Here is a 144179-nt window from a genome sequence, read left to right as displayed (position 1 = left end):
CAGAATCCTTTTATAATAAAACCCTCAGCAAAATCAGCATACAAGGGACACACCTCAATGTAATAAAAGCCATCTATGACAAACCCATAACCAGCATAATACTGAATGGAAAAAGTCAAAAGCATTCCCTTTGAGAAGTGGAACATAAACAGGTATTTTTTTGTTTTTGTTTTTCTGATTTAAGCGGAAGTTTTTTTTTTCTTTTCTTTTTAAGGTAATATTAAGAATTATAAGACTTCCTTTTGCTTAGGAATCTTTGGTGTTTGGGCTCTTTTGGCTCCATATTGATTTTAGGAATATCTTTTTAGTTCTGTGAAAATGCTGTCCATAATTTGATAAGGATTGTATTGAATCCATAGAATTTTATGTAGCATGATCATGTTGAGAACATTGATTCTTATAATCTATGAGCATGGGATGTTTTTCCATTTGTTTTGTCATTTACGATGCCTTTCATTAGTGTTTTATAGTTCTCCTTTTAGAAATCCTTATTTAAATGTTTTTCCAAGTATTTTAATTTCATTGCAATTCTTATAAATAAAATTGAATTCTTTTTTTTTTTAATTTTTTTTTGAGACGGAGTTTCGCTCTTGTTACCCAGGCTGGAGTGCAATGGCGCAATCTCGGCTCACCGCAACCTCCGCCCCCTGGGTTCAGGCAATTCTCCTGCCTCAGCCTCCCGAGTAGCTGGGACTACAGGCACGCGCCACCGTGCCCAGCTAATTTTTTGTAATTTTTAGTAGAGACGGGGTTTCACCATGTTGACCAGGATGGTCTCGATCTGTTGACCTCATGATCCACCCTCCTCGGCCTCCCAAAGTGCTGTTTCATTGCAATTCTTATAAATAAAATTGAATTCTTTATTTGATTCTGAGATTCATCATTGTTAGTATATAGAAGTGATAATGAATTTGGTACATTGATTTTATATCCTGAAATGTTACTGAAGTAATTTATCAAATATAGAAGTGTTTTAGAGGAGCCTTTAGAATTTTTAGGAATAAGATTATATCATCAATAAACATAGATAATTTGACTTATTTTCCAATTAGTGTGCCCTTTATTTCTTTCCCTTTGATTGCTTTAGCTAGGACTTCCAGTACTATATTTCATAAGAGTGGTTAATATAGGCACTCTTTATTAACCACTTTAATAAAGTTTTAAATTACCTGATTTCAAGTTACATTGAGATAATATGGACAACGACACCCCAGGACATGTGCTTATGTATGTAACAAACCTTTATTTGTGCCCCCATACCTAAAATGAAAGTTTAAAAACTTATACTACAAGGTTACAGTAACAAAAAGAGCATGGTCCTGGGATAAATGAAACAAGAACATAGAAATAAAGCCACATACTACAACTAACTGATCTTCAACAAAGTCAACAAAAATATGCACTGGAAAAAAGATATACTGTTTATTAAATGGTGTTAGGAAAATTGTATAACTATATGCAGAAAAATAAAACTGGACCAATATATCTTACCACAATCAAATATAAACTCAAGATAGATTAAAGACTTAGATATAATACCTGAAATTATGAAATTCCTGGAAGAAAACATAGAATAAACTCTTCTAGACACAGGCCTAGGTAAAGAAAATTTATAACTAAGTCTTCAAAAACAAATACAACAAAACCAAAATAGACAAATGAAATTTAATTAAATTAAAAAGCTTCTGCACAGCAAAATAAATGATTAAGTAAAAAGGCAATCTACAGGATGGGAAAAATATTTGCAAACTATTCATACACATAGGGCTAATATAGATAATCTATAAGAAACTCAAACAACTCAACAAGTAAAAAACAACCCCATTAAAAAGTGTGCAAAACACATATTATTAAAAAGAATACATACAGCCAAAAAATCATGAACTAATGCTCAACATCACTGATTATCAGAGAAATACAAATCAAAACCACAATGATACCATCTCATACTAGTGAGAATGGGTATTACTAAAATGTCAAATAACAACAGATATCAGTGAGGATATAGAGGAAAGAAAATGCTTATATACTGTTTGTGGGAATATAAATTAGTACAATCTTTATGGAAAATAGTATGGAGATTTCTCAAAGAACTTGAAAAAGAACTACCATTTAATCCAGCAATTCCATTACTGGGTATACACTCAAAGAAAAAAAATTATATTAAAAGATATTGCACTGGTATGCTTATTGCAACACGGTTCACAATAGCTGCGTCATGGAATCAGCCTAAGTGTCCATCAACCAATGAGTGGATACAAATTTTTTTAATACATATATATATATATATATATATATATATACACACACATTATATATATATATCTACATGATATACACACATAGATTTAAATATCTCTACATGATGTACACACACACACACGCACATATATACCTACCATGATATACCACTGAAACATTAAAAAGGAATAAAATTATGTCTTCTGCAACAACATGGATGGATCTGGAGGCCATTATCTTAAGTAAAATGACTCATAAACAGAAAGTCAAATACTGCATGTTCTCACTTACAAGTGGGAAATTAAACAGTGGGTGTACATCAACATACAGAGTGGAATAGTGGATGTTGAAGACACCAAAAGGCAAGAAAGTTGAAGGAGTGAGGGTTGAAAAATTACCTACTGGTTACAATATTCACTATTCAAGTGATGAGTACAGTAAAAGCCCATACTTCACCACTACAGAGTATATGGATGTAAAGAGTTGCACTTGTACTCACTAAATCTATGAAATTAAAATAATTAAGAAAAGTAGAAATTAAAAACTATAAGTTGTTAAAAATAAAAATTAGCTATTCCAACCTTTTTCTCACTTTTTTGTTGTTCAAAATGTGACAATGTAAAAGGTTTAAAGATTATTTAGTTATAATTTTTGCATTTCTTTTAATCTTTTAACTTTTAAAATTCAGCATAATTTTATAATTTTATATGAAAAGTGAATTGTAAAACCCTAGACAATTCCATGAACCCCTCATCCAGATTTTTCATCAAGGTAGCATGTTTCTTTAGTTTTCCTTTAATCTTTGACATTCGTGCTGTCTTTAGTTTGCTTGCATTTTGTTTGTTTCTTTATGACATTGCCATCTTTATAAAGTATTGGTCAGTTACTTTTTTGAAAGTTGCTCCATTTGCTTTTGCATTGTTTTTGTTTATGATTAAATTGACCATATATATTAATGGAAAGGAAGCCACAGAGGAAATGTTTCCTTATCAGAAAGTACTTAATATAACATGTATTACTGGTGATATTGTTCTTGATCACTTAGTTAAGGTGATATCTGGTAGTAATCTCTATGGAAAAGTCTTTATTTTTTCATTAGTAATTATAAATATATTACATTTTGTTAAGACTGTTGCCACTTTTCCGTTTGCAATTACAACTATATTGAGGAAGATTCTTTGACTATTCAAATATTATATTTCTGACCCAAGTCTTACTGAAAAGCTTATCATTTGATAGATACAGCCTACAGCTATTATTTCTGATATGACATTTTCAATAGTAATTTTCTATTTCTTTCATTCATTCTACATTTCCTAATTAATATTTTGCCATAATGAAGAATTGTCTCTTATGCCTATTGAGTTTTTATTCCATTAGTAGTTTGTAATATCATGGACTCATGATATTTTTGCTTCTTTGGATTATAATCTGATGTCACGTTATTTATTTAGTTGTTTGAGTTGTTCCTACTTTGCTTTCCCCAGCACTACAACTAACCAGTTCTCCACAAAGCCCTTGTTTGTTTAATTGAAAAATGGTATACAAGGTATAATTATCGTGATTATTGCTATTGCAGTGTCACTGTTTCTGGTCATTCATAGTGGAGAGAGCTTGGGAATATATAGAGAGATACATATTAAACATATAAAAGCTTAAACATGAATATTCTTTAATCTACCTATGTTGTATGTGTCTGTTCCAGTAAAACGTACAAATCAGCAAGTCTTGGGATATGATGTGATGAAAATGTAAGAGCATATATATATATATATATATATATATATATATATATATATATGTCATATTATATATTTAGATCTATGTCTTAACATATACAATACTATATATATAATACTCTATAGTATAATACATATATTTATATATGTATCTCTATATATTATTATATATACTCCCAAATACATATAATATATATATTTGCTATGTACAATACTATATATAATACTATACATTTTGAAGAGATATAGTATTATATATTTACTACTATATATTTAATATTATTTACTACTATATACTATGTATATATCTATACACAGATACAGTTATATATATATTTATGTAGCATACATTTAGGAGATAGAAAGATATAGCTAGATATGTATATTATCTGTTCTGTATATGTGTGTATATGTATTTTATATATACATGTCTATACTTACATTTATAGATGTATCTATTTTACCCATGTGTATATATGTGATACATACATCTACATACATAGAGGATATATGTGTAGTTACAGTTATATTTTGTACTTTCATATGCCACCATACAACTGTAAGACTTCCCCACAGAAAATAAGAAATTACAGTTAATCAATTATTGGAGTGAAATGAATGTCTTATATCCAAAGAATGTTCAGCTACCACACTTTCATTACATCCCAAGATTTGCCAGTGTTACATCAATCTAATTAAATAATAAAGTCATAAAATTATTTGTTAACATCTTTCTTACTCATGCAGAAAATTAAATTCTTGCTCTATACTTGCTCATTTCGGGCCTATACATAGTAAAAATATGTTTGGAATACATAAAAATATATATATCTGCCATTGCCTTTGATTTTAGCAATTGCTACAGATTGTTGTGATTTTGCTGCAATGACTAGCATCAACTGTGAAGAAAGGAATTTTTAAAAGCATATTTAAAACTGTAAAAGCTATATTCTTATAATACCTCACTTGAAAGTTTTTCAAATATCTGCAACCACACAAAAAAGACAAAATTGAAATTGAGAAGAATCTCCATTGACTGAATCTGATAGATAATCGTATGATTTCATATAGTTGACTTTTTATGATTTTTGATAAAAACACACAGCACCGGAAATACAATAGCTCTTTCAGGCTACAACATACAGGAATGACCTCTTTTATATTTTTCCAATGGCATATGTTATTTGATTTTAAAATGTTGTTTTGAATAAACTTAATTTGGATATCAAATAAATGAATATGAATGTATCTAATAAAGCACACTGTCTTGGTTTATAAAATCTGGCTATTTTGAAGCTATCTTTTATAGTTGTCACTAATGTCCATTACATGATCTGCATAAGAACTAATTAAATGCACAAGTTGAAAGTGTAGTTTAACTCCACAGTATTATAGATTACTCTTTAATAATGATTCCTGTGTTTTTCACAAATTCACACACACACATGCATGCGCACACACACACACACACACTCCATTAAAAAGTTACAGTAGAGAAACACTATGTGTTTAGCAGACTCCGGAGTCCAAAGACTACCTACTTCATTTAAGACATCCATGTTGACTTCTTTAATATACTGAATTTCTTCCTCATTCAAATTATTTGTTTCAGGTGGAAGCAAGCATGTCATAGCCTGCCTTCAAAGACTCATTTATCAAACCTGTGCCATCCCTAATAATAAAATGAAAAAGAACATAAAAGAAGTGACAGAAAAATGTATCTGAAAAACATATGTGTAAAAATCTTTAACAGAAGGATACTACTTCATAAAAGATTGGGGTTTATTTGAGAAATGCAGTGTTGTTTTCATTTTTTTAAATGACTGACAAAGAAAAATTTAATTCACTATTTTTTAATAATTAATTAGTTGTTTTTTTTTTTTTTTTTTGAGAGGGAGTCTTGCTCAGTTGCCCAGGCTGGAGTGCAGTTGCACAATGTCGGCTCACTGCAACCTTTGCCTCCCGAGTTCAAGTGATTCCTTTTTTTTTTTTTTTTTTTTAGACAGAGTCTTGCTCCATTGCCAGGCACCAAGCTGGAGTGCAGTGGTGCAATCTCGGCTCACTGCAATCTCTGTCTCCTGGGTTCAAGCAATTTTCCTGCCTCAGCCTCCCAAGTAGCTGGGACTAGAGATGCCTGCCACCATGTCTGGCTAATTTTTGGATTTTTAGTAGAGGTGGGGTTTTACCATATTGGCCAGGCTGGTCTTCAACTCCTGAACATGTGATCTGCCTGTCTCCATCTCCAAAGTGTTGGGATTACAGGCATGAACCTTCGTGCCCAGCCGTAATTCACTATTTTAACTGAAGAAAATAAAGAAAAGTATATAATCATATTACATCATGAAACTTAAAGATTCCTTTCTTAAATATATGATAGTATTCACCAGTGAAAGCAAATGGACTTTTAAAAAGGCTTTACATTAATTAAAAATTTAACGTATTTAATATGTATGATGCATACTTCATTTTATATCTTTTCTTTTATTAGCATGGTTAAGGTATTTTTCAAGAAATTGGTGTATCTCATTTAATTTAGCAAATATATTGATGTAAGATTGTTTTATAATAGTACCTTTAACATCTGCAAAATCTAAAGAATTGTCCCCTCTTTCATTCATATTAATAATTTATATTTTCTACGATTTAGCAATTTATCAATCTTTTCAACAAACCTGCTTTATGTTTTGTTAATTTTATGTATTATATCTTTGTTTTCTGTGGGTTTGCTTCATTCTTATTTTTATCATTTTCTTCATTCTGCCTGGTTGAGGTATAATTTTCTCTCCTTTTTCTAACTTCTTGAGGTGGAAGTGAGATCATTTTTACTCATCTTTTTTCTTATTTTCTTTCTTTTCCTCTTCTTTCTCCTCTTTTATCTCCTTCTCTCCTATTCCTTCTTCTTCTTCATTTTTAACTTGCATTTACCATTATAGATGTTCATCTAAAAATTGCTTTACCTGCAAGTTTCCAATTATGATGTGTTTTAATGCAATTCCATTAAAAACATATTTTAATTTTCTTTGTGATTTTTGTTTTGACCCATTGATTATTTAGTAAGGTATTATATAGCTTAGAAAAATTTCATGAATTTCTGGATTCTTTTTTACTGATTGATAGTTTATCTTTATTTTTACATTTGTCTGCAAATGCAACATTTAGGTCATCTTTGATTCTATTGTTACTTTGTAATAGTTCACAAATTTCTTACCTGTAGATTTTTAGTGGTATACTGATCATGTTAGATGACATTTTGTAGTATTGTAAGAGTCTGAATTATGTTTTCTTCACTTAATGAATGATGAAATTTCTATCATTGTCAAATAACTGGTAGATCTTTTTGGGCTTTTATACAGTTTCTCTCTCTCTCTTCTTTCTTTTCTTTTCTTTTCTTTTCTTTTCTTTTCTTTTCTTTTCTTTTCTTTTCTCTTCTCTTCTCTTCTCTTCTCTTCACTTCTTTTCTTTTCTTTTCTTTTCTTTTCTTTTCTTTTCTTTTCTTTTCTTTTCTTTTCTTTTCTTTTCTTTTCTTTTCTGAGACAGAGTCTCACTCTGTTGCCCAGGATGGAGTGCAGTGGCATGGTCTTGGCTCACTCCAGCCTCCACCTCTCAGGTTCAAGTGATTCTCCTGCCTCAACCTCCCAAGTAGCTGGGGCTACAGGTATGCACCACCATGCCCAGCTAAGTTTTGTATTTTCAGTAGAGGTAGGGTTTCAGCATGTTGGCCAGGATGATCTCCATCTCCTGACCTCGTGATCTGCCTGCCTCAGCCTCCCAAAGTGCTGGGATTACAGGTGGGAGCCACCATGCCAGGCCTCATTTTCTTTATATAAAGATTAATTTAAGGAACAATTTATTTCACTTGTAGTCTTAGCTCGAGGGCATGTCTTTTCATCTACAATATATTACCAACTCCTAAATTAGTAAAATGAACGAACAGAGTTTGATGGGTTATGTTCTTCTCCCTAGGCTAAGATTCCAACACCTTTAGCCCTGAAAACATTCTATCAATATTAGCTTCTCAGTCATGCAGCAATTAGAATCTGCTGCACCTCAGACAGTCTCCCTAGGCATGTGCAGCCTAGCCTCATCTGAAGAAGCATAATGAACCTCCACAAAAATTGTTGGTCAACTGCTCTACTCAGCTTTTTTCTTTAGGACCCTGATCCTGAAATCCAACCTTGGAAACCTGCTTCCTCAGGATACTGTAAGCTGAATATTCTCCTTTTCTTTACCTCACCATACAATGAAAGGAGATTTTTCTCAGGCAGAAGACAGAAAAAATGTATATTTCTTCATGTGTTTCCCTTTTTCAAGGATGAGGGTCTTGCATTGTTTATCATATAGTACATGCAAATAGTTGTTACATATATTCATCAAATTTTGTAAGTACATCAGAAAGGTCATTCTAGTACTAATTAGTCAATCATGTTTGAAAACATCTATTAGTAATTAGTTTTCATTAGCATTTATTACACATGTATCAGTCTTGTGACACTATATTTGTACTTTAGAATAGACTAAATTTTCAAGTGATTCAATTTAAGAAAGTTACCAACTAAAGGAGAACACAAGGTGGTATGTAGTCATGTCAAAAATATATAAATAAGATGGGTGAATGACTAGTGTGTCAGAAATCTTAGCAACTTGATTAAGAACATTGACTCAGAATTTTCAGTCCCACATTTATAAATTTGATCCCATCTCCATAGCACATAAACTGCTTTGTTTGTTTGCTTGTCTCAATTACCCAATAACTCCACATGTCAGTTACCGATGGGCAAACATGACTAATATGATTAACATCTAATACATGTAATTAGAACTAAAAGAGATACAGTGGAAGGACAATGTATGGCACTTTGTCTTCCAGAATTCAACTGCACATTCTGGGTTGAAAGAGGGAGAGAAGGAAACGTGGGTAAGGGAGAAAGAGAGAGAGAGAGAGATTTCACCTTAATTAACGTATTCTACCCAAAAAGCATAGTAGCAGCTAGAGGGAGAATGGGGTGGGTTCTACAATGTGGAAGTGGGCACTACAAACCCAGAACACTGGTTTATTTCTAATTAATTCCAGTTATCTACAGCTGCATAGCTTTAAGAAAGCACTACAAGTCTTAGTGACTAAAAACAATCATAATCATTTTATTTCCTATTGTGGTTCCTATGGGTCAAGAATTTGGAAGGATTTTGGCTCAGGGTCTTTAATGTAAGTGCAATCTAATAGGGGCTCAACTAGACTTGGTTGACATTCTGGTCTCCAATTCAGTGTATCACTAACATATAAACAAGGATAGCATTAATTATATGTAATTACCTGATATCCTGTCTTAGAACTTGTCTACACTAGAAGATATTCTCTAATATATACAAGTGGTTTTAGTTAGTCTATTATACTTACCAATAATTCTGTATGAATTTGTAACCCACATATTTACCATTGGACTTTTTTTTTAATTTATAGATTAAAGTGGCAAAAATTTCAATTGTCTTTAAAGATCTTTCTACAAAAGTAAAAAATCAACAGTTTGGAAGTACAGAAAATTGATACTTTGTGAGACCAGCATATATTTTTAGATGACCTCAGAATTCACTTTATTATTGATAATTCAGCACAGCTATCTCCATGCTCTTTCCAACAAGAGTATGTATGCTTAAGAAGTAAATTTATCCTTAAGTATTAATTTTACAACTTAGGGGTAAATTTTTCAAATGCAGAAAATCTGCAAATAAAGCCTATTCAGAAGTCTTGGCCTAAATAAGGAGTTTCCAAAGCCCAGCTATGCAGTACCTGCTAACATTGTTTTAAAAAGTATTTTGGGTAAGGGCAAAGCTTAATATGTCAAGGTAAAATATTTCTTAAATGAAGTAAGTAGTCGTTATATTCCTGGGTTTGCTAAAAACATTGTGCTTCTCTATAATAAATGTTAAAATGTGTATATGTGAGTGTGCATGTGTAAAAACATATGTGTCATATGTGTGTATATATGCCCATGTACATATTCATGCATGTTAACTGCTTGAAGATATCAATTATGAGCTACATTCCATAGACAATAGTAGACAGTTCCAATAGTTGCAATTAATTCCTCTAGAATCTTTTAAAAGAGCATGACAATAGATGATTATAAGTCTTATCTTTTTCTGCTCTAGTAGCTATTATTGAGAGCTCATGCATATTGGATGTCTATAGAATTTGTACCATATACTTTATTATCAACTTTTTAAAGCAACACTTTGACGAGGATACGTAGGTCTCTGTATTCGTTAGGGTTCTCCAGAGAAACAGAAGTAATTGCAGATATTACTATTGTATATCTATATAATATAGATATGAAAATATCTATATATTTATATCTATATTATATTTATAACTATGTTTTATTTTATTTATAAAAGTATTTATTATTTTATATTTTTATAAAATATTTATTATGAGCAATCAGTTCACAGGAATAGAGAGGCTGAGAAGTCCTACCATCTGCCAGCTGCAAGTTGTGGACCTAAGATAGTCACAGATATCAGTCTGAGTCTGAGGGCCGGTGAATCAGGGAGGCCAATCCCATAGTCTCAATTCAATAGCATGCAAAAACCATCACTCAGCTCATTTAGGCTGAAGCAATGAATGCTCTCTCCTTTCATCTTTTGTTCTATTCAAGCCCTCAACAGATTTGATCATCTGCATTGGGGAGGGTAATCTGCTTTACTGAGTCCACTCATTCAAACATGCATTTCTTTCAGAAATATGCAGATAAACAAATCCAGGTATAATGTTTATTCTGGCACCTCATGTCTCAATCAAGTGGACATATAAAATTAAGAATTATAGTCTTCAAATTAAATATAAAAAGTCTATACTGAATATCAAAATATTGTTTGAAATGCAGAATGAGAGCCTATTTAGCATTATTTGAAATGGAAAGGGATGTAACTGAGGGAATGTGTTCTCTCTCCGGGTCCACAGGGGAGCATAGCTTTAAGGGCAAGAATTTCCCAGTACCATGCCCCTGTCCCATCCCTCTCCATCTGGGTGATATAATGGTTTATGTTTGAATTTCACGGGGGCAGGAAGAAACTAAGAGTCCAATCACTCCAGCGAAGTTCTAAGGAACTCCTTTCATTGGCCAGGGGTCTTAGAGAAGGTGGGGGTTCCTCCCAGGTTAAAAGTCCCCTTCTTTCACACCCCTTTGGACTCCATGTTTGGGTCCTCTTCCACGAACACTCTCTATGGAAGCCCGTCTTCCCCTCCTAAACCCATCTCTCTCTATTCCCTTCCACTCAGTGTGGAAGCTGCTTTCCTCTCCTGGATTCCATCTTTCTGGATTCTCTCACTCAGTGTGAGAGTTAGCTGTTTCTCTCGCCTTCTCCTGTTTCTCTCTCTCGCTAAATAAATCACTTCCTACAAACACTTTTCAGTCCGGCATTTACTGTGCACTGTGCTGTGGTCTCCTCTCATTCTTGAGAGGGAAGGAGACCAAGAACCTGGAGAAACACCCTCTCAGAGGAGCTGAGGGCACCCTGAACCCTTGAACCCCAATATTACATAACTCTTCAAAGCACAAATAACATGGTAAACTATCAACATTTAAGTTACAAACTAGTGTCAAGAGGCAAAAAGTTGAAAACATTATCTTTTGTCACAGATATTTAATATGCTTGTGAATAAGCAGATGCTTTGTAGGCAATAATGTCCTCAGTGATAACAGCAAAGGAATGTATTTGTTGATATTCACACATTTAAAAAATATTTGCTAATGATTCTGCCTAACAATTATTTTTATAATGTAACTTTAATCTTCTTTTCTGTAGTGTAATATTAAAATATTGCCTATATTTTGAGATGTAAGTCATTTCCTTATATAAATTTTTTATGAGATATTGATTAGTGAAGTACATGTATGATAGTGCTTCCATTTTGCAGATAAAGGAGCTGGTTGTTTTGTCAATGTAAGACTGGGTAAGCATCAATCAATATTGCAAAGAATTGGTGTTTAGAGAAGAGGACTACTGATGTCTTTCAAGTTTCTCTGACTTGCTAAGAGAGACAGAGAGAGGGAGAGATTTTGTTGTTTAAGTATTTGTTCTTATTTATGATCTTAGAATAGCCTCTTATAATTTGCATCATTTTATATTTCAGCTTTGATAAGATAAGTTAATGTAAAAGATTAGTTAATATGAAGTTCTTGCTGACAAGGAGATTTTTAAGATTACAAAGCTAAGAAAGAAGGCAAATCTACCAAAGTAAATGCCATGTTTACTGAGGCCTTTGTCTGTAAAATATTACCTGAAATATAGCTCATTTGAAAGAAAACAAAAATAATAGGTACTTGTGAATAAATCTTATTTGGAGATGCAATGTTAGATGAGGTCATACTAAATTAAGGTGAGATCTAAATTCAAATTGACCAAAGTCCTTAAAAGAAGACACAGAGACACAGTCACATTCACAGAGAAGAGTGCTACATGACAAGGAGGCAGAAATAGAAATGAGGCAGCTTCAAGTCAAGGAATACCAAGGACTGCTGGCAACCACCAGAAGTCAGAGGCAAGGGAGGATGCTTCTCTAGAGCTTTCAGAGAGAATGTGGCCCTGCCAAAACCTTGAGTATGGACTTCTGACCTTCAGAAATGAGGGAATAAATTTTCATTGTTTTAAGCCACCCAGTTTGTGGTACTTTGGCATATCAGCCTGAGGAAACTAATACATACTGTAAATATTCATTATATTTATTCAGAAATAATTACTAGTTTTGATTATTATTTATTGACTCAGACTCTCCAGCATAGAACCACTTTGTAACCAACACAGTCACAATCTTTCACATTTGTTATAGAAGGAATCTATTGGTGGTAAAATGTCAGTTTACATTTGTCTAAAATGTCTTTACTGATTTGAATTTCAAGAAGGTACATCAACAAATATTTGTTGAATAGTTGTGTCAATAATAGAGTTAATAACAAAGTTTTAAAAATCATACTGATCCTTTTAAAGGTTTTTCAATTTTGAATTGTACTAAAAAATTAGCTTTTAAATGCTATGACTATAGCAGCCCAATAACCAGCATATTTTTACATTTTTAACCAACTTTTATTTATGTTTTGCCTATTTGTTTTATCATAAGCCACACTGCAAAATTTTATGTACTCTTAAAAAATTCTTCATAACCTAACAGGTAAAGTGAAGACATATGTGAGGTGCAAATAAACTTTTCAAATATTGGTTGGTTCATACTGTCTGTAATTTACAAAGAATTTTTTGGTAATACTCTATTTATTCAGACTTATAGACATACATCTTGCTAAACTAATTGATAAGATTGCTTTTTAATAGGGTTAAGAAAGAATAACTAATTTGGCCAGGTTTCTTCCTTTTTGGCTATAGTTCTTTGATTATTGAATGAGTATTGATCAACAGAGGAACCAGGGCAAAACTTCACCTTTTGAAATTTGGACATTTTTCTCTTTCAAAACTACTATGTAGAAAGTCTTTCCCTCCAAGCAATTATAGCGTCAAGGTGGAACAGTCTGGAAATCTTGAACACTGAGCAGCCACGACAGGTGTTTTGCTTATATAAGCATTATTCTTGTTGGAATGGTTCCTAGAAAGAAACTCACAGACCATTACCACATCTGTCAGTCAGTTCATTCCACAAGCCAACACTGTGAAAATCCGAAGTTAAGACTTGCAATCATCATGAAGTTGTAACTTTTTTTTAATGCCTGAGAAAAGTTTATTCAATTCAGTTATGGTTTAAAAATTATATATTTTATTTTGAATAGTCTTGGAAATAGTAGTTCCAAAACAATTAACTTCAAATTAAATTTAAAAAAAAATTTTTTTAACTTATTACATTAAAAAGTGAAAGAACAACCTTTTTTGCTTATAAAGCTCAAGAAAATTTTCACTGCTGGTGGTCACGTGCAGCGAAAATTCATGAACCAAAAACAACTTTAAATTCAACAAATTTTAATAATTTGAGTTTAAACAATAAAAGTCAAGTTGACATACCAAAGGTACAGGAAATCAGGTGATATTATCAATAAATTCCTAAAAGGGCAAACATTACCTCCTGAATAATTGGCTATATTTTATACAATATTTAATAAGTAATCACCCCTCTTATTATAACTGGCAGTATTAATTTTAGACAAAAGTTTAATTAATATAAGGTACCTCTAAATACATTTTCTTTATTACCAAAATTATGTTCAAGGTTGAATAGATACATTTACACAATTACAACTCCTTAATTATATTAAATAAAAGGTGCCAAGCATGATGGCTCTTTCATGTACTCCCAGCATTTTGGGAGGCTGAAACCGGAGGATTGCTTGAGCCAAGGAGTTCAAAGTTGCAGTCAGCTATGATTATGCCACTGCACTCTAGCCTGGATATCAGACAGAGAGACCCTGTCTCAAAACAAAACAAAATAATAATAATATTAAAGATGCTTAGTTTTATTAAAATCACATAAAACTGTCAGTTGTTAACAGCACTTATAAATATTAGTGTTAAATTTCTTTGTCAGGTATTTTAATAGTCTTTTATGTAACTGAAATTTCTTCTACTTTAATAACTTTCTCAAAAAATTGAGCATAGTTTACTACAAGGATTGTATTTGACCGAATTTTTACATTCTTGTACCCAGTACTTTAATGCACATTCTGTTGTTCAGTAAACATGAATTTTGAGCTGACTACATGGAACTGACAAAAATGATCACAGTGTAGCTCTGTGGGTGTGCTAATATATCATAAGTTGTGATGGGTTATAAATGTATATATATTCAAATGTCTTTAGGATTACAGAGGATAAAACCTTAACATTGTTAAGTGCATGGTGTATGGCACGACGGAGATGAGAAATCACAAATAAAAATTTGGTAGTAAAACTTGAAGAAGTTTGATTGAGTAACTCCAGAGAATGGTTGACATTCATTTTGATTATGAGTCAACAATATCACAAGAACATGAATTTAAGCAATGTTTATGATATAATCTCTCAAAAAATTACACTAATAACGCTGTTCTGAAGACAAAACTACACCTGGAAAATAATATTTTCTTCTTGGCCCTAAATTTGAAGAGAGAATGCAATATCTGAACTTTATTCATAGCAATCACCCATTATTATTACTAATTTATTACCAAGGTAAGTGTAGTAAGTTCTTGTTCTTTTCGATTTTATCCTTATTCTGGATGACAATGAGCTAATAATGCAGACAGAATGAGCTTATTCTGTTCTGTTCATCCTTATAACACACCATACCCCTCTGTCTGTACCTCCCTCTTATAATCATCATAGCAAATATTTAGTTTTCTCCCCTAATATTAGAAGTCCAAAGCAGTCTTCGCATTCTTAATAGTTTCATTCATATATCTTGCCTTACAAAGAAAACCTTCTTGAATCCTAACGTTAAGATTAACACATTATGCTATTAATTCACTTACTTGTTACTTGATATTGGAAGACCTATGTTCTTCTGCAAGGTAAAATTTTACTATTACTTTGTTATTATCATTTTCTGCAGCAGCAGACACAGCAGCATCGTCTTCATCATCATCATCATCCTCACTGTTATCAACATTATTATTAAGAGGTCTGAGATAGTTATACACAAAATCTTGTGTCAAGATTCTCACTATAACTTGATTATAGTGGCTTATCTGTCTTTTCCCTTTTGATGAAAGTTCTCTTAAATTGAAATTTTTTTTGTTATTTTTTTGCCAGATAGATATTATCATGCCATTCATTTTCAAATTTGTATTCCTAATTTTTGATTTACTGAAGTTCAAATGCCTGATGGAATAGCAGTTAAAGCAATTTTTATTAAAAATTAATGTATTAACAGAGTAGCTGATATTATAATGGGCACTAAATTATGCTGTTGCATGTATTACTTCTTTGAATTCTTATCAATCTTAATGATATATTCCTATTATTTAATATGATATACATTCTTATATAAAAAATTTGAGGCAGAAAAAGACTAAGTAATTTTCTCATACTCACTTATCAGGTGGTGACATGTCAAGATTTGAACTGTACTTTGGTCTAATGCTAATACAGAATTCTTATCTACCTAGCTCTACTCTTATTGATTATGCATGATTATTACTGGTTCTTCTTTTGTTTGTCCAATTTGTAATTTTTCATATTTCTGTATGCCTATGATTGTTCTTCCATGACAGCCCATAAAATGTAAATTCTCAGACCAAATTCCAAAGGAGTCAGAAGCCAAACAATTCGATGATGTTACTTTGCTCATATATTAATCAAGTAAGGAAGTTTATTATAGAAAATAGTTACCAAAAATGAAGAAGTGGACAAAAAGAAAAGGAAAACAAGTGGTAAAGAAAAATAGTGAAAAAAGGAAATCTTAGTGCATGTCTCTTAGTTCCACAACTGAATAGCGTCTTCATTAGCAAGACAACAGATTTCAGTCCAAGTAAACCTTCCATTATTAACTCCTCGAATAAGCTTAAAACAGCTGCCATCCCAAATTTAAAGTCCCAAGTATTTGAGAAATATGCTCTGTTAAATCTTTTCTTATATGTAAATGTGTAATGTATTTCTTTAGAAAAAGAAGTGCCATTTAAAAAGAATATTTTCTAGTCTTTAGTCAAAAATTCCCCATATAGACTTATTTCCATTCTTACCTTTAAACATTTACTAGATATTTTAGCTTTATTAAATTCCATGTGAAGCTTTCTTTTCACATTTTTGTTTCACTTGAATTATTTTTATATTGAGTTTCTGTAGTTTGGTTTGTTTGACCCCTTCAAATGTCATGTTATACTTCCATCTCCCGTGTTGAAGATGGGGTTTAATGGGAGATCCTTGCGTTATGGGACTGGATCTGTAATGAACAAATTAATGTTCTCCCTGGGAGGGAGTGATGAATGAGTTCTCACTCATGAGTTTTCCCTGGAGCTGGTTGTTAAAAAGAGCCTGACCCCTTTCTTCTCTCTTGCTTCCTCTCTTGCCGTGTAATCTCTACACACTGGCTCCCCCTCCACTTCTGCCATGAACAGAAGCAGCCTGAAGCCCTCACCAGAAACAAATTCTTATACCTTGCTTCAAACACACACTCCCAAACCATGAGCTAATTAAACTCATTTTCTGTATAAATCACCCAGCCTCGGATATTCCTTTACAGCAACGCAAAACAGACTAAGACGTAATTCTCCACTGCAGTTCTTATATCAGTGTTTAGAATATGCAAAACATATTAGTAGAACATCAAAATTCTACAACTTTAATGCTTATCCAAACTTCAGGGTGCAAAAAAGAATGAGCCAGGCTTGATGGTTCATACCAACAATCCCAGCATTTTGGAAAGTTGAGGAGGAAGAGCTGTTTAAGACCAGGAGTTCGAGACCAGCATAGTAACGTAGCAAGACCCTGTCTCCAGTTGAAATAAAAAAAAGAAGAATGTTAGTGCATATGTGTCTTAGTGTTCAAAAATATACTTTATACAAAATATAAAGTTCAAAAACAATTCAATTTATATATTTTATTATTAATGTTGGATATAATTTATTTATACATATTTTTGTATTTTTTTCCACAGACCAATTATACTAAGATGACCAGATAATTTAGTTAAAGAGTAAACTTGTATTTCAATGAACTGATCAGTTGTGTGATTAATTTGATTTTACTTTATTATATAAGGGATTATTATAGAAATATTTTTACACGTGTAACACAATGTTGTTATAACAGAGAACTCCAATATTAAAGACTTCGTTAAGCTTAACATTATCTTACTATTATTTTTTACATTTATATTTGCTTACAATATTAAAATAGTCCTGATTTGTTATTAGATTTTGAAAGGTAAAAGTATAAAAATTAAAATTTTATATTTTCTTCAATAAGAAAACAATAAAATATATATATTTATACAAATTAATGAGGTTCTTCATATAAAATAATGTCATCACATGAATAATATGGTGAGCTGTGGCTAACTGAATAGCTATAAATTTTTTATAACCAAACTACAGCATAGCAGACATGAAGGTTTGTATTTAGCATAAATGAAATTTGAGTTGTTTTGTTTCAAAAGCTACATTCAATCAAACAAAAATTTCTTTTTAAAATGTTATGTTAAAGTTGTCATACATTTAAAATTTAAAGTAGAAAATATGGAAATTCTACAAGTAAGTATATGTTTTAAATATATATATAGTTGAATGGGCTGGGCTTGGTGACTCATGCCTATAGTCCCCAAATTTGAGAGACTGAGGTGGGCAGATCACAAGGTCAAGAGATCAAGTCCACTCTGGCCAAAATGGTGAAACCCCATCTCTACTAAAAAAAAAAAAAAAAAAAAAAGTACAAAATTTAGCTGGGTGTGGTGGCACATGCCTGTAGTCCCTGCTACTCGGGAGGGTGACGCAGGAGAACCACTTGAACCCGGCAGGCACAGGTTGCAGTGAGCTGAGATCATGACATTGCACTCCAGCCTGGGAGAGAGAGCTCAACTCTGTCTCAAACAACAACAACAGCAGCGATAGATAGATAGATAGATAGATAGATATAGATAGATAGATAGATAGATGATAGATAGTGATCTAAGGGTGTAGAAGCACCCTTATCTCCTGCATCTACAAAAGTAGACCTTCACAAAATTTGGCTCAAGATTTAATGTTAAAGGCAAATAACAACAAAGGTGCAGAATGCACAGTGCTGACTTGTCTCATATGTCCAAATCAGACCTGGGTATGAAAGATGGAGGAATACATCAAATACATATATGGGATGATCATCTTACTTTGGCTTATGATAATTGTGGGGTAGGAGTTCATTCAAATAAAAGAAATCAGAAGACACGGTTTATAATATTGAAGACAGTTAAATTTAATAAATTAGAATACTTTTACTTTAAAAGACCCCAAAACCTGAAGACTTTTGCTTAAGAAAGGACGATGAATTGAGGTTGTGAAAGTTTACATAGTATATTAAAAACCACAGACAATATATAGTTTAATAAAAACTGAAAATATTTTTAAAGTCCAATGATCACTGAACTCTAGGAATTTGAAAGCTACGTCTTTTGTTCAGTTGAGTTCTAACCAGGGAACTTTGCTGTTGACGTTTCCTAACAAATAGCATGTGGAAATCATCTAACAGTGTGTTAGGAAATCTTCCTCTTAAAACTATGCTTTTTAGATTATTGACTCCAAAGCTATTATGCAAGACATTTTCCCAGTAATTAAAATTCCCACAATCAATGCACAATCTGTTTTAGAAATGCTGTTTTTCCTTCCTGTTTTCCTCCAACCCTTCCTTTATCTTATTTTCTTCACATTGTCTGAGAGAAAGCCCCACATTATGTAAATGATAATGCTATTTTGGGCCTGGAGAATTGTAGGGCTCTTATTGTACTTGCTAGTTCAGGATATTTTAAAATTGCTTTAGCTTCATTGGATTTCACCTTAGTTTGAGATATATGAAATAAAATGTCTCTCTCTCTCGCTCTCTCTCTCTCTCTCTCTCTCTGTATATATATATACACACACACATATGTGACAACATTCCTTAATAATATGCTACATTATTTTAATCTTGATGATTTTTAAAATTTTTAATTATACTCAATATTTTAGTGATTATGAAAAATTATTTATCAGACAAATGCTTCTGTTTCAACAGTGTTGTAGTGGAATTCTGAAAATAATTCATTTGTTGCATTGCATAATAAAATTTGAGCTGTTACCATGCAATTTAATTAATATACAATCATTAGATATGTTATGTCATAAGTCTAACTTTACAATGTATTAGGAACTTATGTAAATTTTAATATCTAATAAGAAAGCATAAAACATGGATATTTTTACTTTGCACTTTAGAAATTATAAATACTAAAGATTTAGCATTAATTACTTTTCTTTGATAGTATATATTTTGCCTCAACATCATAAAATTAAGATGCTCTTTAGATTATTTTCTCTGCTGAACTTCACTTTTATCATACTAATAATTTTGTCAAAAAATTTAAAATATTAGTTCAAATTAAAAACCAAAATTTAAGGACAAAGGGCTTTCATTGTTAAGCATATAACAGGACTGCAGTCTCTTTCAATCCAACTCTAATAAAAAGCGAATTACAATAATCGTACGTCTAAATTATATACTTAGAAAAAGTACACCTTAACTAATTCTTATTGCCATGGTAATATAAAATACTGCTGTTCTTTTCCTCTATGTTCCATTTTTTAAATTTTTTTAACTAATGCTATTACTTTTACTGATTCTTTTTCAATTTATTCAGTTTTTTTTTACTTAAAAACATGAAACTGATCTGTAATACAATATTAAATAAAATACTTTGTATTTTTGACACTTCCAATTTACAGTAACTATTGACAACACAAATCTTTATTCAAAAGAGCTTCCAAAACTGCTTACTGAGCAAACAGGCACAGCATTCATCTAGATGCTGTAGTAATTAAGTTAGACACCAGAGGCTGGAACAACTTTTTTTAATTTGATATACCAAGGACCAAATAGATGAGCCAAGATTAAAAAAGAGAGAGGGACAGACATTTCTGGGTTTATAAATTTGAGTTATTATTTTTTGACAGGTAAATAAATTCCTGTGATTAAAATAGTTAATAAATTTTAAACATGTTTCTAATGTTTGGCCGTGTTTTATTCCTGGTGTCTCCCAGAAGCAGACCATTACCTAAGGCCTTGCATAGAAATTGTTTATTTTGGAAAATGATCACAGGGAATAGGACTGGAGGACTAGGAAATAATAGATAAAAGGAAAGAGTCAATTTAAGTATGTTTTAACCTGTTCCACCTGTGTTGGCAACTGGGTCTCAATCCTTTTGGAATCTTTTTAGAGGCCATGAAGAATGAAGTTCAGAATAATCCACCTAAAATCCAGAAGAGGAGGGCACTTTTGAGAGGATCTTTTATCTGTGGATTCCCCCTCCCATTGATCAAGATTTGCCTAATGGGGTAGTAAACTTTACACAATTTTGAATTTGTTTGTGCTCAGTTCCCAGCGTTTCTCATGGGTGTCCAGCCCTAAGATGTCAGGGAAGCTCCTGGACAGATGACAGGACAGGTTCATCTGAGGCAAAGTGATTAGTACTTCAGTGGATAAATGCTGATTGCCCTAGTAGTGTTTGAAGGATGACTAAGAAAATATAAGACATTTCTTTTGTTTTATAAGTTTCAAAGAAGACGGAAGATTCTTTTAGGGAAATCCATCCATTCATAGCTTTGTCACAGGATTCCTCCATCTTTCACACCCGGGTCTGATTTGGACATATGAGACAAGTGAGCACTGTGCATTTTGCCCTTTTGCTGTTATTTGCCCTTAAAATTAAATCTTGAGCCAAGCCGGGCGCGGTGGCTCAAGCCTGTAATGCCAGCACTTTGGGAGGCCAAGGGGGGTGGATCACGAGGTCAAGAGACCTTTTGCTGGTCAAAAAGGTGAAACCCCGTCTCTACTTAAAATACAAAACATTAGCTGGGCATGGTGGCACGTGCCTGTAATCCCAGCTACTCAGGAGGCTGAGGCAGGAGAACTGCCTGAACACAGGAGGCAGAGATTGCAGTGAGCCGAGATCTTGCCATTGCACTCCAGCCTGGGTAACAAGAGTGAAACTCCATCTTAAAAAAAAAAAAAAAAAATTGAGCCAAAATTTCAGAAGGTCCACCTCTGCAAATGCAGGAGATAAGTATCTTTCTACATGCTGACATAGAAGTACCTTGATTTTCACAACATTCTTTTATTTGACACTGTACTAGCTTGATTTTTTTCCATTTTTTATAACTTTCAGACTCTTTAACAAAAGCCAGTCAACTCACAAAGCTTTTAATTATCAGCTGCCCCACATGCGTGTTCAGGTGCCACTGCTCCTGTATAAACCAATGCTTCACTTTCCACTTGAATCCCTTTCCAGGCTGCAGCCAGTGTGCATTAGTAGCTATGATGCTACAGCATATGCTTCATTTTCTTCTTGCAACTTAACCCAATTTACCACTCAGGAATATAGTAGTAGAGCTGATCCTTGAACAACATGGCTTTGAACTGTGCAGGTCTACCTATGTGCAATTTTTTTTAACCAAATGCAATTCAAAAATACAATATTCATGTGATGGGAAACCTCCATATATGGAGGGCTGACTTTTTGTAAATGTAAGTTGCTCAGGACCAACTCGGGGTCTTGAATATGTGCAGATTTGGGTGTCTTTAGGGTTTAATTATGCAATGAGGTGTTAGCAAATGCCCGGGGCTGAATTGAGAAATGTGTGGTTCAACGTGTAGGTAGCACAGTCAACTTACTCCTGAAAAAAGCTGATTGTCATTGCAATAGCGAGAGTGAATGCTGAGCTGAAAAAATATACAACAGAACACAAAAGATGCCAGTATATCATCACTTCTCTACTTTCTTCAAGTAAGATGACATTAAGATAAATATTACACATTTTTAGGCTCGTTTTTGGTAACTTTATTTATTCAAAGGGCAGTTTGTTCAGTTCAGTGAATGGCCAAACTTCCTAGATTTTGATACTTTCCAAATTATGTAACTTTCTAAAGTTATTTTATGGCCCTTAAACTGAGATTAATATAAGAAAATTGAAGGAGATGAAAAATATACATGTAATGTAGGCTATGAAGCACAAACAGGTTGAATCAGATAGTATTTTAACTATTGAAGTATAATGTTAACAGAATATAATTTAATCACAAATAAAACCAAGAATATTTTCTACAAGAAGAGACCAAATGTTATGTGAAGACCTAAGTAGCTTTAACCAGTAGTGAGAGGAAATGTTTCATAGAGGAGAGGGAATTATAAGCTTTTCAGTAGGTAAGATTTGCTAGGTGCTTTACGAAAAGCATCTTCTTTATTACTTATAAAATACCTTTTTCTTGGAAATCATTATCCCCCTTTATACATAGAAAATAGAATCTGGGTGTATTACACAATGACTGGGGCAGGGGAGATTTAGCTTCTCTCTAATATCTAATGGTTCCTCCAAGCAATTCCAAGACTGATTCATTAAGCAGGTCAAAGACCTTATCAGGAATCCAGACAGCCTTATTGTTTTCCTCTTTTTTAAACTCTACAGTCTTTCTTCGAAACTATGATAAGCCTGTTTTAGTTCCAGTTATTTTATTTTTTCCCTTAAAAGATTCAACAGAAAAATAAATCAAATGACTTTTTTCCTCCATAACATTGAAAACAAAACAAAACAAAGACACCTTTTCCAAGTACCTCAATAGTGTATTTCCATTTACATTTCATTGACAAGAACTGGGTTTCATTCTAAAATCTAATCAATGACAGAAAAGCATATGTTTTTACATACCCTCAATAATAATCTAAAGAATGTGGCATTGGTTTTGGAACAGAATATTACATCAAAGTTGTAAGGCCCTTGAGGAGACCATTAATTGAAACAGGTAGGGCTTTCATTGGAGTATATGGAAAAGTTTAAAGGGCTTTGGGGGCATTAAAGAAGAATAAGACAAATGTTATTGAAAACTGGTAGAAAGGAGAGTTGTGCTGTAGAACCAGAATTATCTGTGGTAACATGCAAAATAGAACATATACCTAAGAAGCTGATGATTTTGCTAAGGTGATATCTATGCATAAAGTTGAGCCTACCACCTAAAGGAAGTTTACAACAAAATGAGTAAGGAGAGAGGTGTGATAAAGAATGAATTATTTTTCATTTGAGTGAATTTTGGAGGACGTGTGAAGGGCTCCATTCTGTACCAAAGGAAGAGAACAGAAAATTCAGAAATAAAGCCACACTCTTGAAGTCATAACAAAGCCACACACTTGAAGTCTTAACATTTTACAATCCCACTCTGGCTTTAATCTTCACATTAAGGTTCTTTCTTACTTTGAGAACTCTTTGCTGGCTGAAAGGTTATTCTAACCCAGCCACACTATTAAATGTTGGGGGTGGGGGGAAAGATAGATAATTCATCTTTTTAGTTCCCAGGTCTTCTGAATAAGAAGAATGATAGAAAAAGAATGGTACCAAAGGAGCTATGCCCATCTGGACCTTATTTAGAGGATGACTTCTGGACCTCAAGCTGATTCCATAATATGATGAGATTTTGAAGGATATGGGAGAGAAGATGAATGAACAGTGCATGTGAAGGGAATGTAAATTATTTTGGTCAGAGGGTATGGTGGAACACTATGTTTTCAAAATGTGGGTGTGACAATAGACCCTGGGCCACATAATGTTTTATAATAAATATTTTATGTTTTATAATGAATATTTACCACTGTGCCATTAATAGGGAAGTTTAATTTCCTTGTACTTGAATTTGGTTTGGCCTGTGACCCACCCGTAACCAACAGAATGCGACAGAAATGAGGGTGAGTGTTTTTAAGGCTAGGTCATAAAAGGCAGTGCAACTTCTGCTTGGCTTACTAGGATATTTACTTTGAAATCTTTAGCTGTCATTAAAAATGTATTCCTTCACTGAAGCTACTGTGCTGTGAGAAAATCCAGATTTGCCCACACAGAAAGACCACACGAGGATGCACAAAGAGAGGTGATTAACAAACTCCAATAACTGCATGAGGGTTCTAATCTTTGTAATAAATATTTACTGTATCATCACTCATAGTAATTTTACTTCTTTGATTAAAATCTGACTAGTACAAACCATTATTCATCTTCTCATGAAACCTCAAAAGCTTCAAATATGTAAATTAAGCATCTCTTTATAATTTAAGGCTGTTTTCCATTCATTATTTATTCTTCGAAAATAAACACTCTTGATACTCCTGTGTACCTGATACTTTTATCTGTGCTGGAAATAAAGAACCGGGCTTCATGCAGTTTGCAATCTATATCTGAATGCTGAAAATAATCAAATAAATATATATAAAATTCAAATGTGGTATCATTTGAAGAAAGGAAAATATATAATAACTTAGATACTTGTGGAGAAGATTTCCAAGAGAAAAAAATAAATAAATCCCTGAGTTGTACGGATGCTTGGTGTATGCAGGGATTCACAGGGAAACAAGTGTAACTGAACATTATAAAAAGAGAATAAAAGCCAGAGATGACAGTAATCAATGCCAGATTCCACCAGGTCTGTAGATTATGGCAAAAGTTTTGCATTTCCTTAAAATCTGACATAGGTCATTGAGGTGTTTTTTTTATGATATTGACATGAAATGATACTATTCCAAATAGGAATTGTTGTCAAGGACCAGAGGAAAAGGGCAAAAAGCCAAACAGATTATGCAGAACTATTTCAATAACCCAGGTAACTGTGGAAGGTGTTTTAGGCCAAAGTCATGGTCAAAAAACTGGTGAGAAGTGATCAAAATCTGGACATACTCTTTCCCTATAGCACACATATATGTGAAGGGTAAGCCAGAAAAGGGTTATCAAGTTTAACTCCAAAGTTTTTGGCCTTGTGAGAAACAGAGAATGAGTAATCTTTTTTTACTTTTATTTTAGGTTCAGGAATACATGTGTTGGTTTGTCATATATGTACACCATATGTCATAGGGATTTGAGTACAGATTTTTTTTTTTTGCCACACAGGTAATAAGCATAGCACCGGATAGGTAGTTTTCTGATCCTCACCCTCCTTCCATCTTCCACCTTCAGGAAGGCCCCAGTTTCTGTTGTTCCCTTCCTTGTGTCCATCTGTACTCAATATTTAGTTCCCATTTATAAGTGAGAACATGCAGTATTTGATTTTTTATTCTTGCATTAGTTGCCTTAAGATAATGGAATCGAGCTCCATCCATGTTGCTGCAAAGGACACATTCTTGTTCTTTTTATGGCTCTGTAGTATTCCATGGTGTATATGTACCATATTTTCCTCATCCTGTCTACCATTGATGGGCATTTAGGTTGATTCCAGGTCTGTGCTATTGTAAATAGTGCTGTGGTGGACATACGTGTGCATGTGTCTTTATGGTGGAATGATGTATATTCTTTTGGTTATATGCCCAATAATGGGATTGCCAAGTCAAATGGTAATTCTGTTTAAGATCTTTGAGAATCTTCAAACTGCTTATATAATGATTAGACTAATTTAAAGAGAATGAATAAGTTTAGGAAGAGAGGAATGACTGAATGATGTGCAGTGAGATGATAACATTAATAATGGGAGAGTTTTCAGGAAGATAAATCAAGAGTCCAGTTTTGAATATATTATGTCTGAGGTGTCTACTGTATGGCCATGGGAAAATACCAAGCAAACAATTAAATATTTATGCTTGGATTTCTGGAAAACTTTTGGCATTGTAAAATTTTTTGAACCTGAATTTAAATGTACTATGCTTGTATAGTCCATCTAGGAAATGAGGAATAGACAGAGGGCAAAAAGATTCTCCAGGACTGAGCTCTGCAGTATGCAATAACTCAAAATAGAGGAAAGGAAGCAGATATTCCATAGAACCCTGAAAGCACAGCAAGCTAGATAATAAGTATTAGGAAATTTTTTCAAACTAGATAAATAATGTGTTTCAAGTGTAAAGGGATGATCAATTGCACTAAATATTGCTCAGAAATGCACAAATATAAAGATGGAGACCATTTGGCTTCGCAATAGAAATAACATCAATAAACATACAAAAATATTTTCAGAAGGGATATCAGTACATAAAATTTTTGAAACAGATTATACTGAAAATAATTAAACCAATGAATAAAGATAATGAAACAGAATAAAATACATGATGCTAAAATTTGTTATTGATGCAATTATTGGTTAATAAAAGTTCTAGAATAAAACATGAGTAGTGATTGAGTCAACGTATAAGACAAGATTTTTTTAAGTGAACCACTGAATATCTATCAGAAACCAAAACCATACAAATTAATATATTTTTAATTTGTCAACATTATCAACTTGTATAAACTTAATCAACAGCAGATAGATCAACAATAGAAGATAAACATTAGTGTAACATCTATACTTTGATATATGCTAAAGCCAAATGCTGAGAATAAAAACATATAAAATATCTTTTTATTTAAAAAAAAAAGGAAGTTTTATTTTCTTTGGGAAGAGGTTTAAGAGATATACTGAAGAAATTTTAAGAAAGAGGATGAGGAAATTATGGTTTGTCATTTTAATTCTCTGTTTTTAATGATTTGTTTCAGTGCTCTCTAGTAGATTTTATATGGCTTATATTCACATGTCATCTCTTTGAATAAGTTACACACAATTCAGGACTGTTTTACTCATTGGATAGCATTATTGATAAAAAGTGAGAAAAATGTATTTGAAACAGTAGCCATTGACAAAGAGTTGATCATATAAGGTGTATTGTTAATATACCTTTTTAAACACTTTAATAGAATTTGTTATATGATTAACATACATTTTATCAATTTTATATTGATCAGTTTTTATATACTTCAGTTCTTTAATTCATTAATCTCTGATTTTTAATTTTTTAGTATTATGTTAATAATTTTTAGTGCTGACAGTGAAAGAATATTAATATTTATAAATTTTATTATAGCATACAGTTTTGCATTCATGATAAGGACTTCTATTACAGCTCTCAAAATATTTACTTTTGAATGTCATGTTCAAACGAAGTGATAGTATGCACTGTGTGTGTATATTATACAAGTTAATACATGTTATATTAACTCAAAATCACAGATATATTTTGAGCAGATGTGTCTAAATCAAATGTGTGTTAAGCAAAGAGAAATCATACTATACACATAAAATGGTTTCTATTTTAATATCAATAAGTATCAAAATGACTGTTTTTACTTTGTTTAAAAAATGGAAATAATTTAAATATTGGAATATTTAATACAGAAAGTAGTTATATGACAAATACATGGTAAAATTAGAGAAAAATCATTACTCGGATACTACTATAAAAGATACATTTGCCTCCATTACTTTAATTGTTTTTTCATATGAGGAATATGGCTAACACAGGATGTCTGGACTCTGTAGGTAGCATAGGAGATACGGGTCTTGAAATATGCAGTGCTAGATGCTAGACTGTAGAAAACTCATGCAGTAATCAGATATGTAAAATTGAAAGCAATGTTTTAGCTCTTATCAATGCCTAAGTAAAATGATTATTCTCATATGTCAGAAATATACTTGATAATCCAGTGCAAACAAGTATTTATGTATCATACTTTTTTTCCCATATGAATTGTGAAAAACAAAATTTATCAGAAATCATGTATGAAGGATTATAATACAAGCTGTAAATACATCTCTGTGTGAGGTAAAAAAAAAAAAAAAGTAAATAAATCCCTACATTGTGAGCATATCTGACACATCGGACACATCGGATCCTAAAGATTCTGGTCATTTTACTCATAGAAAAATTATCTGAGGAATACAAGAGACAAAAAGTCAAATAATTATCAATAATTCTTTAGATGTTGTAAAATAATCTAATCTCAACTTACTCAACAGACTATTTATGTTATTTGAGTTTTTACTTTGTTTCTCTTTCAAATTAATATTTCAACCTAGATTAATATTGAGAACAATTGATTCTATTGAAATTCACATGTGATAAAAAGAATCCTAATGGAAGTAAAAAAAAATGTAAAATGAAAGAAATAAGACTGGCAGAAACTTTTTTTTTTTTTTTGAGCTGGCTACCTTTTTTATTTCTAGATGCACCATGATCAATTCGCCTCACTAAGAATCTCTAGATTTCAAACAGTTTGATTATCACTATGTCCCCTCTGTTTTTTAAGGTATTTGTCTTAGTCTATATTTCCTTTTTTTATTGCATTTTAGGTTTTGGGGTACATGTGCAGAACATGGAAGATAGTTGCATAGGTACACACATGGCAGTGTGATTTGCTGTCTTCCTCGCCTTCACCCACATCTGGCATTTCTCCCCATGCTATCCCTCCCCAGCTTACCCCACACTGTTCCTCCCCTGTTCCTCCCAATGGACCCCAGTGTGTAGTTCTCCCCTCCCTATGTCCATGTGTTCTCATTGTTCATCACCCACCTATGAGTGAGAATATGCGGTATTTCATTTTCTGTTCTTGTGTCAGGTTGCTGAGAATGATGTTCTCCAGATTCATCGATGCCCCTACAAAGGACATAAATTCATCGTTTTTGATTGCTGCATAATATTCCATGGTGTATATGTGCCACATTTTCCCAGTCCAGTCTATCATCGATGGGCATTTGGGTTGGTTCCAGGTCTTTGCTATTGTAAACAGTGCTGCAATGAACATTCGTGTGCCTGTGCCCTTATAGTAGAACGATTTATAGTCCTTTGGATATATACCCAGTAATGGGATTGCTGGGTCAAACGGAATTTCTATTTCTAAGGCCTTGAGGAATCTCCACACTGTCTTCCACAATGGTTGAACTAATTTACACTCCCACCAGCAGTGTAAAAGTGTTCCTATTTCTCCACATCCTCTCCAGTATCTGTTGTCTCCAGATTTTTTAATGATCGCCATTCTAACTGGCGTGAGATGGTATCTCAATGTAGTCTTGATTTGCATTTATCTGATGACCAGTGATGATGAGCATTTTTTCATACGTTTGTTGGCCTCATGTATGTCTTCTTTTGTAAAGTGTCTGTTCATATCCTTTGCCCATTTTTGAATGGGCTTGTTTGTTTTATTCTTGTAAATCTGTTTTAGTTCTTTGTAAATTCTGGATATCAGCCCTTTGTCAGATGGGTTAACTGAAAAAATTTTTTCCCATTCTGTTGGTTGCTGATTCACTCTAGTGACTGTTTCTTTTGCTGTGCAGAAGCTGTGGAGTTTGATTAGGTCCCATTTGTCTATTTTGGCTTTTGCTGCCAATGCTTTTGGTGTTTTGGTCAGGAAGTCGTTGCCTACTCCTATGTCCTGAATGGTTTTGTCTAGATTTTCTTCTAGGGTTTTTATGGTGCCAGGTCTTACGTTTAAGTCTTTAATACATCTGGAGTTAATTTTAATGTAAGGTGTCAGGAAGGGGTCCAGTTTCTGTTTTCTGCACATGGCTAGCCAGTTTCCCCAACACCATTTATTAAACAGGGAATCCTTTCCCCATTGCTTATTTTCGTCAGGTTTATCCAAAATTGCATGGTAGTAGATATGTTGTGTTGCCTCTGATGCCTCTTTTCTGTTCCACTGGTCTATATCTCTGTTGTGGTACCAGTACCATGCCTTGTATTATAGTTTACTGTAGCTTTGTAGTATAGTTTGAAGCCCAGTAGTGTGATGCCTCCTGCTGTGTTCTTTTTGATTATAATTGACTTGGCTATGTGGGCTCTCTTTTGGTTCCACACGAAGTTCAAGGTAGTTTTTTCCAGTTCTGTGAAGAAAGTCAATGGTAGCTTGATGGGGATAGCACTGAGTCTGTAAATTACTTTGGGCAGTATAGCCATTTTCATGATATTGATTCTTCCTAACCATGAACATGGAATGTTTCTCCATCTGTTTGTGTCCTCTCTTATTTCATTGAGCAGTGGTTTGTAGTTCTCTTTGAAGAGGTCCCTTACATTCCTTGTTAGTTGTATTCCTAGGTATTTTATTCTCTTTGTAGCAATTGTGAATGGCAGTTTGTTCTTGATTTGGCTCTCTTTCAGTCTGTTATTAATGTATAGGAATGCTCGTGATTTTTGCACATTGATTTTATATCCTGAGACTTTGCTGAAGTTGCTTATCAGTTTCAGGAGTTTTTGGCTGAGACAATGGGGTCTTCTAGATATACTATCATGTAGTCTGCAAATAGAGACAATTTGGCTTCCTCCTTTCTTATTTCAATATAATTTATTTCTTTTTCTTGCCTGATTGCTCTGGCTAGAACTTCCAGTACTATATTGAATAGGAGTGGTGAGAGTGGGCATCCTTGTCTAGTGCCAGATTTCAAAGGGAATGCTTCCAGTTTTTGACCATTCAGTATGATATTGGCTGTTGGTTTGTTGTAAATAGCTTTTATTATTTTGAGATACATTCCATAAATACTGAGTCTATTGAGGTTTTTAGCATAAAGGGCTGTTGAATTTTGTCAAAGGCCTTCTCTGCATCAATTGAGATAATCATGTGGTTTTTGTTTTTGGTTCTGTTTATGAGGTGAATTAAGTTTATAGACTTGCATATGTTGAACCAGCCTTGCATCCCTGGGGTGAATCCTACTTGATCATGGTGGATAAGCTTTGTGATGTGCTGTTGCAATCAGTTTGCCAGTATTTTATTGAAGATTTTTGCATCAATGTTCGTCATAGATATTGGTCTGAAGTTTTCTTTTCTTGTTGAGTCTCTGCCGGGTTTTGGTATCAGGATGATGTTGGTATCATAAAATTATTTGAGAAGGATTCCCTCTTTTTGGATTATTTGAAATAGTTTCAGAAGGAATGGTAACAGTTCCTCTTTGTGTGTCTGGTAGAATTTAGCTGTGAACCCATCTGGACCTGGGCTTTTTCTGTGTGGTAGGATCTTAATTGTTGCCTCCACTTCAGACCTTGTTATTGGTCTATTCACAGTTTCGACTTCCTCCTGGTTTAGGCTTGGGAGGAAACAGGTGTCCAGGAATTTATCCATTTCTTCCAGGTTTACTAGTTTTTGTGCATAGAGTTGTTTGTAATATTCTCTGATGATGGTTTGAATTTCTGTGGAATCTGTGGTGATTTCCCTTTTATCATTTTTTATTGCATCTATTTGGTTGTTCTCTCTTTTCTTTTTTATTAATCTGGCTAGTGGTCTGCCTATTTTGTTGATCTTTTCAAAAAACCGGCTCTTGGATTTATTGATTTCTTGAAGAATTTTTCGTGTCTCTATCTCCTTCAGTTCTGCTCTGATCTTAGTTATTTCTTGTCTTCTGCTAGGTTTTGAGGTTTTTTGATTTTGCTTCTCCAGCTCTTTCAATTTTGACGTTAGGGTGTCAATTTTGGATCTCTCCACTCTTCTCATGTGGGCACTTATTGCTATATATTTTCCTCTAGAGACTGCTTTAAATGTGTCCCAGAGATTCTGGTATGTTGTGTCTTCATTTTCGTTGGTTTTGAAGAACTTCTTTATTTCTGCCTTCATTTCATTGTCTATCCAGTTAACATTCAGAAGCCATTTGTTCAGTTTCCATGAAGCTGTGTGGTTCTGAGTTTGTTTCTGAATTCTGAGTTCTAACTTGATTGCACTATGGTCTGAGAGACTGTTTGTTATGATTTCAGTTGTTTTGCATTTGCTGAGGAGTGATTTACTCCCAATTATGTGGTCAATCTTAGAGTAGGTATGATGTGGTGCTGAGAAGAATGTATATTCTGTGGATTTGGGGTGGAGAGTTCTGTAAATGTCTATCAGATTTGCTTGTTCCAGGTCTGAGTTCAAGTCCTGGATATCCTTGTTAATTTTCCTCCTGGTTGATCTGTCTAATATTGACAGTGGAATGTTAAAGTCTTCCACTATTATTATGTGGGAGTCTAAGTCTCTTTGTAAGTCATTAAGAACTTGCCTTATATATCTGGGTGCTCCTGTATTGGGTCCATATATATTTAGGATCATTAGCTCTTCTTGTTGTATAGATCTTTTTACCATTATATAATGACCTTCTTTGTCTCTTTCGATCTTTGTTGCTTTAAAGTCTATTTTATCAGAGACAAGAATTCAACTCCTGCTTTTTTTTGCTCTCCATTTGCTTGGTAAATCTTCCTCCATCCCTTTCTTTTGAGCCTTTGTGTATCCTTGCATGTGAGATGGGTTTCCTGGATACAGCACACGGATGGATTTTGGCTTTTTATCCAATTTGCCAGTATGTGCCTTTTGATTGGTGCATTTAGCCCATTTACATTTAGGGTTAATATTGTTATGTGTGAATTTGATACTGCCATTTTGATGCTAGCTGGCTGTTTTGCCTGTTAGTTGATGCAGATTCTTCATTTTGTTGATGCTCTTTAGCATTTGGTATGTTTTTGGAATGGATGGTACTGATTGTTCCTTTCTATGTGTAGTGTCTCTTTCAGGAGCTCTTGTAAAGCAGGCCTAGTGGTGACAAAATCTCTGAGTACATGCTCGTTCGCAAAGGATTTTATTTTTCCTTCACTTATGATGCTCCGTTTGGCTGGATATTAAATTCTGGGTTGAAAGTTCTTTTCTTTAAGGATGTTGAATATTGGCCCCCGCTCTCTTCTGGCTTGTAGTGTTTCTGCCGAGAGATCTGCTGTGAGTCTCATGTGCTTCCCTTTGTGAGTGACCTGACCTTTCTTTCTGGCTGCCCTTACCATTTTCTCTATCATTTCAACTCTGGTGAATCTGACAATTCTGTGCCTTGGTAGCTCTTCTTGTGGAGTATCTTTGTGGTGTTCTCTGTATTTCCTGAACTTGAATATTGGCCTGCCTTGCTAGGTTGGGGAAGTTTTCCTGGATAATATCCTGAAGAGTATTTTCCAGCTTGAATTCATTCTCTTCATCACATTCAGGTACACCTATCCAATGTAGATTAGGTCTCTTCACATAGTCCCACATTTCTTCGAGAATTTGTTCATTCCTCTTTGTGCTTTTTTCTCTAATTTTGCTATCTTGTTTTATTTCATTGAGTTGATCTTCAGCTTCTGATATCCTTTCTTCTGCTTGGTCAATTCAGCTGTTGAACCTTGTGCATGCTTCGCAAAGTTCTCGTGTTGTGTTTTTCAGCTGCTTCAATTCACTCATATTCCTCTCTAAGTTGTCCATTCTTGTTATCATTTCCTCAAATCTTTTTTCAAGGTTCTTAGTTTCTTTACATTGAGTTAGAACATGTTCTTTTAGCTCACGGAAGTTTCTCATCTGAAGTCTGATTCTGTCATTTCATCATACTCATTCTCCGTCCAGCTTTGCTCTCTTGCTGGTGAGGAGTTTTGGTCCCTAGCAGGAGGCGAGGTGTTCTGGTTTCGGGTGTTTTCCTCCTTTTTGTGCTGGTTTCTTCACATCTTTGTGGATTTATGAACGTGTCGTCTAAGTAGTTGCTGACTTTCCAATTGGGTCTCTAAGTGGACGGTCAGATTGTTGATCATGAAGTATTTCTGTTTCTTAGTTTTTCTTCTAACAGTCTGGTCCCTCTGCTGTAGGACTGTTGAAGTCCACTCCAGGCCCTGCTTGCCTGGGGTACACCTGTAGCAGCTGCAGAATCGTGAGGTTTGCTAACAGTTTCTTCTTTTGCTATCTTTGTCCCTGAATGATGCCCGCCAAATGTCAGTCTGATCAGTCCTTCGTGAGGTGACTCTTTTGATATATGGGACTCAGGGAGCTGCTTGAGGAGACTATCTGTACTTTATACTTGAGGAGACAATCTATACTTTATAGGAGCTCAAGTGCTGAGCTGTGAGCTCCGTTGTTCATTCAGGGCTGCTAGGCAGGTACATTTAAGTCTGCTGCAGCAGAACTCATAAAGTCCCTTTTTTTCCTCAGGTGCTCTGTCCTGGGGAGTTTGGGCTTTATTTATGAGTATCCATTGCACTTTCCTGCCCAGCAAGGAGGCAGTCTAATCACTGCCTGCCTGTAGTGGCTATGCTTAGCTGCCGTGGGCTCTGCCCTGTTGCCGTGGGCTCCGCCCTGTTGCCATGGGCTTCGCCCTGCTGCCATGGGCTCTTCCCTGCTGCTGTGTGTCATTCCCTGTAGTCCTGTTTTTATGGCTGTTGTTAGAGCTGTCTTGGTGATGGCGGCCTGCCTCTGTAGTGGCAGACTCTGTCTGTTATGGCAGGTTGCCTCAGCAACAGAAGGCTTCATCAGCAATGGCAGAGTACCTCTGTAGGGGTCGAGTGCCTCGGTAATAGCAGACGCCCCTCCCCCATCGAGCTGCACCATCCTGGGTTCAGCTGTGCTTGCCATGAAACTCTCAACCCCACGCGTTTCCAATTGCTCTTTTGTTTGTTTTTGTGGGGGTGGGACCCACTGAGCCTGATCACCTGGCTCCCTGCCTCAGAGCCCTTTTTTTTTAAAAAAGTTAAATGGTTGACTCTCTCCCAGGTGCTCCACTCACCTGCTGAAAGGGTGCCAGGATCTGTGTGATTTCCTGTGCAGCGACCCACTGTGCTGGCTGGAACAACATTGCTGCTCAGGGGTCTCCTGGCCTGGCTTTCTGTTTAAGTCCCATTTAATCAGATGAATGTGCTAGTCTGCCTTCCAAAATCTCCAATTGCCTGTTTAACAGGGCAACCAAACCAGTGTATTTTTTACGGAGTGCCGCTGCGCTGCGGCCCCAGCCCAAACAGTCATGTTGGCCCAAACAGCCGCGCTGGCAGCCCTTGGGGCTCCTATACCTGGGAAGCTCCTGGTCTGTGGGCAATAAAGATCCATCTGGAAATGCAGCATCCACTCACCCTCTGCGCTTTCACTGGGAGCTGCAATCCTGAATTGGTCCTACAGTGCCATCTTCTCCTCTGGCAGAAACTTTAATATCAAAAATCATTACATCTGCACAGAAACCTGTGAATTTTATTGTCAAATTTGAAAAAGAAATGGTCAATAATACTAGTAAAAATGAAGACCAACCAGTTAGAAAAAGACCATCCTCCTTACATTTTCTTCAAAAACAGTACTACAAATTTCTTGACATATAAATATGTGAACAGTGAGCATGCAGCCAAAAAAAAATGTACAGAAAAAACAATGATTTCTGTTGGCAATTACTTAGTAAAAATACCATATCTTTTATTCTGAATTGGTAATGTTCATGCTATGTGCCATCTCACTGAAGCAGTCTGTAATCTGTTTTAGTAGGTTTTGTCAGTTGAAATGAATCAAACAAATAGTTTTAATTCATTGATTTATATTATAAAATCATATGAACGTCAAAGCCCCAAACATGAAAGGGGCTTTGGCATCATGGAAGTAAAGCTTATTGTCAATTCTGGGTCTTCGTTTTACCTGATCTATCAGCAGCATTTGCACTGTTGATGATTCCTTTCTCCTGGATATACTCTCTTCATTTGACTTTAAGGCAGAATATTCTCAAGGTTTTCTTCTGACCATAGTCATAATACTTTTATATCTATATTTAGACCCAATCCTTACAGATTTTGTTCAGTCCTCAAACTTAATCAATATCAAAATGCAGCACATTTGTTATTTTGGAATACCCCAAATTTCATTGCCAGCCACACTTCATGGTCTCCAGGCTTCTATACATCACTTTCTACTCTACATTTCTATGTAAGCACCTACTCAGCATCACAAACATAATATATATCAAACTGAATTTCTGATCTTTCCTCCAAAGCCCACTCCTTTTACAGATATCCAGTCTCAGGTAATGGCACCTCCTCACTTGTTCTTCTTGTCCTTGTCTTTGTATCATCTGTGATTTTTTGCAGTATCTCTAACATGTCAGGTATACTTCCTCCTAATGGAATTGGTGCTGCCTGTGCTTGGAATATTCTTCTTCCAGTAGAGTAATACCTTATATCTTGTACACATGACCCTCTAAATAAATAAGTTTTGAGTTGACATTGAATGCATTTAAAATATTGTTCATTTATTTATTTCCCTAAAGTTTGTTTTTTTATTATACACCCTTATTGTAAAGATATGTCACTTACTGTTCAAAAGGTTTCAAAAAAAGGAGCCATTTAACCCATCTATAATGAATGAATCATTGCATATAATGTATTCCAATGATTCACATGATGTGATGTTGACAAATTCTTTAAAATTTTGCCTACACAATTTCTTATTATTAAAACTAAATAGAAACAGTATTCAATCATATAATAAATATGCACCATACAATTTCTTTTTGTATGCTATATATTAAGACATACAAAGAGAATCAACCACAGCAAGATAATTACAAACTCTGGGGTCTCAAGCTGTACCTAAGAAGAATTTATCTCTCGTTATACCTGTATGAAAGACTATCTGAGAGATTGCATAAGTAGGGTTAATGCAATATCATAGATCCCACCCAGACTTATTTCAATGATTATCATAGAACACAGTTACTGGAAAACCAGAGAAAATTTATAATTAATTTTTCATTTATTATGTTATATCTTTATAAAATAGTTATCGAGTACATTTACCATCATATCCCTGCTTACTTAACATAACAAATAATATATCCATCTCTCTAAGCAAGATAGTCTCAAGGACAAGTGTTTTCAATTGGTTTTAGTTCATAATTTCTCCACTTGAAAAATTTAATGTTTGATTCCAAAATGTTATTTCCTAGTAGACACATTTAATATTATTATTTAATTAACATAAAAATTTTCTTAGTACTTCCAAAAACTATTTTTATAATTTTTTATTCATGTCATTAATGTCTTAGTTGTATCTTCTTTTTTAGCAGAAATGTAACATAAATTTCTGTTTTTAAAACATACTTCATGTAAAAATAACAACAAAGAATGAAATGTCTAAATTGGTATGATCTTGGGAGAGATTAAAACATAACAAACTTTATTGCAGAATTTTTTCAATAATATACATTATCTCTGCTTGTGGTTTGCTTGTCCAGTTTTGTAATGAAGTTTATCATATTCTTATAAAATTAATCAACTTTCATTGTTTTTATTTCCACAACTAGTTTTATAAAATAGGGCATATTCGTACTTCAGAATCTTGTTAAACACATCCATTACATTGCCTGGGCTCAAATACTTTTGAACATTATTACAATTTCTCTAATGCTTGAGACTATTTGAGTTTTTTATATTTTATTTACCAAGTCAAGGTTTTTGGGTTTTTTCCAAAAAATGTACATACCTTCTCTAATTCTCCAAATTTATTGGGGCATTAATATTCATATTTATTATGCTTTAATCTCTTATAACTGTATTTATTTTCCATCTTCATTTAACGTTTTTATTTGAAACATCTCTTTTTCTCTAATAATTCTTGTTAAATCCTCATTTAAATTACTAACATATTTTGACATACTGTCAATTTTATTAATCTTTCTGGCTATTTATTTCCTTTATATCTAATATTTTGATTATTGATTTTTTCCCAAATTTTTCTGTTTACACTTTTGCTTTTGTCATTTTTTTGGTTTGAATATTTTAGTTTACTGACTCAAGTTTTTTCTTTTATATTAAAATAAAGTTATTTTTTCTTTGAGATTCAGCTATGTATAGCTATCTATTAATGATATCGTACCCTTTGGTAGACAAATTAATCCAAACTTTGTGGCGTAAATCACAAACATTATCCTAGAACTTCTATGGATCAGAAATCTTGTGTAGCTTAGCTGGCCGAAAGTCTCTCACAAGATTGAAGTCCCGTTGTTGGCTGGCCCGCTGTCTCCTCTCAAGGCATTAAATGGAAGAATCTGTTGTGAAGTCTACTAACAGTTGTCAGCCGAATTCAGTTTTTTGTGGTATGTTCAACAGTGGTCCTCAGTTCCCTGCTTTGTTTCCCTCTCTCTAGGGCAACATACAGTATGATTATTTGTCTCAGCAGAGCAAGTAGTGAGAGAGAGCAAGAAAAAAGCCAGTGTATTTTTTTAACAATATCAGAAATAATATCACTTTGCCATGTCTTATTACTGAAAAATGTGTCTCTGCCTCTAGCCCACACTCAAAGTTAGGGGATTACCCATGTCATGGACATGAGGAGGTTGGGAACGTTGGGAACCATTTCTGAAACTCTACCACACCATGTTTTTTTTTTTTTTTTTGAGACGGAGTTTCGCTCTTGTTACCCAGGCTGGAGTGCAATGGCGCAATCTCGGCTCACCGCAACCTCCGCCCACTGGGTTCAGGCAATTCTCCTGCCTCAGCCTCCTGAGTAGCTGGGATTACAGGCACGCGCCACCATGCCCAGCTAATTTTTTGTAATTTTTAGTAGAGACGGGGTTTCACCATGTTGACCAGGATGGTCTCGATCTCTTGACCTCGTGATCCACCCGCCTCGGCCTCCCAAAGTGCTGGGATTACAGGCTTGAGCCACCGCGCCCGGCCCCCACACCATGTTTTATTAATTTTCACATATTTTCTTCAATTGACATTCATCCCTAAGTATCTTATACTTGGCCTAAGGATAATTTTTCTTTATCTCGAGAATAATTTGTTTATATTTTTATTTCAATTCTGGATATATAGAATTTTTAAAGCTATTAAAAATCCATCATTCCTAAATTTCTTACTGCATAAACTATGAATTTCTGGCCTCAAAATTTTTTATGGTTGTCACTCTTCATTCCTTTGCTCCTCTTTCATTCAACTTATGTCTCCATATGGCATTTATACTGATTAAATATATTTTATACTGTTTTAGTTGATAGATTTATGTGATATTATATACCTCCTTCTTTTAAAATGATTCTAGTAAATCTAAAGTATTGCAATAAAGCTAAATAACTCTTTATAATCTCTAAACATTGAACACTTTGAAAGAGAAACCCTTACAAAATGCTTCAATAGTTTCAAATTGCCTTGTGTAATATGGGATGATTTAAAAGTTACTGAAGCACTGTATGTCTTTTAAATGTTCCAGTTTAGAATTGAATAAAAGAGTATTTGAGAATGTATTCACTACTGAGCAAATCTTACATAAATAACTTTGAATATGATCCTGGAGACTAAACAAAAATGCAAAGAAAAAATAAGAGAGTTAATATGAGTCAGAAACAAACTTCAAAATACTTTTTGCTAATATATGTAGTTATAGAATAAATGCATTCCTAATTTTGAAAATTTGCCTAACATTTTCTATAATAAAGAGAATTTTCTAGTTATACAGTATTAGAGAAAAGATACATTTTTTATCAGTTTGTTCAATTATTCCTGCAAATGTGTACTGCCATATCATTAAGAATGAAAATGGATTAGATGTGTATAACTCTGTAATTTCTAAGGAGGAATTATGGTATTTACATTCAAATGCATAAAGCAATTCTAAAAAATCAAGCAATAATAAGTGTTATCTTCAGCTGTGAAGTGGCTTGGGACAGATTCCATTTGGATTGAAGGCTAGACTAAACCACACAAAAGAAGTTGAATTTAGACAATTTTCACTTCAACCGGCCAAAGTTGGCAGGCCCTACTGAAAATCTGCATCCCAAAAAAATCACTTCAGGGATTTTTAAAATGCTTCCTACAGATTTAATTATAATAGTTTCCAAATACCAATTTTGCATTTATTCTAAGCATTACTTTGTGTGACATTGCATGCATTTTTCTAAAAGCAAGAAAAAATTTCTGTGGATTTTTTAATGTAAACATGCTAGGTTTTTTGTGAAAGATGGTAAATTGAGTATATCTGTTGCCTTCACTCCTAAAATGCTACTAAAATGATTTGTGTGCAATTGCAATAAGTACTGGGAAATCCTGTGAATCTTTTACCCAGTATTCCCTAGTTCCAACATCTTGCAAAACTCTAGATTACAATACCACAATCAGGATATCGACATTGATAGAGTCACTATTCATAAGGTTTGCTCCCTTTGCAATAATGTTCCTTCCTATTGCCTTTTATAGCCACATGTCTTCTCTCCCATTGCCATACCTAACAAATCTGTCCTCCAATTACAAGATTTTTGTCTTTTCAAGAGTGTTATGTAAATGGAATTATACACTGTCTAACCTTCAGGACTGTCAGCGATTACTCAGCATAATTCTCTAGAGATTTTTCCAGGTTGTTATGAATATTCTATTGATTTTTGTTGTTTTTGTTGTGGAATAGTATTTCATGGTACGGATTGACCACAATCAGTTATTGAAGAACAGCTGGGTGTTTTCTAATATAAATCTATTATGAACAGAGATGCTATAAAAATTATGTACAGGGTTTTGTATGAACATAAATCTTTTTTTCTCAATGAGTTGTCTTTTTGTGTAAATAGAAATCTTTTACATGTTTTTTTGCAGGACAATAGATTTTAATGTTGAAACTCAATTCATCTCTTATTTTGTCCATATTATGGATGCTTTCAGTGTCAATTTTAAGAACTCTTTGTCTATACCTAAATTTTGAAAATTTTTCTCCAAGGTTTTCTTCTGTAATATATAGATTTATATTTTATATTTAAATACATCGTCCATTTGACCTAATTTTTGTACCAGGTAGGAAATTAGCTCAAGTTTTGTTTTTGTTGTTGTTGTTGTCGTTGTTTGTCTTTCTATGGATATCCCATTGCTCTAACCCATTTGTTTAAAATGCTTTCTCCCATTGAACTGCATTTGCATGTATAGCAAAAATGAGCTGGATATATTTGTGTGGATCTATTTATAGTATTTCATATTTCAATGATGTATATGTCTATTCCTTCATTAATATCACACAGTCTTAATTAATGTAGCTTTATAAAAATTTTGAAATTGATGCCAAGCACAGTGGCTCACACCTGTAATCCCTGCACTTTGGGAGGCCAAAGCAGGTGGATCTCTTGAGGCCAGGAGTTCAAGACCAGCCTGGCCAACATGGGAAAACCCTATCTCTACTAAAAACACAAAAATTAGCTTGGTGTTGTGGTGCATGCCTGTAATCCCAGCTACTCTGAGGGTTGAGGCACAAGAATTGCTTGAACCTGGGAAGCAGAAGTATCTTGTCACTGCACTACAGCCTGGGCAACAAAGCAATCTAAACAAAAAATTGAAATTGAAACTGATTCCTTCCACTTTATTCTGCTATTTCAAAGTGGTTTTAGCTATTCAAATTCCTTTTTATTTGCATATAAATTGTAGAATGATTTCCTCTAAGTATACTGTGATTTTCTGAGATTTTGCTAGGAATTACGTTAAACATACATCAATTTGGAGAGTATTTACATCGTTACTATGTTGAGTCCTCCAATCCATGAACACAGTATGCCTTTCTAGTTACTTAGCTATTTTTTCCATTTCTTTTATCTGCATTATACAGTTTTCAGCATACAAGTCCTATATATGTTTGCTAAATTTACCTATAAGCATTTCATTATTTCTAAGTGACTGTGAATTTTAGTATAAATCTAACTTCCTTGACTATATATCTATTGAGAGTATAGAGAAATGCAATTGAAATTTTAAATGTGGGTCTTATATCCTGTGACCTTGACAGTAACTTACAAATTACAGGTTTTTTGCTTTTGTATTTTCACCTTATATTTCTTAAGATTTTCTATATAGACAATCATGTTATCTATGGATAAAACAATTTTATCTGTTTTTTCCATGTAAGGGTGTGTGTGTGTGTGTTCTAGGTTATTTCCATATATATTTTTTTAATTTTGTTTTTTGCATTATTGCACTTATTAGAATTTCCAGCATTATTTTAAATATCAAGATGGAAGTGAAATCTAAGCCTTATTCTCTATCTTTGTGGGAAAGCATCCTGTCTTTGATCATTACTATGATATTAACTACAGAATTTTTCATATTTTTGCTTTGGTTTGGTTTTGGTTTTAGTAGATGCTATTTATCAGGTTGAGGAACTGGTTGTCTATTCCTATTTTTTATGTTTTGTCTTTAATGGGTCTTTAGTTATTATGCTAAATGCTTTTTCTACATAAATTGATATGATTATCTGCATTTCTTCTTCATTATGTTAATATAATGTGTAACATTAATTCATTTTTGAATACTGAGCCATCCTTTTGCCTCCTTAATAAACTTCACTTGGCTCCATTTGATTACAGTACATTCTTAATTTAATATATTGCTGAATTGTATTTGCTAAAATTTTGCTAAAGACTTGTGCATCTCTTTATGCATGAAGGGTACTGATGTGCAGTTTTCTTCCTGCCTACTCTCTTTTAGATATAATCAATTTTTTTCTGTGCCATTCCTATTTCACTAAACATAATCTCCTCTAGCTTCATCCATGTTGTTGCAAATGACTGGATTTCATATTTTTAATAGTTGAATAATATTTCATTGGGCAAATTTACCACATCTTTTTAATCTATTCATCAACTATGAACACATAGGTTGATTACATATCTTGGCTATTGTGAATAGTGCTGCAGTAAACATGGCAGTTCAGATCTCTTCCATACACTCATTTTATTTCTTTTGAATATTTAGAAGCTTGTTCCTAACTCAAAGAAATAACAAATGCTTGAGGTGAGTTGATTATTTGCATTGTATGCTTGTATCAAAATACCACTTGTATTCCATAAATATGTACAACTATTATGTATCCATAATAGTAAAACATTAATTTTAAAAAAAATATGAATAATTTTTCTTACTGCAGAATATTCCTATTATATTATTGTTTTTATAATGTCCTTTTTTGTTCTATAACACAATTTAATTTATTTACCTGATTTTCAACATTTAGGTTATTTTTTATTTTGTGTTTGCATAATTCTATTATGAACATTTTTGCACATAATGTTGGTTATTGCTCTGATTATTTCCTTAATATAAATTTCTATGTCACTGATCAAATTTTGTCTGTCATAAATTATAAATATTTAATGATTTGTTATGAAATTTTCCTTTCTTAACTCTGTATATCTTTGTTTTGCAAATTGTTTAAACATGACAATATTTTGATTTATCATGTTCCATTTAAAACACCTTTTCTATTATCATACATTTCTAGTTATAAATGCAATAAAATGTGTCATTTCAATTTGTTTTAATGTCAAATGGAAACTAAAAATATTGACTTTAATTCCTGAATGAATTTTGTCATGAAATAACAATGCTCTGATAAACCAAGATTAGACTAAAATCTTAAATAGAGTTTTTAATTGCTGGCCAATTAGTGCGGTTTTATTTTTGAAGGGGAAATAAATACCCTAAAACTATCTAATTTTAAAATGTCAAAGCAAAATGAAACCAAATACAGCTTTTGTGTGATGATGAAAGCTTTAAAACTCCTTCCTTAATTGTAATAATTTAGGACAAGTTAGGGAGTCTTGCAGTAAGCAATAGTCTAGTCACAGAGTCTTAAGAACACTAAATCAATGTGCAGAGAAATTTGCTGAGTAGGACTCTCCAATTTAAGAGTGTTTAGTTGACTGGGTGTTGTGGCTCACATCGAGATTTTGCTACTGCACTCCAGCCTGGAGACAGAGTGAGACAATCCATCCAAAAAAAAACAAGTGTTTAGTTAAAAGAAGGTCAGCCTAAAATGACTGGTTTTATCTTCCTAATAACAGTTACTAGAACGACTGTCTAGTGAATATTATAATTGGAATTTTATTTTTAATGCATAAAATGTATAGATTGATATTATGGTATGATTATAAAATAACCATTTCTCTATTTTCTCTATTAATACGGTACTATTTTGCCTTTCTTCAGCTTATTTTCAATATACTTGTGGGATACTTGTATTTGGAGTGCCTTGATTCTCACTATGTTGTGTTTTAAATAACAACAGACATTTGATGGCTATAACTCACTGGAGTTCAATAAAGGGTCAAGGATTCCATTGGGAAGCATAGCAGATGGGATTCCCACTGCAAAAGCAGGTCCAACATGAGGAGATATCTTACAGAAACTGCTGCCTTCACAGACACGAGGAAGTTCTGTTAAAGTGATTATCCCAAAGGAGATTTGCTATAAAGACTTGGATGTCTGTAAATTTACTCTGGTAACATATGTCATTGCTGACTCCTTTATTTGACCTGATGATGTTAAAATAAGCTATTTACTGTATTCCAGACAACAGAATATAATTTGCTAAATACATTTATAAAATTATTATCAATTTCTGTTATTGATAAACCATAAAAATAAATAGCTATGTAAAAACAGAATAAAGCTTTAAATCAATACAAAAGAAACGATATTAGCAATCAAGCAAATTAATGCAAAATAAGGATTTTTAAAATTGTAGCTTCAAGTCTCATATTAGCTGATAACTGAATTTTTCTGAAAAGGCCAGACCCTCATGGCATTCCATGACTCAAAAAGAAAAAAAAAAATGTCCTTATATTCACTGGTTAAAAGAGGGGAACAGAACTTTGCATTAGCAAAGGTCATCTCTATTTTCAACATATTAACAAAGATATTTTCCCCTTTTCCTGTGTGAAAGGAATGCTCTTTTTGTGGTCAGGGCCAGTTTTGAATTTAGTCATTCTGAGCTGTTGGTGAAGTTTTGATCCATCCTGATTTATTGTTATTAGAAACCCAAAAGGGAACATCTTGGGACTCTCAAGCCATTTATTGTTGATGATATTGCTATATACCACAAAAGAATAAATATTCAAACATGTTTTTAAGCATGTAGCTTTTGAATTTGGAAAATCATAATATTCCAGTACTTGCTGTTTAATGCCTTTATAAATTAATTATCTGATCTTAATCATACAAATTTCTAAATACACAGAATAAATATATATTGATATTAAATAAAAGTGATCATTCAATTTTTGACTAATATCATATTTGGATCCTTTGGTTATACTTATGAATTTACTATTTGAAAAAATATGTATACTTTTTAACTAAACCACTGGTAACAGATAATTCAAAATGTCAATACTTAATATATTTTTACCAAAATTTTAATACTGTCTTAGTCTAGATGTCATGTTAATAGAATTATAATCTTGAGCAAATTAATGAATTTCTCTGAACTCAGATTATTTCATCTGTAAAATGTGGACAAGAGTATATGCCTCATAGAGAGTCTGAGAGAGTTCACTGAATTAATATCCATAAATCACTAAGGACTTAGTATTTGGGATGAGCAAATGTAAAATAAGAGTGTGTTATCAAAATACCTTAAAAAACCGCCAGAACTTTATATGTTTTCATTAACTATAAAAACAGAAAAATAGGCCGGTCACGGTGGCTCATGCCTGTAATCCCAGCACTTTGGGAGGCCGAGGCTGATGGATCACGAGGTCAATAGATGGAGACCATCCTGGTCAACATGGTGAAACCCTGTCTCTACTAAAAATACAAAAAATTAGCTGGGCACTGTGGCGCGTGCCTGTAATCCCAACTACTTGGGAGGCTGAGGCAGGAGAATTGCCTGAATCCAGGAGGCGGAGGTTGCGGTGAGCTGAGATCGCGCCACTGCACTCCAGCCTGGGTAACAAGAGTGAAACTCCGTCTCAAAAAAAACAACAACAACAACAACAAAAATAATTGTTCATTTTGATCTATTGAAATCAAAGAAAAGTATTTCTAAAATCTTAAAAACGTATTTGTTATTTCCTGTAATTATTCTTACAGTCACATAAAATTTCATTGAATGAGATTGTAACAAAATATGCTGTAAAGGGTGTTCCTGAAAGTTAAACCCTTGTAAAATAGAATTGTTCTTTGATCTTACTTGATAGACTGAAGTATCAAAATTTCAAAAGTGAAAAGGACCACAGAGGCTTTAATCAAACTCTATTTTTCTTACATCTAAAGAAATTGTACTCACAAAGATATGAAGTGACTTGCTGGAAAGTGTAAAATAATAAATTTTTAATAGAAATATTATTATATACTGTAACCTAGGTATTCTTAATTCATGTTTAATAATCTGCTCATACAAATAAAAATTCTCTGATACTTCTTGTAGATTCTCGTTTAACACTGGTATAATCTGCGGAACTTAAAAAAATGTATTTTTGCCTATGTCTCAGAAAAGACCAATTAAATTCAAATCCTGGATAACGTACCTTGGTATCTGTAAAATGTAAAGATATGGAGAAAGTTGTGTTGAGACCCCTTAGGGAAAAAAATGAAGGAGATATAGAAAACTTCTCATGATTGTTAAGTATTGGTGATGCATATTTTGGTTTATAATATTATGGTCCAGTTTTATGAAAGTTTCAAGTTGTTCATACAAATGTAAAAATTAAAAAGTAACTATTAGAGTCTCTATAAATGTTGATTATCCAAATCTAAACCTTGCCTTTTATAAAACTCTAATTTTTGCTCAGTGGAGACTTCAGCAATCACCATCAACTCTAGAGAAATGCCCAGCTCAACAAGGATTGTCTGCCATATTTTTCTACTGTATTTTATCTCCTTTATTTCTCCAATCACTTCTCTTCTTGAAGCTATAAAAAAAAAGTCACTCTTCTTCCAGACTCTGGTGATTTTCAAGTAATCTCTCCCATTCTTGCTTAAGATGGTACCTGAGTCACACAAATAGCACTCCCTGGGTACAAAAAGATGTCCTGGTTTCAGAGCAGTTAACAAGAGAGCCTCTTCCCCTACGATGCCACACTGTCACTTGGATGCTGAATCAGCACTAGACAAGCCATAAATCTAGAATGTCTCACTTCAGTTTTTTCCCCCTCAAATATGTTTTGGGGAACACTACTCTCCCAATTTAAACCACTATTATCACCAAAGGACAGATATCTCTTGAGATTATAAACACATTAGCGAAGTAAGTTACATTCCTCAACATGAGCATTTAAATTTATGTTAATGGTAAATTCATAGAAAATGAGTATTCACTCATATTGAGTAAACTAAGAAGCTCATTCAGATAATTTTCTAAAAATGGTTAATTGGAATGTGCTACTTACGGCACAGAGAAAAAAACTGTTCAAAGTGTAGTGGCAGCCTTTTCTTGCTAATTTTTAAAGATTATAACAATCTAAAATTTCTAGTCTGTGTTATAGTTTTGCTTCCAATAATATAAAATAAAAGTGTATATATATACAATTATTATTTTTATTAAAATAAACTTCCAATAATATAAAAGTATATATATAATATAATATATATTATATTAGTCTTTGTTATATTTTTACTTCCAATAATATAAAATAAAAGTATATATATACTATATATATATAATATAAAATAGAAGTATATATTATATATGTGTATTATTTTTATTAAAATAGATAAACTTCGGGACATGGAACTTTTTTTCTTTTTTGATTATATTCTCTGCTTGTAGGCAGACCTGATTTTTTAAACACCCATTTTGATGAGAGTGAAAAATATCTTTGGACTATAAGGTATTCCTATTGTTTTTATAGCAGAGGCTTACTAAAATTACATTTGAGCAACAGAGAGACAGAATCATAGAATCACCATCAGATAAATCTTCTTTTTCACCAACTTTGAAGTTCTTTTACCCTATTAAAGTTCATTATTCTTGAATACTAGTAGGAAGCTTTATAGTATAATCTGGCCTCTCTTTTCCTATTTCTATAACAAGAAAAGAAATTAGATAATGATAGCCTTCAGTTGTTTTTTAAAATATACATATAATTATATACATGAAATATGAGTTTTACAAGAGATATTTTTCTTGTGTTTTTATAAATAAAAACATACGAAAACACAATAGAAATCAGAATATTTTTAGTTAAAAAAATTATTTGGTTTTAGTTCAGGAGTATATGTACAGGTTTATTATATTGGTAAAGTTGTTTCAAGTGGGTTTGTTGTATAGATTATTTTGTCACCCAAGTACTAAGCCTAGTATCCAATTGTTATTTTTTCTGCTCCTCTTCCTCCTCCCACCCTCCACCCTCAAGTAGGTACCAGTGTTCGTTGCTCCCCTCTTTGTGTCCATGTGTTCTTATCATTTAGCTCCCACTTATGAGAACATGGGGTATTTAGTTTGCTGCTCTTGAGTTAGTTTGTTAAGGATGATGGCCACCAGCTCCATCCACATTCCTGCAAAGGACATGAGCATGTTCTTTTTTATGGCTATGTAGTATTTCTTGGTGTGCATGTATCTCATTTTTCTTTATCCAGTCTGTTATTGATGGACATTTAGGTTAATTTCATGTTTTTGCTATTGTGAATAGTGCTACAATGAACATAGAGACGCCTGCATGTGTCTTTACTGTAGAACAATGTATATACCTTTGAGTATATAAACAGTAATGGGATTGCTGAATCAAACAGCGGTTCTCTTTTTAGCTCTTTGAAGAATCTCCATATTGTTTTCCACAATGATTAATTTACACTCCCACGTATAGTGTACAAGTGTTTTCTTTTCTTTCTCTTCAAGCTTACCAGCATCTGTTATTTTTTGACTTTTTAATAAGAGACATTTGACTGCTGTAAGGTAGTATTTCATTGTAATTATTTCCATTTATCTAATAATCAGTGATACTGACATTTTTCTCATACATTTGTTAGCCTCATGTATGTCCTCTTTTGAAAAGTGTGTGTTCATGTGCTTTGCCCACTTTTTAATGGGGTTGGTTTTCCTGTTATAGAAATAGGAAAAAAGAGGCCAGATTACACTATAATTCTTCCTACTAATATTCAAGAATAATGAACTTTAATAGGGTAAAAGAACTTCAAAGTTGGTGAAAAAAAGATTTATCTGATGGTGAGTCTATGATTCTGTCTCTCTGTTGCTCAAATGTAATTTTAGTAAGCCTCTGCTATAAAAAGAATAGCGATACCTTGCAGTCCAAGATATTTTTCACTCTCATCAAAATGGGTTTTTAAAAAATCAGGTCTGCCTACAAGCAGAGAATATAATCAAAAAAGAAAAAAGTTCCATGTCCCAAAGTTTATCTATTTTAAAATTTATTGAAAATTTTTTATTTGTAAAAACCTTTTTACAAATATTTTTGTAACTTTAAGTTGTATATAGACCTGGATGTTACACTTCTTTGGATGCATAGTTTCCAAATATTTTCTCCTATTCTGTAGTTTGTCTGTCTACTCTGTTGATAGTTTGTTGTTTGCTTGTTGTGTGGAGGTGCTATAGTTTAATTCAATTTCATTTGTCAGCTTTTACTTTTGTTGCAATTTTCTTTGCCCGTCCCTATGTCCAGAATGGTATTGCCTAGCCTGTCTTACAGGGTTTTTATACTTTTTTTATTTTACATTTGAATCTTTAATCCATTTTGAGTTGATTTTTGTATGTGGTACAAGGAAGGGGTCTATTTTCAGTCTTCTGCATATGGCTAGCTAGTTATCACAGCATCATTTATTAAATAGGGAATCCTTTCCCCATTGCTTGTTTTTATCAGCTTTGTCAAAGATTAGATGGCTTTAAGTATGTGGCCTTTTTTCTGTGTTCTCTATTTTGTTTCGTTGGTCATGTGTCTGTTTTTGCACGAGTATCAAACTGTTTTGGTTACTGTCTCCCTGAGTATAGTTTGAAGTTGGGTAGTGTGATTCCTCCAGATTTGTTCTTCTTGCTTAGGAATCTCTTGACTATTTGAGCTCTTTTTTGGTTCCAAATTGATTTTTAAATAGGTTTGCAAAAAATGTCACTGGTAGTTTTATAGGAATAGTATTAAATCTATAAATTGCTTTGGGCAGTATGGCCATTTTAATTATATTGATCCATGAGTATGGAATGTTTATTCATTTGTTTATGTCATCACTGATTTCTTTGAGCAATGTTTTGTCATTTTCATTATAGAGATCTTTCACCTCCCTAGTTAGCTATATTTCTAGGTATTTTATTCTTTTTGTGACAAGTTGAATAAGATTTGTTCCTGAGTTGGTTCTTGGCTTGACAGTTGTTGGTGTTTATGGATGCTAGTGGTATTTGTAAATTGATTTTGTAAACTGAAATTTTGCTCAAGTTGTTTATTAGCTTAAGGAGATTTGAGGCCAAGATTATGGAGTTTTCTAGATAGTGACATGTCATCTGCAAACAGAAATAATTTGATTTTCTCTCTTTCTATTTGGGTGCCTTTTATCTTTTTCTCTGGCCTGATTCCACTGGCCAAGATTTCCAATACTACTTTTAATAGGAGTGGTGAAAGAGGGCATCCTTGTTTTGTGCCAGTTTTAAGGGGAAGGCTTCCAGGTTTTGTCCATTCAGTAGATGCTGGCTATGGGTTTGTCATAGGTAGCTCTTATTATTTTGAAGTATGTTCCTTCAATATCTAGTTTATTGGAAATTTTTAATATAAAGGGAGGTTTCAAAACCCTTTCTTGCATCTATTGAGATAATTGTGTGGTTTTATTGTTTAGCTGTATTTCTGTGATGAATCACATTTATTAATTTGCATAAGTAGTACCAATCTTGCATCATAGAAATAAAACCTACTTGATTGTGATAGATTAGCTTTTTGAGGTGCTGCTGGATTTGGTTTGCAAGTATTTTGTTGAGAATTTTTGCATCAATGTTCATCAAAGATAGTGGCCTGAAGTTTCTTTGTGTGTGTCTGTCACTACCACATTTTGGTATTCACAGACTGAATTGAGGAGGAGTTCCCTCCTTACGTTTTTTGGAATAATTTCAGTAGAAACGGTACCAGCTGTTCACTCTACATGTGGCAAAATTCACCTGTAAATCTGTCTTGTCACAGGCTTTTTTTGGTTGGTAGGCTATTTATTACTGATTCAACTTTGGAGCTCATAATTGGTCTGTAAATGGATTTGATTTCTTCCTGCCTTAGTCTTGAGAGGATATTTGTGTACAGGAATTTATCTCCTCTATGTTTTCTAGTTTGTATAAATAGAGGTGTTTGTAGTAATCTGAAGAAGTAATCTGTACTTCTGTGGGATCCATGGCAACATATCCTTTGTCATTTCGGGTTGTGTTTATTTGAATCTTCTCTTTTTTCTTTTTATTAGTCTAGTTAGCAGCCCATATATCTTATTTACTTTTGCAAAAAGCCAACTCCTGGATTCACTGATATTTTGAATTATTTTTCTTACTTTTTGCTCATTTTTTGTCTCACTGTCCTTCAGTTCAGTCCTGATTTTGGTTATTTCTTGTATTCTGCTAGTTTTGGAGTTGGTTTGTTCTTGTTTCTCTAATTCTTTTAGTTGTGATGTTAGGTGGCCAATTTGAGAGCTTTCTAACTTTTTGATATGGGTGTTTAGTGTTATAAGATTTCCTCTTAATATGGCCTTAGCTATGTCCCAGAGATTATGATATGTCATGTCTTGGTTCTCCTTCATTTCAAAGAACTTCTTGATTTCTGTCTTAATTTCTCAAAAGTCATTCAGGAGTTGTTTGCTTAATTTCCATGTAATTGCTTGGTTTTAATAATTTTTTTTTAAGTCTTGATTTCTATATTTATTGTGCTCTGGTCCCAGAGTGTGTTTGGTATGATTTCAGTTCTTTTGCATTTGCTGAGCAGTGTTTTATAGCCATTTTGAAATACATGACATGTGGTGATAAGAAGAATGTATATGCTTTTGTCTTTGAGTGGAGAGTTCTGTAGAGGTCTATTAGATCCATTTGTTCTAATGTTGAGTTCAGGTCCTGCATATATGATGATTTTCTCCATTGATGATCTCTCTAATACTGCCAGTAGAGTGTTGATGTTTTCCACTATGATTGTGCTACAGTCTAAGTCCGTTTGAAGTTCTCCAAGAAGTTGCTTTATTAATTTAGCTGCTTCTGTGTTGGGTGAATATATATGTAGGAAAGTTCAGTCTTCTTGTTGAATTCTACTCTTTACCAATTTGTAATGCCCTTCTTTGTATTTTTTCATCTTCGTTGGTGTAAAGTCTGTTTTGTTTTAAATTTGGATTGCAACCTCTGGTTTTTTCTCACTTCCATTTCCTTGGTAGATTTTTCTTTATCCATTTATTTTGAGCCTATGGGTATCACTGCATGTTAATTGCTTTCAGAACTCACAATACCATCAAAATTTGAACATTAACAGTATACTTTAAGTAGATAAAGGCCACATCGTTACTAGTTAGTCCAAATAAAAGGTTCAGAATAGAGCAAACTTTACTAAAGTTACAAATGTCACTTCAGAAAGAAATTAAATTATGAGATCTTTGTGATAAAAATGAGCTTTAATCACTTTATAATCCTTTAAAGTAAAGAACTATACCTCATAGTTACTAGCTACTAGGAGTAAAATCTCATGTTTTCAAATTCTCAGCATCAATTACTTTGGATAAATGTGTAATTCTGGTAGACTGCCAATCACCAGACCCGAAAGAGGCTGAAAGGCTCAGGATAATGACTGGCACAGAGCAAGTGCCGTTTAAGTATTTGTTACACAAATAAAATTAAACCAAAGAACTCTAAATAAAGTCACGCTCAATAACATATCATTGCATTATATCAAATCTCACTTTTTTCTAAATTAATAATACACAATTCACTATTATTCAAAATCCAAAATTCACTGCTATTGAAAATTCAAAATATACAGAATTAAAAAGCAATTTTATTTTTCCTACATTTGTCCCTCAGCCACTTAGTATTCCTCATTATAGGCCAACAATAGAATTATTTTTTATCTTTGGAGAAATTTTATGGACATACAATAAAATATATTTAAATCCAGAATACACATATATAAACTACTGTCTTCTTATTTTGGTATAAAAAGTAGCAAACCACATGCATTATTTTGTCTTCTTTTCTTACCTTATATATGAGTGAAGGACATTGAACATTCAACATGCATGAAGATTTCTTAGGATTTTGTTTTGTAGCCATATATTTCATCATTTTATGGATTTACAATAGCTCATCAAACCAGTCTTCTACTGATAGATATTAAAATAATTACCAATATTTTGCTGTAACAAACAAAATCACAATGTTCAAATTTCAAAAGACTCATTTTGTACACGTGCAGGAAGACGTGTCAGATAAATTCTTACGACTGGTATTGTTTAATCAAAGTGTTTGTGCCATTTTGAGGGGGAAGGTAAACAAAGGTTGCCATAGACAACATCTACAGATTTATAATCTTTGAATTTCCTCTGATAGTCTGTGAAGACACCTGTTTTCCTATCAAACCAACCCTGTAAATTTTATGAACTTAGAAAAGAAGAAAGAGGGAGAAATGAAAATAAACCAAGCTTACAGCACATTAATCACTAGATCAGCTCACTGTCTGACCTGCTTCCTCATGATTGTCTGCTGCCCGTTCCCCTAGAATCCTGCAGTTCCTGTTACAAGATTATAGTTCCACTTAACTGCTCTATAGATAACAACTTAAGCATTGTAAAAGTTACATTTTCCATTTCAGATATTATTGAGGTCCTCTATACCAGTGAAACTACTGATGTCAGCTGGGCTGAAGGACCCCATAAGAAGCTGACTCACCAAGTAATGTGTTTCTACATTCTGATGATTTCATTTTCCTTACCCTAATCAGTCAATTACTCCTATTTTCTGGTCCCTTATCCACCATGATCCCCTTAAAAACTTCAACCCAGGATTTCCCAAGGAGGCATATTTGAGGGTTCTTTCCCATCTCCCTGCTTGGCCACCCTGCCATCATTAAACTATTTGCCACAAAGTTTGCTATCTTGGTATATTGGACTGTACTGTACAATGGGCATATGAACCTGGTGGCCTATAGATAACAACTTATCCTACTAACAAAATATCCTACCATATATTGAGTTTTTTCAATCCGAAAAGTTAAAAATGGTGCAGTAACAGGTCTATTTTGCATTTCCCCCACTGTGAACAAAATTAACCATATTATTGTATATAATTATGAGATATTTATATTTCTTCATTAGGTAATTATTTATTTACCATATTTGCATGCCTTTCTACTTTCATTTCAATTTGAAAAAGCACTTTGTGCCGTAAATGTCAGTTTTTTTCCTTGAGTTACAAATACTTCTTTCCTTGGGTTACACAGTCCTGGTTGCTAGAAGTCCAAGATCAACGTGTAAAGCCCAAAATAGGGCCAGTACCCTCTGTGAAAGCAGAATCAAAATTCTTCTCTTCGTATTGCTGGCTTCTGCTTGTTACCAGGAAGTCTTTGGTGTTTCTTGGCTTATAGATGATTCACCCAAATCCTTCATTTTTACATAAAATTTCCCTGTGTATCTTCATATTATCTTCCTTCTGTACACAGCTCTCCCTGGGTCTATATTTCTATTTTTATAGAAGGATGCAAATAATATTAATATTTTATTAGAGTCCATCCTAATGATAATTTTATCCTCATTACCTCTGTAAAGATACTCTTTCCAAATAAGGTCATATTCTGAAATTAGGAATTCAATGTCTTCTTGAGAGAACACAATTCAACCTATAACATATAACACCTCGTAACTTTAATTACGATGACTTGGCTATGCAGAATGTTCACTATATATCTTTTTTTCATCTATGAAATTCATTAAACTCCTCTTATCATATTAAATTTTATTCAATTAATTAAATTTATTTAAAACTTTAGCTCCACCTCACATATGTTGATGAAACTAACTGGACACCAGCATAATTAATTTTACTATGCAAAGGGATTCATTGATATATTCTCACTTGTTCTGATTTTCTGCTAAAGACATCTTTACAATTACATTGTATTAAAGTCATGGTAATAAAGAAGAATATGTCTGTAAATATATGAAAAATGTACCCCACAAAGATATCCATACTAACTCCTAGAACCTGTGAATGTGTTAACTTGCATAGTAAAAGGGACTCTGCTGAAGTAATTAGGTTAAGGATCTTGAGCTGTGATAATTATACAGGTGGTTCCAATATAATCATCATAAAAGAAGGGGACATCAAATTCAGAAGTGCTGGAGTGATGTACTTTGGAGATGGAAGTGGGAACAAAAACAAGAAATGTAGGTAGCATTTAGAAAATAGAAAAGACATGGATTAGGACTCACCCCTGAAGCCTCTAGAACAAACACAGCACTGTCAAAACCTTGATTAGACTGCTGACCTTGAGAAACATAAGAGAGTAAATGTTTGTTATCTAAGCCAGTAACTTTCATTTGTTACAGAACCATTCAGAAATGAACATATCACGAAGATATAAAATGTGAAACATAAATGTACTTAAAACATTGGCAACCATCTCTAATTGATTTCCCCTTTCTCATACCATATATATAAGCTACTTTTCTCATTTTAGCATAATCATTTCATAAATTTTACAGTTTTTGAATTTACAAATTTTGTTTAAATTTTTATCTATAACATATAAATAAATATAAATTTAAATACATATTAAGTATAAATATGAAATAAATATAAGTACATATTTAAATGTATATGTTATATATTTTTTAATTTTTATAGGTAAAAATATGTATTTATAAAGTTTTATTGGGCCAGGCCCTGTGGCTCATGCCTGTAATCCCAGTACTTTGGGAGGACAAGATGGGTGGATTGCTGAATTTCAAGAGTTCAAGACCAGCCTGGCCAACATGTTGAAACCTCGTCTCTCCTAGAAATACTAAAATTAGCCGGTCATCGTGGCAGCCACCTGTAGTCCCAGCCACTATGGAGGCTGAGACAAGGGGATCTCTTGAACTTGGGAGGCAGATGCTGCAGTAAGCCGAGATTGTGCCACGTCACTCCAGCCTGGGTGACAAGAGCAAGACTCCATCTCAAAAAAAAAAAAATTATTATAAATAAAAAATATTTAAATTTTGTAAATATATTTAAATATGTATATATGATTTACATTTCAAATTTGTAAATATACATTAAATTATTTAGATAAAAAACTTAAACTTTTATTTATTTATTTATTTTTGAGATGGAGTTTTGCTCTTGTTACCCACACTGGAGTGCAATGGCGCGATCTCAGCTCACTGCAACCTCCGCCTCCTGGGTTCAGGCAATTCTCCTGCCTCAGCCTCCTGAGTAGCTGGGATTACAGTCACACGCCACCATGCCCAGCTAAATTTTTTTGTATTTTTAGTAGAGATGGGGTTTCACCATGTTGACCAGGATGGTCTTGATCTCTTGACCTCGTGATCCACCTGTCTCAGCCTCCCGAAGTGCTGGGATTATAGGCGTGAGCCACCGTGCCTGGCCTAAACATTTATAAATTTAAAATTTATGAAAATAATATATACCAGAATCAGAAGAGTGGTTTAATATATATGGACAGAAGGGGAAAAAAAAAACATTTAGAGATGGATACATGTGACATTTTAAGTATATTTATATTTCATATTTTGTATCTTAAGTGATATTGTGGTGGCTAATAGTGATTTCCTTCTGCCACAGTGACAGCAGAGTGATACCTCTTCATACATTTAGCCAGTTAGACTGCATTTCCCTAGCTCCTTTGCTCTTAGGTGTTGCCATGCAACTGAGTCCTCACGAATGCTATATATACAAAAGTGATGGGCTACATTTCTGTGTCTGAGCAGTAAACCTTTGGGCAAATGATTCTTTATACTCTACTTTCTCCACCTGTAGCCAGAATATGGACATGTAGGTAACTGTATGTATTTTGTTAGATTTAATGCAAAATATGTATTTGAAGGATTTGTTAGATTTAATGCAAAATATATATTTACCCTTTCCTGGTTTTGTTGGAATTAGGTTGGGGTGACTGGCAAAATATTAGCAAAATATTAGGAAAGGTTATAGATTAGTCTCAAACCTTTTGGAAGACCTAAAGGCTTTATTGGGTCAGGACTGAAGAGGGCTGGTCCTTTGCATTAGCATAGGAAAGAGATAGAGACTGATAAGAGGCTTCCCCAGTTAAGTCTGTTTACCCCACTTCGCTTTGTCTGTACTCTGTTTACTCATGTCACCTTTGTGCTGGATGGTCCTCCCAGGGGGAGATCAAAGTTAATAGTGTTTACTATGGGCCCAAAACCTAAAGCTTTTATCATTCATAAAACCACTCTTTTAACCATGTTAATTATCCACAAGTATGTTGACTTAGAACCTCTGTTATGAAATCTTCACTGAATTAATGTGTGGATGTACAAGGGCTCTTCGTCGATTGGCTGCAGTTACCCTCTTAAAGCAACGGACAACCAACCCTAGCCCACTTGAATCACTAAAAGGGTGTGGGAGTGCATTCATTCATCCATTGTTAAGTCAGTGTCTGCAGGAGAGACCTCTGCAGATGGTGGTCTACGTCTCATGGGTTTCTATGGTAAGGAAGCACATTAGTAGAGAAAGAGTGTGACACAGAAGTATGCAATGGGAAAATCTGCATCAATACTGAGGTAACAGAGACAGTGTAACCACAAACCTACCTTAAATTCTATTATTAGGGGAGGAAGCTCTTTTAATTTATGTGAGGCAAGCTACTTTTGTGAGCCTTGACTCTTTAAATATTACAACAAGTTTAGTGGTGATGACTATTCTCCTCAGGACACATCCTACCTCTCCATGTTTATTCTGTATCCATGAATTGAGTTAGATACCCAACATATTCCATACAAAAATTACAAGGAATGCACATAGAAATAATAACTAGACACTAAAAAAAAAATGACAGCCCTCACCAGATTGTCTAAGCAGGGAGCATACATGGTGATACAGTTTGAATGTGTGTCCCTTCCAACTCTCATATTGAAATGGCTCCCTAGTCTTGGAGGTGCATCGTAGTGGGAGATGTTTGGGTCATGGGGCAGATCTCTCATGAATAGCTTGGTGCTTAGCTCACATAATGAGTGTGTGTTTTCACTCTATTAGTTTACATGAGAGGTGGTTGTTTGAAATCTCCTGGGACATCCTCCCTCTCTCTTGTTCCCTCTCCCATCATGTGACATGCATGCATCCCCTTATCCTTCCACCTTGCTTGTAAGCTTTCTGGGGCCCTCACCAGGAACCGATGCCAATACTATACTTCTTGTACAGTCTGCAGAACTGTGAGTCAAAATAAAACTATTTTGTTTACAAATTAGCCAGCCTCAGGTATTCCTTTATAGCAATGCATAATGGACTAACACAGATAATTAGTACCAAGGAGTAGGGCATTGTTATAAAGATACCCGGAAATGTAGAAGAGGTTTTGGAACTGGTAACGGGCAGAGGTTGGGAGAGTCAGGAGAATTCAAAAGGCAGAAAGATGAGAGAAAGTTTGGAACTTCTTAAAGACTGATTGATTATGGCCAAAATGCAGATAGAAATATGGACAGTAAAGGCCAGACTGACAAGGTCTCAGATGGAGTAAGGAATATATTGTGAACTGAAGCAAAGATTACCCTTGTTACACCTTAGCAAAGAACTTGTATGCATTCTATCCATCCCCTAGAGATTCATTGAACTTAAGAATGATGACTTATAGGGTATCTAGCAGAAGAAATTTATAAACAGCAAAGTATTCAAGAAGTAATGTAGATGCTTCCAACAATCTATAATGACATGTGGAAGTAAAAGAATGACTTTAAGTTGGAACTTATCATTAAAAGGGAGGCAGAGATTAAGCATTTGGAAAACTCACAGCCCAACCTTGTGGCAGAGAAGGAAAAAGCATTTTTCAGGAGAGAAATCCAAAGGAAATAAATCAAAGCAATTTTTGGAGCAGTCACTTGTTAGAGAGATTAACATGACTGAAAAAAGAACCAGGTGTTAATGTTGAATACAATAGAAAAAAATCCGCCACCCCTCCAATGACAAGCTCAGTTGCTGCCATTGTATCTTGGAAGTAAGTAACTTGTTTTTTAACTTATCATCTCATAAGTGAAAGAAACTGGACTTGAGTCTCAGATAAGATATTAAACTTGGGACTTTTTAGTTAGGGCTAGAACAAGTTAAGAGTTTTGGGAAAATATTGAGAAGGGATCAGTGTATGTTATAATGTCAAAGGACGTGAGATTTGAGGAGCAATGGGTGGAATAATACAGTTTGGATATTTTTTCTCCTCCAAACCCATGTTGAAATGTTATCCCAAATGTTGGCAGGGAGGCCTAGAGGGAAATTTCGGGTCATGGCAGTGGATTTCTTCTGAATGTTTTGGTGCTCCCTCACAAGACGAATGAGTTTTAAATCTATTAGTTCATGCAAGATATATTTTATTTAAAACAACCTGGTACTTCTCTCTTTTCCCCCTCTCTTGCCATGTGACATGCCTTTTTCCTCTTCAACTTCTGCCATAATTATAAGCTTCTTGAGGTCTTCACCAAAAGCAGATATGAGTACTATGCATCTTGAATAGTCTTCATAATCATTAACCAAATTAAGCTTCATCTCTTTACAAATGATTCACCCTTGAGTATTTCTTTAGAGCAATGCAAAAGAGACTAACTTGAGATTAGATACTAGAGGTGTTATACCAACTACGACAAATATCAGACTAAATACGAATGGTTCTATACCAACAATGAGAATTATAAGACTCAAAAGGATTACTATATTAATATAAAAGGACTTTCTAGGAATTGAAATTTTAACATTTCAGCTGAAACTTAGAAAATAGTTTTAATAATCTGCTAGAGAGAAAATGAACCTGGAGTCCATCATGGCCCACAGTTAATGAGCTTAAAGTTTTACTTTCTCCTGTGACACAATACAGGAAGACTTGATGGCTTAAAAAGATGAGAATGTTGGAATGGATCTACCATGTAGAACTTTCCTAGCAACCATCTAAAAGAAATGTCAAAAGAAATTTTCACAGATTTATTAACCAATGCATTGGTGAGAGGAATGCAGAATTATTAGAGAGCTAGTTTTCTATGGCTCAAGAATAATCAAATAAATCTGGATGCTTAAATATATATGGACTGCTCGACATCAATAGAATAGAAGACTGACAGAGTGAGTAGAGACTAAATTGTACTGCACAACTGTCTGAAATAGATGGGTGCAATTAACATAATATGATGTAGGAACAAAATGATAACTGGTGAGTTTTGTTCTGTAAGGATCTCTGGTGATGAATTCTTAGAAAATGAAACACATGATTAGCCTACTAAGGTACTGTTTGAGAGATATTGGCAAACATATATATATGTATAAACACACACATACACATTTATACATACACACACACACACACACAAAGCAGACTGAGGAAGAGACCAGGTTATGTAGAGAAATGCCATTGCAAAATCGCCTCAAAGATATCCCATGAATCTTCTCTGATATCCCTCCTCAGGAAGCTCTGCATTCAATTACTGAAATAAAAATACACTGGGAAGAGGAATATACCCAGATATGCTAGGAGTTATTATATCCTGGTTCTGAACTGATAGTAATCCCTGGGGATATGAAATTCTACCATACTCAACCAGAAAATGTGGATATTTATGTGCATCACTTTGTAAACAGTATATACTTTATTTTTTCTTACATTGGGTGCCTTGAGTCATTGGATGAATCCTTTAAAATTTTATCTTGTTCAAGTATGTATAGTAGAAATAATAAATATAGTAACACACAATTTCCCTAGATGGGTTTCCTAATGTGTACAACAAAGAATGATATGAAAGGAATAATGAAGTACAACTCATGGAACCATCCACCTTGAGATTCATCGAGAGTAAACACAGAACAGCAGCAAATCCATGGAGAAATTGTAGAGATTAGTGCTAACAGGAAAGATTTTTAAAAGCATGTTTGGTGATTTCTCAACATTCTCCCTTAAAATAACCCATCTGACTGAGGAAAAGACAAATGGGTCATTGATAATAACAAATTATCAAAACCTTAATCAGATGATAATTGCAAATTAAGTGCACAGCAATTTTAGTTCCTTTGCTGGAGCAAATCAACACAATTTTGGCAGCTGTTATGCAGCTATTTACCAAGTTAAATGATCAGGGTGAAATTTCATGAGATAAAGGAACTCTGAGCTTAATGGATATCCTGAAGATTGTGTAATATTGAGAAACGTAGAAGCTTCAACCGAGCAGATATAGGCATTGCTGTACTCAACTGAGGTTTCACAACTTGTAGGCAATTCTAGTTCTAGAATGAAGACTATTTAAGACATGGATAAACACTATGGACAAACAGCCCTCAAGTAAAACAAGCTGATCCACCAGTAAATTTACTGTCAGAAAAAAAGCACAGCAAGAATGAAAACAACCGACAAAATTTCATCACATTCTAAAGCAAATCAACAAAATCCAGACGTGCAGCAGTATAACAACAACAAAAAAGTAGAATGTCAACCAGAACAAAGATTAAAACAATAATCAAACTCAGAGATGACAGAGAAGCTAAAATTAGCAGACAAGGGATTAAAAAATTGGGATTGTAAACATTTAAAATGAAAGTTTTATAAAAATCCATTGGCCAGGTGCGGTGACTCACACCTGTAATCTCAGCACTTTGGGAGACCAAGGCAGGTGGATCATGAGGTCAGAAGATGGAGATCATCCTGGTCAACATGGTGCAATCCTGTCTAAAATTATTTTTAAAATTAGCTGGGCATGGTGGCGCACACTTGTAGTTCCAGCTACTCAGAGGCTGAGGCAGGAGAATTGCTTGAACTCAGGAGGTGGAGATTGCAGTGAGCCAAGATCGCCCCACTGCCCTACAGCCTGAGCAACAGTGCGAGACTCCGTCTCAAAAAAAAAGAAAAAGGAAAATACATTTTCATCAACCAAATCTTAGCAAAAAATTTACTAGCCAATTTTTACTCCTTTAAGAAATATTAAAGAACTATCTTCAGATGAAGGAACATGATACAGAAAGAAAGTTGATTGTGTATAAAGAAGGAAAAGCGCTAAAAGTGATAAATATATGAGTAAACACAAAAGGGATTTTACCATAATTCCTTAGTTTTCAGAAATATAATTATCTACTTAAAGCACAAATACTAACAATGAGTTTTGGGGCTCATTTCACCTGAAGAAACAAAATGTAGAACAAAACTTATACAAAGAAGAAGCAGGATTAATAGGAACATGAGGGGTTTATATTATCACATTGTATGTGAAGTGGTAAAATATTTTATTCTTGGTAGAAAGGATGAGGCTAGCATGCATATTTCAATTCCCTGACTAACCAATTAGAAATTAATAAATAAAACAAAATGTATATGTTATATGTGAATAAAAGAGACAAAGTGAATATGAAATAAAATCAGTCTAGCAGAACAGAAGAAAAAAAGAGCAAAAGACAGATAAAACAAAAATAGCAGAATTGAAGAATAAATTCTGATATGTTAAATTTAAATAAATTAAATATTTAATTTAATTGAGATAAGAGATGCTCCACTTGCACATATACAAAGGAAAACAGTGTTTTGTGTATCACCTTCCACTCTGTAGGCAATACTTCCTGTATCTGGGCATCCTATTATGACCCGTCTACTGGATTAATTCAAAGTAGTCACTTTTGAATGTGACCTAAAAACAAACAAACAGGGCCTGCAGAAAATCCACGTTGTTATGTGAGACATTTTGCAATTTTTCGTTACAATGTAAGAAACTCCATTAAATTTGAGTGCTTTCAGCAAACAAAGGTGTTGTATGGAGTTCTGGCAAACCCCAAGAGAATAATTACAGTGAAGGTGTGGAATTTAGGGTAATGCCAGAACATCTAGTACTAATAATTAGTATTCCTTCTAAAATCAGTTCCTAGAAATTTTTTTTAGCCATTATTGTACTTGACTTGCCCTGTTGCTGAAAACATCTATGAAACTGGACAAAAATGTTTTCAAACATGGTGTGCAGGGTGGTGAAAATCTTTGATCCTTAAGAAAAGAAAAATATCTGAAGTAAGTCACAATAACATTCAAGTCTTCTACCCAGGAACATTTTCCAATTATGCCTAAGGGAACTAGAGCATAGTACAATTCCAGAAATTTAGGAAGTCAAGGCAGAAGGACTGCTTCAGCCAGGTGTTCAAGATGAGCCTGGGAAAGATAGAAGGCCCTGTCTCTACTAAAAATAATACTACTAATAATTAGCTAGGCATAGTAGTGCATACCTGTGACCCTCACTTCTCAACTCTGTGAGTTGGAGTGCTTGGACCCAGGAGGTAAAGTCTGCAATGAGCCAGGATTATGCCACTCCACTCCAGCCTGAATGACAGAATGAGACTCTGTATTGGTCCATTTTCATGCTGCTGATAAAGACATACCAGAGACTGGGCAATTTAAAAAAGAAAGAGGTTTATATAGACTTACAGTTCCACATGGCTGGAGAGGCATCACAATCATGGCAGCAGGCAACGAGGATCAAGTCACATTTTACATGGATGGTGGCAGGCAAAAAATAAAGAGCTGGTGCAGGAAAACTCCCATTTTTAAAACCATCAGATTTCATGAGATTCATTCACTATCATGAGAACAGTGCAGAAAAGACCTATCCCTTTAATTTAATCACCACCCACTGGGTTCCTCCCATGACACACAGGAACTGTGGGAGTTACAATTCAAGATGAGATTTGAATGGGTACAAAGCTAAACCATATCATTTGACCCCTGGACCCTCCCAAATCTCATGTCCTCATGGTTCAAAACACAATTATGCCTTCCCAACAGTCCCCCAAAGTCTTAACTCATTTCAGCATTAACTCAAAAGTCCACAGTCCAAAATCTCATTCAAAACAAGCCAAGTCCCTTCTGCCTATAAGCCTGTAAAATCAAAGCAAGTTAGTTACTTCCTTGATACAGTGGGGGAACAAGCACTGGGTAAATACAGCTGTTCAAAATGAGAGAAAATGGCTCAAACAAAGGGACCACAGGCCCCATGCAAGTCTAAAATCCAGCAGGGCAGTCAAATCTTAAAGGTCCAAAATGATCTCCTTTGACTCCATATCTCACATTCAAGTCACACTGATACAAGGGGTAGGTTCCTGTGGTCTTAAACAGTTTCACTCCTGTGGCTTTGCTGGGCACAGCCTCCTTCTGGCTGCTTTGATGGGCTGGCATTGAGTGTTCTCAGCTTTTCCAGGTGCACGGTGCAAGCCATTCTAGGATCTGGAGGGTAGTGTCCCTCTTCTCACAGCTCCACTAAGATGTTCCCCAGTAGGGACTCTGTATGAGGGCTCTGACCCTACATTTCCCTTTCATACTGCACTAGCAGAGGTTTTCCATGAGGTCCATACCCCTACAGCAAACTTCTGCCTGGGCATCCAGGCATTTTCATACATCCTCTGAAATCTAGGCAGAGGTTCCCAAACTTCAATTTGTTGACTTTTGTGCACTCACAAGCCCAACAACACATGGAAGCTGCCAAAGCTTTGGGCTTGCACCCTCTGAATCCATGGCCTGAGCGACTGGCTCCTTTCAGCTACAGCTGGAGCAACTGAGATACAGGGCGTCAAATCCCTAAGCTGCACATAGCACAAGGTCCCTGTGCCCAGCCCACAGAACCGCTTTTTCTTCCTATGTCTCTGGGCCTATGATGGGAGGGGCTGCCATGAAGACCTCTCACATGCCCTGAAGACATTTTCCTCATTGTCTTGGGGATTAATATTTAGCACCACTTTGCTTATGTAAATTTCTGTATCTGGCTTGAATTTCTCCTCTAAAAATGGTATTTTCTTTTACATCCCATTATTGGGTGGCAAATTTTCCAAACTTTTATACCCTGCTTACCTTATAAAACTGAATGGTTTGAACAGCTCCCAAGTCACCTCTTGAATGCTTTTCTGCTTAGAAATTTCTTCCACCAGATACCCTAAATCACCTCTCTTAAGTTCAAAGTTCCACAAATCTCTGGGGCAGGGACAAATGTGTCTTTGCTAAAACATAACAAGAGTCATCTTTGCTCCAGTTCCCTACATCTCCATCTGAGTCCACCTCAGCTTGAACCTTATTGTTCATATCACTATTAGCATTTTTGTCAAAGCCATTCAACAAGTCTCAAGGAAGTTCCAAACTTTCCCACATTTTCCTTTCTTCTTCTGAGCCCTCCAATCTGGTCCAACCTTTACCTGTTACTCAGTTCAAAAATCACTGCCACATTTTCAGGTTTCTTTTCAGCAATGTCCCACTCTGCTAGTACCAATTTACTGTATTAGTTTGTTTTCTGGCTGCTGATGAAGACATGCCGGAGACTGGGCAATTTATAAAAGAAAGAAGTTTAATTGGACTTATCATTTCACATGGCTGGGGAGGCCTCACAATCATGGTGGCAGGCAAGGAGGAGCGAGTCACATCTTACATGGATGGCAGCAGGAAAAAAAAAAGAGACTTTGTACTGAGAAACTCCCATTTTTAAAACCATCAGATTTCATGAGACTCATTCATTATCATGAGAACAGTGCAGGAATGACCAGCCCCATCATTCAATCACTTGTCACCAGTTTCCTCCCACAACAGGTGTGAATTATGGGAGTTACAATTCAAGATGAGATTTGGGTAGGGACACAGCCAAACCATGTCAAACCCTGTCTCAAAAATAAAATAAATTTTAAGTTGAACCATTATAAGTCAGGGACTACGTGTGTGTGTGTGTGTGTGTGTGTGTGTGTGTGCGCGCTTGTATAATTATGTTTCAAGATTTAAAAAGATAGTCATAATGAATGACCAGTTAAAAAATTAAAATGATGGAAAACATTAGAAATTCTAAAGGAGAAAATATAATACATACGATGAAATTCTGCTAGGTAAACTTAACAGTGGCTTTAAAACTGCAGAAAAATAAAAGGTGATTTAACTGGCAGGTAGACCAATATAAAATTACCCTATCCATGAAACTTAGAGAGAAAAATAGAAAAAAAAATGGGAAAAGAGATGTTTTTGCTATAGGAAAAGATGAAGTACTTTAACATTAATGGAATTTGAATTACAGAAAAATATGAAAGTATCATATGGGCAGTAAAAACATCTGAAACAAAAGGCCACACTTATTTCTGAATTTAATGAAAATCACCAGTTCATATGTTGCCGAAGAACAAAAATGCTAACAATACAAAGGAAATTATGTCTAGGCACATCATAAGCTAATTGAAAAAATAATAATAAGTCTAAAATATTTAAGCAGCCAGAAGATAATTGAGAACTGCTAGTTTTAAATAATCATCTTTATTTTTTTCTGAATGTACATTTTTACCTGAATTATCACTAGTGATAATAATTGTTCTGGCCCTCCATCCACTGATTCTTATGCGTAGAGAAAACCAATGTGAACTAGTTATCACACTCCACATAAAAGAGTCTGTAATACAGGTGATCAACGTTAAAAAAAGAATGTTGGTATTTTTCATAGAAGAAAGAGACAGGTACCCCTACCTGTTGAAACAAAAGAAAAAAATATTTGCTCCTTTGAGATCGCAAAAGAGTGATAAAATGGAAAGAATCACATTTTATCACTCTAACACTTGTGCAATGTAAACATACTTTTTGAAAGGCCAAAGAATTTTAGTGTTTCCACCTTTACAATTTAGAAATAGGTCCTGAATTTCATCCTATGTTAAAATGTTAACACACACCTCTGGAGCTTGATCAATCTTACTGGGGTTCTCATTACATATATGGTTGACAGTTACCCTCTAGTGCTTACCTTTATGCAAGAATCCAATGTTTAAGGGAAAAAAAGTCTTTTTAAAATCCCTAAATGTGCAGAAACAGAAAGATATTTTCTTTACATGACAAAGAAATAAAAATACAATTGATATTCATCAAAATGAATGAATGTCAAAAGGTAATACAATGATATTTTATATAATAAACTAAACTCAATGCAACATTTTATGTTAAGTAAAAATTATGAATGTAAAATATATGTAGTTTTAAATCAGCTGATTTCACCTGCATATCTACACAAGAAATTCTGAATTAAGTTCTATAGGATGAAGTGTGTAAAATCAAATTATATTTCTGAACCATGGAAGGAATGATGAAGAATCGCTTTGAAATAACTAACTGATTAATACAAAAACAATAACACTGTGTTGTTGAGTTTAATGTGGATATAGAAGTACATAAAATTACAACCATAATAGGCTGTAGTAATTTAAGTGTGAATGTTATAATTGACAGAACAATTGCTAATTTAATAATACAGAAAATTTTGTCTTATAAAATGAATATCACATTATAAGTGGAATGTTAAGGTATTTAATAAAAATGAAACAACTAAACAGAAAAAATTAATTTAAAAAGAAATGGAACAAAAAGAAAATAAAAGGCATCCATGATGATTACATTAACTGTGATTGTACTAAAAATTCTTAAGTAGTCAAACATTATTACACTAAGTAAAAAAGTACGATCAACTTATATTCTGTCTTATAGAGACTAATACAAAGATGGTCTAGAAGTAAAAGTATAAGGAAAACATATGTCATGAAAAGGGTAGCAGAAGGAAGTTGGTGTGGCTATATTCATAGACACATTGGACATTGAGTGTATTATGATAAAAGGACATTTTATAATGATATGAAGAGTTGATTCACCAGGAAGCTATTACAGTCATAAATATTGTATATAACAGAGCTTTTCAAATATTGAGATAAAAATGGACAAACCTAAATTGATAAACATAAAAATTTATAATTACAGCAAGAAATTTTTACAGTTCTGTCTTAATAATTCATGGAAGAACTAGATCGAGAATAAATGAAGAGTGAAGGAGAAGATTTGAATACTACCGATCAAATTGACCTAATTTTTTTAAAGTACATATAAAACAACCACAAAATATACATTATTTTGAGTGTTCATAGATGATTCTCCAAGAAAGAGCACATAAGACAGCTAATAATAAGTTTTGAAATACTCATGAACTTTCAATCTTACTGACTTATTTTTTCAGAAAAAAATATTAAATTTAGACTCATTTTTCAGGAGTGAAGATTACCTGAGATGAGTACATCAGATCAAAAACCATTTCATCCAGATTGTTTTATAGATGTTAAGGTGAAGAGAAATTGGGTGATATAAGAAAGTAGGCATAATTTAAAATGTAGGCTTCATGACTATTTTTAGAAGAGGGATACTAATGAGTCTGGTAGTATATTTTTGTGTTTTTACTTTGCATTGCTTTTAATTATAATAAAGTACACCAACATTTTAATAATTTTTATTAATTCCCTTTTTTCTCATATTCACTGAGTATTTTACTTTTTACCATGCAGAAAAATTTATATATATTAATTTCTTATCTTTAGAAATTTTCCATATTAAAATATTTTTCAATTTGTATTGTAGCATGACTTTCGATGTATAGAAATATTTCAATTCAATGTAGTTGCATGTATAATAGTTTCCTTTATGCTTGTCTGTTTTCTGTTATGTGAAGAAATTTTAAGCAACTTCAGTATGGTAAGTCTATTTTCCTACATTTTGTACTAAAACTTTAAAAGTTTTACTTTCAAATTGTAAATACGTGGCAGGGATCATTGGGTGTGTGTTTGTTTTATATGTGACTTTGTGTGTATGTGTATGACAAAATGTCGCCCATCTTTTCACCAGCAAATTGCAATGTCAGTGCTGCCAAATACAAAGTAACTGTACGCATTTGGCACAGTACTATTTTTCAACAATTATGGTAATTCTTATTTTAATTATATCATTTTTGTATATACCTAATGATGAGTAATTTCCTAAATTGAGGCTTTTATGACTTTTCTAATGACTCACATTTATAATGTCAGTACCCCCTTCACTTGTGTTTGAATTGGCTGGTTCTAATGCATTTCAACAGCTCTGCTCATGTACTGACTGAAGAAAAATTCTCCAATTACAAGTTCAAATATATAAGAACTTGACAAAAGAATGAAAAAAGAGAAAACTGAAAAAAAAAGTCATTTATCTGTGGACAAAGGTTCATGGTTGATAAAAGCCCATAACTATGTGTAATATTCAAAAGACCATTTAAAGTACATTTAGAGTTAAGCATCTATATGTGAATGAATATGATAATTTCTACAAAAGATCAAATTATATTAATTTTTTTAAAACTAAGAATATAATGAAACTAGATAATCTAGGTCCTTTCAGGAAGATTTAGGTTAGTTAATTTGAATGGTGTATGTATCACTTTTTAGAAAATTTATATAACATTCTAAGTGTAAAATTTTTTCTAAAGGATATAGTATTTTAATAAGGGTTATAACTATAGAGAAAAAATACTAAATTCTATTACTTATTAAAACTTGCTGCAAAGGTATATTTAGAAATAACACATTTCAACCCTTCCGTAGAGTCCTAAAATTAGTCCACTGCATTTTCGAGTAAAGCCCAAGATAAATATAGTGTTGAGATCAAATGAAAACATTAACAGTGCCTATAACAAAATACAAAATTACACTTTGGGAGTAGAGGACTGAAAGGAGAAACAGGACTGAAAAAGCTAAATTTAGATGAGAAAGAAATAGCTAGATCATTGACCCAGAAGAACTGAACACTAAATATATTGTTTCATTCACAATAGAGAAACGTGCTTAAAAGAATTACAGCTCAATTTCCTCCATTTAAAAAAAAAACAACTATTTCCAAAACTAGAAAATGAAACTGCTTGATTATTTCTTTTCTTTTTGTTTTTCTTTTTTATTCTTTTTTCTTTTCTTTTTTTTTTTTTTTTTTTTTTTTTGAGATGGATGGAGTCTGGCTCTGCCACCCAGGCTGTATGTAGTGCGGTGGTGCAATCTCAGCTCAATGCAACCTCTGCCTCCTGGGTTCAAGTGATTTTCCTGCCTCAGTCTCCTGAGTAGCTGGGTTTACAGGCACCTGCCACCATGCCCAGCTAATTTTTGTAATTTTAGTAGAGATGGGGTTTTACCATTTGGCAAGAATAGACTCGAACTCCTGGCCTCAGGTGATTCACCTGTCTCAGCCTCCCAAAGTGAGAAACTGCATCTGGCAACTGCTTGTTTATTTCTAACAAAAGATAGGATGAGGAAATTAGCAAAGCAAAAGGATAAGCCTTTTGCTGAAAGTGACTAATGTCAATGGAAAGCGTATATGAAGGATACATCTTTGACTAACATTTTGATGTCATATTTTGATCTTACTATTAAGGACTATTATTTTTGCTAGCATGTACTGAATGTATCAGTTAATGTGTTAAATATTTACATAGATCATTTTAATTAATTGAAAAAATTTACTGGTCAGGTAGCATTAACATATTACATAGAAATAGTAACTCAGCTTTCAGAAGGGTTGTTTTTTCACTTAGGCAAATATTGCAAAAGTAGTGAATTCTGAATTCAGATCCAGGCACAATGACTTAAGCACCTGACCCTCACTCAAGAATCTGACTCAGACTGACTTTGAAACATTACACTATTTTGAATTTTTTTTTCTCCTAAGGAATCATTATGGCAATATTTAATATTTATAGGCAAACAATGGAGAAAAACATCAAAATTTTTAAAGACTATTAAATACTGACTCTGATCTAACACTAGTTTCTATGAACTCTACCTAAATTACCACTTCAATCTGTCAATCTGAGTAAGAGTTTATGGGTGCCAGGTGATAAAAGCTGTTCTAACAGGATTTAACTCATGTTGGAAGCAGTAGAATTTTTAAAACACTATGATTATTTCTCCAACTCCTGCAATTACATTGGAATTAAAGTGGCCAAATTCCATATTGCCTTCCACCCTATAGTACAAGTGTTGTTTTGATTGAATGTTCTACCTGAAAAGTGTTAGAGCTCCATTTTACTGTGAAAATAATAAATAAAAATTAAATACTGCACCCTGGAGATATTGTAAGTATTTGTACTTCGACGAAAATTCAAAGATGTATGTGAGGTTATTCCTATCACATATTCATTTAGTTATTTCTAAATTTTGTAAGTGGAAAATACTGATGCATAAGTAGAATATGGTAAATTAATAAAAATAATATGCATAAGTAGAATATGGTAAATTAATAAAAATAATATTGACCACTCATATTTCATCTGCTGATCTAAATTTAATCAACTACTGGCACCAGGTTTGAGTATGTTGATATTAATAAATGTTTATCTTTTGGGAAAAGGAGACTACCAAAGTTTTTGCATAGTAAAAACATCAGTACATATATTCTTATTCTTTTATTATTATGATAACTTTTCTATTCTCTAATTCACTATGTTAGTTTGTAAAATTCTTAACGTCTTTTTGTTTGTAAAATTCTTAACATCTTCCTTTTTCCAAATATGTTGCCATGTATTTTTCACAATGTGTATTTAGAAAAATAGTAGGTGGCTTGGATTTCTTGATATGACATTGATAGGGACAGGAGGCAGAAGAATTCTAGGCAGACAGGGGCAATCCCTGACAAAACTCCACCTTCAAGCCAAAAAGCCTGAAACTGTATCCCAAAGTGAGAACTTACAACCCTGTTTTCCTACCCAAATGTTGCCTTTTCCTAAACAACCCATGGCCTCACCTCACCCCATCCTATGCCCGTAAAGTCCCCAAACTCAGTCAGCAGAGAGGATAACATACTGGACATGAGGGACTACGGCTGGATGTCAGAGAGAAGTGGCTTGACTTCACCGGGACAGCTTGATGTCATAACTTCAGAGAAGAATCAGGCCAGAGATGGCAGAAATTCAGGGAAAGATTACATTTCACCCATTCCCTTTTCAGCTCCCCTTTCTGCTGAGACCCACTTTCATCAGCAAAAACATCCCTCACATTTACCATCCTTCAATTTGTTCCTGTGATCTCATTTTTTCTGGATACTGGACAAGAGCTTGGGAGCCACGTGTATGGATACAAAAGATTGTTGCACTGGCCCTTTGCCCTCACTGGCAGAGGTGGCCACCTCACATGAAAAGGCAAAGGGCTCACTGAGCTGTTAACACTGAAGCCATCCACAGATGACAGAGTTAAAAGAGCACAGTAACACACCCTCTGGGGCTTTGGGAGTCGGAGACACCCTTCCTGGATGCTGCTGCAGGGTCTGCATGGAGTTTGCTCTTGCCAGTGCCTAAAAGTGATCACTCTGGCTCATGCACCTGCTCACCTATGCACTCCCTCCTGTGAGGGGTGGAACACAGCAAACCCATGCAAGTGGAGCTTGAGTCCACTGACGCTGAAGCAGGGAGTTGAGGGCAGTAGGCTGAATAACTGCCCTCAACTGGTGCCTCGTGAGGCACCCAGTCACGAGTCCCATGAAGGCATCAGGGGATTATTCAACATGTATGAGAGGAGCAGGAAATATATCTGATAAAAATACAGGGTAAGTTTTTGAGGATCCTGTGGCTTGGCTAAGATACAGATAAAGACTTAAAAATGAAAACAAGTAGTTGCTCTAATCTGTGTTCCCTATCCTTGTAAAGGACACACACTCCTTTTAAGTTCCATTTTGATTATTTGAGGTCCCATTTAATACACTTAGATTCCTCATTAGTCCCTATGTGTCAAGTTAATCAAAAAGTCAACTTTTTGTGGGCCCTTGAATAACTGAAGGTTGGAAATATGTAGTAGCATAAAAAGGCACAATTCTGGGGATAGTATTCACTGAAATATGAGATTCGAGAAATAAATTCAAGATCAAAGATGAATTGATTTTGGAAGTTCACATTTTGAGCAAAACTGAGAAATTCAAGAAGAGATATGTGGATGGAACCCATTGATTTAGCATCATATATGTCTCAAAAGACTTTGAAGCCATGGTACAAAATGAGATCTCTAAAGATAGGTGTGTGAAGAAAGAATTAGTAAGGATGTGGAATAGAAACTTTTGTTGGATAAGTAGAAATGGAGAATCAGTTAGAATGTTGGAAAAAATTTTGACAATATGGAGGCATCACTAGAGCAAGGCAGGGTTCTAGCTTGTGTCAAATATTACACAGATATAGAATAAGATTGTTGCAAATCAAGTGGGTTGTCAAATTTACTTCACTGGTAGAATATCTGCCTTTTAGTACAAATAGGGTGTGACAGACTGACATTCCCATTAAAGACTGTAGGAAAAGCTAGGTAAAATACTAAAATAATTTAATTAAATTCATCAGATAAATATAGATGCAAGGAACTTTATGTTTATGTTGACAACATTTCAGACAAAGAATCCTTAAAAGTGAGCTAATGATTGCAGACCCTATTTCTCCAGGGTATTTCTTATTATGAGTGTAGGTTTGAGGCTAAGAATTGAGGATCAGCTCAGGCAAAGCACGAGCACCCTGCTGACAGAAAAGTTACCGGCAAATATTGTATTTGTTGTACAGAATTAAAGTGACAAAAATGAAGAGCTGGCAATCCTGAAACACATGGTGATTTTCTCTACAAAGTGTTTATTCATGTCTGACTTACATAAAACATTAGAATCTGGGGTGAAACTTTCTTTAAAGTAGCATGTGATCTTCTAGAGTCTCAAGAATTTAGGAAACAAAGAATTTCCAAGGACCAAAACCTGAAGATAAAGCAGATATGATTTGAAAATCATAGAGAATCTAATAAACAGTGAAATTTTACAGCCACTTAACACTCTCCCACTTGGGATTCCTTACAACTAAAGGCTTAGACTTTGGACTTGAGCTTATGAATGACATAAGAACTTAACAAAGATTTTACCAATTGCATAGAACTGGAATTAAGTGGGGCCAACTTCTGTCTCATGGCATTCACAAATTTTGAAGGTGCATGGGGCCAAAAGCTACATGGTTAACATGAAGAGCAAAAATAAATTTTCTTCATCAATCAGGAATGAGTAGATGAAACCTCCAGGCTCTCAATTGAAAGACTTGCAGAAACACACTTCACTAACAAGAATAATTCAAGTGAAACCAACCCACATCTAAAGTGCATCCAGCTCTCAACCAGCATAGTTTCTGATCAAATTAGAGTTGTTATAATACCTTTCTTATTCCCCTGAGAAAGAAGAACAGTATCTCTCTTTTAGAAGACAATATCATTTACAACAGTGCCTTTTCAGTTCTTTAATGTATAGAATGTACCTTTTCTGTATATTCTATATATTCTAGTTTTATACCTTGGGACTTCATAATTGATACAAAGTCGGGTCTTTGTAAGCTGGGCATAATGTGAAAGATTACATTTTTGAACCTGAGGAAGGGGTACTTAATTGAAAGGCTGCAACATCAGTGCCCATCCTCATGAAGAGATATTTTGAAGAAACATTTATAATAGTTCCTCACATAGTTGGTTAATGAAATTTTTATCTGTTTTCTTGTACCAGGGCTTCGAAAATGTATTGCAAATTAGTTCAATGATGCTAGGTATCCATTTTAATTCACGTGATGGACAAAGTAATAAACAAACAAGACCTCTGTGTAGGTAGACAGAGAACCTGTAGAACAGTTAAAGTTTGCCATCCTTGTAAGGATATACATTCACATCAAAAGATGCTTATCATGGGAAGAAATAGTTAAAATAATAACATTTTACTATTGTTTTCTGGAAGAGAAAATCATGTGTAATGACTTTGAAAAGGGTGAAAGGGTGAAAAATGATCTTTTTAACACTCTTCAACACATATTCTTCAAGGCTGTTCTTTGGTTTGAAACAGTTTCATGGAAAGTAGATTATCAGAGGTTGTCACAATTTATAGGAAGAAAACAAAGTTTTCTGTGGACTTTAACGTTTTCAGTGGACTGTAAAGACTTGTCAAGTTTATACAGTATTATTTTACAGTCACAGTCATTTGTGTACAGGCTTCCAGAGTCAGGACTGCGGGACATACAGCTATCCACACATGCAAAACAGTTTTCTGTATTTCTAAAGGCCTTGTTTTTTTCATAGAAAGATTGTGGTTAAACTCTTTCTAGTGATGTTTCTTGATTCCCCAAAATTTGTAAGGTACTTTTGATTGAGCAGGATTCTTACTTTAAATGTGTGGATATTAGGCATGAAATTATGGAGATGTCCAGGTTGGATAGAGCCAGAACATTTAGGACAGATGTTGCAGGTTTGCCAGGCAAGGGCACTGATAGGAAAGATCTTAGGGAATAGGCTTTCACGCCACAAAAATCTAAGACTGTATATTAGACCAAATCCTGATAGAACACAGCCTCTTTGCCTAATGACAAACTGCTGGCTTAATCTCTGGAGTACAGCCAGGATGCTGCAGAAAATAAGCTGCAGAATGCTCTGTTATAAATGATCACACTACTGTTTGGAAGCTGAATTCCACTTATCAACTTGCTAATCCAAGAGATGTACTTCTAAGGACCTGGAGTAACCCAGAAATGTGGCATAAATGAATGCCAGTAAGTGTCAATGAGAGCCCTAGACATGGCAAAACATGGACTCACCAGACTCCTAAGTTACAGTGATTAAGATGGAAAGACTAGCTCTGATGGGAAGGTATTGGCACATATTAAGACATGCTTCTTGATCATTGCTTGGAAAGTCTTCTCTCCATCAATTTTAAAAGGTTGAGAGTCAAGGGACTTGGCTACTCTGTCAGTCAAGGTACCCTGAGGCCTTTCAAGAACTATCTTCAGAAGAATAGGTCATTCCACTCTCCCTCCAAGTCAGAGAAATTTAATAAAGTATTGTTAATTACCACAGACACTGATGACCAAATGATTTTTGCTGCAGGAAGGCCCTAAAAATAGTTATTCGGGTTAGATAAGGACAACTGATATTTTCCCCTACTCTTATAAAAGCAAGAAAAGAAAATGTATTATACATTTGTATAATCCTGCCTCAACTTTGGCTGAGATAAAGTACCATAGACTGAGTATGTTCAACAACATAGATGTATTTCTTACAGTTCCAGAGACTGAAAAATGCAAGATCAAAATACTAGCATATTCAGCTCTTCATAAGTACTCACTTCCTGGCATGCAGATAACCATCTTCTTGAGGAATCTTGACATGATGGAGAGAGAAGCTCCCTATCTCTTCCTCATCCTATAAGGGAACAAATCCCATTATGGAGTGTAGTAGCTCATTCTCACACTACTGTACAGAAATATCTGAGACTGGGTATTTATAAAGAAGAGAGGTTTCATTGGCTCACAGTTCCACAGGTTTAACAGGAAGCACAGCAGTATCTGCTTCTGGGGAGACCTCAGGAAACTTACAATCATGGTGAGAGGAAAAGTGGGAGCAGTCATCTTCACATGGCCAGAGAAGGAAAAAAAGAGAGAAACTGGAGGTACTACATTGTTTTAAACAACTAGATCTTGTAAAATCTTGTTAATGCACTATCAGGAGAACAGCACTGAGAGTATGGTGCTATGCCATTCATGTAGGATCCACCCCATGATCCAGTCACCTCTGACCAGGCCTCACCTCCAATATTGAGAATTACGTTTCAATATAAGGTGCGGGTAGGGACACAGATCCAAACCATATTATAAGAGTACCACCCTTGTGACCTCATCTAGACTTTCTTCCAAGGTCCCCCATGTTTGAATACCATTACGCTGAGGATTAGGGCTTCAGCATATTAATTTTGGGGGACAGAGGCATCCAGTACATAACAGAGCCTAAGGCAGAGAGAGTCCTGTGCTGCTGTTGCTGTGAAGAAAAAAAGACAGCAGAGTGGTTGGGTTTGAAATTCCATCTCCACGTTTCCAGAACCCACATACATCAGTATTTCAATCCAAGTCTCATTTACCTCCTTTCTTCATAGATGTGACATGGATAAACAGAATATCTCTTTAAGCATAAGAAAGGCATATATGTATTGCTTAGCTTGTGATAAAAACATGGGTTTGCAAAGATCAGCACAAAAGTAAAGCCATAAATACTATGTTTTTGTCTAAAGGTAATATCTGATTAAGAAAAATTTCTATAATACCAATTTGTAGTTTTTGTATGTTAGAATGTAAAAACTCCATATCGCTTTTATATAGGGAAAAGAAGAAACTTATCCATGGAACAAAATTGGATAACTAAAATTAGAGTAAGTATTGATTAGTGATGAAATCTATTCAAAACTTTATTACACTTCCTTACTCTGTTTCTTTACATCTTTCTTTCCATTTTATTCTGACTTGCATTTATTATATAATTATGAGTAATCGCAATTTTTTTAATATTTATGAATTAACTAATAATTATCAAATATATAAACATACTACTTTTATAAAGAAGGGGTAATAAGGCTAAATTGTGAACTGTATTTTTTTAGCAAATAGAGTTGCATGGAATTATTTTAGTTTTCTATGCTTGGGCTAAATCCTGAGTAGGTTTCATTATTTGGGTTAAGAAATAAAAGCTTCACATGCACATGTTTTCAAGTACTTACATCAGGAACCTGATTCCTGGGAGGAAATAATCTTGTCAATTCACTATCTTTAAACTTAAGCATTTGATGGCAAATATCACATATAAATTGTATAAGATTTTAAACTATATCTATTCCTTGCAATTTAAAAATTAATGATGTTTTATTTAACTGTATTTCAGAGGCACATTTATATTAATTTTCTTAAAACAATTAATGGGTCTATTTAAAAAAATTCAAATTTATTGTTTTATGTAGACTACGCCCTCTTTGTGGCTAAACATAAAAATAATTAGATAAGGTTTATAGTGCTTATATGATCATCTTGTTTAATATGCATAATAATCTTGAGAAAAAGGTGATGTACCCATTTCACACCTGTCAAAACAAATAGTGAAAGAGGTTAATTAACTTGACCCTGGTTAAACAGATGGTAAACAGCTGGGATTTAAACCTAAGCCCCAGTAGTCCCAATCATGGTAAACATATGATACTGCCTCTCTGGTTTAGCTAGTTATGCAAAGGAGAGAAATATTTGTTTTTATGCCTTTAAACATTTTTTTTTAAACTGTCTGATATACACATTTTGGAATCAAATAAATAAATCACTCAAATTCTTACTTTCAATAAAATGCTCATATAAGCAATCAGGAATTTCAAAAATTCTAATTTAATAAAAGATCTGATATGATTTGGCTCTGTGTCCTCACCAAAATCTCATGCCTAATTGTAATCTCCCTGTGTCAGAGGAGGGACCTGGTGGGAGGTGCTGGATCATGGTGGCAGACTTCCCCAAAGCTGTTCTTGTGATAGTAAGTTCTCATGAGACATGATGGTTTAAAAGTGTGACACTTTCCCCTCACTCTCCTTCTCCTGCAGGCTTTGAGGATGGTGCTTACTTCTTCTTCACTTCCTGCCATGATTAAGTTTCCTGAGGGCTCCCCAGCAATGCAGAACTGTGAGTCAATTAAACCTCTTTTCTTTATAAATCACCCAGTCTCAGGCAGTTCCGTATAGTGGTGTGAACATGTTCTAATAAAGTAGCTAATTTCAAATACATTCCGTTTTGCTGTCCCCAGTATTAATTGTATAACTGACTCATAGAAGGAAGTAGATCCAAATGAAGCAGAAAATTTTTTCTGACCCCTTCACAGGCAGGACTTGGAGTACACAGGCACTAGAACTAGCCAGCCACTTTGTGCTGGCAAAGGTGGACTCCACTCGCTGGATCCTCTTGTGCTCAATCCCTCAGGAGAGGGAGCACACAGGTCAGCAAGTGCAGGAGCCAGAGAGAGTGCCTTTTTGAGTGCTGGCAGGAGCAAAACTCCATGTGGGCCCCATAGCAGCATCTAGTGAGGAGTACTCATGACTGCCAAAGCTCCCAAAGGAGTATTGTGGTCAGTGCTCTTTTAGCTTTGCCATCCACAGAGGGCTCAAGTGTTGAAAACTCAGTGGAGGGTCAGTGTGACAGCCTGTTGCATCCACACTTGTGGTACCCAAGCTCTTGTTCAGCATCCAGGAACAATCAGGTTGCACAAACGAATTGAAGGATGGTGAATGCAGAGGTTTTTATTGCTGATGAAAGTGGCCCTTGGTGGGAAATGGAGTTAGAAAGGTACTGGAACAGGAAGATGATCTTCCCCTGGAGTCTGGCCAGGGATGGCCACATTCCTTTCCAAAGCCATGCCATCAAGGTGTCCCTCTAAAATCAAGCGCTTCTCTTGGACATCCAACCATACTCTCCAATGTCCAGCTGCTTTTCCTCTTTTCTTCCTCTGCTCCCTCTGCTGGCAGAGCATTGGGTTTTTATAGGCACAGGATGAGGGGTGAGATAGGCCATGGATGGTTTTGGAAAAGGCAACAGGCGAGTGGGAAAACAGGGATATAAAGTTCTCACTTTGGGCTGTAATTCCAGGCCTGAGGGTGAAGTCCTTTGTCAGGGACCCACCCTCTTCTGCCCAGAATTTTCCTGCCTCCTGTCTCTATAACATGTTTTGGATTTTTTTTAACACCAGGCGTAGGGCAGTATGCATGCTGATAGTGACAATGGCTTTGATCTCTATGGAGATGTAAGGGAAGAAGTTAAGAAGCTACCATAAGGAGTTCAATGGGAGTGTCAGATAGTGATAGTAAAAGTGAAAAAAGCAGACAACCAGTAGCAATTGTGATAAGAGGTAAGCGGGGGCAAGAGGATATTAAAGGGAGGTGAAGAAAAAAGGAAAAATGCAGGAGGAGAAACATTTCAATCTCTAGTGGCCTAAGGCTGCAAGTGGTTAAATATGAGGCCACATAAAATTTCTTCATTTTCTACAGCGCTTACTGGCGTTTTCGAATCCAAAGTAACTGGTTAAGCAGCTTTACTCTAGGGGAGTAGCTTCCAAACCTGGTTGCCACACAGTATTATCTGGCAATATAATGCTAAAAAATGTTAATGCCTAAGATATACACCTCATGTTTTGATTTAGTCCAATTTGGGATGAAGCAGAGAAAGTCACTTTCTGATTACAATTAGAAATTTAATATTTCTTCTGATGGCATAGGGAGCTTCAACGGTATGTTTAATAATGTGGTGACTGAGAAAGCCATCATTTTATCAACCCAAGATACTGTATTTTATGGCCTGTCATCAAAAACTGCATCCAGGCTGTATTTTGAAAGTAGGGCAAATTTGAGGTATCGTTTGCAGATTAAAGTTATAATTTAATGATTACAAATTTTATATATATACATCTTGGGTTTAATTACATTAATTATATTTCTTAAATGTGGCAAATAATATTAACTAACAACAGGCATTTCTCCCTTTTCTACTTTGCTAACAGAACCTCAGTTTTGTCATGTATGAGGTGATAGTGTTGTCAGAGAAGTTAGGTACTGGGATTGATCAATGAATCAACCAATTATGTAGACCAATCGCAGTATTCTACTCCCTTTATCCAGTGACTGGCTTACCGGTGTGCTTCTGGCCAGTGACATTAAAGAAGAAATATTCCAGGGTTTCCTCTATGATAAAAAGCTGGGGATCTACAAGAATTTCCATTACTGGTTTTGGATGCTGTTTTGTGAGTTTTATCATTCCTAGAGTTTGTGATGTTTGGAATTGCTGCCACCTTCTTGAAATTATGGAATTAAAAACAGCCAATACAATGGAGGCACAAAGAATAAAAATGAAGTGAGCTATGTTCCTCAAAGATATCTTTTGGCTTCTTAACCAGTCCTGCTTCTGCTTATCTCTGAATACTTTATGAGGAGAGATCACACATGTTTTCATTGTTCAAGTCACTGTCAACAAGGTATTATTTTATTGCACCTGATTCATTGATTTATGACTTTCCTTTCTAGCAAGATGTTTTTTACTTAATTCTGTCTCATAGTTTTCAAGCTGGAGGGTACCGCTCTGATTACTCCTGTGCCACATGAGTTCCTTTGTCTTTCTTTTAGCATTTCAGCATTATCATGCTCACCTTACAGTACATTTTCCCCCAGGGTCTCAATACTTCCAACTGATGATTTCAGCAAGGTTATTTAAATTTCCTTCAAGAGAAGTCGATTTTTAAAAATAAGATTCCTGGTGTTTTCCATATGTGCTGATTAAATGAGCAGCAGACCAAGGTGAGTTTATTAAAAACAGCAAGAATTTTAGCATGGAAGAAAAAGGCCAACAGTAGGGTGCACCACAAAATTAAAATTACAACTTAACCAAGCTGTGCTGTCAAAATCCAGTGATTTCTGTCTCTTAACTCCAGTGCGGGAACATGAGGAGGCTGCAGTGGAAAATATTGTTTCTGGGGTCTGGAGACCAAAAGAGGCAAAATAATTCCTGGTTAGAGGAAATTAGTTCAGTTCAGCAGGGTCTGTATGTAAGCTTCTAGGGGCAGCAATAGAGGGAGAGATCACAGAACTGATTAAAAAGATCCATCATTCCTGTATTCATGAAGCTTACTGTTGTAGGGAGAAACATGACTGTAAAATCAGTCAAACTCAAGGCAAAAATGTAGCCAACTCTTCAGCTGTACCAGCTTTGGTACAAACCTGTGTTCTGCCATTAAGAACCTTGAGACCTTATAAAAAATAATTCATTTCAGGACTTCAAAATTAGAGGACCTAATGAAGAGTGGTAATGGAGAGTCTTTAATGTAATAACACATGTAAACCTCTTAGCGTATTTCCTGGCCCATAAGAAATATGCAATATATATCATATATTTGAAGTAAAAAAAATCACAAACTACATGCATATTTATCTAGAACTAGAAATAAGGAGGGAGAATGGCTATTTGAGTTTCATAAATGATTAGATAATTGATTATTGGAGGCTTAAAACATTGATGAAATGGGTATAATTTGGTCATACTGCTTAATTCCATAAAGACAAAAGGCTAAACCAGAAAAAAAGAAAAAGAGTAAGTCAGGTATATATTAATATATTAGCAAAGATTTGTGCAATTAAAGTGCAAGGTGTTGTAAGGCTTATGATTTTTTATCTTCATCATAAAGTTTCTAATTTTTTCCTTTATGGCAGAATATTTTATAGACAATGCTTTTGAATTAGTAACTATTTTTGCTCCCCCAGGGACATTTGGCAATGTCTGGAGACACTAACTGGCTAGAATTTGCCACTGCTGTCTAGAGGGTAGAGGTCAGAAATGCTACTAAACTTTCTACCATAAACTGAAAAGCTTCACTACGACCCCCATCGAAGAATTACCTGGCCCCAAATATCAACAGTGTCACATCTAAGAAACTCTATTTCTCTTTCACTGTAGATTCAAGACGTATGTGTTGCAGGTTTGTTACATGCATATATTGCATAATGCTGGGGTTTGGGCTTCTAGTGAACTCATTACCCAAGTAATGAACATAGTACCCAATAGATAGTTTTTCCAATCCTATCTTCCCTACCTGCACCGCCTTCTCTTTTGCAGCTCCTAGCATCTCTTGCAGAAACTCATTTTAAATTAATCCCATTTGTTTTTAATAATAAGTGTTACTGAGATAGAAATGTCTGTCTGTATCTGTGTATGTGTGTGCATGCACGTGTTTGAATGCAAGAATAGAGGCATTCCACAAATATATAAATATTATATGGGCAAGGAAAGAGAAAGAAAAAAAAATGGAGCTTTGATAATCATCCAGTGTTGTCTAGACTACAAGACCATTATTGGCATAGGATTATGTATTGCATTTAAATGGCAGATTCACAACTAAAATCCAGGATTTGCTGCTGCTAAGTCAAGGCATACTCCCTGAAATTATCTCCTAAATATCCGTATTAAGATTAGCTATTTTTGTTTCATTAAAGTCTTGATAAACACATTCAATGTTTCTAAGATTTCCTGAAATACAGTCATGATATTTCTTATTTTACGTTGTAGCATATCAAAAGCCGTTGTTTCCATTTATGCACGTTTTTATTGACTTTGGGATTCCCAATAAGATATGAATACATTTATAAACATTCTAGAACCTAGCCACTGTTGAATTTATAATACAAATGACACAAGCATATGATTTTAAGCATAACAAAACCTTTTCTTTTTGTTCTTCCTACTTGTGTAATCAAATATTTTGTGCTAACTTTGTACCTTACTTATTGACTGTGTTTGCAAGTATAATCATTCTGAAAGAGAGCAGGTATTTTCTGTAACTGTGCAAGTTCTGACTCAGAAACAAAATTAATCAGTAGTTGTAATATAACCTTGACCTTCTTTTAAAATATGTGTTTGTGTAAGGTATATTGTTTCAAATAATACAAAAGGGCAAGAGAGTACCTATACTCCACAGTGATACACAGCTTTATTAATTCAAGCTCTTTGTACTGCAGAGAATGAACGCCTACTCCTGAACTCTGCATTCTCCTCTTGAACCAAAGCAAAGAATTACAGAGGCAGAGCTAGAGATGCTGCAGCCTCTTAGTGAGACCATGTTTCTCACGGACTTCCAGGGCTGCAGTCAGCTGTGACTGTGAGAAATTGAATACAAGCTTTGAATGGTGATCTCTCTTTCCCTGTCTGTTAGCAAAAATTACAAACTGTGCAGAGCCAACAGGAGCAGAGTCATAAGGGCATTCTTGAACGCCCACAGATCTGGCTATATATTAAACTCTTTGATAAAGTTCTCCATCACTGGAAACATTCAATATGTGAAACATTCAGTATGGAATAATGTGTATTTAAAGGGATCAGTCATTGCATAAGTAGCAGTCATAGAAAATATCTAGCATTTCTTCCATGACTGACATTTTTAATAAGGGTTTTATTCAACCTACCTTTCATTTTATGTATAAGAAAACAAATATCACTAGCAAAAATGCATAGACATAGAGAAAACAAAATGCACATACACCTTATTTTTTTAAAAATGGCTAATGTGAATGCTTACAATTGTTCTATAAGATGAATTACAAAAACTTTTTCCTTTTTATCTTAAATATTAATATGTTGAGTAAATTTCTCTTGTTCGGGCTAGAATTAATAATATGCAAATTGTGTTTTATTTTACATTCCCTCTATTTTTTGATGCTTTGTGACATAGCAGGTGGAATAGTGCCCTTCAAAAGTTGTTTATGTCCTTATCCCTGGAAACTTTGAAAATGTTATATTACATGGCAAGGGGGAATTTAAGGAGCAGATGGAATTAAGGTTAATGATTGGGTGACCTTGAAATAGGGAGATTATCCTGGATTAGCTGAGTGAGCCTAACTTAATCACGTGTCCTTAATTGTGGAAGAGGCAGGCTAAAGTGTCAAAGGGATGCTATGTGAGAAAGACTCAGTCAGCCATTGTTCGCTTTGAAGATGGAACAGGGCAACAAGCCAAGAGATGTGAGCAGCATCTGGTAACTGGAAAAGGCAAGAAAACAAACTCTTTGTAGAACCTTCAGAAAGGAACACAACATTGCCAATACCTTATTTTTAGCAAGGTGAGTCCCATTTCAGACATCTGATCTCCAGAACTATGAGAACATAAATTTGTGTTCTTAAGCAACTAAGTATATTACACTTTATAAGAGCAGCAATGGGAAACTAATATAGTGCTAAATGACAATCTCAACCCTGTTGAATCTGTTTAGTTGTATTTTTGGTTGCAAGTAAAATACAACTCAAACTAACTGAGGCAGAACCTCAGAAAGGACACAGGCTTTTGAGAATTGGGGATGACTGGAATCATGAATTCAACACACATCCATGCGTTTTTTTCTCTCTTTCTATAGTCTCTACTTCTCTATGTGTTGTCTTCATTATTTCAAGCAGACTTTCCGGACACGTGATTATAGGCAGCAGGCAGATCTCAGAGACAAAGCACCTTAGCTTCATCTCTAATTAGGATTTTCAACTGAAAAAGAAAAATCTCAGTTAAGAGCCCAAATGGATCATTATATTCTCTTGTCCAGGTGGCCAGATGGCGTATCACTTCAAGTCTTTCAATAGGAGAACAAGAATGTATGGAGTGAGGGGAGTTTCCTAAAAGAATATTGGTGTTTTACAACAATAAGGAAAGTGGTGCCTGCTGAGAAGAGTAGAATCTTTAACACAGGGTTCCGTGTATCCTCAGTGCACAGAATGGAAACCAGATCAATATTGCCGTCCAAATTGTAACAATGATAGAGAGAAACCACTCATTACATAAACTAGTAGAAATAAGAAAAGAAATATATATGTTAGTTCCAGGCACCCAAATCATCTTTGAAAATTGATTTTAGTGTTGAAGAAAATGAAAGTAATTGGAAAGCCAAGTTTTAACATTTTGAGCTTTAAGCTCAAAATATTTTGTTTTTTGAAATATTGCATATAAAGAGTTTTGTGTTTTGAAATATTGCATATAAAGAGTAGCTAGATTTTGGAAACATTAGGTTACCTAGGTTTAGGTAATGGTTTCCAGAATGACTGCAAAGAAGCAAATGTAGTTTAGACAGTCTAATGTTTTCCATTCCATTTCATTACCAAAATGAATTTCATTAGACTTACATTTGATTACCTTCAGTTTTAGTTTAAATTTGTATTGCATGTACTATTCCTATGGTTGGAGTCTTCTAAAAATATCAGAATTGTACATTTAAAACTATTGTTTTTCAAGACCTGATTTTGAAGCCCTCTCCCGCTCCATGAGCTGTTCTACTTATCTGTCAAACAATCCTTGGGGTATTATAACTCTTTAGTGTTTTGAAGATAGGTAAAGAAAGATCATCTCTTTTAGTAGATTTTAAAAAGGTTCTTAAAATATTCTTTGGCAATCCAATCTTAATTTATGAAACATTAAACCACAAATAGAATTGTCTCATTTAAAAACAATTAGAAAGTCTATAGATTATTTTGTTAAGATTTTTATGAAAATATAATAAACTATAAGTCCTTTTTCAAAATTCTGAAATTCTCTCTGTTTCAGATATAAAGTAGTTCTCCAGAAACGTCAAATGAGTTTTACAAAAAATTATTGTTGAAAGTAAATGTCACGTCTTCACAAATCAGTTTTCATGACCAATAATTATATATTCATCTTTTTCATTTTATGTTTTTTAATTTATAAGCATATATCTAATTTGAAGTTTCATGTTAACCCCCCTAAATCTGTGGAATATTGTAGCTTTATCTAATGTTTGACTTTCTTTTATGTCACAAAATTAATTATGAGCTTCATAATTTTTTACATAATAAAACAATATCAGCTTGGAAAATCAGAATATTTTCTAGTAATGAATCAAAACCTTGCCTAGATATAGTTTGGACTCTTTTTGATAAACTGTGTTTTAACACCAATGTACTGCTAAATTTAAATATCAGAGCTGTAAGAAAGTTCAATGGCTAAGTTGATACCTCTGTAGTAAGAAGAACTAAAGAAAAACATGGTTGGGCCCGGTGTCTCATGCCTGCAATCCCAGCACTTTGGAAGGTTGAGGCCAGTGGATCACAAGGTCAACAGATGGAGACCATCCTGGCCAATATGGTGAAACCCTGCCTCTACTAAAAATATACAAATTAGCTGGGTGTAGTGGCACACGCCTATAGTCCCAGCTACTCAGGAGGCTGAAGCAGGAGAATTGCTTGAACCCAGGAGGTGGAGGTTGCAGTGAACAAAGATCACACCATTGGAAACTATTAGTCACATATTCCTTAGAAATATTTTTTAAATGGGCTGAGTGTGGTGACTCACACCTGTAATACCACCAACTTGAAAGGCTTGGGCTACAGGACCACTGGACGCCAGGAGTTTGAGACTGGCCTAGGCAACATAGTGAGAAAGGGTCTCTTCAAAAATAAAAATTAAGAAATTAGCCAGGTGTGGTGGTGCATTCCTGTAGTCATAACTACTTGGGAGAGTCATTTGAACCCAGAAATTCAATGCTGAAGTGAGCTGTGATTATGCCAATGCATTCTAGTCCTTCAGCCTGAGTGACAGGGCAAAACAGTGTCTGAAATAACTGAATAAATTGATAATAAAATAGCTTATGAAAGTAATATTTTATCTATACAACATAAAAAAATTACTTCCTTCTTAAAAACTTCAAATCAAAAGCCAACAGCTTTCTCCCAGTTGCTACATTTGAAAAAATTCATAGACCCAGAACCCCACTACCTAAAGGCAGATTTGATTTTCTTTAGTTGTTGTGAAAGTGTGGTCCTTTGTTCAACATCAGCATCACTTGGAAATGTAGTAAAAATGCAGGTCGGGCGTGGTGGCCTGTAATCCCAGCACTTTGGGAGCCGAGGTGGATGGATCACGAGGTCAGGAGTTCAAGACAAGCCTGGCCAATATGGTGAAACCCCATCTCTACTAAAAATACAAAAATTAGCTGGGTATGGTGACACTCGCCTGCAAGCCCAGCTGCTTGGGAGGCTGAAGCAGGAGAATTGCTTCAACTTGGCAGGCGGAGGTTGCAGTGAGCAGATACTGTGCCACTGCACTCCAGACTAGGTGACAGAACAAGACTCCATCTCAAAAAAAAAAAAAAAAATGCAAATTCTCATGAAATATTACACCCCAGGTACCTCAGAAACTCAGAGTTTGGGCCCAGTGATCTTTTTAAAAACCCTTTAGGTGATCCTGATGTATGCTACAGTTTGAGAACCACTGTTCTTAAGGATGAACGGTGTGATTTACAAAACCTGCCCTAAAGAGAACTGTGTCCATTTGTTTGAATGACTATGTACTAGGAAATTAATATACACACATCCTGGAAAGATGTTTAGATACTAGTTCTAAATGGGTCTTTTTCCTTGGGCATGTCAGGGAGTTTACAATGCTGAGATCATAAAGTTTGGGCTCAGGTTTATCTTCCAAAAGGCCCAGGAAGTCCACAAATACTATATGAAGTTATTTCTTGAGTTCTTGAAGGAAAAGTTAAAATAGATACATTTGTCAAATGACATCATCTCTAGCTTGGTTCTCTGACTCTTAAAATGAGGGCCATCCTGAATGAGCCAGTGGTATGGATGAGACTGCCCATGCATACCAAAATATTAAACCAAAAACAATGCCACATTCCTGGAAATTTCTAGAGATCTGCGAGGCTGTTAAAAATCTGAAAGATGCAAAAATGATTTTCTTATCACACTCTTCTTTTACATTATCTGTTTGGTGAAAAATCGGATGAATCTTAGGTCATAACTATAACCACCTTTGAGGTCAGAAATATGGCATCCTTGCTAAGTAATTCAACCCCGTTTCTGGCACCTAGTTGCTACTGGGATCTGTCAAATTTATTATTTTCATGCCAGTCAAAAGTTATATCACAAACAGTGGTAGGGATAGAAATCCAGCTTAATCCTCATTTCTCAGGAATAGTTCAACTCTATTGTTGTCTCATTATCTCACTATTGTACCTAATAACATTTTACTATGTTTTTCTTTTACTTTTTTATTTTTTACATTGACAGATAATGATGTATGTATTTATCTTGTACAACATGATGCACGTAACATGGTTGTTACTTTTGTGGTAACAACACTTTATATTTACTGTCTTATTTTTCAATATGAAAAATTATTAAGTATAATTACCAGTTTATAAAATAGATCTCTTGAAATTATTTCTCCTGTTAATTATATTTATTTTCCTTTGGGCAGCATCTTTTTACCCCCAGTGCCAAACACTCAGCCCCTATGATCAACTTATTTGGATTCTTCATATATATATTTGTGTTACTTCTACAACTGGCTTCATAAGTTCCTCTAGCTTCATCCATTTTGACAAACACAACAAGATTTGCTTTTCATGACTTAATAGTAAATAGTATCTCATTGTATATGTAGGTATATGTATGTATGTATGTATATATATACACCACATTTTCCATTCATTTATGGAAACTGATTAATTTCATATATTTGCAATTGTGAATGGTGCCGCAGTAAACATATGTGTAAGTCCTACTACTAGTAGTGGGATTGCCGCATTATATGGTAGTTCTAATATTGATTTTTTGAGAAAACTCCATACTACTTTTCATAATGGCTGTACTAATTTACATTACCACCAACAATGTGCAAAGATATTTTTCCATGTCCTCACCAATACTTGTTTTTGTCTTTTTGATACTAGACAATAAATATAAGAGGACATCTCATTGCAGCTTTGACTTCCATTACCCTGAAGACTAATAATGTTGAGCATTTATTCATATACCTTTTTTGCATTTATATGTATTTTTTGGGGAACTATCTTTTTAGGTCTTTAGCCCATATTATAATCAGGTTGTTTTCTTGCTATTAATTTGTTTGAATAGCTTATATATTTTGGATATTAGCTGCTTATCAGTTGTAGAGTTCACAAATATTTTCTGCCATTTTGTAGATTGTCTCTTTATTCAGTTGTTTTTTGTTTGTTTGGTTTGTTTTGCTATGCAGAAAATATTTAGTTTGATGTAATACCATTTATTTACTTTTGCTTCTGTTGCCTGTGTTTTGGGGGTTGTATTAAAGAAGTCATCATGGAGCTTTTTCTCTATGTTTTCTTCTAGCATTTTATCATTTCAGCCTTTACATTACATTTATAATCAATTTGAGTTTATTTTTGTAAATTATGTGAGATAAGGGTCTAATTTCATTCTTCTGCATGAGTATATACAGTTTTTCTAAAACAATGTATTAAAGAGATTATCCTGTCTACTTTGCCAAAATTCAGTTAGCCGAAGATGTGCGGATTTATTTCTAGGCTTTTTATTCTGTTTTGTTGTTCTCAGTGGCTTTCTCACCTATGACAGTTGTCTTCACACGTTTTGGCCCTGGAGCACATAATGCAAATGTAAGAGCCCCTAGCAAGGGCCAGAGAAAGAGTCCTTTGTCAATTGCAAAAGCCACAGGCAGAGGAGAGGAAGACCCAGCACTGTCTTGACTTCACTGGCAGTCACTCTGTGTCTGTTTTTATATCAGTTTAGCTACTGCATTTTGTAGTATATTTTAAAAACAGGTACTATAATGTCTGCATTTTTGTTCTTTATGCTCAGATTATTTGGGTTATTCAAGGTATTTCGTGGTTATATACAAATTGCAGAATTTTTATTTCCATTTCTGAGAAGAATGTCATTGGTAGTTTGAGAGATTTTATTGAATCTGTAGATTTCTTTGGGTGGTACAGAGATTTTAACAATATTAATTATTCCAATCCATGAACAATGTATATCTTTCCATTTATTTGTGTCTTCCTCAATTACTTTCATCAATGTTTTATAGTTTTTAGTGTATATTTTATTACTCTTTCTACCTTTCTATCTTTCTTTGCAGATAAGTTATTTTCTCTAGTGGTATGTTTTGATTGATCTCTCTCTCTGTGTGTGTGTGTGTGTGTGTGTGTGTGTGTGTGTGTGTGTGTCTGCTACAGGTTTTGTTTTTGTGGTTACCATGAGTCTTAAACATTTTATAGTAATAACAGACTTTTTTCAGCTGATAATAGCTTTGATAAAAAAAACTACACTTTTACTTCATTCCTCATAACATTATGAAGTTTTGATATTAATTTTGCATCTTTTTATATTGCGTATCCCTAAAATATACTGTAACTAATATTTTAACAGTTTTGTCTTGTAGCATTAATATTAAAGACATAAGTAATTTATATAATTCCAGTATTAGATAATTCTGTATTTGTCTGTGTACTTTTACTAGTGAATTTTATGCTTTCAGATGTTTTTGTGTTTCTCATTAGCAACCTTTCCTTTCAGCTTGAATAACTCCCTTTAGCATTTCTTGTAAGAGAATTTTGGTTGTGATAAATTCTCTCAACTTATGTTTCATAGTAAATTATTTCTCTCTCCTTAATTTCTGGAAAGCATAATATTCTTAGTTTCTGCTAAGGTTTCTGCTGAGAAATCATCAGCTACTCATTTTGAAACTCCCTTACATGTTATCTGCTTCTTTTGTCTTACCGATTTCCAGATCCTCTCTTTGTGTTTCATATTTGACAGTTTGATTATAGGATTTCTTAGAGTACTCTTACAGGGATGGAATAGAGTTAGAGACCTTTGAGCTTCCTGTCCCTGGACAGTTACATCTTTCTCCAGGTTTGGAAAATTTTCTGCAACTATTTCCTTAAATAAGCTTTCTACATCTTTGTCTGTTTCTTCTTCAACTTCTCTGACTCAGAAAAAATTACTCTTTTTGCTGCCCCATTAATCCCGTAAGATTTTGTTATTCTTTTTTATTCTTTTTTTTTTTCTCTTGTCTCTCCTATTTTCACACATCCTTTCTTCAGGTTCACAGATATTTTTCTCATGCTTGATAAATTTTGCTACTGATGCTCTCTATTCAACTTTGCATTTAATTTATTGTATTTCTTAGCCCCAACATTTTTGGGTTTTTAGTTCAACCTCTCCATTAATTTTCTCAATCTGGTCACATTGTTTCCTTATTTTGTTAATTTTTTTTTATGTGTTTTCTTGAAGTTTGCTGAGCTTCCTAATAGTATTTATTTCAAATTCTTTTTCAAGCTGTTGCTACATCTCTGAGTCTAACTCAGTAACTTGCACTTTACTTTGCTGGTTTGGTGATATCATATTTCCCTAACTATTCTTGATCCTCATGGCTATCTGTCAATGTTTGCATATTTGAAGAAGAAGATACTTATTCCAGTTTCCACAAAGTTTTTTTGTCTGGGGCAGACCAGAAGCTTAGGATAGATTCAGCCCGCATGGCACTGCCAGAAGCCTGAGATGCACTAAGGCAGTCATGGCGCTGGGACACTAAGTCATGAAGCTTAGTGAGCTGCCTGTTGCTGAGGGCTATCTGGGACCCAGGACCACTGACATTGGCTCAGCAGTGGTGCAGTCCAGGGGCTGAGTTCTCCAAAAAAGTCTGGCACCTGGGGTTGTGTGATCCCACCTGGCACCAGGTCAGTTCTAAACAGTTAGTCCATCTGTACTGAACTGGAACGTAGGGTAGTGAATGTCTGCCCAGTGCTGGGTTTTACTGTGATGGGCCTAGTGTCCAGTCCAAAACAAAGTCCTTTGCTTGCTTCTCTCTCTCTCCCACAAGTGAATGATACCTCTTCCCATGCTGTGCTCCCTGTGTTTGGGGGAGGGGTGACACATATGATGCAATACTGTCCTTCTTACTCTCTTCAATTTCTTATTATTGTGCTATAATCAGGTACTGTGATCTCTCACCTGTGTTCCTTCAGTATTGGGAAAGTATTCTTGCATGTCAATAGTTAAGTTGATTTTTATGATTTTATACCTTCATAGATTATGAAAATAAGACACATGTGGTCCTTGCGCTAGAGATCTTGAGATTCTTTCAATGACTAATGGAGTTTTGTGGTTCTCATTATGGAGAATGGAGAGAAGGAGAAAAAGAAGAAAGAAGAAGGAGGAGGAAGAGGAGAAGGAAAGAAGAGAAGGAGGGGAAAGAAAAGGGCAAGCTGATGTATTTTTTTGTTTGATAAATAGTTGATTCATGTCAAATGAAATAATACTGTTTCTTAATGTGAGTAAAATAATGAGCATAGATATTAAAGAATAAAAGAGAAGGGCATATCTATTGTTAGACTTTTGCTCGTCTCTTCCCTAATCTGCTTGTTATAATGGAGAGGGGCAAGTTTTTAACTACTGAATGTTTTATTTCGCAGACTCCAGTATCAACTTTTTACTGCAGGTTATCAGCAAAATATTAGACGCCAATGTATCCCAATTCCCTCTTTACATCAGCTAACTTGTCTGGCAGTCTTTATTTGTCCTTTATAATTTCAACTCCCACTCTCATCAGCAGGTTAAGCTGCTGTGTTTCTTGCTTCTTTCAGTTGATCAAGACTTCTGGGGTACAGAAACACCATTATTTTCATATGCCTCTCATGAAGAGGCAAAACTAGTGGATCTTGTGTCTTTTTTGTTCTGGATTATTTTATCAGCTCTTATATAGCTTTCAAGTTCTTCATCACCTATTTAAATGCAAACATTCCCTTGGCAACAATTTGTTTAAAATGTTTTACCCCAGACAATGACTGCTATAAAACTTGAGAAATATGGTCACTTTCCTATAATGCAAGAGCTTCGGTAGATTTCAACACAGGGTTTGTTTTATTTCTTATTTCACTTTTATTTTTAGAATGAGGTGGTTGTTACGTGCAGGTTTGCTACACGAGTAAATTGTGTGTCACTAGGGTTTGGCGTCCAAGTGATTTCATCACCAAGGTAGTAAGCATAGTACCCAATATGTATCTTTTCCACCCTCACCCTTCTCCCACCCACCACCCTCAAGTAGACCCCTGTATCCATTGTTCTCTTTTTTGTATCCGTCTGTACTCAATGTTTAGCTTCCACTTATAAGTGAGAACATGTGGCATTTGTATTTCAGATAAGAAAACATTAACCAAAATAGACACAGACATACTTTAAAGGGGATTTGGGTATCATTACATCTTTAGTGGGGGTTCTTTGTGCTACTCATGTAACTTCTGCCTTCATTCTGGTGAAAGGTATTTGAGGGCTACAGGTAAACTTTCTGGGGTCAGCACAAGAATTAGTATGTAATAATGCCTTTCCATTCTAAATGCATATATATGTTTATAGTAAGAAAATGTATGAGCTGTACCCATTGTTACATCTTTATAAGATATAATTCTAAAATGTAGCTAACAGTAGTATTTTCCTTTAGGATAGGAACTCAGTTTGTCCTTATGGTAGTTGACACATATACTTACTTGGATTCTTTTCTTCTCTCTGGTGTGTAATGCCATATTAGTTTGCCAGAGTCATCATAAAGAAGTACCGCACACTGGATGGCTTAAACAACAGAAATTTATTTCCTCTCAGTTCTTGAGGCTGGATGTCTGAGATCAAGGTTTCACCAGGGTTGATTCCTTATGCGAGACTATGGAAGAAGAATGTTTCAGGCCTTTCTTCTTGACTTTATGTAAACGGCCGTCTTCTCCCTGAGTCTTCACATCTTCCCTGTTTGAGTGTCTCTTTTTGTGCCTAAATTAGCTATTCTAATGAAGACATCAGTCGTACTGAATTAGAGCCCACCCTAATGACCTCATTTTACCGTAATTACCTCTTAAAGTTTGTATCTTCAGATACAGTCACATTCTAAGTACTCAAAACTAGTATTTCAATATTTGAATTTTGAGGAAAAATAATTCAGTCCATTAAAAATGGAGGCAGCAATTGTTCCCCAGAGTCATATTCCTTTCTATAGCAAAGACACAGTCAGTGATCATGTTATCTAGCCTACCTTTCCTTACCTGTATGTGTGGCCTTATTACTAGCCCTTAGCAAAGAATGCTATGAGAAACGGCAAGTATTACTCCTGTCCAAGGTTTTAAGGAATTATCTGTGCCTCCTTTGTTTCCTTTATCTCTTTCTGTGGGTTTCATAGTTAGAATGAAGAGGCCACAACCTAGGGGATTTGGAGCCATAAAAAGGAACTGGAGGAAAGTATGCATTGCACGGACAAAAAACGGCCAATCTGCAAGCAGATATATATATCAGCACTGACTGTTCTAAGACTATTATAAAGACTTGTTTGTAGTCTGCTATGCCTCAAAAATGTTGGCATTTAATATCACATAGCTTTCACCTAATTCATAAATATATAGAAGAAATGGTGGAGGGAGCAGTGGTGTCATCAGTTTAGCAGGTATGTTGCAGAGGATTAGGGATTAGCAACTTCAGACTGAAAAGTTGAAGACTTTTATTACTTAGTGGTGAAATATCTGAGAAAACTATAGCTATCTGTAATAATTCTGAAGACAAACCATGTCCTACTGAAGTCTGTAGTTTTAGGAAAGTGTTTGGAAAAAGTGAGAATGTTCGCATTTGTTAACTTTTACTTACTGTAAATGTTTACATTACATTAATTACTGTAGTAATTAATTTAAAAGTAGTGTTCTGGGAAAAAGTATTAATTTATTGTATATTGAACTAAAATGCCCTCTTTTACCAGTATAAAAGTAGCATTCTGGGAAAAAGTATTAATTTATTGAATATTGTTCACTTTTATAATTTTCATCTAAAATATTTGCATCAAAATTCAGTCTTCAATGTAAATTTGTTGTTAGTAATGATAGTTTTAAGTGATAAAAAATGTTAATGGAAAATTCAGGCAAGAGGAACAAGTAAATAAGATAATAAATGTGGACAGCAAATTCAGTTAACATTACATTAATTAAACAAAAGTTTAATTAATTGAACATAAATTACATTAAATAATTTAGAAAGGTGTTATTATTAGCCTATTATTCTATATGCTATGACCATGTGTATGCATTATTTAACTCCCATTTATAAATGAGCACAAGTAATAAAATTAAAAATAAAATTTAAAAGAGGGATAAAAGTTGACTAATTCAGAACAGTGGTAGAAAAAAAGGTGGTGAGAAGATTGAAGCCACACAATTCGGGGAAAGCCTAAAGCTTCCAGTTACTAAGCAGTGAGAAGTATTACTAGAAAAGGGATTTGCATGGCAAAGATCCACTAAGATTTCTTAAAGAGAGCATATCAATCATTCGGTAAATACTAAATTAGGAAACTTTTCTTTCCATCCATGCTAATTATTTCAGTTTGCATGAGGATTAGAAAGAGCCAAGCTTGAAAATTAAACTAGAAGAAAATTTTGGTATGTTTAGTCACATGTAATTGACTAATAACAACTAGATCAGAAGTCTATTAAGCTTTGCAGAGAATAAAATTAACAAGGAAAATAAAAAAAGAAACAAAAACCTCATCTAAATGTACTGCAGTTCTAAAACCTTCCTATGTATCTAAATCTTTGCAACTGAAGGAAACAACCCTCTCCCACACAGGGTATATTCCTCAGTGCCCAATTCAGAAGTAATCATCAAGGATATTGTGACACGAAGATTGGAATCAAGTGCCTACAAAGAATGCCAGAGATCTTGAGCCCAGTATATAAAAAAAAATCCCCCCTTTCCGAGCTCAGGGACTCAAAAGGAGTTTATTGTTGCCAAGGACCAATATGTATGTATGACTACTATATGTCTCTTATTCTTCTATTTTAACATAGGCTATTTTTTTAACCAAAATTATGTTGTCCTTAGTTTACCATTGCACGTTGTGGGAGCTGGGTAAGAGGGTAATTTATTTTTAGTTTATAAGTTTCCAGATGATGTGATACCAATTTTGAACATAAATAGTATGCTCTAACTGAGATATTGGACTTTGAAACATAAGGAGTACCTGGGATAGACATTGGTTTTCTTTTTTAAGGTAACAAGAGAATATAGTGTTTGAGTTTGTGGAAGACTGCAAATGACTTTTTTTATTGACCAGAAGAACAGAGTGTGGAAGAAATGGCAGATTGTTCCTCTTTAAATTCATCTCCTCTTTATCCTGAATACATAGCTACATTTTATCTCTCAGGATTCCTTGGAGTTAGGAGAGACCATGTTACAGTCTTTCTGCCAATGGAATTTTGGCAGAAGTGATAGGTACAGCTTCCAGGTCTTGCTGAAGCATCTATGCAATAGTATCCAGTATCTTTCTCATTCCACCAATTGGATGTGGATTTACAGAGTTTCTGTCAGCTGGGTCCTCGGCTTTTTTTTTTTTTTTTTCAAATTTTTTGTAGCAACATCACTCTCTCTTCCCCTTATTGACCAGAAATAATCATAGTGTACTTTGATATGAGTAAGAAATGACTTCAATTTTGTTAAGATAGTGAAATGCAGACATTAACTAGAAGTAGAGTAGCTAGCATAGCTTCTCTATTAGGCTCCACTCATTTTAGTTCAATGCCCTCTTCAGTGTTCTGGGGAAAAAGTATTGATTTCTTGAATATTGTTCATTTTTATAATTTTCATCTAAAAATGTTTACTTCATCAATCAAAATTCAGTCTTCAATGCGAATTTTTGTGACTAATGATGTTTCAATGATAAGAAAATGTAAATGGAAAACTTAGGAAAGAGGAACAGGTAAATGAGATAAGAAATATGGACAACAAATTCTGATTTTATTTAGGGTCCATGTGGTCACTAGCTATAGGTTATGGTAGCAACCGAGTAAATCTAATCTTGTCAACAACTCATTTAAGAAGTTATCCTTACATTACACTGTATCTGAGGATGAAATGGTTAGATATGAAGGAGTAGCCATCTACGTTGTATTTTCCTGACTGCCTTTTATAGGTGATGTGGTGCACACATTTCCTTAAGTGAACAGATGGAACAGATTAGGGTTAGGAATAGGACTCATTTCTCTCTAGGTGTATCCAGCTTTGTATATTTCTGGCAGGTGAATAGATATAGTAAGTGTTCAGTCGTGACAACATATTAGGCATTCTGCTTTATTTTTCAGTAAGCCTATCCTCCAGTGATTGTATGTTAGATTATCTTCAATACTCCTTTCACCAATATTTTGAAACTGGTTTGCTTTTGCAACTGATGTCTCCATTGTGAAAGTTCCATTTAAGGGATTGAGTAGCTGGGAAAATAAATTTTGAGTCTAAATTTTTTTCTTTACCTATAATGCAAGCTCCTGGCCTTATTGAATTCTCTTTATTTGTGGTATGCTTTATTATGTGTCTGAACTGTGATATAAAAATGAAGTCTTCTTACATTTGAAAACATGACTTTTCTTTTATCCCCATTCTCTCTTTTATTATTTTCTTTTTAGCTGAGCAATATACAGGTTTTGCTGGGTGTCACCAATGCTCTTCCTCTGTAGGATATTTGCTAATGATGCTGCAACAGATGTGTTGTAATTCTCACAGTAACACAAGAGAGCTGTGTGGTCTGGAGAGACGAAATGTACAAAAACAAGTTGGAATCCATAAGAAAGTAAGGAGAAGGTCGTATTAACCAAATGTTACATTTTCCAAAAGGAACCAGTAGTATATCCTTATGTGCTGCCTAACAGAGACTTAGGAGAAACATTAATTCAAATATTAATTCATATTCATCTTTTTTCTCCAATGTGGTGACCCAGAGATAAAGAAACAATACTACATTGATTTTCTTTACCTTGGTAGTAAACTATTAATTCATTCATATGCTTTTAAGGCATTTATGAAATATATCACTTTTTTCATAGATCCATAGTCAATCAATTAAATATTTCATTTTAAAGATTAAAATATTGGCTAATTCATGTTTAATGATGAAGTGCATATGGAATATTTCACTATTTGTCATGGATACATATGTAATAGGTTTTATTTTTAAATCTGGAAGATCAAAATATTAAGACTAGAAAAGTTGTTTGTCCCAAGATAACTGCCTGAATTAGAGGTAGACAGCGAATTGGAACTCAAGTCTTTTGCATTTGTGTTTACTAGTCTGTGAATCCAGAAATCTTATTTAAAATCTATTTAGGATGGGTCGTGGTGGCTCCCAGCACTTTGGGAGGCCAAGGTGGGTGGATTACTTGAGGTTAGGAGTTTGAGACCCGCCTGGCCAACATGGTGAAACCCCATCTCTCCTAAAAATACAAAAATTAGTCAGGCATGGTCGTGTGTGCCTGTGGTCTCAGTGACTTGGGAGGCGAAGGCAGGAGAATAACTTGAATCCAGGAGACGGATCTTGCAGTGAGTCAAGATTACACCACTGCACTTCAGCCTGGGTGACAGAGCGAGACTGTGTCTCAAAAAAAAAAAAAGTCTATTTAGGCAATTACTACAAAAAGCTCATTTCAAATGTGACATCTTTCTGTGGTAATTTTTTTTTCTTTCTAATATTAATGCAATCAAAGGTAGCATAACAATTGTTGTCTTTTCTCTGCAAATAACAATATGCTGTCAGAATGAGTGTAGCATAAATCTCCATTCAAAGAGTATATGCCAACCCAATGCCATTCATACAAGGAAAAAATTCCCTGGAGCATAGGTTCACATAGTAAATAATAGATTGAAATAGAAATTGCCTGAATGAAATAGCTTTAGGTTTTTGCAAGATGAAATATTTTTGGCTATTTTTATATTGTGTTTGTATATAAGTGTTTATTGTATTTTAAACATTTCTCTTTGCAATCAGTAAATGTGGCTGAATTATAATCAAGGCTTTGACATTCATTGACATGATTTGTTTAAAAGTGTAAATTTATACTCTTTTTTAGCCTAAGAAATTTAGGTATCCATTGTTTTATTTTGAACATAATAAATTTAAGTGAAACAGCTCTGAATCGAAAGAACGAAGACACTGCTAACATTTTGCCTTTCCACATAGTTACTTATCATCGATGAAGAAACACATTTAAATTTAGAGAATCTTATACTAACAGCAATAAAATCTTATCTTTTCAGAGGCACAATCAATTCACCTTGTTAACTTTTTCAAATACCAACAGTAAAATTCAATAAGGTTCTATTTTGTTTCCTATAAACAAAAAGCAAATAGGTCTTCAAATTTTATTCATAGATGTTGAGAGAACCATACCAAAAAAAAAAAAATTCTGTAAATTGCATGTGGAATACACAAAGCAGTTACATAAAATTTTAAAGGTAAATAACACTAAATCATAGTTCTTAGTTTATTTAGACTTCATATTTTCAAAGATTTAGTGGGAAGAATAAGGAAAAAGGAAAGTTACCATGAAGATAAAATGTTTAAAGTTAGTGTGTGTGGAGGTAAGCATGAGGCCTGTATTAGTCTCTTCTCCTGCTGCTAATAAGGACACACCTAAGACTGGGTAATTTATAAACGAAAGAGGTTTAATTGACTCAGAGTTCAGCTTGGCTAGGAAAGACTCAAGAAACTTACAATTATGGCAGAAAGGGAAACAAACATGTCCTCCTCCTCCTTCACATGGTGGTAGGAAGGAGAGGTGCCAAGCAAAGTGGAAAAAGCCCCTTATAAAACCATCAGATCTCATGAGTACTCACTCACTATCACAAGAGCAGCATGGTTCATTAACTCCCACAACACACGGTGATTATATAAACTACAATTGAAGATAAGATTTGGGTGGGGACACAGCCAAACCATATCAAGGTTTGTTGACATAGGTTGACATACAGTATTCCTAAGAATTCTTTTTAGAAGTTATTCTGCATATTTATAAATGACATCTACTTTCAGTGAGAAGACCACAATTACTCTGAAGTTTTAAGTTTCAGTGAAAAAAAATGTAAGGAGATATTTTCCATGTGTACAATAGTGATGTTATGTTTTATTTGTTATCATCTATGTAATACAAAAAGAGTAACATGTAAAGTTCATTTTCACCTTCTATTTCAGTCTATTATAGTCCTTTATGTAGATGGTTTCCAGAAGTCATCTAGGTCTTCCTTACAATGTGTACCTTCAAGTCTTGCTCAATATTAATGGTGCAAAGAAACGGTTATGGAAGACAAATAGAAAAATCAACTTGGAAAATGAATTTTAAAATCATGGAGTGAGAAGGAGGGAAATGAAAGAGGCATGCCTCCCTAGGATCATGCTACCATTTTGTTTAACTCTATCCATGTGGAATAAAGCCCACTTTCCAAAATCCTCCATTGCTTTACTTGTAATTTTTTGTCTGCTGCATTTTCTCCAAAGGATCAAAGCCAATGCCTGTCTGCTTTCCTGCAAGATAAATTTGCCCTCACTTGTCTGGAAGGATTTGAATTTTTAAAAAGTTGTGTAATGTAAGAATTATTGCATTTGGTTTGGGAGAATTGAAGATGAACTGGCTGGAAACCAGAAGACCATTCCTTTAAAGTTTTCATCTTGTTGATGAAAACTATAGTCAAAATACAACATGATATGTAAAGCAAAAATGTTCTTTATGAACTTTTTATATTTGGTTAAATATAAGCCAAAATGAAAATTCAAGCAATGCAGCTAGATGAGTATTACATATATGGATTCTGAATCCAGTCCTTCATGTTTTAAATCTCGATGTTGCCACCTCTTAGCTCTTCTTTGCTCTGAAATAATTTCCATGATATTTGTCAACCTCAGTTTCCTCACATGCAAAATGAAAATAATAATATGTCTACAGTAAGCACTGTTTAGATGTAAGCTGTGTGTTTTCAAAATAATGTCCTGCATAGTATGTTAATGGTAAATTATGCAAAACATATTAAAGTATATTTATGAAGCAAAAGAAGCATTTTAATTAGTTATATTTAAGACCTGCTTCAGTGTGGACCTATGTGATATGTAATATACTGCATGTTCTAGGACAAATTGAGATGTAAAAGTTATGAAATGTACGGTCTACTGTCCAACATTTAAAAATCATATTTTTTATATTATATAATAATTTTGTCTTAGTTTTCTCAACTCAAATGATTATCATTTCCATTGAGGTGAAACAGTTTGAGTTTTCAGGACCCACATTCACAGAAATCATAAAACTTTATAGAATGGCAACTTTTTCTTCTTTCTTAATTGGGAATACTCCCCCCTTGTCTATGAATAGCTTCTTATCTTCCTGTGTGTGCCAGCTTAAAAATCTCTTCAAAAAGACCCTTTTGTGACCTTAGCTTAGCAACTACCATCCTCTGGTTTTGGTTAAAAGGCTTGTAACAAACTGATATCATCATATGCATTCCACTGCACATTTGTTTTTTACATTTACCACTGTGAATATATGTCAGTTTCGATCTTTCATCCTTAACCTTCCCAAGGGCTAGCATAATGCCAGGGACAAAGTAAATGCTCAACAAATATTTGTTTGAATACTGTCAGCTAGTTATGACTGCTATTCTTACATTGCAATACTTTGTTTTGATTGTTTGCTTCTCTTAGATTTCATCCAGAAAAAATATTTTGTCTTATATCCAGCATTTTTATCTAAACCTGGACAGCTATTTCTCTTTGGTATTTTTGGGGTTGTTGTTTTGTTTTTCTCCACTGAACTTAGGTTCAGTGCTGCTGATCTAAGTTAACTGACGTTTTTACTTCCAAGTGACCTAGAAATAAAAATAATTTATATGTGGTAGAGAAAAGCCCTTTTTTAATCCAGAAAAATGAAAGTTAGATACAAAAACAGAATGCTCACTTGATGGAAAATTAGAAAATAGTTCTTTTTTAAAGTATGACATTATCTTCACTTTTATGACAGCTTTCATTAATTTTAAAATATTCTGCCAATGGCTGCCACTTTTTATTGAACTGTTGCCTATTATAACTCAATGTTTAATTATATACATTTACCAAATGAAAGTTAAATAGTGAATCTATAACTGTATATGGGTTCTGTGCCAAAACCACAACAACAGTAATGATCTTGTTTCTACAGTTTTCTAAATATTTCATTAGGGAAAAAGTCTTCCAATGTGCTTCTGTGGCTTTCCTTCTATTGCTTATTTTTTTAACTATTTACTTAACTAAATGCAATACGCATACCTAATTATTTACTTAACTTGATGCAATACGCATACCTAATTATTATTGCGAAGTGCAAGGTCAATCCAAGGTTGTGTTCATTCTCTTCTTGTGTATCTATTTATATGCTACCTTTTCAAACATCCATGCTAATACACAGGAGCAGTGATGCAGAGACATTATCTATTAATTTGCTAGGGATGTCATAACAATGTACCACAAACTGGATAAACGATAAAATATCATCTCACAGTTCTGGAGGCTAGATCAAGTTGCCTTAAGGCTTAGTTGCTTCTGAGAAATATGAGGGAGAATCTGCTATCTGCCTGCCTCAGCTTCTGTTAATTGCTTAGAAATCTTTGATATTCTTGGGCTTGTAGACACATCATCCCATCTCTTCTTTCATATTATTATGGTATTCTCTTTGCATACATGTTTGTCTCTTCAAATTTCTTATTTTCATAAGGTCATCAGTCATATTGGATTAAAGGCTTGCTCTACTCCAATAAAACCTCATCTTATTACATCTATAACAACCCTATTTCCAAATAAATTCATATTTTGCAATACTGGAGGTTAGAACTTTCTCATATGAATTTTTTGATAAAACAATTTAACCCACAGAATATTGTCCAATCTTCTAACTGATATATAAACACAAGATGCTCAGATTGACTTTATCTGATAAAAGGATGCTCCTCAAAGAATGCAAAAATGCACAACAGTCATCAGTCATTTGACCAGATTGATCAAAAATCAGTCAGTTTTTGGCTAAAATAGTTTACTCTCTTCAAAAAAATGAAAACCTTAAAATTGCTTACTTACTTTTTGGACACAGTCTTTCTAGGTTATAAATTTGGTTAGGGATTGACATATGTCTATGACACATGGACTTATATTTCCCACTCATTTTTCCTACTCTGTAGCTGTAAGGAAGGAAAATGCCAGAAGCTTTATCCTCTTACATTATCTCTTTTGTTTCAGTTTCTAACTTCTGCTCCTCCAGTTTTAACTTTATTTTCCCTCTGTTTCCTTTTCTTTCCAATGGCAAGTACTGCTGTGTAAATGCAATTATAGCAAATAGTAAATCTACACAACTCAAGAGGTAAGAAACTCTTAAAACCTAACTCTGGTATACCTGTTATATAGGTATACACACACACAAAATAAAATTTTTAATTAAAAAAAAACCTAACCATGATATATTACTCTTAAGTAACTATTAAAAGTAGCTGGCCTTAAAAAAAACTCATAAACAAGACTTTGATATTCATATTCAAAAGAGGCAAGAAGATGGCTGGCTTTGACATGTGAAAATCATTGATTTCAGTAATCTAGAAAAAGTCTCATTTTAAAATTATGAATTCTTTATTCAAATAAAGAACTAGAGTTATCTGATTTCAATACTAAGGAAAATATCCGTGTAATTTACTGAAAATGAAAAAAAAATAGTGATGAAATCATTCATGCACTTAGAAACCATATAATGACTAAAAAGTTAGAGATATATGAAATATGCTATATTTCTAGAAATAGGTCCTAATCTCTTGCTTGAAAACACTATACACGCAGTTATGCTATGTTTTTTAATCAACTGGCAATGCTTTGTGGTATGGTTTGGCTCCATGTCCTCACCCAAATCTCCTCTCAAACTGTAGTCCTCATATTCCCTGTGTCTATAGAGGAACCCAGTGGGAGGTGGTTAGATCATGGGGCCTTTTACAACCCATGCTATTCTCGTGACAGTGATGAGCTCTTATTAAATCTAGTGGTTTTCCAAGGTGCTCTTCCTCCTTCACTCCTCACTCTTCTTTCTCCTGCAGCCATGTGAAGAAGGTCCTTTCTTCCCCTTCCCCATCCGTCATAACTGGGAAGTTTCCTAAAGCCTTCCCAGCCATGTGGAACTGTGAGTCAATTAAACCACTTTCCTTTATAAATTGCCCAGTCTCAGGTAATATCTTAACAGCAGGGTGAAAACAGGCTAATACACTTTGGTAAAGATCAGTAAAATGAGAATCTGCACTTCTATTAATATATCTGTTAACCAATTTTTTTTTTCTTTTGGAACACCATATAGTTAATACATAACAATTAATATTCTTTAGGCTAACAGTGGTAGGTCACATGGTAGTTTAAAGTCTCCAATCCTTTTTTATTTTAAGCACTATTTTATAAGAGCACCTAATGAAGTCAACAATCATCAGATAGAGAACTGAAATGTCAGCATGGACTAATTCTGCAAAATTGCTCATTATTCACTGTCAAAACTAGCTTATGAACTTTTAATAGAAAAGCCCCCAAAATCTGAGAATAGAATAATTAGAACAGATGAGATTGGTCTAAGTGATGGGGTGATATATTTCAATTCCATGCCTTTATGATTTTATAAAATAATGCATATGAATTTCAAAATAACTTATTTATAATAAGGTCTATGGCCTTTAGAATTTCTGTATTTTATTATTTATGCTTATCTATGTCACAAATTTATAGATCAAGATGAGTCAGTCTTTTTGCTCTCAGAACCAAAGGTAAAATGAACTGTAAATATTGAAACCTTTATAGAAGACAGGTGTTATTTATTAAATATGCTTATTTTTCAAATTTTCTGCTCCTTTTCAACTCTGTATAACCTTTCACTTACCCCTGCTGATTCTCTGATGTTCCAGGGGTCACACCTGTTCTTAAGGAAGTGTGGGAGGGAGTGGGTTGGGAATTTGAGAGAAACACCTGGGTGAACTTTGCTGTAAGGGATCTTTATATATTGCTCAGTCTTTTCACCTTCTGCCCCATTGCCTTCTCTGTTGGCAACAGCAGTATGCCTTGCTGCCCCATGGGTGAGAATTCTTCCTTACAGGCAAAATAACAGCAAACAGCTCTACTCTAAGAATATTGAGCAGTTTTTGCTTTCAATAAAAAGCTCAACACTAAGAATATAAACATAAGGAAGGGATTTTGTTATAAAATGATACATAAACATTGAAACATAAAATATGCATTTTTAGGAAAAGGAATATCTAGGATTTATTCTTAGCATTTAAAGTAGTATAATCTTCAGCAAGTTATTTAAGATATTGGAACTCATTATCTTTATACATAAAATACTGTTCAACTAGATGATGTATAATATATCCAGTTCCTCTAGTCTGTTTCTAACTGTTTGGCATTTAGATGTAGGGGCAGTTATTCGCTTCCAATTGTTCATTCTTTATTCCACTTTCCCCAAAACACAACTCTAAGGCTTTACCATTAAAACTCTACTGCCTTTGATATTGAAGCCACTGGAGAATGTGGTATAACAATGCTACAGAATTAAAGGCAAGAAGTTGGTTTCAAAAAAATAAGTAGGGGTGAATTGATTAAGCTTAAGTAAACAGATGCTAAGGAGCCACAATACTGCTTGCATGATGGTACCTGCTTTAACACTTTCACTCGTCTCTGGTAATCTGCCTGACAGTATGTCAATTACACATGCATTAGAGTTACCAAAACTTTTCATTTAAACACATCCTTTAAAAATGATTTTAATACTAAAGTGGAGAGAATGTTTAATGTCACTGTTTTCTTGACCTTATGAAATGGATGGAATAAAGGATTAGAACAGTGGTTTTACCACCAACTAACCATCTGTCCAGTGTGTATAATGTGTCAGTTTTTACTAAGCTGTGTGTATCATCTCACTAAAAACTCATAAAGATCATATGTAGTAGAAATAATTATCCCTGTTTTACAGATGGTCAGATGGTTAAGCCAAAGATCATTATGCTTATACAGTTAATCTGTGGCCCTAAGAGCTAACAAATAAAAGAAATGAGATTCAAGTAAAAGTTTAACTTTAAATCTTATGTTTTGGCTGTTACTAAATGTTAGTATATTCAGATAGCAAGGATTTGCAATACTGAAGGAAGTTTGAACAATGTCACATTAATTTAATATTACATATATTTTTATCTTGATTTGAATTCTTGAATTTTAGTTTAAGATTACATAAACATAGTTTCTCCATCATTAAAAATCTTTCTAAATATAATTTAATTGATGCCTGTATTCGTTTTCTGTTGCTGCTGTAACAAAAGGTCACAAATTTAGTGGCTTAAAACAACACGACTTTATTATCTTACAGTTTTGAGAGTCAGAAGTTCATGTTGCTGAGATAAAATGAAGAAGTTGGCAGGGCTGAATTTATTTCTGGAGGCTCTGGGGAGAATGTTTCCTTGCCTATTCCATCTTCTAGAAACTACCTCCATTCCTTGCCTCATTATCATTTCCCCCATCTTGAAATCTAGCAGCAGTGGGTTAAGTCCTTCTCATATTGCATGACCCTGACCTACACTGCTGTCTCCATCTTCCACTATTTTTTTTTTTTTTTTTTTGGAGATGGAGTTTCAATCTTGTTGCCCAGGCTGGACTGGAGTGCAATGGCTCAATCTTAGCTCACTGCAACCTCAGCCTCCTGGGTTAAAGCGATTCTCCTCCCTCAGCCTCCAGATAGCTGGAATTACAGGCATGCAGCACCACCCCCGGCTAATTTGTATTTTTGGTAGAGACGAGGTTTCTCCATTTTGGTCAGGCCAGTCTTGAACTCCCAACCTCAGGTGATCTGCCTGCCTCAGCCTCCCAAAGTGCTGGGATTACAGGCATGAACCACAGTGACCAGGCTTCATCTTTCACTGTTAAAATACATGGAGGTCACCTGGAGAAAATAATTCAATTTTAGCATCAGATGATTAATGGCCTTAATTTGGTCAACTTTAATCCTGCTTTGCCATGAAAGCTAATATAGTCATAGGCTCTGGTGATTAGGACACGCGCATGTTTGGAGAGTGGCACATTATGCTTCCTTCCACAATGGCTGAAATGATATTTTCAAACTCTATCCTAATGTTTTATACTGCCATTATCCCATCTCTGAATAAATTTTATTAATGTTAAGATTGTTTCCTTATGATATATGATACCTGAAGGTAGATAAAATTTCAAACACATGTGCGTACATTATGTATTACTTGCCTAATACAAATTTCCAGTTTCTTGAAATCATAATTGTGTATAAGTTAGTCTTCAGAATATGCCGTAATTTTTTATTTTAATGTGGTATTCTTTAAGATCTCTGTACATTTGTGAATATATTTATCTTGATTTACTACCTGAGAGGTTAAAATACTAAGTGCATAATTTATAGTTATAATTATTCCCCACTGAAGATTTGTAAGAATACCATATTTTCCCTGTCATCCAGCATTTCATAGGTGAAATCTTGGGCTAGAAGAGTAGGTGAATATTTATTCTCTGTTGTAGGATTAGGTAATTTACAAAAAAAAAAAAAAAAAAACTAGTATGATAGGGAGAATTGCCTCTAACCAAATCAATACTGTAATTCCCGTAATGTGGATATATGTTACGTTACGTGGAAAAAGGAAGTTGACAGATGCGATAAAGGTTAAGGACCTGAAGAGTTAGAAAGTGTTCTGGACTATTAAATTGGGCCTAGTCTAATCACATAAACTGTTAGAAGCAAATAGATTTCTCCAAGTAAAAGTCAGAAAGATGTGGCAGAAGAAGAAACACAATCCAACACTAGCTGAGAGCTAGCAAGGAAATGGGCACTGCAGTCCTATAGCCACAAAGAACTGAATTTAGCCAACAACCTGGATAAGCTTGAAGGTAGAATTCTTCTCCAGAGCCTCCAGTAAGGTACACATCCCTGCCAAACTTGGATATCATCTTTGTGAAAACCTAAGCAGAGGGCTCAGATAAACCTACTGAGACTTCTGACAGACAAAACTATTAGATAATAAATGCGCGTTGTTTAAACCAAGTATGTAGTAATTTGTTTAGGCAGCAATGGAAACCTAATATAAAGTTTCTTAAATTGCAGTCAATTAGCAATAAATGAGTAAGTGTCTTTTGAAATAGTTCACATTTCATTCCATCAGTCAAATTGTCAAAGATAAAAAAAAAATTAATGTCATGTAGGTTTAACCAGAGTGCCTGTATAAACCATTCATGAAAATATCAATTTGTTGTGACTCTTGGAAGAACAATTTGACATTATGTGCGAAAATTAAAATTCTCATTCCACTTGGTTTAATACAAATATAACCACACCCAAGCAGACATGAAAAAGGATGTATGTTAACTTTAGAAGTGTTCATATGAGAATAGCTGACATTGCATCAAAACTGTTTAACTCGATATGGAACAGTAATGCAATAGAATGCCAGGAAGCAATTTTCACAATCAGATGGATCTATATCTGTTGTCATAAAACAATTCCCCATTTTTTAAGTAAAATAAAGTGCTGAAGAGTGCTTTGTTATTGTCACATTTGTATATGGATCTGTAAAATATATCATAATGTACAGAATCTTTCTAGATGAATATCTTAAAACTGGTCAAACTAAACATTTACAGATGACATGATACCTGGAAGTCCAGGCTGAGAACATTATACTGTAATTATTTGTTTATATTGTTTGAATTTTACCATGTGCCTATATCTCCTTTTATAAAGTAAGAATAATTAATAGAAATCCTTTGAGAATTTTCTAGGTATGGAAAATTTCTTGTTGTTATTATCTGGATTATGGTAGTGAAAAAAATTATAGACTCAGTTTATTTTGTTTTAGTCTCCCAAAGTATTATATTTTTGTGCACGTCTCTTTGCTTGTTGCTTTTGTTCTTTTATTTTTTGTGTCTTACTCAGGAATATCTATAACTTTAAACCTGGATCCCCATCACTGACATTGACACAAATTCATATAATGCTTTCCACATGGTATACATAGTTTTAACACATACATGACCAATATGAGGCAGTGGACAGGACATACTGATATGTAAAGTGGAAGATGAAATATTCATGATAATGAAACATTATGTCTATCTGTAATATGGTTTTAATTCTAGTGGAATTAATTCAGTTGAAACATGACATTTACTATTAGACTAAATGGGATAGGCATTACAGTGTAAAATGTTAACTGTTTCTCGGTAGCAAAATATGGGGAAAGTTGAGTTTATCTCTGTTTCCTATATTTTCCACAATTAACTTGTAAGACCTTGTCATTAGAGAAAAAATTATTTTAAGTAGCTTATATACAATCAGGAAATGACAGTTCAATAATCTCTCTCCACCACTGTTAACTTAGGTACAGATAATAGAGTCTACAACAGGGCTTTATCTATTTAGAGATGAATGACATGGATGGGCCACTGACGGTGTTTTCCATGATGGTTTCGTAGTCCTACTTTTTAATGTTGTATGCATTTCACTTTCGAATTGTCTTCACGGGCATGTTATTTAAAAGCTGATAGATGTTTATTAGTTGTTACTAACCACCCTCTACTCTGAAATGTGTCCTGATTCAAAACAGAAAATTCATGTGTTTTTGAATTGTGTACAACATATAGCTTGTTCAAATTAAGTATATCTTGTTATAAATGAGAATTAAACATGGGATAATGCTCATCTTACCTGAACTGCCTACTTTTGGTTCCAGAATCAAGGCAGCTGTCGTAGTAGTCAGGTGAAGTCCATGCAGACATATTTCTATTCTGCAATAACAACTCAGAGATTTATTAACTTTATATTTTGTGAACAAAATAAAAATATTAGTTTTAAACCGTGAACTCCCAACAAGGAATGAAATATATGTATTTATTTATCTGATATGTTACTGAGCATGAAAACTAAATTTTAGATGAGAATTGCCATTAACATTCAGTTATAAATTACCAAAGCATATGAAAGGCATTTGGCCTTTTTTGTTACTGTTCTGGTTAATTCAGGTTTCTCTTCTTGCTTTGTTTCTATTTTGTTGATCTTGTGTTCTTCTGCAACACTAATGAGATTTGGGATATCACTTTCCTATATGAATATTCTTATTATTCTTTTATTAAAATGTAGATTTTTATATCTACATTGCTTAAAATTCACTTTGGGTTTGCATCTTCAGAAATTGTTCTCTTAGGAGAATAAACTTCTCTCTAATGTGTGTTGCAAAGTCATTGCCTCTAGTTACTCATTAGTGGAAAAAAAAAAAATCCTTATTCACATTGTCTTGAAGTTGCCTGCCTATCTCTGAACCTTCTCTACCAACTGGATCCATGAACTACATGTATTTTGGTGCTAGAAACTGCCTTGCAAACTCATCTCCTTTTAAATAAATAGCAACTTTGTTGAAAGTTTCTTCTATCTTTTTGTTTAAATGCTTTCATTCTGACTATTCTTTGGAAACTACCAGTCTTACTGACTAAATGCTGCAGCTAAAAATGAAAAGTTTGTGTCCATCATCAGGGCTGCAATATGGTGCTGTTCCAACTTCTCTGTAACACAAAGGGGAACTATTCACGAAATACATATCATTGTTTACATATTTATTAGAACAATTTTTGGGATAGCATGCATATTATTTTTTTTACCAAAATTAATATTTTCTGACAATGTTTTGATATATGGAAGTGTCTCAGGGAAGAGATGCTTTTTGAAATTACTGAACAATGAATCATATGAGTTAACATTGGCTACTATTGTAGCAAGGGATTGCTCACTATTGATTGCTCACATTGTTCATTATTGTAGCAAGGGATCTGGGAACTGATTTTATTCAAATACATTTAGGCAGGAAGTACAACAAAATGGTTAAGAGCATGGTCTTCTTGGAATCAGAAAGACTTGGTTCAAATAATGTTTCCTTTTGTTTGTTTGGTTTTCCCTGCTAGTTGTGTAACCTTGGAATATGTATTCAACCATTGAGAAATTTGGTTTTCTTATCTGGAAAATGGGAACACATAACAAAATTGTTATGTCAAAACAAAATCAATGGCTCATGAAATATGAGAATACATTGGTAAAATGGGAAATAAGTATATGCTGCTGAGCCAGCAACCTGGGAGACTGAGGGAAAGAGTTGTGTTTTGAATGTGTATCATGTGCATGTACATCATATTTAAATAAATAAAATAACAGCATTTTAAAATGATGCTGCAGATAAAATGCTTACCAAAGTGATTAGCATGCAGTAAACATGCAATGGAAACTCTTAGACATGCATCCGTGGCAATTAGAAACACTGTCCCAAATGGCCAGAACTGCTGGATGATCTGAATAGATTTGATAACTGAAAACTATAGGGAAAAGTCTAAGAAGGAGAGGCTTTGAGTGCATTCTATAGAATGAGCTATTCTAAATACGAGTAAAGTCCATTGCTTCCTCTCATCTTTTTTCTCTGACCTAAAGATCTTTGATCTTTTGGTGCCCAGAAAAATAAAGATCTTTGATTTTTTGGTGCCCAGAAAAAAAAATACATCTACTGAACACCATTTTAATCTCAAACTACCCACAGAAGTTCTAGAGACAGAATACCTGATTGAGAGCAGATGTGGAAGTCTGGAAAAATAAACGGAATGAGGCATCGCTTGAATGTAACCATTGCGTGCAAAACTACATCTTTCAAGCATTTTGTTGCTCTAAGTTTTTAGTGTTTGCAATATCATGCACTTTTTAATCCTCTTTTCTCAAAGCTGTTTCCATGGATCATCAGAGATGGGATGGAGCCCAGGAAAAATGTTTAGTCACAACCCAATGTGGGTCTAGGGGAACCTTTAGAATGAGATATATAGGAATATTTGTGTGGCATGTTGGATTTTCCATAAGCAGCTGGATTTGGGATGGATTTGGGGTGTAAAATATTTATTAAAGATTGGCACCTGTGAAATAAAGAGGGAGAAAAGGATTGAGCAGAGGGAGAAATAGACTTGTAGCTCTGACAAAGCTTTAGCCAGCCAAGTAGGTAGCTTTGAATTGAGTGCTGCCCAACAGAGTTGCCCAACATGGGGTTACAATGGCTGAGCTATTATAACCCACCTTGCTCCTTCAGTGGATACAAGTAGCTCCCCCTCCTTTTCAGCCCCACACACCAAGGCCTCAGGCAAAGGCAGTTAAGTTAGATTTGAAGAAGCTGATAACTGGAGACTGGTGACTGCACTTCCACAGCCAGGCATGAAGTGTCGATGGACGCTCTGGGAACACATCTCTGTGACTTTCACTCTCATATTAGAATTCTATAATGACTGATAAAAAGAAAAAGCTCATCCAAATGCTGTACTTCTACACGTCTTGAGTACTTATATTTTAATTGTTTATATCCTCAAGGAAACTATTCATTTTCATTTGTAAAACCCAAGAGAGATAACATAATAATAAATGTATGAAGTATATATGTTTTTAAATACCTGCCAGGTATGTATGGCCCACGTTTTCAACACAATATTTAGACCGACACTCCAGAATGTCTCTTTATTTCTCTCTATATAACTGTATGTATCGCTTTTTGCAGTTTCTCTTTTATTTCCTTTTATTATGTAGATAGATAAGCTTGATCTCATACTTTTTCAATTAAAACTAGGAAAGATAATGCATTCTTTCATTTAAATATATTTGAAAGAATAACAGAATTTACTATATAGAAAAAATATATAGTAATATTATCAATTATTCTGGTGTAGAGAAATTTTTTGTTGATAAATTTGATATCTAAGGCTAAAATAAGCTCTTTAAAATTATATGCATTAGGTTTTATATTTGAATAAATTATTTTTTTAAATAAAATGTGAAGGGCATATTTTTCAAAATAAGGGCCTATTTCCACAGAAGAGAGAAATTCTCTTTTTTCATATTTTAATAAATGAACGCTTACACATAACCTTGGCAGTTAATATCCAGTGATATGGTTTGGTTTTGTTCTCACCCTAATCTCATCTTGAATTATAATCCACATAATCAGCGCATGTTGAAAGAGGGACCCCATGGGAGTTAATTGAACCATGGAGGAGATTTATGCCATGCTGTTCTCATTATAGTGAGTGAGTTATCCTGAGATCTGATGTTTTTTCTAAGCATCTGGCATTTCCCCTGCTGGCAATCATTCTCTTTCTTGCCACACTGTGAAGAGGTGCCTTCCGCCATAATTGTAAGTTTCCTGAGGCCACCCCAGTCATGCAGAACAGTGGGTCAATCAGACTTCTTTTCTTTATAAATTAACCAATTTCAGCTGTTTCTTCATAGCAGCATGAGAATGGACTAATACAGTCAATTAGTACCAGGATAGTGAAGAGGGGGTGATATGGTTAGGCCCTGAGTCCACACCTAAATTTCATCTTGAACTATAATCCCCATAAACCCCACAATCCTTGTGTGTCAAGGGAGAGACCAGGTATAGGTAATTGAATCATGGGAATGGTTTCCCCTATGGTGCTCTCATGATAATGAGTGTGTTCTCACAAAATCTGAGGCTTTATAAGGGTTTTTTTCCCTTTGCTCAGCACTTCTCCTTCCTGCCACCTTGTGAAGAAGGTGCCTTGCTTCTACTTTGCCTTCTATAAATTTCCTGAGGCCTCCCCACCCATAGTGAACTATAAGTCAGTTAAATCTCCTTCCTTCAGAAATTACCCAGTCTTGGGCAGTTCTTTTTAGCAGTATGAAAATGGAATAATACAGTAAATTGGTACCAAGAGTAGGGCACCACTGTAAAGATACCCAAAGTTGTGGAAGTGATTTTGGAACTAGGTAATAGGCACAGGTTGGAACAGTTTGAAAAGCCCAGAAGAAGACAGGAAGATCTGGGAACATTTGGAACTTCCTAGAAACCTGTTGAATGGCTTTGACCAAAATGCTGATAGTGATATGGACAATGAGGTACACTCAGAGGTGGTCTCAGATGGAAATGAGGAATTTATTGGTAACTGGAGCAAAGGTCACTCTTGCTATGCTTTAGCAAAGAGACTGGCGGCATTTTAGCAAAGAGATCTGTGGAACCTTGAGCTTGAGAGACATAATCTGAAATTGGAATTTATGTTTAAGAGGGAAGCAGAACATAAATGTTTAAACATTTTTCAGCCCGACAGTGCAATAAAAAATAAATGTTTATTTTCTGGGGAGTAATTCAAGCCCACTGCAGAAATTTACAAAGTAGTGAGGAGCCAAATGTTAATCATCAAGACAATGGGGAAAATGTCTCTAGGCCATGTCAGAGGTCTTCAAGGCAGCCCCTCCCATCATAGGCCCAGAGGCCTAAGAGGGAAAAATGGTTTCCTTCACTGGGCCAAGGGTCTTTCTACTGTGTGCAATCTCAGGACTTGGTGCACTGCATCCCACCCTCTCCAATCATGATAAAAAGGGCCAACATAGAGTTCAGGCTGTTGCTTCAGAGGGTGCACGTCCCAAGCCTTGGCAGCTTCAACGTGGTGTTGGTCCTATAGGTGCAAAGAAGACAAGAATTTGGTTTGAAAACTCTGTCTAGATTTCAGCAGATGTATGGAAATGGCTGGATGTCCAGGCAGAATCTTGCTGCAAGGGTGAGGCCCTCATGGAGAACCTCTCCTAGCACAGTGCAAAAGGGAAATGTAGGGTTAGATCTGTCACTCAGAGTCCCTACTGGAGCACTGCCTAGTAGAGCTGTGAGAAGAGGGCAACCATCCTCCAAATCCTAGAATAGTATATCCACTGAGAGCTTGCACCCTGTAGCTGGAAAAGCTACAGACAATCAATATCAGACTTTAAAGTTGCTGGGAGAGGGATAGTACCCTGCAAAGCCACAGAGGCAGAACTGCCCAAGGCCATGGGAGCCTACTTCTTACATGACCTGGATGTGGGACATGAAGTTAAAGGACATCATTTGGGAACTTTAAGGCTTAATGACTGCCCTATAGGATTTTGAACTTGCATGAGCCCTGTAGCCCCTGTTTTGGACAGTTTCAATCATTTGGAACAGGGGTATTTCACCAATGCCTGTACACCCTTTGTATATAGGAAATAACTAACTTGTTTTAGATTTTAAATGCTTTGCTCAGATGAGACTTTGGACTTGAACTTTTGAATTAATGCTGTAAGGAGGCAAGATGTGAGGGACTGTTGAGAAGGCATGATTATTTTTAAATGTAAGGACCTGAGACTTGGGAGGGGCCAGAAGTTGAATGATATGGTTTAGCTGTGTCCCTAACGAAATCTCATCTTGAATTATAATCCCTATTATCCCCACATGTTGTGGGAGGGACACAGTGGGAGGTAATTTAATCATGGGGGCATTTTCCCCCATGCTTTTTTCGTGATAGTGAGTTCTCACAGGATCTGGATCTGATGGTTTTATAAGAATCTTGCATTTCCCCTGCTGGCACTCATTCTCTCTCTGCCGCCCTGTGATAGGTTTCTTTTATGTGATTCATGATTGTATGTTTCCTGAGGCCTCCCCAGCCATGCAGAACTGTGAATCAATTAAAACTCTTTTCTTTATATAATTATACAGTCTTGGTTATTCCTTCATATCAGCATGAGAACTGACTAATACACCTAGTTGAACATATATAGTTTATTTTGGGGATAAAAATGATAAAACAAAGATAATTGACTGCTAAATTGGTGACAGCTTTTTCTTTGACTTTCTTCAGTAACATTTCTGACATTTCTGTGACCATTCCAAAACTTCATGAGATCCTTCAGTCAGGAGTTTCACAGGAGTAGGCAAGCATGAAATTAATTTCCCAAAGTAAAGTAGCTTACAGATGCCAGAAGATCCCATAACTCAGTAATACTGATATCCCTAAATTAGTTCTTTTGCTTCTTGGATTTTTGTTGCTGTCATGGTTATTGCTCTTATTATTTAACTGGGTAAATTTCTTCAATTTTTTGTTTCTTATATCAAGACAGTGAATTACATATTTTTAGAACAATGAAACAACTGTTTATTTAGGGGTGTGTGTGTGTGTGTGTGTGTGTGTGTGTTTCAATTTTCTGCCAACAATCTTTCTTAGTAAGACTTACTTATCCAGGTATGTACCTAGTTTTTAATATTGCTAAGGGATATTACCCTTTCATAATGCATTTTAAATTGTTCTAATTCTTTCATTATAATCCTGCAGGAACAGTAGTATACACAGTTGATGCCCTATAGCTGTAATTCCTACTCTAAGGAATATAAATACTGATCTCTGTATAAAATCTTGGAGGATTTCCAAAAGAAGGATTGGAGTATGCAATACTGGTTTCTCATTTGCAGACAAAAGTATCAGGTTAACTATATTTAAAAATATGTAATTTTTAGTAGTGTGATCATTTAAAACCTAAATTTTAGTATATGTTTATTGACCTAAATATAATATTTTATTTTAGCTCTTGTTAAGTAATCGTAATTGATTATTTTAAATGAATCATAATCAAGTATTTAGAATAGTGAGTGTGTGTGTGTGCATGTGCATGTGTGTGTGTTTGTGTCTGTATGTGTGTGTGTGTGTGTGTGTGTGTGTGTGTGTGTATACAGAAGATCCTCTAGTGATTTGGGGCCATATTGGCTAATTTGGAGGTCATTTGTTAAGATTTTTATTGTGAGTTTCATCTCTCATCTGCATGTACATATTACCAGCTATAAAACACTGACAGATATTTTGCATAATATAGTGAATTATTATGGCCACAAATCAGATATTAAAGCAAATTGTGGATATCAGACTCTCTGAACTAATCATATATAATGAATTATCCTTCTATTCTGATTAACCACTAAGTTTCTTTTGGCAGCCTAGAAGGATATGAAACCTCAGAGATAAATGATAACTCAGTCTAGTCCATCTCTCAAAGAGACCAATGGGCCATCAACCCATCCTCTGTTCATTTATCTAAAACCTTAATATATAATTTGGATGGATGTTAAGTTGGAACAATCTTCATATTTATACCAAGGCCAGTGGAATAAAAAGAAAATGGAAGATCCAAGTAGAAGCCCTAATACTACATTTCTTTCACCTAGATCCAAGTAATAAATCAGAAGCAATATTATATTTAGACTGATAACAAGTGTTGGTGCCATCCTCATAGATTTATAAAGTGCAGTTTTAATGGTCTGTCATATCACAGTTTCCTATATAAAGAATAAGTTATTGTAGCTTGCATCTGCTACTACAAAGAAATAGGTATAGTACTTGGCATATTTCTTTGAATTCTGAAGACTGCACATGCTACATGCAGGAATATGACTCTGATCTAATTATTAGTGCCTGGAAAAGTTGTCAGTTCTGCATAGTGTGAAGAGGAAGAAAGGATTCTGCAAGAGATTTCAGATATTTGCAGCCCTGCCAATTAAACCATATCTCCCAGGAGATATCAAGTTGCTGGCAGTGTCCATATTAAGTAGGAATGCTTTTTTGTGTGCCTTGCAAGCTTAGTCTCCTATGAAGAACAGGACCATAGTTTCCATAAGTTTTCACTATATTTCCTAAGGAAGTCTGAACCATCATCAGCAGAAAACTGTTCTTATATGACAAGCACCTCCTAATATGTGACTGGACTCTAGTGGAAACTGAATGCCTATACATGAGACAAGTAACTACAGTTAGAGTTGATCATGTGCTGAGTAATGAGTATAGAAGATAGTCAAGTCAAAGTCTTTGGCAAAAAGCATTAACTCACTGTAAAAAGGAAACAGTGCATACATTATTTGGTCCTGTGATGGTTAAGCGTACATAAGTTAACAAACTAGTGGCGTGTGCACCCATGTCACCAGCCTCTGTGACACATCCCACCTGAAATCAGATTATATTATGGTCTGCGATGTCTTATATATGACCAGATATTTGAAAAAGGAGAAGATAGAAAGGTCTGGTCTGGTTTAGAGACAGCTTGGCTCAATACTAGGCTACAAGAGAAAAAGTATCTGTTGCTACCCAAAGTATTACCGAGAGGTAACCATGCAAGACCATGTTGAAGAGAAAATTCCCAGTGTATAGAGTTCTGAGCAATACACCTGAGCATAAACTTGATATTAATGGAGAATTGCTTGAGGCAACTCCTAAGCTGTAACTATCTTGGCTGGTTAGTCAGGAGCTAGGAAGGAAGACTAATGGAAAATCAAAGGCAATGGATCCTGTCAAGGAAACATGTGGTTGGTCTACAGGAGTGAGCACAGACTGTGAAAATGTTTTATTTCTCATCAGCACCCATCAGGGAGCATCTTTTCCATAGAATACCCTACAAACCATCTGGTAGAGTTCAGCCAGCCACTGTCTTCAGCCATCCCAGGCCTGAAAAATAAATTGGTAATGTTACAGCTATTACATGAGGGATGAAAATTTTGCATGCTCTGATGGGAAGCATTTTTCTTACCAAGGCTTTTTCTGTAGTGTTTTCCTCTGCTTGTTGTTTCAAATACTCGGTTGTGTTAAATCCCTTCCTTACTAGGGTCAGGAATTCATTTTGACTTAGATGAAGACTTTTTCTAGGTTTGTCTTTGCCTTTTTGCCTTCAGGCTTTAGTATTACATGACTATCCAAGGATTTATAAAATGCCTAATTTATCATTATATGATCCCATATAACATCATCTTTCATGTGAAAATGTTCTTTCAAAGGAAAACTTTCCACTTGCAAAGAGATGCAACTGTTGACCAATTGATATGGTTATAGCTTAGAAGTGCTCAGCTCCAGAGAATGTACCAGCTTTGGGAAGGCACCCTGCAGTTTAGACTGATGTACTTCAAGTTCACCATATAGGTGGTACATGGCCAGGACACAATAAAAGAATGTAGCAATGGCCCCCTATTGCCATAAGTCCTACTGGAGAATTCTTTAATTCCCATTCACAATATTAGTATTTTCTGGACTAGAACCTATTTCCTAGGGAGGATATTTCTAGCAGGAAACAAAATAAGATTTTACTTAGAAGTAAAATTATGCCTGTCACCTGAATCTCTAATACCTGCAGAAAAGCAGGCGAAGAAGGATGCCACTACACTGGCAATAATGGCCCTGCTTATCATTAATGAGGGCAAGATTAGCCCTGAAGTTCAGAGAAATCACTGGGGTAAATCTTGATATTTCCACGGTTGTTGATAATTGTAAATGCACAATTGCAGTGACTAAAGTCAGACAAGAGAGAGTGTTGGGGCAAGCAGCCAGGAGCAGCTAGGCAAGAATGTGGGGAATGGAGAATGGGTAGTAGAGGAAGGAGACTGGAAATCACCAGTTGCAACTTCAAAAACATTGTATCAATGCCAACTCTTAGTTTTTCTACTTACTGCACTATAGCTGGTTGAAGATTGTTGCAAAAGGTTGATTGCAAGTCAGTTTTTTTTAATTCCATCCCTCCCTTCCTCAATTCCTTTCTTCTTTCCTTATTTATTTGCCTTCCCTCCCTATCTCTCTCTTTTGTTCTTTCTTCCCTTATTGTTAATTGTGAGTAGTTGCTACCTTGGAAGAATCAATAGTAGGATGAACTGAATTTAATACGAGGTATGTACATGCTCTGTGACGTGTAGCAAGTGACGTCAATGTCCTTTTGGTAACTCTCATCTTTATCATTCCAACTGCCATCACTGGCATGCTCCTGCTCAGGGGTTTCCTTCCTGCCAGCGACTGCTTTTACATTTTGCCACTATGACACACTGGGAGTGCTGGGATCTTGTAGACATGTAGAAATAGCTCAGAAGCAATGACAGATGGGAGTTGGTATATAAATAGCCTTTCTTGCTGCTCAGGCGGGATAATTTGGAATCAGGTGTCTTAGGCCAGCTGCTAGTTTCCCCAGTGGAATTGAGTTCAAATTGCTAACTTTATAATACTTAGTTTACAGGGCACCTTCTTTTTGCTTTCTGGTTTCATTTCGCCACTCCTCCACAAGTGTTCTTTTTAATTCCAAAGTAAACTGCTAACATTCACATGGTTATCTGTAGTTCTAGGTCTTGAAAAATTGCAACGAAGACATTATCATTCCTGGCATTCAACTTGGATGAAGCTTTCTATTTATCCCAGGCTTTGTCATTGTTTATGGTAGTCTCTGCTGAGGCATCTGCATTTATTTCTAGTTCCTGGTTGCACAATCCAACATACTCCTGAAACCTTCCTACTTTCCATAGAAGGCTATGTGGTCATAGTAACTCTTGTGTCCACCCACACCACTTTCAATCATATGGGAATATCTTTCAGTGACCTTGGGCACACAGGCTGCCTACAGGTGGCCCAGTCCTGGTAATTCATGTACCTATGACTCTAATTTTGTGAAATTGCTGCCTATCAAACAACATTCTGCCTGGAAATGTACCACTGGTTCCTCCTTGTTTCATAACCCCAACCTGAGTTTCTACCCTTACCCTCCTCTTCATGCCAGGATTAAACCCTAAATGTTTCCAATAATATTCCTACCACTTTGGTCTAGAAAGTACATTTGTTTTCTCATCTTCTTAGTAGAAAACAGTACTTCAGCAAGTACACTTGCAAATTTAAGGCATCTTAGTCTCTTTTAATGCTTAAAGCTAACAATTAATTTCTCTAATTTCTCATGATCCTTCTGCTGTGGCTTCATTATCTAGCAAGAATGTTATGGTCTAGCCTGAGAGAAGAGAAGAAAATAAAGTACACACATGTATACATGAACATAGTAGTTAATATTTTTCAGTATTTTCCCTCCCACATATGCAATGAAAGTAGTCTCAACAAAGCAATTATCATAAAGATATGTGTTCAGAGTAACAGATCACAAGATATCAAATGCTAGATAACTTTTAGGTTAGCAAGGGTAGAATGTTTTTAAATACAAGTAAGATAAAGAGAAAATACTCACCAGACTCTTATGGCATGAGAGGGGCATGTGTATGTATATGTGTGTGGGAGTGGGGCTCTACTCTATGGGGCAGGACCTATAGAGTAACACATAAAACTTCCACATAGTCATAGAAACTGATCAGATACTAATAATTACCTGTGTTTCCACATGACTTTATGCACAAATTTCTGGAAAATATACTTTTTATGTGATGGCTTTTGAAAATATGTATCCCTAGTAATCTAGACCTATTACCTCTTAACATGTTAGTTCCATTATTTCCTTCAGGATATTTACTTCTTCACATATTTATATATGAATGTAATGCTTTATTATTCTTATATATAACAACATAATAATAGAAAAATAATATATAATTATATAATATATAACTAAGTTTATATCATATTTAACCTAACTATAGAGGTTAAATTAATTATGTATGCCTATTCTTTTTCAAGTTTATGAAAATAATTAATTTCAATAAATTTATAGTTAATTAATTTAACTACAGAGGTTAAATTAATTAGTGTGCCTAATATATAATATTTAATCATAGCACATTGTATTTAATATATAATCATCATGTATATTATACATTTTTAATTTGCTCATCAAATAATGTAGTATGTTATATATTTTTTGTTGCTAATTTAACTACTAAAATACGTTATATATTTTATGTTGCTAATTTAACTACTAAAATACGTTATATATTTTATGTTGCTAATTTAACTACTGAACTATTGAAATATATTTTACATATTCCTAAATATATCAAATTTCTATTCCTATGGTATATATTTGTGTGTGTGTGTATGTGTGTATAATTGGAAAAACATATATATATATATATAGCTCCCTAATATAATTATTTAATAAGAAATAAAAAATTTTTTGTTGCACATGTTTTATTTGAGCAACACTCCAACTGGCTTATGGTGCATGATAGACACTTAATATTCCTTAGTTAATAACTGAAGTCTAATCTCTAAATCTGCTAGTGCCTTTATTTCTGCCAATCTTCAGAATTCACAGCAACATCTGTCCAAAAGGACAGGTAGATGATTGTTGCTGAAATAAACCAGAGCCTGTCACAACTGAATGCTTCATCTAGTTTAAGGAGAGGAGAAATATAGGCTGTCACATTAAGATACAGGGGGAAAAAAAGCTGAGAACCTACTGTAGTGCACGCATCTTGCTTTTCAACATGTGTGAGAAGAAAACACAGGCACATTTAAAGGCAGACCAGGGATGGCAAAGGTGATTGCTACATACATCTGTTTCTCAGTTTTGCAGGCAAAAAATGCATCTCAATATGTCGTTACTTTGTTTAAACACTGAATTAATTGGCTGCTAATTACTAGTTTAACAATAAGACTCTTGCATACCAGTTTTTCTCTTTCATAAATCTAAAGTTGAAAATTAACTAACTTTTATCAGTATTTTCTTGGTAAAACAAAATTTGAAAAAGAATAGCTACCTCTTTTACTAAAACATATTTTTAAAAGGCAATTGCTAAAAAGAAATGAAAGGTGCAATAGGAAAAAAATAACTGTACATGTAAAGTTTTATACGTATATATATTTGCATTTCAGTCATATATATATATATATGTATATATGCAAAGATACTAGATGAAATGGTCTAGACCTTTCCAAGGAAAATGTAAGATGATGTATTTTATATATATATAAAACCTTACATTTGCTTACATCATATATATATATAATATTTGCATTTCAGTCAATATATATATGTAAAGCTAGTAGGTGAAATGTCCTAGACCCTTCCAAGCAATGTGTAAGCAGATGTAAGGCAATAACTATTGCTACCTAACATCTATTGAGAGGTTTTTCATATACCAGGCATGTAGTTGATCACAATGATTAGATTTGTTTTCGTTTTCTTATAAATGAACAAAACAACAGCAAAAAAATAAAGTATAAATGAAGTTCATACTGCTCCCATTTTACAGATTGAATCATGCAAATCATATAGCAAGTTAATGGTCTATTCTTATTTAAACTCGGGTATTTCTAATCCGTAAACTTAAACTTAAGTTACTATACTTTTTGTGCCACTGTGAAGAAATGTGTAAATACACAGATAATTTTTTGTGTTATTAGATTTCCTTAAGCAGTAAGGAGGAGAATCTGCCTTTCTGACATGGAAGAAAATATATACCTTTAGCCGTAGGTACAGCCACAGTTAGTCTATAGAGCCTGCCATCAGACTTACTCAGTTTTTCTGCTGGACTATGCTTTATAACAAGCTGGCAGACAGAAGGGTGCTCCACAAATCTCTATTTCTCCTAGACACAATCTTAAGTGGAAGATGGGGTGTTTTCACCATAGGAGACATGTAACACTCTATAATGACTAGCTGTACAAACCCCTTCTGGTGAATGCACCTCTCTTTGAAGTCCACTGCTATTAAATTCAAAGTGCATAGTGTGTTCTTGGAACTACGAAGCTAATTAATGTCAACTGATGCCATGTATGCAGGCTGCCCTGAGGATTCACCCTCACTTTACAGAAAAGAACTCTCAGATGGTTCTTTTGAACATTCATCCATTTATTATTTAACAAACATAAATTAGGAACGTCTACATATATTTTGCCAGCAGTGTTTCAGGAACTGGGGTGGGAGCAATAAACAATACAATATCCTTTCCCTTGTGGAGTTTATATTTGAGAGAAAAGAGAGAAGGCTGGTAGGAAATGAGATTAAAGGAATAGCTAAGGACCCTGGTGCAAATTTGAATTTTATTGGAACTCTGATGGAAAGCCATTGGAGGCTTTTGAGCAGGGAAATGATCAAACCTAACACAGGTTTTAAAGGAATTATTCTACCTGCTGTGTGGTGAAAAGACACATACTTCTGTTCATGTGTCCAAATTAATTAATTTGTCCATAGATAAATAGCTTCTGGATTTCTCCCAAGAACCTTTCTGTGATGCATTGTAATACCACATGCAATGTGAACAAAGTTTTAGGATTATGACCCTTGCATTTTTGTCATAAGACTCCCAGCATACAATGGTGTTGGGCAGGCACCGATATTTGAAGCCTGTTCTCAAGAAAGACACATATTTTAGTCCAGTCTATTTGCAATTCTAACAAGATAGATTATCTATTTTGTACTTCTGCAGATTGCAAGCAGCACTTTTGGAGAGATTGTACTCTCCAAAATTGAAACAGACATGATAAATTTGAATCCAAAGGTAATAAATTGCTTGTTTTGGTTTTGGAATGGGTGTGTGTAATTTAGATGTCTTCTGCACTTTTTTTTTTTTTTTTTTTGAGATGGAGTCTCACTTTATCACTCCAGGCTGGAGTGTAGTGGCGGAATCTTGGCTCACTGCAACCTCCACCTCCCAGGTTCAAGTGATTCTCGTGTCTTAGGCTCCCAGGTAGCTGGGACTTCAGGAGTGCACCACGCCCAGCAAATTTTTTTATTTTTAGTAGAGACAGGGTTTCACCATGCTGGCCAGGATGGTCTTGATCTCTTGACCTGCCTTGGCCTCCCAAAAAGCTGGGATTACAGGCATGAGCCACTGCACCCAGCTGCTTCTGCAGCTTTTGTATTCTACGCCATCATATAATACTGTTCTTGTTCTAGGAACAACATTCCTGTTCCTGACAGAAAGTAGGTATTTATGAAATATATTTTAATAAAAGAATAAATGTTGACCATCTATCAATCCGGAATTGTATACTGAATGCTTTCTGTACATCAGGCAAAAGCTAAATCTCAGGTTACATATTGAGAGAACAGATGATCCCTGCCTTTAAGGAGTCTGCCACTTAATTTAGCTTTAGATTAATGTCATGACTATTTATATAGCATAAATAATAATTGGCATTCACCAAATGTTTTTTCAGTGCCAGGCACTGTTTTCTGTGACATCCATGTATTTTCTCTATTGTCCTTGGAACACAGATAAGAGGACAATAATGTTATTACCTTCATTGTTCAAATAAAGATATTGAATCTTGGAAAGCTTAAATAATTTGACGAACATCTTTGAACTGAGAAATGAACCCAGACAGTCTGACTTGGCTTCTTAACAATTAAGTAATAATTGTCTCTAAGTAGGTGGAGGTGTCAGACTGTAACTGGTATTAACCTTCAGAAAAGGAGAAGACATTTTGTTGTTGAATTCTCAGGGAAAAGTTCATGAGGAATATAGGCCAATGAAGCAATAGTAGAGAGACAGGAAGCCATCAATCCCAGAGGAACATCATCAGTGACAATGTTGAAACAGAAAAAAAAAAAAAAAACAACTATGATGTGTGGAAAAAAATAGAGGTTACAGCTTTAAAATTTCAATTAAGTTTGGGTATGTATGAAGTGTACATATTTTTATTCTTTACTTTTGATTTTTAAAATCAGAGATATGCTTTACTTGAATTTTATAATTTACTTGCATTATGTTATTTAGCTGATATAATTTTATGCATTGATCTATTTTATAAGATGTTGATTTTTGCCATTTTTACAGAAATAGCCAAGAACAGGAAACTGGAAAGAACTTGCAAATTTACACTAGCCCGCCAGAAGACGTGTGTGGAAAGGGATGGTGAGGAAGGGAATAAGGGGAGCAGAGAAAAGGAGAGGGGAGAGAAGGAGTCATGGAGAGATGAAGCAGCAGAAGCTGGACAATGGGAAAGTGGAGTGAACTAAATCGTCACAGTTTAATGTAGAAAAAACAACTACCAAAGGAAAGGATACGCTCTACTAACATAAAGTCAGGTAATGTATAATATCTGTTTAAAGTACAGCTGGCTGTATCTCAAACTATTTTTATAGCATAGTACATTGACATAAAAAGGTGGGAATATGTGTGTATGTGTGTGTGTATATATATATATTTCTACAGCGGTGCCCGAAAACTCTTCTCCTTGTGTGCCACCATGGAGGGCTTGTCTCCCTGCAGCCTATTGCTCTTCTTTCCCCTCTATCCTTCTCTAGTCTTTTCCCTCTGCCTTCCAATCTCCCATAGAGTAAGAAGACTAAGCCCAATATATTGCAAGCTGTGAAGATTTTAAATGACAAGATAAATACCAAGGAAGTCTATGAGTACTGGCAGGGTATTTCCAGAGCTCAGGGTTTAAATGCTTTAACCTTTAGACGCAAGTAGCTCTTTATCTCTGATTGACATGTGTTCTTTCGCCTTGCTGGTTTCTTCCAGTTCTTAAGTGAGTACTTTATATTTGTTCCTAAAAACATATATGATATCATTTTAGTGCATATCATCTTTTTAATGCAAATTCCTCTTTCAATTTGGAGCAAGACTTACAGAGAGGAAAGCATTGGGAAGTGCAGAGACAGCAACAGCTATTCGTAATTTTAATATTTCTTATTTCATTATGGCTTTCAAAATCTTTTTCTATTTGCACTAACTGTAATTTGTTATTTGCTAAGAATTATTATATCTGTTACAAATTATATTTTCTTATACTGATAGTCACTAAACTACAAAGGATTAAACATGACATACTTTCTTCTCTCACATAAGAGAATGCCAGAGGTGAGCTGTTGATGGTTGGCTTGGTAGCTCTGTGCAATCAACTATGACAGCTGGATTGGTAGATTAGCAATCAACTAGAACCAAAGCTTCTTTTTTTGTGCTCTGTCATCAAAAATATGTCATTGCTACCCACAAGCTTGCAAAATGGTTGCTGCAGCACCGTCTATGGTACAGAATTTCCAGATAGGACGGAGAGGAGAGCAAAAGAAGTCCTGTGAAAGAAAACCTGTCCCAGTTTCAGTGGTGAAGTTTCCCAGCAGAACTACACACACTTTTAGTTATATCTGTATAATTAAATATTTGGCCATACCAACCTTCAAGAGAAACCTAAACACTACAATTTCTTTAATGGACATATTGCCATCATGAATAAAATGGTAAATATTTCACTACGAAAGAAAAGGAGAATAAAAATAGTATAGGCATCTGCCACTCCCTGCCATAAGCATGTAACTTTTTATTCTTAACCTGGTGTCTTGATGATCTAGGCTGAAAGTGACATTGGAGATGACTTTGACCAACTTTCTAGTATTAGAAATCAGGCCATTTATTGTTAATGTTTAATAGAGACTCACTGTGATAAACAACTTGCAACTGTTGTTTATTATATTGTGATAAACAACTTGCAATTGTTGTACATTATATGCAATGTACTATTTCATCTTCGTACTGTGCTGATGAAGGTGACATAACTACTATCTAGCTGTGGTTTTGGTTAAGGCTTAAATTTAACACTAAACCTTAGCCTCCACACAGGGTCCTGGAGATAGTCAGTATGTGATATCTGTCAGAATCTAAGGTCAACACAAGTAAGGATTGTGTACTCAATATGTACCATACAAAGAACAGTGAGTGTTAGATGCTCAGTTAATATTTTGATTAATAAATAGAAGATCACAGTGCTGGCAAGAATTAAAGCAATTATATACAGTTATATATGACTCCAGAGTTTGGGCTTTAGAATACCCTGCATTGCCTTATTTATGTTTTTGTCAAAATATCTTTTCAATTTATTCATCACTTTACGTTTTTCATAGTACTATTTTCTCCCAAATCATTTGAAAACTTCATGAAATTAGAATTTTTTCATTGCAAATGCATGAAATTCAATTTAAATCAGCTTAAATGAAAGGGGAACCTATGGCAGGAAAACTGGGATTTATCAAGGAATCCAAGTCTATGCATACTCTTGGACCTTAGGAACAACTAGAAACACCCATGCCAGCAGCAAGCACTTGCTGATTCATATATTTGTTCATTTCTGCTCACCTAGGCATTCCTCCTTCACTACGTATTTTGTCATTTTATGCTCTTCTGGCTTACAAAGCAAGGAACAATACACTGTCACCCAAACTGGGTATGTTGTGTCTTCAGCAATTAGAAAGAAACAGAGTCTTGTGGATCTCAGAACTCTGAGTGGCTAGATTTGTGTAAAGTGTCTGCCTCTGTACGAATACATTGAGAGGAAGGGGACTGTAATCATCACTTCGTATCAAAATAAGCATAAATGGGCACTATGGTTTCCAGTTATTCAATCAAACATAAATTTATGTGGTGCTATGAAGATGTTTCATAGACAAGATTAAAGTCCATAACCAGTTAACTTTAAGGGATATTATCATAGATTATCTGGATAAGGTAATTGACAAACCAGTGCTGATTCTCCTCAGGATATATCCCTATCACCCCAATTTGCTTCTAGACTAAAACTAGAATCAAGTCCCATTGATCCAGGAGGTTGTGCACTACAGCCTCTTTTTCAGGAAGAATACTGCTATATTGCCAAATTATAATGTTACTATTTCTCCAAGTCATTCTTAAAGGATTTATAACCATTTACTAGGGGTATTATACTGGAGAAAGGGGAATAAGACTATTTCTGGATTGCTTTTGAACTGAAAAACATTCCTAAAAACACAAAATATTATTGCGGTCTACCAGTCAGAGAAGGTGTTTGAAGACGTCAAATAATCCATAGAGTTTTAGCCCAGATCCATCTTACAGTTGGTGCAGTTGGTTACCAAACACATTCTGTGGTTATTTCCCCAGTTCTGGAATGCATAATTAAAATGGGCATACTCAGTCCTGGCAGAATCCACACATTTGTTCTCCAGCTATTAACTGATGGCTATTTTGGTGGGAAGACCAAGTGGAAGATAGTAGAACTGCCTCTACCAAGGAAAATAGTAACCCAAAAGCGATACTGTATTCTGTGTGGGACTGCAGAGATTGGTGCCACCATCAAGGATTTAAAGAATGCAGAAGTGGGGATGCCTACCACATTCCCATTCAGCTGACCAATTTGCCCTGTGCAGAAAAACAGATGAATCTTAGAGAATGGCCGCTGACTATCACAGATTTAATCAGGTGGTGACTCCAATTGCATCTATTCTTCCACATGTGGTTTCACTGCTTTACCAAATCAGCACATTCGTTAAAATTGATATTCAGCTATTCATCTGGCAAATGCTCCTTTCTAACCACCCATTAGTAAGGGCTGCTGAAAGTATGGCTTTACACTGGCAGGTCTTAGCAATACTACTGCACTATCCTACCATGGCTCTATATCAACTTTCCAGCTCTGAATCATAATTTGGTTTACAGGTAGTTTGATCACCTGTTCCTCTCCAGAAGATATCATGCCGATTAATTATATTGATATTATGCTGATAGGATTGGGGAGTAGGACTTAGATATTATACTTGTTATATTAAATATCAAATATAGAAACTATACTTAATTTCTATTTGTCAGAGTACAGAAAATAAATCCAACAAAATTCAGAAACCTCCCACCTTATTTATAGTTTCAGGGATCCAGCAATAGTCATGTAGAAATATCCCTTCTAAGATGCATGGTAAGTAGCTACCACTAGTCTTTGCAACAACAAAGAAGTGCAACACCTAATGAACCCCTTGGAAAAAGAAGGCAACATTTTCCTCATTCGGGTGTGCTAATGTAACTGATTTACCAAGGGACAGATAAAGCTGCTAGTTATGAGCGAGGCCTCAAGGAAAAGATGGTGCTGCAACAGGTCTGGAATGCTATGCAAGCTGCTTATTCACTTGGGCCATTTCGTACAAAAAAGGCTGGAAGTTTGGTGCCTTTCACAGGCCTCTATAAGCTAATTGTAGTATCACCCTAAGATTCTGGAGCAAAGCCCTCCATCCTCTACAGAAAACTGTACAGTTTTTGGTTTTCTATTTGGACTTAGAAGACATATTAAATGCCTACTGATAGACCACCAAAGTGCTAGATGACCTGAGACTCCTCCTGTGAATACTCGCAAAATGGTGACCTCAGCAGAAGATTTTACTAACAAAGTGGATAGTATTACTAATTTTGACGACATCATTCAATCTCTTTCCCCAACCATTCTTGCCCATGTTCGATAATCCCATAAACATAATTAACATCGTGGCAGGGATGAAGGTTTCTCTTGGACTCAACAATTATAAACTGAGTGTTTTCTGACCCTTTAAACTATAAATGTGGACATGCAAAACAGTACTGCATCATCGGTGGAAGAGATACGTGTGATATCAGGCTTCAGCAGGCCCTGAAGTTTCAAGTAACTTGCGTGAGGAAGTGGACCAAAAGGCCCTAGGCCCTTCTTTGGCTATGTTACTTCTATTCTTTGAAGCCCACACTAATAGCTCCTGGAGAATTCTATATGAACTAAGAAAGAGAGAACTTGGGTCTGTTTAGAAAGAGTTCCACATGATATCCAGGATATGTGACAGCGGACGGCTATAGTACTATAGCCTCATTCTGAGACATTCTTGAAAGACAATAGTGAAATAAATTCTCATCGGTTGGCAAAACTTTGAGAAGTCCACCTGTTTGTTCATTTTGCCTGGAAAGAGAAATGACCAGAGACATAAGTCTGTAGCAATCCATGAGCATGGCTAACGGTTTGGCCATATGGTCACAACTTGGAAGGAAAATAATTGAAAAATTAGTGATAAGGAAATCTTGGGAAGAGGGAGGTGGCTATTTCTCTCTGAATGGACAAAGAATGAGAAGATATTTGTGTCCTATATGAATGCTTATGAAATCATGACCTCAACAGAGGTATATTTTAATATGCAAGTAGATACAATTACCCATTCTATGAATATAAGAAGCTTCTTTCCCTAGCCATTCTTGTCATTGACCAATGAGCTAATGAACAAATTGACCATGATATCAAAGCTGGAGTGTATACCTGTGCTTACCAATGTGGGCTTCCATTATGTAGACTAACCTGACTATACAGCCATTACTCATTATCCACTCTTTGAGAAGAGATTAAATCTAAGTCTTCTAGAATAAAACCAGATCCCTAAAATGGTCAGCCAACTACCTGGTGGCAGTTTTATTACATTGGACAGCTTTCATTAAAGAACAGGTAGTTTTTACCCTGGATCTGGATGTGCATTTCCTGACTCAGTATTTCTGCCAAACTCCACCCATGAACTTATGGAATTTCCTCCATAGGCTCCTGGAAACTTCAAATTTAAGTGAAATAACTTACAACAGATCTTCAAATAACACTGTTGACTTCAACTTCATTTTGCTATAATTTGCATTTTGAAAGAAACTAATTTTGTTATACAATGTTTCACTTAAAATCACAGTTTCAAAGAACCTATCAACAATATTCAGTGAGGACTTACTGTATTCCACGCAACATTGCTTCTGATCAAAGAATCCACTTAATAGCAATGGGCCCATGCTCATAGAATTACTGGTATTAGCATATTTGCCATTATCCTGAAATGAATGATAGCATGGATTTGGGTAGATACACAAATCCAAACCATATCAGCCTGCAAACAGTATTCATGAAGCTTTGTATTGTGTAGAAAATTCCACATAGGCAGAATGATCTTTTTCTCTATCTTTGCCTGTTTGTATTTATTTATTTATTACCTGCAATATTCCCAAATCATCCACATTATTGTTTTATTTAGCAGAATAAGAATAATGCTAAAAGGTTAAAAAATGTTTTTTTTTTCTGATTCTCATAATCTCGGAATTTTTAGTTTTTTCAGCTGATCAGTTAAAATGCAACCGCAGTCTCTGTAAATACCTAGGAACATACTCTCGGGAATATTTAAAAATACATATTTAAGTTGAGACTGCATGTCTTTCTAAGTCTACATTGTCTCTGTTTTAGATTCTGAACATTTCAATGCACATTGTAACCACTTGCCTGTTATTTTCTAAGCTTTAGATTCTTCATGTATTCCTTTTATCTTTACTTTTGCTGAAACAAAATTGCTGCTGAATTGTCCATTAACTCTTCTTAGCAACTGCACTTTCTTAAGAAAAAAAAAATCTCATGCTAGCTCAAGGCAAAATGAACAGATATTGCCAGTATTTTCAGAAGCTCCATTACATAACAAATAGGGAAAGAATATTAGGCTTAAAGAAAATTAAAGCAGTAACAATACAAGGTCTTTCTTAAGAATATTTCTGCTAAAAATTAATGTGTCTAAAATACAGAATGAGTTTGCAATACTGATGCAACTCTTCCTTATAATTAAGCATCAACAAGACAATATTATCCTTATTTTAAGTCTCTTTTTAGAAGGATAACTAAGGGGGAAATCAAATGAGACTAGCAGGAAAGATGGGGTGAAATAAGAAAGAAGAGAAAGTACTAGAGAAAAAATAGTTGTCAAAATAGTAATATTCAACCTGTGTTAACTCAATGCATAATTCAGTCTGTGTCACAGTAGACTATCTGATTCACGAAAGTAATTTTGAATGTTATCTTCTCAAACAGCAATTTTGCCTTTTGGAAAACTAATTTCAAATAGTCTAGGATTCCTCTGCAAACTGTCAACAATAATAGCAGGTAACAGAAGAAAAAGAAAGAAAGAAATTGTTGCGGGGAGAGAGGGAAAATGAATGAAAAGAAGGAAGGAAGGAAAAAAAGGAAAGATATGTTGTATGAAGTTTGATATACTCTTGTGCCAGTTATCTTGCATGTGTATTACCAATTTTTAAAATGGTTTTAAAAAGATTAACATAAAGCACTTTAGAGGTTTATATTTAGATCCATGATAATGTTTATACCTTTACATTCAATAATATATTTCTTTTTCTTAATATATATTTTTTATTGCACTTTAGGTTCTGGAGTACATGTGCAGATCATGCAGGATTGTTGCATAGGTACATACATGGCAATGTGGTTTGCTGCCTCCATCACCCCCATCACCTGTATCTGGCATTTATCCCCATGTTTTCCCTCCCCAACCTCCCTACGACCTGCTGTCCCTCCCCAACCTCTCTAACACCCACTGTCCCTCCGCTGTTTTCCCCCAACAGACCCCAGTGTGTGATGCTCCCCTCCCTGTGTCCATGTGTTCTCACTGTTTAACACTTACCTATGAGTGAGAACATGCAGTGTTTGATTTTCCGTTCTTGTGTCAGTTTGCTGAGAATGATGGTTTCCAGATTCATCCATGTCCCTACAAAGGACATGAACTCATTGTTTTTATGGCTGCAGAGTATTCCATGGTGTATATGTGCCACATTTTCCTTGTCTATCATCAATGGCCATTTGGGTTGGTTCCAGGTCTTTGCTATTGTAAACAGTGCCGCAATCAACATATATGTGCATGTGTCTTTATAATAGAACGATTTATCATCCTTTGGATATATACCCAGTAATGGGATTGCTGAGTCAAAAGGAATTTCTATTTCTAGGTCCTTGAGGAAGTTCCATACTGTCTTCCATAATGGTTGAACTAATTTACACTCCCACCAGCAGTGTAAAAGTGTTCCTATTTCTCCACATCCTCTCCAGCATCTGTTGTCTCCTGATTTTTTAATGATCACGATTCTAACTGGTATGAGATAGTATCTCAATGTGGTTTTGATTTGCATTTCTCTAGTGACCAGTGAAGATGAGCATTTTTTCATATGTTTGTTGGCCTCAGATATGTCTTCTTTTGAAAAGTGTCTGTTCATATCCTTTGCCCACTTTTGAATGGGTTTGTTTTTGAAGATGAACCTGAAAAACTGATAAATACTTTTAAAAAAATATGCTCATGAAGGTATACATTACTGCAAACTTATTTGTAAGAGGGGAAATTAGAGGCAAGGTGTGGTGGCTCACACCTGTAATCCAAGCACTTTGGGAGGCCAAGGCAGGTGGATCATGAAGTCAGGAGATTGAGAGCATCCTGGCCAACATGGTGAAACCCATCTCTACCAAAAATACAAAAATTAGCTGGATGTGGTGGTGCACCCCTATAGTACTAGATACTCGGGAGGCTGGGACAGGAGAATTGCTTGAACCTGGGAGGTGGAGGTTGCAGTGAGCTGAGATTGTGTCACTGCACTCCAGCCTGGTGACAGTGAGACTCCTTCTCAAAAAAAAAAAAAGGCGCGGGAGTGTAAATTGAAAGAAATGTAGTTAGGACTCGGAGAACAGTTAGTTAATTGTAGTCCATTAATTAATGAGGAATAGTATTTCCTTACTAAAATGATTATTAGATGCTCTATGCCTCTGGAAATGAATATAATGAAGATCTGAGAGCAACTGTTGTGTTTGAGTGGTGAGACTATAAGTAGTATTTCAATCATTAGCTTTTTTTTATGTAATGCATGGAAATGAAGAGAAAAGATTTGGCCTATGTTTTTCTTTTTCCTTCAAAATTTTACTTTTCCTAAAATAGTTGGAGGTTTTTAAATGACACTTTTTTCTAACCTCTCTCTTCTAGACCTGTATTTTTCTTTTACTTTAGTCACAGCCTGTCTTCTCTTGGCTCATTTGACCATTCCCATGGTTTTTATATTGGTTTTATTTATTCTTAGACTCTCTAATTCATTACCTACCTCAACTCTCATTTTATATCACGTATTTATTTATAGCTAAAGGATATTGTTGGGGAGGAAAGAAAACATCTTAGAAGAAGGTAAAGAAAGGGCAATAAAGAGAGAAAAAGGGAAAACAGAATGCTGTAATGCAGGTGCTTAAAGAGACGAAATTGAATTCAGATGCACATGTCCTTTTCCAAAATGATGTTTTAGTCTCATAAGGGAAGATAGACAAAAAACAATAAAATAATTGTACACATACTTACTTATAAAGAACACTCCATGAAAATGAAAATGAGTATTCTTTAATACACACACACACACACATACACACACACACACACCTCAAAAAAGATGTAAGTTAGGTTTGGGGTTCAAAGAAGGTGGTGTCCATGAATAGCTGATATTAGGATCAATTAAAAAGGATATAATAATTATTCAAGGTGAAAGGAAGAGAGTGATTATTAAGGGCTAACGAAAGCTTCTTGTGTGGAAGAGATATAAAAAGAAAAAAGGAAATAAATGAGATCTGTAGGAGCTTAGCACACATGAGAAACTCCAAGATTGTGGTTGTGGTCAAGGCATAGGAGAAAGGAGTGTACAGTTGATGATGTATGATGCGGTCAGACATGTAGACATGACATTTTATGTCATTGTAAGAACTTAGGATATTTAATCTAAAATTAAAGAAAACACAGAAATATTTAATGCTAGGAAACAAGAGATCAAACTCATGTGTTAAAAGGAATGTCTGGATGCTTTGTAGAGAATCATCTGGAAGTAGCCAAGGGTGAATATGAAAGCTATTGCAAGAGACAAAGGAAAAAGTCCTGGTGGGTTAGACTAGGGTGTGTGGACACGAATACAGAGAGGTTCTGCATCAATAATATATTTGAGATATGATTCATAAGACTTGGTAATTAATCTGAAAGCAAAAAAAAAAGTCAGAAAAAGACTGAAAAACTCATAACATTTGAAGTTTTGGTTAATGAACACATATAAAAGGGAGGTGTCTTGGCAGAAGTGCCAGAGATACAGAAATAAAGTTTCAAAGGGTAATCACAAAGAAGAGAAGTGTAAATTATGTGTAACTCACGTGTTTCTGTTTACTCTTTCCTCCTGATAGAATGACCCCAGCTAACTTACAGAATTAGGTTTTCTTTTCTTTTCTGTGTTTATAGAGATTGGACTTTCTTCACTGCCTCTTCCTCCCACCAGAGACTCCTCTCAAAACTCTCCTTGTAAGGAACTATTGTCCTTAATTATGTGAAAGCAGAAAGAGATTAGGATCTTTTGTGTATTTCTCACTGGTCTGGAACTGCTGAGCTCAAGTGATCCACTTGCCTAGTCTCACAAATTGCTGGGATTACAGGGGTGAACCACCACGCCCAGCCTGTTGTTATTTTCTATCTGGATGTCTGTCATATCAGATAGTTTTTATTTAAAGCGTTTATTTATTAGAAATAAAGAAGACTGACCGGGTGCAGTGGCTCATGGCTTCCATTTTCCTTGTCACACTCTGTCTCAGATAGCCTTCATGAAAATAGTATTCCAGAATGCAAAGTTTTGCTTTGAAGGGCCAGTGAAATCTCAAAAAGAAGCTAAAACACAGGAAGTACTAGTGGTTAATTAACTTTGACACTGAACAGCACTGGAGAAAAATTACTAGGCTTAAGCTAGAGAATCCTGGGTGATGTCTGGGAAGTTTTCTCCACCACAAAACTGACTCTTCTGGCTGGAACCTCCATTCACATGTACCTTTCCTTCTTCCTGGCTCTCAGTTCTAAAGCCTCACTACACTCCCACCCTCAAAAGTAATGCCTCCTTTATATTTTCCCATCCTTTCCTGTAGCCTTCAAACAGGGGATGATTTTAGTCCATGAGTTAGCAAGAAAAACTCCATTTCTAGATAATTCTGCTTACTTTTTTTTTTTTTGGAAACAGAGTTTCGCTCTTGTTGCCCAGGCCGGAGTGTAATGGCATGATCTTGGCTCAACACATCCTTCAACTCCTGGGTTCAAGCGATTCTCTAGCCTCAGCCTCCCAAGTAGCTGGGATTACAAGCACCTGCCACCACACCTGGCTAATTTTGTATTTTTAATAGAGACAGGGTTTCACCATGTTGGCCAGGCTGGTCTTGAACTCTCAACCTCAGGTGATCCACCCACCTCGGCCTCCCAAAGTGCTGGGATTACAGGCTCCTAGAAAATTCTCTTTGCTTTTAAGAGACCATGGTTTCTTATTTCTCTTACTACCAATCCTAATCAGAAACATACATCTAAAAATTAGCATTTCCTTTAGAGAAAAAATGCATTCTATATTTTTAAATTCATTTGCAGCCATTTAGAGGCAAGGAAAATCAGGTTATATTCTGTTACTTAGGGGGAAAAAAAGACATCAAGCAATTAACTGAAAACATTTGATTGCTTTTTTTTTTATATGGATTTCACTCGGTCATCTAGGCTGCAGTGCAGTGGCATGATGTCAGATCATTGCAACCTACACCTCCCAGGCTCAAGGCTCAAGCAATCCTCCCACCTCAGCTTCCTGAGTAGCTGGGACTTTGGGTGCATGCCACCATGCCTGGCTAATTTTATGTATTTTTGGTAGGCACAGGGTTTTGCCATGTTGCACAGACTGGTCTCCAACTTCTGTGCTCAAGTGATCCACCTGCCTCAGTCTCCCAAAGTGCTGGGATTACAAGGGTGAACCACCACATCCTGCCTGTTTTTTGTTGTGGATGTCTATCATATTATATAGTTTTTATTTAAAGCATTTCTTTATTAGAAATAAAGAAGGCTGGCCAGTGCTTGGCTCACGCCTGTAATCCCAATGCTTTGGGAAGCCAAGGAGGGCGGATCACAAGGTCAGGAGATGGAGATAATCCATCCTGGCTAACATGGTGAAACCCCATCTCTACCAAAAATACAAAAAAAAAAAAAAATTATCTGGGTGTGGTGGTGTGTGCCTGTAATCCCAGCTACTCAGGAGGCTGAGGCAGGAATGGCTTGAACCAAGGGGGCGGAGGTTGCAGCGAGCCACAATTGCACCACTGCACTCCAGCCTGGGCGAAAGATCAAGACTCAGTCAAAAGAAAAAAGAAAAACAAAGAGGGAGGGGAGGGGAGGGGAGGGGAGAAAGAAAGAAAGAAAGAGAAAGAAAGAAAGAAAGAAAGAAAGAAAGAAAGAAAGAAAGAAAGAAGAAATAAAAGAAAGAAAGAAAGAAAGGAAGAAAGGAAGAAAAAGAAAGAAAGGAAGGAGGGAACTCAAGATGGCACTGTGAGAACAACCCACGATTGGAGCTCGCATTGTGTCCACGGAAAGGTGAGTCTGAGCTGCATTTCCAGACTGATCTTTGTTGCCCACGGAACAGGGAAATTCCCAAGGGAAGAGGAGACACGGGACGCCAGGCAGAACCTCCGCCTGGCAAAGCCGGCAGCCAGGGTGGTGGCGGCCGGCCCTACCCAGAGCTCCCCACAGGGCGCACTTGTCCGGGTGCCCCGTTGAACCGGCAACAGGAGACGTGAGAGGGCTGGACTTGAGACTGAGCTAGACTTGGACAGTGGGCCAGCCAGGGGATCGCAGGGACAGAGCGTTAGGGTTGGCCCAGTGGGACAAACAAAACCGCGATTTCAAACAAGCCCCGGGAAGACGGCCCGAGACGCTCTGAGGGGGAGGGGCGTCCACCATTACCGAGGCAACCCGCCCCAACTGAGATACATGCCCATTGCTGACGCAGCCAGCCGGTGCCGAGGCAACCTGTCCCTACTGAGATACACGCCCACTGCTGACGCAGCCTGCCGTTGCCGAGGCAACCTGTCCCTACTGAGATACACGCCCACTGCTGACGCACCCTGCCATTGCCGAGGCAACCCATCCCTACTGAGATACACGCACACTGCTGACACAGCCTGCCGTTGCTGAGGCAACCTGCTACAACAGAGAGACTCCGCCGCAGGGCGTGGCGGAGACCACAGCAGAACCTGCAGGAACAGAGCTAATCTCACAACAGCAGGGCGGAGCCTCGGCAGCCAAACAGCGGCTAGTCTGCGTCCTAGCTGGGCAGGACCTCAACAGACATCCAAAAATAAAGCCCAAACCCCTCAACACAGAGCATTTGAGAAAAAAAAAGGGTTTTTTAATGAGCTCTGTTGCTGCAGAATCAAACATAGCACCCTAACAGCCTTGAATGAACAACAGAGCTCACAGCTCAGCAATTAAGCCCCTATAAAGTACAAACTATCTCCTCAAGCAGCTCCCTGACCCCTCTAAATCCAAAAGACTGACATTAGGCAGGCATCATCCTGGGACAAAGAGAGCAGAAAAAGAAACTGGTAGCATCCCTCGCTGTGCCACAGCTTCTAGAGGTGCACCCCAGACAAGCAGGGTCTGGAGCGGACCTCAGCAGTCATACAGCGAAGGGGCTAGACTGGTAGAAGGAAAACCAAGCAACAGAAATACTTCATCATCAACACTCTGGGTGTCCACTCAGAGACCCAATCGAAAAGTCAGCAACTACGCAGACGACCAGCAGACAAATCCACAAAGATGGGAAGAAACCAGCGCAAAAAGGAGGAAAAGACCCGAAACCAGAACACCTCGCCTCCTAGAAAGGACCAAAACTCCTCACCAGCAAGGGAACAAAGCTGGACGGAGAATGACTGTGACGAAATGATGGAATTAGACTTCAGAAGATGGATAATGAGAAACTTTTGTGAGCTAAAAGATCATGTATTAAATCAATGCAAAGAAACTAAGAACTTTGAAAAAATATTTGAAAAAAGATTCGAGGAAATGATAACAAGAATGGATAACTTAGAGAGGAATATGAATGAATTAAAGGAGCTGAAAAACACAATACGAGAACTTCGTGAAGCAAACACAAGTTTCAATAGCCGAATTGACCAAGCAGAAGAAAGAATATCTGAAGTCGAAGACCAACTCAATGAAATAAAACGAGAAACCAATATTAGAGAAAAAAAGCACAAAAAGGAATGAACAAAGTCTCCAAGAAATGTGGGACTATGTGAAAAGACCTAACCTACGTCTGATAGGTGTACCAGAAGAAGACGAAGAGAATGAATCCAAGCTGGAAAATACTCTTCAGGACATCATCCAGGAGAATTTCCCCCACCTAGCAAGACAGGCCAACACTCAATTGCAGGAAATACAGAGAACACCACAAAGATATTCCACAAGAAGAGCAACCCCAAGGCACATAATCGTCAGATTCAACAGGGTTGAAATAAAGGAGAGAATACTAAGGGCAGCCAGAGAGAAAGGTCGGGTCACCCACAAAGGGAAGCCCATCAGACTCACAGCAGATCTCTCGGCAGAAACACTACAAGCCAGAAGAGAGTGGGGGCCAATATTCAACATTCTTTAAGAAAAGAACTTTCAACCCAGAATTTCATATCCAGCCAAAATGAGCTTCAGAAGGGAAGGAAAAATAAAATCCTTTGCGAACAAGCAAGTACTCAGAGATTTTGTCACCACCAGGCCTGCTTTGCAAGAGCTCCTAAAAGAGGCACTACACATAGAAAGGATCAACCAGTACCAGCCATTCCAAAATCACACTGAATGCTAAAGAGCATCAACATAATGAAGAATCTACAACAACTAACAGGCAAAACAGCCACTTAGCATCAAAATGGCAGTATCAAATTCACACATAACAATATTAACCCTAAATGTAAATGGACTAAACGCACCAATCAAAAGACACAGACTAGAAAATTGGATAAAATCCAAAACCCATCAGTGTGCTGTATACAGGAAACCCATCTCACATGCAAGGATACACAAAGGCTCAAAATAAAGGGATGGAGGAAGATTTACCAAGCTAATGGAAAGCAAAAAAAAGCAGGAGTTGCAATTCTCATCTCTGATAAAATAGACTTTAAAGCAACAAAGATCAAAAGAGACAAAGAAGGCCATTACATAATGGTAAAAGGATCAATACAAAAAGAAGAGCTAACGATCCTAAACATATATGGACCCAATGCAGGAGCACCCAGATACATAAGGCAAGTTCTTAATGACTTAGAAAAGGACTTAGACTCCCACACAATAATAGTGGGAGACTTTAACACTCCACTGTCAATACTAGACAGATCAACCAGACAGAAAATCAACAAGGATATCCAGGGCTTGAACTCAGACCTGGAGCAAGCAATCCTGATAGACATTTACAGAACTCTCCACCCCAAATCCACAGAATACACATTCTTCTCAGCACCACATCACACCTACTCTAAAATTGACCACGTAATTGGAAGTAAAGCACTGCTCAACAAATGCAAAACAACTGAAATCATAACAAACAGCCTCTCAGACCATAGTGCAATCAAGTTAGAACTCAGAATTCAGAAACCGACCCAGAACTGCACAGCTTCATGGAAACTGAACAACTGGCTCTTGAATGTTGACTGGGTAAACAACGAAATGAAGGCAGAAATAAAGAAGTTCTTCGAAACCAATGAGAACGAAGACACAATGTGCCAGAACCTCTGGGACACATTTAAAGCAGTCTCTAGAGGAAAGTATATAGCAATAAGTGCCCATATGAGGAGAATGCAGAGATCCAAAATTGACACCCTATCGTCAAAATTGAAAGAGCTAGAGGAGCAAGATCAAAAAACCTCAAAACCCAGCAGAAGACAAGAAATAACTAAGATCAGAGCTGAGCTGAAGGAGATTGAGACACGAAAAACCCTTCAAAAAATCAATAAATCCAAGAGCTGGTTTTTTGAAAAGATCAACAAAATAGACAGACCACTAGACAGATTGATTAAAAATAAAAGAGAGAACAACCAAATAGATGCAATAAAAAATGATAAAGGGGAAATCACCACAGATTCCACAGAAATTCAAACCATCATCAGAGAATATTACAAACAACTATATGCGCATAAACTAGTAAACCTGGAAGAAATGGATAAATTCCTGGACTCCTGTGTCCTCCCAAGCCTAAACCAGGAGGAAGCTAAAACTATGAATATACCAATAACAAGGTCTGAAGTTGAGGCAGCAATTAAGAGCCTACCACACAAAAAAAGCCCAGGTCCAGACGGGTTCACAGCCGAATTCTACCAGACACACAAGGAGGAGCTGGTACCATTCCTTCTAAACTATTTCAAACAATCCAAAATGAGGGAATCCTTCCCAAATCATTTTATGAGACCAACATCATCCTGATACCAAAACCTGGCAGAGACCCAACGAGAAAAGAAAACTTCAGGCCAATATCCATGATGAACATAGATGCAAAAATCTTCAATAAAATATTGGCAAGCCGATTGCAACAGAAAATCAAAAAACTTATTCATCATGATCAAGTAGGATTCATTCCAGGGATGCAAGGCTGGTTCAACATACGCAAGTCTATCAACGTAAGTCACCACATAAACAGAACCAAAAACAAAAACCACATGATTATCTCAATTGACGCAGAGAAGGCATTTGACAAAATTCAACAGCCCTTTATGCTAAAAACCCTCAATAAACTCGGTATCGATGGAATGTATCTCAAAGTAATAAAAGCTATTTACGACAAACCAACAGCCAATATCATACTGAATGGGCAAAAACTGGAAGCATTCCCTTTGAAATCTAGCACTAGACAAGGATGCCCTCTCTCACCACTCCTATTCAATATAGTACTGGAAGTTCTAGCCAGAGCAATCAGGCAAGAAAAAGAAATAAAGGGTATTCAAATAGGAAAGGTGGAAGCCAAATTGTCTCTATTTGCAGACGACATGATAGTATACCTAGAAGACCCCATTGCCTCTGCCCAAAAACTCCTGAAACTGATAAACAACTTCAGCAAAGTCTCAGGATATAAAATCAATGTGCAAAAATCACAAGCCTTCCTCTACACCAATAACAGACTTAAAGAAAGCCAAATCAAGAACGAACTGCCATTCACAATTGCTACAAAAAGAATAAAATACCTTGGAATACAACTCACAAGGAACGTAAGAGACCTCTTCAAGGAGAACTACAAAGCACTGCTCAATGAAATCAGAGAGGACACAAACAGATGGAGAAACATTCCATGTTCATGGTTAGGAAGAATTAATATCGTGAAAATGGCCATACTGCCCAAAGTAATTTACAGAATCAATGCTATCCCTATCAAGCTACCATCGACTTTCTTCACAGAACTGGAAAAAACCACCATGAACTTCAGATGGAACCAAAAGAGAGCCCACATAGCCAAGTCAATTCTAAGCAAAAAGAACACAGTGGGGGGCATCACACTACCGGATTTCAAACTATACTACAAGGCTACAGTAATCAAAACAGCATGGTACTGGTACCAAAACAGAGATAGAGACCAATGGAACAAAACAGAGGCACCGGAGGCAACACAACATACATACAACTATACAATCTTTGATAAACCTGACAAAAACAAGCAATGGGGAAAGGATTCCATGTTTAACAAATGGTGTTGGGAAAACTGGCTAGCCATGTGCAGAAAGCAGAAACTGGACCCCTTCCTGACACCTTACACTAAAATTAACTCCAGATGGATTAAAGACTTAAACATAAGACCTGGCACCATAAAAACCCTAGAAGGAAATCTAGGCAAAACTATCCAGGACATAGGAGTAGGCAAGGACTTCATGACTAAAACACCAAAATCATTGGCAACAAAAGCGAAAATAGACAAATGGGACCTAATGAAACTCCACAGCTTCTGCACGGCAAAAGAAACAGTCACTAGAGTGGATCGGCAACCAACAGAATGGGAAAAGATTTTCGCAGTCTACCCATCTGACAAAGGGCTGATATCCAGAATTTACAAAGAACTCAAACAGATTTACAGGAAAAAAACAAACAAGCCCATTCAAAAGTGGGCAAAGGATATGAACAGATACTTTATGAAAGAAGACATATATGAGGCCAACAATCATATGAAAAAATGCTCATCGTCACTGGTCATCAGAGAGATGCAAATCAAAACCACATTGAGATACCATCTCACGCCAGTTAGAATGGCGATCATTAAAAAATCTGGAGACAACAGATGCTGGAGAGGATGTGGAGAAAAAGGAACACTTTTACACTGTTGGTGGGAGTGTAAATTAGTTCAACCATTGTGGAAGACAGTGTGGCGATTCCTCAAGGCCTTAGAAATAGAAATTCCATTTGACCCAGCAATCCCATTACTGGGTATATATCCAAAAGTCTGTAAATCGTTCTACTATAAGGACACATGTACACGAATGTTCATTGCAGCACTGTTTACAATGGCAAAGACCTGGAATCAACCCAAATGCCCATTGATAATAGACTGGATTGGAAAAATGTGGCACATATACACCATGGAATATTATGCAGCAATCAGAAATGATGAGTTCGTGTCGTTTGTAGGGACATGGATGAATCTGAAGAACATCATCCTCAGCAAATTGACACAAGAACAGAAAATGAAACACCGCATATTCTCACTCATAGGTGGGTGATGAAAAATGAGAACACATGGACACAGAAAGGGGAGTACTAAACACTGCGGTCTATTGGGGGAAAAGGGGAGGGCCAGTGGGAGGGGGAGGTGGGGAGGGATAGCCTGGGGAGAAATGCCAAATGTGGGTGAAGGGGAGAAGAAAAGCAAAGCACACTGCCATGTGTGTACCTACGCAACTGTCTTGCATGCTCTGCTCATGTACCCCAAAACCTAAAATCCAATAAAAGTTAAAAAAAAAAAAAAAGAAAGAAAGAAAGGAAGGAGGGAAGAAAGGAAGGAAGCTAACAAAGATTTATTCTAGTGAGTCATTGCTAATCTTGAATACTAAATCTAATATTGTGAACACTTAATTTTTTTCATTGGGTGGAAGGTCATTTTAAACTGACCTGAAGTTATTTCAGCAGTGTGGTGAGGTAGATGCCAGACTAGAGTGGATTGGGAGGGTTGATAAGAGATGGGGAAGTGGAAACAGGCAAAAGAGTCAGCATGCATCACACACAGAAATGAGGTGAATAAAGAGTTAAATTGGCTGCTGGACAGTGAAATCTCCATTTTAGGAGGGAGTATTAATTTTAAGATAGAAGTCATTAAATTATATATGAATGAAGATGAGAAGAATAAAATTTAAAGGCAGAGATAATGTCATACATGGACTAATCAAGACTAAAGAAACTGGGGGAAGGGAAAGGGGGAAAGATGGGATTCAGTGCACA

General features: G+C 35.1%; 1 long non-coding RNA gene across 2 annotated transcripts; it reads right to left on the bottom strand.

Moving 5' to 3' along the window:
* Nucleotides 1-77590: 77590 nt before the first annotated feature.
* On the bottom strand, nt 77591-138677 carry LOC144578973 (uncharacterized). 2 transcript variants are annotated; one of them, XR_013525658.1, is made up of 3 exons: nt 132555-138677; nt 93483-112126; nt 77591-84688 (listed from the first exon to the last, which is right to left on the bottom strand). It is a non-coding gene; the product is annotated as an uncharacterized LOC144578973 (long non-coding RNA). The 2 variants fall into 2 exon arrangements; XR_013525659.1 differs by lacking the exon at nt 77591-84688 and having other exon boundaries at nt 85710-109609; nt 111921-112126.
* Nucleotides 138678-144179: the final 5502 nt, after the last annotated feature.

Source organism: Callithrix jacchus, chromosome 1 (assembly GCF_049354715.1).
Source record: "Callithrix jacchus isolate 240 chromosome 1, calJac240_pri, whole genome shotgun sequence".
In the NCBI taxonomy this organism is placed as follows: domain Eukaryota; kingdom Metazoa; phylum Chordata; class Mammalia; order Primates; family Cebidae; genus Callithrix; species Callithrix jacchus.
Note: the sequence above shows the minus strand (reverse complement) of the source record. Positions and strands in the feature narration are given on the sequence as shown.